The sequence below is a fragment of the Xiphophorus hellerii genome, chromosome 21, assembly GCF_003331165.1.
Source record: "Xiphophorus hellerii strain 12219 chromosome 21, Xiphophorus_hellerii-4.1, whole genome shotgun sequence".
Taxonomy (NCBI): Eukaryota; Metazoa; Chordata; class Actinopteri; order Cyprinodontiformes; family Poeciliidae; genus Xiphophorus; species Xiphophorus hellerii.
Genome location: NC_045692.1, coordinates 13311296 through 13455474, shown reverse-complemented (window position 1 = coordinate 13455474; position 144179 = coordinate 13311296). Strand labels below are relative to the sequence as shown.

General features: G+C 38.1%; 4 protein-coding genes and 2 long non-coding RNA genes across 7 annotated transcripts; 3 read left to right on the top strand and 3 right to left on the bottom strand.

Moving 5' to 3' along the window:
- Positions 1 to 6407: 6407 nt before the first annotated feature.
- On the top strand, positions 6408 to 8720 carry LOC116711990 (cystatin-B-like). Its single transcript, XM_032551649.1, has 3 exons — positions 6408 to 6600; positions 6698 to 6799; positions 7864 to 8720. The coding sequence occupies exons 1-3, from the start codon at positions 6526 to 6528 to the stop codon at positions 7990 to 7992; spliced, it is 306 nt and encodes a 101-aa protein (XP_032407540.1). The 5' UTR covers positions 6408 to 6525; the 3' UTR covers positions 7993 to 8720.
- A 642-nt stretch (positions 8721 to 9362) lies between these two features.
- Positions 9363 to 11002, top strand: LOC116711991 (cystatin-B-like). The gene is made up of 3 exons (XM_032551650.1): positions 9363 to 9539; positions 9647 to 9748; positions 10687 to 11002. The coding sequence occupies exons 1-3, from the start codon at positions 9471 to 9473 to the stop codon at positions 10813 to 10815; spliced, it is 300 nt and encodes a 99-aa protein (XP_032407541.1). The 5' UTR covers positions 9363 to 9470; the 3' UTR covers positions 10816 to 11002.
- An 873-nt stretch (positions 11003 to 11875) lies between these two features.
- On the bottom strand, positions 11876 to 12927 carry LOC116711979 (uncharacterized). Of its 2 annotated transcripts, XR_004337371.1 has the most exons (3): positions 12418 to 12551; positions 12039 to 12334; positions 11876 to 11965 (listed from the first exon to the last, which is right to left on the bottom strand). It is a non-coding gene; the product is annotated as an uncharacterized LOC116711979 (long non-coding RNA). The 2 variants fall into 2 exon arrangements; XR_004337370.1 differs by having other exon boundaries at positions 12039 to 12927.
- A 2163-nt stretch (positions 12928 to 15090) lies between these two features.
- Positions 15091 to 15533, bottom strand: LOC116712027 (uncharacterized). The gene is made up of 2 exons (XR_004337401.1): positions 15346 to 15533; positions 15091 to 15262 (listed from the first exon to the last, which is right to left on the bottom strand). It is a non-coding gene; the product is annotated as an uncharacterized LOC116712027 (long non-coding RNA).
- A 3098-nt stretch (positions 15534 to 18631) lies between these two features.
- On the bottom strand, positions 18632 to 35250 carry cpa6 (carboxypeptidase A6). The gene is made up of 11 exons (XM_032552267.1): positions 34575 to 35250; positions 29539 to 29614; positions 25484 to 25608; positions 24222 to 24336; positions 23738 to 23839; positions 23544 to 23648; positions 20994 to 21104; positions 20260 to 20350; positions 19806 to 20008; positions 19213 to 19297; positions 18632 to 19107 (listed from the first exon to the last, which is right to left on the bottom strand). Exons 1-11 carry the CDS (start codon positions 34688 to 34690, stop codon positions 18893 to 18895), a joined length of 1344 nt encoding a protein of 447 aa, XP_032408158.1. The 5' UTR covers positions 34691 to 35250; the 3' UTR covers positions 18632 to 18892.
- An 8369-nt stretch (positions 35251 to 43619) lies between these two features.
- prex2 (phosphatidylinositol-3,4,5-trisphosphate-dependent Rac exchange factor 2) lies at positions 43620 to 143242 on the top strand. The gene is made up of 41 exons (XM_032551555.1): positions 43620 to 44091; positions 61258 to 61329; positions 62578 to 62700; positions 64866 to 64970; positions 67882 to 67983; positions 68718 to 68879; positions 72984 to 73117; positions 74359 to 74462; positions 77057 to 77206; positions 77501 to 77642; positions 80679 to 80779; positions 82180 to 82283; positions 82374 to 82423; positions 85759 to 85834; positions 87035 to 87107; positions 88895 to 89037; positions 89375 to 89467; positions 92359 to 92507; positions 92598 to 92683; positions 94269 to 94405; positions 97997 to 98114; positions 98704 to 98888; positions 101510 to 101671; positions 105107 to 105329; positions 105415 to 105622; positions 110300 to 110479; positions 111423 to 111517; positions 111787 to 111869; positions 112450 to 112540; positions 115040 to 115168; positions 115961 to 116002; positions 117111 to 117208; positions 117304 to 117450; positions 119418 to 119520; positions 119805 to 119948; positions 120041 to 120155; positions 130859 to 130925; positions 131141 to 131331; positions 136057 to 136159; positions 140448 to 140515; positions 141336 to 143242. Exons 1-41 carry the CDS (start codon positions 43954 to 43956, stop codon positions 141379 to 141381), a joined length of 4842 nt encoding a protein of 1613 aa, XP_032407446.1. The 5' UTR covers positions 43620 to 43953; the 3' UTR covers positions 141382 to 143242.
- Positions 143243 to 144179: the final 937 nt, after the last annotated feature.

Here is a 144179-nt window from a genome sequence, read left to right as displayed (position 1 = left end):
CTTTGTTTCCCTACCTACAGAATCACAAAAATTACTCCAATAAACCTTTTTTGCATTTTTCACCGTTCTTTTAACCAGAGCTTGTGACCTTTTATATTCAATAAAATTCTGAAAATTCTGATTTCTCTTTAACAATCTAAAAGCTTTATTTTGATATTTAATTGCACCATCACATTCCTTCGTCCACCATGGAACAATTTTCTTCTTATATTTTCCTTTTTTCCTTTGGATTGTTTCTCGAGCAGCCCCTAAAATGGCCTCACAAATAGAAGAATTTACCATATCAACATCCAAATCTATATTAACTTTTTGCATCTCTTCATCATTTATTATTTTATATTTTTCCCAATCAACATTTCCAAATATCCATCTTTCTAAGTTCTCATTAACACTTTTTCCTATTTCTTTACCAATTTCAATAAGTATAGGGTAATGATCACTACCTATAGTTGATTCTCTTAATATTTTCCACTTACTAATCCCAGCCAAATTCTTTGAAACTAAAGTTAAATCTAACGCTGATTCTGATCCATTTCTAATATTAATTCTCGTCCCTTCTCCATTATTAAGACAAACCAAATGTTTTCTATCCATTACTTCTTCCACCACTTCTCCATTTGCATCATTCCTATTACCCCACAAAGTACTATAAGCATTGAAATCTCCACAACAAATGAACTTTCTTCCTATATTTTTAAACATTTCCTCCATTTCATCTAAATCCAATTTTTTACACGGATTATAAAAATTTAATATATTAATACTTTCTTTATTAATCCAAATTTCCACAGATAACCATTCTAGTGAAGCTCCTTTTCCTAAAAATCTATACTGTATTCCTTGTTTTATAAATATTACACATCCTCCTCCACTTTCTTGTTCCCTATCTCTTCTAATACTATTATACCCTCTTATGACAAAATCTAACTCTGGTTTAAGCCATGTTTCTTGAATACAAATAATATCTGGTTTATTTTTCAAATAGTTTAAATATCCTTTAAATTCTTGTCCATTTGCTAACAAACTTCTTGCATTCCATTGTAAAATAAGCATTAAATTCTTCCTCCACCTTGCTTCCCATCTATTTCAAGCCTTTTATTTATCAACTCCCAAGATAAATCCTTCACAGCTAGAAATTTTTCTGCACCTTTCACTATAATCTTGATTTTTTCAGTTTTCTGTTTCACTTGATCAGTACAATTAATAACATAAGCCATGAATAAAATTAATTTATCCATTGTAATTTCCATTCCTGACATTGTTTTTTGACTTGGTCCACGATTTGGACTAGAAGACACTTGCTGATTTTTCTGAACTATTCTTTTTTCTTGAACACTTTTTGCTGCCTCTGCATAAGAAATGTTTTTAACTACTTTCAGCTGTTGAATTTCTGCTGCCTTTTTCCTTGCTTCACACCCTCCATATGCTACATTATGCTGACCACCGCAGTTACAACATTTCAACTGTACATCTGCTCCACATTCATCATATCGATGATCTCCACCACATTTAGCACATCTTTGCTTCCCTTTACACACTGATGCAATGTGACCATACCTTTGACATTTGTAACAGCGCAAGGGAGGAGGAATATAAGGTCTAACAGGAAAACTCAAGAACCCAATTTTCACTTTATCAGGAAGAACATCACCTTGAAACTCCAGAAGTATCGAAAAACTTTCTACTTTCTCCCCATCCACAGATTTTAACAATCTTTTCAATCTCCGCACTTCACCACCATGTATATTTCTTTTAAGTTTTTCTAAATCTTCCTCAAGCGGAATACCTGTGATTACACCACGTGATACTCTGTTTTCTCCAACAATTTTCTTTTCACTCACAACCTTTTTACAAATGTTATCAATCTGCATGCTTTTATTCTTTTGTTCTTCAGACTTACATTTTATCAACATATTACCATCTCGCAAGATTTTTACAAACTCAACCTCCCCTAGTTTCTTTTTTATTTCTCTAGACACTGCTATCGGACTGAGGTTTATGTTCATATCTTCCTTCCTGAATTTAAGTATTACCTTAAACTCCTCATTTACCATTTTCCTCCTAATCACTCTGTTTTCTTCATCTGAACTATATTCTTCTAAACTTCTCTTACTATTTAGGTTACCAATCTCTCTATCATCTTTCGAAACTTTTTCCTTCCCTCTACCCCTTCCTCTACCTACCGTAGTCCATTCGTCAAAATCCATATCATCTTCATCACCACCCCCATCTACCTTTGTGGTCATCCCAATCCAGTCACACTCCAGTTTATACCAACCGCCAAAATAACAATACCCTTTGTAAAGTTGTTTCAAAAACTCTCGCTGCTCGAACGCCAACCTTCCTCTTCCGCACTTCCTGGTGTCTTCGAGTCGTCCCAACAGCTGATTCAAATGATTGCATGACCATCAAGGGCTGCAGAAACCTGTTAATCACCCATAGATTCAATCCAGGTGTGTAACAGAAGAGAAACACCTAAAACATGCAGGGCAGGGGGGCCTGAGGACTGGAATTGAGAAACACTGCATTAAACTAATTTGATGTTCTTCTCTACAATGAGTTTCATGTACTTTCTTTTTGACAATCTGGAGTAAAAAATATGCTGTAAAGTAGAGAAACACACTGCGCACTCCTTACCTTCCATAATACTATATGTCATTTATGGTCATATTTGTGCAGAACCATCATCACCTTTTCATTTGATGCGTGACTTCTGATCATACATTTGCTCCCACAGCATTATATTCTAAAAATGAAGCACTTCTTGTGCTGGGTGTGCAAATATACAGTTGAAACTAAATGCTTAGCTACAATATATTAGAACACAGGTGTCAAACTCCAGTCCTCAATGGCCGGTGTCCTGCAGTTTTTAGATGTACCACAGGTACAAAACACTGGAATGAAATGGCTTAATTACCTCCTACTTGTGTAGATAAGTTCTCCAGAGCCTTGCTAATGACCTAATTATTCTATTCAGGTGTGGTGCAGCAGAGGCACATTTAAAAGTTGCAGGACACCAGCTCTTGAGGACTGGAGTTTGACACCCCTGTATTAGAAGATAACTTTTTTTCTCACTGCCTCTACAGTTATACTGAATCCTCAGACAATTGAGTGATATTAGTATTGCATGTAGTGTAAGTAAACACACATGCAAGGGTTAGCACATCTTGGCACATCTTTCTAAAAATCCAACGGTTTCATAATCTTCCTTTCAGCTGGACATCCTCCCAGAGGAGTTGCTTCCTTCTGTTTTCAAAGGCATTTCTGTTTTGATTAGCAGATATTCTCATGGTTAATCCTTTTACTTGCTATCATTAAATTCATTAATCTCTTTGGGCGGCTTCCAGTCTTCAAAAATTAAAGCAGTTAGGGAACACAGCTCTCTAGTGATCTGCCAGCACCTCTGGATGGAAACATTGCATGCAGCTCCACGTTTCATCCCGCGACGGAAGTTATGGACCATCCGACGGGAGAACGGGGAATCTGGTGAAGCATCACTTTAAAGGCCAGGCACTGTCTTGTTCAATATTTGTAAAAGCATCTTGTCAGTGACCCTAGAGATTCTCATCCACACGAGCTGCTGCAATAAAGCTGTAAAGTCTGCTTATGCAGATATCTTTTATTTCCCTCACACAATCATTTTCAGTTGGGCGTTATATCACAGCCAGTTTGCAAAAGCACAAGAAAAAAAAAAAACTTGCAGCATAATGCATTTTCTGCTGTGCACAACATTCAGCCACAGCTGATAGCAAGGCACTGTGGGCCAGCATTTAATCGGACACCTCAGGCAGTCACAAACTAAATCTGAGGGCTTTAAAGATAATTTGTAAGAAAACTCTACATCAGAGCTGTTAATGTGCAACGATGGTTCTCCAGAGAGGCTTCAAGCTGCTTCAGTGCTGCCTCGCAAGGGAAAGATATAATATTTATCAAATAGAATAACAGAGACTGTTTAATCTATTTATTTAAGCTAGCAATATGGAGTTCTCTTGGCTTCCTTGCTAAATGTTTTTGGGGTTAAACAAAGTAATCACAATCCCACTGGCATGGACAAATATAGCAGAAGTAAGCTAAAATGTTAGTTGAGTTTGATCTTTTTTTCTTTGATCCAAATTTGGAGGATCATACAAAAGTATTCACACCGAGTGACATTTTCCACATATTGTGATGTTATAGCTACATATTACAATATGTTTCTCTTTTCTTTTTCTTTTTTTTGATTCGGCGTTATAAGCCATGATTGATTTGCAAAGAAAGGAAAAAATCTTGTGTGGCTTTCAATCAAAATTCCAGACTCGTACAAATTTAAGGAGTAGGGAAAAATTGGATTTAGGTCTGAACATTGAGAATGATATATTCAGGAAGAGGCACAGATACAAATGAGCTTTGTATCTGTGCAGCTCCTCCATATTTACCTTGGGTCCGATGGCTCCATCTCTGATGACAATTAACAATTAACCTATTTTTATTGAAATTTTATTTCACAGACCAACACAAATGACAGCACATATCTAAGAACATTCTAAAGGCCTTGTATTAACATGTGTATGGACCTTTCAGACCATACATATGGTCTGAAAGGCCATGTGTATTTTTAGAAAGTAAACTTGATGTAATTTCAATTAAATAAAAACGTATCTAGGTGCAATATGTTGAGTTAAACAAAACTGATCCATTGCACTATTAAAACAAGCAAAAACGTTTAAAAATTCATATCTGCATGAAATTGTCCTATAATAACAGCTTCGTAAAAACTTCACTACTGTAAGTTACTCATGATAGTAAGGAAAACTTTATAAATGATCTGTGTGGGACTCCAGATACAGTCTTTTGCATTTAAGCTCTTCTCAGATCCTAACGAGCTAACCAGGCCGGCAGTTGTGAAGTGTTAGATAATGGGTGGAGGTCACTGCTGGATGTGGCACAGGGGCAGCCAGCTGACAATCAGAGATCACCAGGCAGAATATTTGCATAGTTGGCATAAAATTATGTGCAAGAAATCGAACATATTAAGAGTTGTACTGAAAAATAAAGAAATGATTGCCAAAGTGTTTCACATGCAAATCTGACAGTGAGAACATATTACCAAGAAAGTCTTCAGTTTGGAAGGAAGGTCTCAGCATTCAAAACATGTCAAAAATGTCTACTAGAATAGATGTATAAATTACTGGATTTCTTCCCTTCCCTTGTTTCTTGAAGATTTTTCATCTCTTCTCCAAAACAATTTGTTTTTGTTGAAGTTTGGATTTTTTTATTTATTTTTTTACTGTATTGGTTTTCAGCTTCCTCTCAAAATCCAAACACATGCATACCTATGTGTAGCTAATAATTTATTTAACATTGAAGCTTAAAATGTTTGTCTAGGCTTTTTAGTTATTCAATTCATTTAAACTAATATGAGGGTGTGAATGAGTGTGGATTGGTTTGTCTTTCAGATGTATCTGTGTTGCATTTGTACACCATGCAAAGGTTTTAAAGAATTAAAGACTGATATATTTCACTTAATGTTCTGTATTTATATGGTACGAGCTTCACTTACTGTAATAATTTACCACATTTTTTAAAACTTTTTGACAATATTTTAATTTCTTGAGTCGTATTAGTCAGTCACAGATTAGCTATGTGCGCCATCTTCTGGCGACCCAAAACATTGCAAAGAATGTAGGAAAGAAGATGAATATGTTTTGACTTTAATCAAGAAAAGGAGATAAGAACTGTGCTTTGACAAGAAAGTCTTTGGTTTTCATTTTCATCCTATGTGATAAATGGCATGTTTTCCTTAATTTTTTTTTTTTTTAGCGAATTTAGATTTTTTTCAAAGCAGGGAGAAAATATTTGCAAATACAAAATGAAGTCTGATCCTCTGGTATTGGAGATCTTACCCAGAAAGAAAGAGGATTTTTCCTCCTTTGCCTTCAGTGCTGTATGTAGCAGGTACGAAAACTGATTTTAACGTAAAGATTTAATTTATTGTTTCCACACATTATTTACACATTGACAACTTATGAAGAGTATTCATACACAAACTGTTCACAGAGCAGCTTAATGTGTGAATTTTTCTCATAATAAAAATCCGTCCCTGCAACATATTTGCTACAAACACACCTTAAAAATTGGAAACAGAAAAGACTTTCAGTAGCCCTTGACATTATACACCCACTCGGACCTTTGCTTCCTTGCACAGTCGGTTTTTCCCCTCAGTAAAGTCAACTGTTCTGTAAGGGACTGAGCTATGTGGATGGACCGTAAAAATAAAATTGGTGTTAAACTATTTATTTTCTTTTCCTTCCTGGCAAATAGAGCTTCCTACACTGTATAGATAATTCATGTAAAGTAAACAAGTATTTTCTTAATTTGCTCAAGTAAGCATTAAAGAAGCAACGCTCCCCTCCTCCCCTTTCCTTTCAAAGAAATGGTACAGTCCACCAACATTAGCTCAGCTCTCTGCTTGAATTCCTATCTGGATCCCACACAGTAAGTGGTTTTCTCGACAAGTTTAGTTTGATTTCTGTTTTAAAGTCTGCCATGGACATAAAATGTGGGGGGATATCCCATGAGACAAAGGATGCCGATGAAAATGTTCAGCAGATCTGTGATAAAGTAAGCACATTCCTCTACTGCCACACCTATTCGGACATGAACCCTTCCTACTCTCTGGGGTGATTAATTTGTATGCTGTCTCCTTATTTTTCCTCAGGTGAGGCCTGATGTGGAAGAGAAAGCAGGGAAGACCTATGATGTTTTTACAGCCAAGAGCTACAAGACTCAGCTTGTAGCTGGGACAAACTACTTCATTAAGGCAATTTTATCTGTAGAAGTTCAACTTTAGTTTAAGGCATCCTGTCCTTGATAGTGAAGTACTTTGCCATTGAGTCCTTTCAACATCCAATTGAACACATACACTTTCAAAATTAACAGCTGGCAAGTTATTGCATTTTAATTTATTAATTTACTATGGCTTAATGCTTTGTGCTCTGCAGAAATAGTCAACATCCCTTGAACTTTTTTACATTCTGTCACGTTACAACCACAAGTTTCAGCGACATTTCCAATGCTTTTAGAAACATAACAGACAGAGAGAAAGTAGTATATCATTTTTACTTTGACTCCTAATACTCCTACATATTGAGACTGCTTTTATTCCTGTGTTCTTTGGACAATAGCTAAAACTGAACTTGAATGTCCCGTTCTAGCACATGAATATACTTTCTGCCAAGCTCTTTTGCACAAATATAAAGAATGGTTGTCTGCTTCCACGTTTGATCTGTACTTAGCTTCTCCCATCTCCCCAATAAGTCTAACCAATTTTTATGTCCCTCCCAAAGAATACCATACTCGCAGCGTCATACTGCCATCACCATTTTTCACACTTCCTCAAATGGATTGTTCAAAATGAACAAATGTTAGTTTTTATGCAAGCCAGAGAGCTTAGCTTTGGTCTCCCCTGATCAGAGTAGCTGTAGTTTACTAAGATTGAATGATCTACATCTAATTAATTAGCTGACTAGATTATAGTTGTATCAGAATATATACATTATGCACTTTTTGGATTTATATTTGTACAGAATTTTTGAAAATGTTTCACTTTCATCTAATATGGAATCCCCAAAATGCATTCAAGTTGCAATGTGACAAAATGTAAAAAGCTCCAACTGTCAGTGATTACTTTCAGAAGCTACTGAAAGACACCAATTTTGCCACAAATATAAAGAATGGTCGTCAGGTAACCACATTTAGCATTAATTACATTGTTTTTCCCCAACTGAAGGACATCAACTTGATGTCACTGCATGCAGACTCTCCTTTACCATTTTTAATACATGAAAGGATCCTGTTTAACTTAGTTTATGGTGTCCCTTTCAGGTCCACATTGGTGGAGATGATTACATTCACCTCCGTGTTTGGAAAAAACTCCCATGTTATGGAGGAGATCTTAAGCTATCAGACATACAGGTCTCCAAGAGCCACCATGACTCCATTGATTACTTTTAAAAGGTTCACAGTCCAGGCACGGGATCCGGCGGCCAGCAGTGAAGACATCAAATCATCAATATCCAGCAACGATGAGGCAAAGAGAACCTCATGTATTAGTTAAATACAGCCATCAGCTTTTGTAAACTGTTTACTCCTCTTTATCTGTGACAGCTCACTTAGAGAGAATCTTGAAATTAACTCCTGCAAGTCACATGTTTTATGATGTGGTTATTCTGCCACGCTTCCTGCTTTATGACTTAAAAATATGAGCCTGTAAGCAGTTTGGCAATCCCTGATCTTTACCATTATTTACATCTCGGTTGCATCTTGTGACTGATGTTCCTTATTGTTTTGCACGCAGTACTCCCTGCAGACAAATGATGACTCATATGTCTGCAGCTTGATGTTCTTAAGTATATTGCATATGAAGAACATACCTCAAAGGAGTGCAGCTTCATCAGGGTTATTATTTTTTTGGATGTGAAATTCAACAACTCCTATGATGTAAAAGTAAAGGTTATTTTTTCTTTTTGGTTCAGTTGTAAAAATGTATGATTGCAGTCAATATGAATGGAATGGAGAAATTTTGTCTTAGGCTGTTTAAAGAACTTGGAAAATTCTGAAAGTTAATGCTATTGTGTCATTTAATGCTGCAACTCTATAACAACTCCCTAATGCTCAACACTCTATTGTTTTGTCTCTTTAGATGTCTGGTAACTGAATAAAACTGGTTCTTTAAATGCAAATAGTTTTCTTGGGATATAATTCAAACTATTGACAGACGACTTGGATCCAAAGTTGCTCCTTATCTTCTTACACTTCATTTAATAACTCTACACTCTAAAAACATTGCATTTAATGTGTGATAGTTTCTTGATTTTAAGGTGTTACTACATTGTATTTATTTGTTCATATGTTATTCCAGCTGGGATTAAAACATATTGCTAGTTAATAAACGACACAATAAAATTCAATTCAGTATCTGTAACTGAAAAAAGGGGGAACGGAGGGTGGAAAGAGGCAAAGAGGAAGGAGAACTGAGTGAGGTGTTTGGTTTGTGGGTTTCACCATGACTCATGTTTGTCCCAAAGCTCTCTCCTTATTCCGCTATTACCAGAAGAACTGGGCCTCAAAATTAAGCCAGCTGTGTCAGTGAAGGATCCACTCCTCGGTCTGAACCAGGCGAGTCGGATGAGGGAAGCATGTGAAATGTAGAATGCCTGTGCCTTTAAAAAGAAAAGCGTAGAAAGCTTAAATCAATACTATATCAATGCTGCTTAGCCTCCATTTAGAAACCAATGCAATTGGTTCATTCTACCATTGTCATCGGAGTCTAAATTAAAATAAAAACACACCTCTCTCCACTTTGTGATGGTACACTCCAAGGCGCTGCTGCATCATGTGATTTACTGACTCAACTTAAAAGCCTCACAGATAGACTGGTTGGATATTTCTTGGTTTTCTCTCGTTTGTCGCATTTGTACTGACTAGTCAACATGCTGTGTGGAGGTACAACAGCAGCGGCACAGGACGCCACGGCCGAAATTCAGGAGATATGTAATACAGTAAGGGAAAACCTGCTTCTTGACTAAAAATACTGCAAATTAAAAGCAGACCTGCTCAAATCAGCCCTGTCTGACTTTTTCCTTGTTGCTGTCTCGTTGTTTTTCAGATGAAGACTAAAGTGGAGCAGAAAGCAGGAAAGACCTATGAAACCTTCACCGCCAAGAGCTACAAGAGTCAGGTTGTAGCGGGGACCAACTTCTTCATAAAGGTAGATGCAACCCTGAAAGCTTTTACATACATTAAATGCCTTATTTTCTCTCTGATGATCTATGTGGTTGGCTGCTGGAAACAGTCAACAGTACTTGTAGTTACTGTCTTATTAGCAGTTGACATTAGAAAGGACTCCAGATGGGGTTTTTTAATTGTGTGAATCTGCCATGACTCATCCTTTCCTTACGATTCGCCTAGCATGACCGAAACCAGAGGCATAGATACACAGCTACTACTAGTGAGACGGAGTCCCTCCTGTGCAAAAGGTGCAGGACACCTTTTGGTTTGCCGGTGTTATGCCGAGAATTGCATGCCCTGTCGCGGGAGCGCGCATCGCTCTAAACTCTCTAACACCTGATATAACCCGGAAACACATTCAGTCCAGCACCAAGAGAAATGGAACAACTGCTTTGTTAGCATTTGTAGTTTCATTTTACAATAGTCGTTTATCTTTTTCATGTTTCGTCCTCCGTTGCACGGGATTCAAGTCTAAATTTAATCACTTTTAACGTTTCTTTCTTTGATACATACCATAGACAAACACAATGTAACAGACTGTGTGCATCTAACATGCACTAATTGCAAATTGCTAAGCTATGGGCGAGTGGAACTACAAAACAAACAAGTGCATCGTGGGTAATGTAGTATTAAGTGAGGGCATGGATTTAACACACAAACTAGTGCATAATCTCAAAGTAGAAGAACCATGCATGTTTTTTATTTATTATTATTATTTTCACTTTTTAAGACAAAAAAAAATCCGAGGTTGCAACTCTTAATGCTTTAGATAGAGCACAATCTCTCGATTGTTTTTGTTGTTTGTGTCATCTGTTGTGACAATATGAAAAAGTTCAAGTAGTATTACATATTATTATACATAATTAAGGGTTTGCCCAAGTGAGTGCAGTGTAAACTGTTAGCTTTAATTGTTTTCAGGTCCATGTCGGAGGTGACGAGCATATTCACATCCGTGTTTTCAAGAAACTCCCATGCCACGGACAGGATTGTGAGCTGACCAATATTCAGCTCTCCAAGAGCCACCAGGACCCCATTGAGTTCTTCTGAACAACAGGCTTTTCAAACAACCCTCCAGTGCCTACACACTGCGTCCTCCATCTAATCTTCCCCAACCACGTCATCTTTCTACTCTCATACTGTAGTAACTGACCATGTGTTCAGTGTGGATCATGAATGAAATCTGTTACGGAAATCGTTTTGTACCATATGTTTGAATAAACGAGTGAAAATTGAATTTTGACTTGTTTTTCTTCGCCTTTGCTGTTGTAGTTGCTTAAGATCTCAAAATATAAATATGGTAGATATATGGGAAAGTAGCTGAAACATCTTTTCCTCTTCATCCTACAAGAGTAAATTCACAAAATGTACCGTCTCCTGAGCACAGGCATCCTAACAACTGTTTACTTTCGAGACAAAAGTCTTAAATGTTTTTAAAATGAAGAAAAAGCAAAATACTTGAGACACAGCTTTCCTTTCTGGGCTTTTATCATCCTGTTGCACAACCTGCAGAGAAGTGGACTTTATCCCTTCTCGTAGGAAATGAGCCACATTGCAGTGGCAGGCACAAAATAATCTTCCTTATTGTCGGTCTGTTGAAAATGTTAGAACTGTTGATGTGGCTTCAGGCACTTTATGGATTTGTCATAAAATTCTCACATAATTTCATTTCTATTACTCAAAGTTTGTGTTTTTTTTATGATTTGAATTTGGTCTGTGCCATAAACAAAATCTTTTGGCAGGTTTGCATCGGAATCGATTTTATAATCAGCATTTTGAACTCAATGTCTTTGTAAGATTGTATTAATTTCATGTCTTGACAAGCATATGTACTGAACCATGGATCTCACCACACCCCAAAGAAAAATGATACTGTCACATACCTTTTAACATAACAAATTTCAGCTAAAAAATAATGGGTGAAGTTGCAGACTCAGATGTTACCATAGAGATGGTCATAATAAAAATTGCACCATTCTCTTATTAGAAACTGTGCAAGCATATACTAAAAGTATTCGTAAAGAAAAAAAGTTTGTTCTGTAACCTGAACCTGTCATGTTGGGTTTTAATCGTCTGACCCACATGCAAGAACACCCACAGAACAAGGGAAATCAGTAAAATGATATTTATTGCAGGGAATGACAGTCAGAGGAAAAGGGGAAAAACTGGTCCGGAGAGGATTCGATGCTTCTGGTTGGAGCTAAGGGTGAGAGAGTATGGTGAGTTCGATGACTGGAGGAAATGGTAAACAGCAAAAAACTTAACGTTCTTACTTCAGCTGAGATGATACGGACCGGGGGGGGGGAAGATCTGAAGGATCCTGGCCGGATTACTTGAGGTTGAGTGTTGCTGCTTCGCTAATGGTGGTGGGGCAGCTCTGGAGGGCGGACGAGATCTGGGCGGGTTTCGTTATGGCCGGAGAGAGGAGGGCAGCGAGCGTGGAGATCCGATCACCAAGGTGGGATTCAGGGACTTGGGCATCCGGTGGGCAATAATCCACCGGCGTCACAAGGAGAGGTTCTGCGCTGGATTTCCACTAAGGGGTTCACAGCTTCTGTAGTGAGAGTTCCTATGGAGGCACAAAAAAAAACAAAGAATCACTAGAAATTCACAAAGTTCGATCACTGGATAACTTCAGATGGCCTGTAATACCAAAAACTGGCAAAACACTCTGGCACTGGTGTGTGGGCTGCCTCCTCCTCTTATGCTCCTCCAAATGAGATCATGCAGTGCAGGTGATGAATATCAGCTGGTCCACGCCCTCCAGGAATGGCTGCCAGGCGCCCCCTGAAGGATGGACGGGGAAACAGCAACCCCAACCACAGACAGGAAACACCCAGGAACCCAACAGAACCCAAAAGAGAGCAGCTCAAATTTACTGAAAACGCTGAAGTGAAGCAGAAATCTGAGTAAAAGTTAGGCTGCTAAAATAAAGGCTAAAAACATTAATTGTGAAAGAAACCTCTTAATTTTAAAATTCAGCAGACACCGAAAAGGCAAAGCTAAGTCTCAGCATGGAAATTCTTGCTCTGGATGATCCCAAAAGGCAAAGATGATTAACCTGCTGGTCAGAGCAGACTTAAAGGTTTTATTGTCCTCGTTTGAAAAACGTGGGCAGCTCCCTGTTGTGCCTGAAACCACCACAATAAGGTGACTGTTGGAAAAAACCCAGTTGTTGGGTGATTATAAAAACTTATGTTGCATGCTACGGGACCTGTATTTGGATGCATTTTTCAAGAGGATAAGTGATGTCAAAATTCTGTTTGTCGTCATTCAAGATGAGGAACTAACTAACTTATTTTCTCAATGTTGAAAAGTGCTGATCCAAAGTTTTGTTTTTTTGTTTTTTTTACCGAAAACAGTCTATTTTTTACATTTTCCCTTCATCACTCTAGCCAGCAGAAGAGAAATAGATTCAGTGGTTGTGCTCCTGCCTGTTTTTGTTCTTTCCCTGGTTCACCACACCTGAATGAATTGATGGTACATTCATCAGCATGGTTCTGTCCTCTGTGCTCTTTAGTTCCTTGTATCAATGATGGTTGGAGGGCTTCCCATTTTCATTATTCCTCATTTATTTTGCCTGCAGCTGCACCCATTTTGTTGTTTTACCATAATGTTTAAACTTTAATGTTTAAACTTTAAATTGAAGCTGCAGCAGTTTGAGTCTAAAGAGACTCTGACTGGATCATGATGATGACCTCTGACCTCCAAGGTTTTCCTCCCGTTTATTTTCTCGTGTCTGTCATTTATTGTTTGTCTCTTTGGATCAATAAAGATCCAATTCAAACTGGGCTCCATTTAGAGGCTTCACAGAGTTTTGATCTGAACTGGATTCAACTGGAAAGTTGATCTTTTTTCTCTCTGATTCATTTTCATCCTGGAACCAGAAATGGTCTGAGAATGGAAACATGGGAATCATTTTCAGTTCAGCTTTGAAGCCATGAAAGACACTTCAAACCTCTTTTCTCTGCTGCTTCGTCCTTCTGTTGACATGAAAATGTTCCTCAAAGCTCCACAGATAAAAAGATGCTTCACTGGAAACTGCAGCGAAACTTCAGCTTCCATCAGAGAAACCAGTTTAACCAGTTTAGAACTGGATGTCCTACAGAAACTCTGATCTTAGAGCAGTTTTCAGAAACATGTGGAACCTGGAAAATAAAGATTTTATATATTTTATGTTCATTGTAAAAGCTAAATCTTGAAGTTTTACGTCATCATTGATTCTCAGCTTTAATTTCTCTCAGTTTGTTTTGGTTTTTACTTTTTTAACTCCATATTTCATGTTTTGAGTTTTCTAGAGAACTTCGGGCTCTTTACTGTGATTTTACTGATTTATTCAAACCTCAGAGAATCACTGGGATAATGTGCTGATTGGTTCATGTTTGATTTTCATAATTCTTCTAATGTAATGTGGGTTGCTGGGTGTTTAACGACCAAATAAAGTTTTTAAAAAATCTTTGTGTATTTTTTATGCAGCTGATTGTGTACACATATAATAAATAAACTTGTCTTGTACATTCTGCGTCTTCTTCTCACACTTTTTGCCTGAGAGGAGAGTCTCTCCCTCAACCTAGGTACCCTTAGTTTAAACTTTAAGGTTTAAAGAGCTGTTGCTCTTTTTGCTTCAGCTATTAAATATTCCTTTTCTTTCCTTCTTTCTGTGCAACCATGAAAGCTGTGATCCCACCCGGCCCGGCTCAGTTGTTACCTGGTACCAGGAGGAGTTGGTTCTGATGCACCATACATCTGAAATAAAGTTGCTTGTCGCAGCCTTTCGTTCCAAAAAAGCAAAAAATAAAAACTCCAATAAAGGCTGTGGGTGGTAACAGGCGGTTTGGGATTTGTACGCACTTTGACTCGATTCATTTATTGCAAAAGTAGAAATAAAGGTCTTGTAACTTAGTTGAAATGAAAAATAATCTCAATTTAATGTTTGAAGGTGTAAACAAGTGTTCAAAAAAAAAAAATCATTCTACCAAACCTCCCGTCCACACCAGACATCCACCAAACAATCCACCCAGCACCCGGTGTGTTCTTAATTAATTACTTAAATTGGTGGGAGGGTCTAACAATTAACAACGTAAATTAAACAATTCCAAATATAAAAATTAATGACAAATTTTGATTCTAAATTAACTTAAATATATTCCAACTACCCAAAGAACAAAACAAAATTGGTAGAAATGATAAACTACAAAACCTTAGCATAAATGGCCACGACAGTTGCTCCTAAAGTCATCAGTTGGACCTGTCTGGTTCTTCATCTGGTCTCTGTCATGTTGTTTTGAACTCTCCGAACCCACATGCAAAGACTCTCTCAGGAGATCAGATTAAAGATTTATTTACAAAAGACAATTGGTGTGTAATGCAGGAGCGTCTGATCAGGAGCGGACCGGTGTGATCGAACAGCTGGTAGGTGGGCGTAACTCGTCAGGGAGCTCAGCGGATGGAACTGCAAATCCCGTACTTCGCATGGAGTGTCCAGACAACAGGGAGCCTAGGAATCACAGAAAGGTACAGGACAGGTAAGCGTGCGAAACAGACTGGATATCTTTCTAGAGATCTCAGGACCAGATGTACCACAAAGGCGACAACACTTTGGCGACGAAGTGCCGGGAACCCGCTCCTAATATGCTCCCGCTGATGATCCACAGGTGTGCCGAAACACACCTGTGGAGAGGGTGTGTGAATACGGCAGCGAGCTCTCGAACGCCACCTAGAAGGAAACCAGAGGAACTGCTGAAGCCGCAGATCCTGACAGTCTCTGGTAGTTCAGGCAAGATGAAGAAGTTCCAATAGGTTCCAAATCTCATTATTTCTCAAGCAAATGATGCTGAGGGGTGCTGGTCAGGTCCTGAAACTGTTAAACGGACCTGGGTGGTGCACAGAATGGAAAATTGGTGAAGTACAAAAAGAAGTGCTCATTTGACCAAACTTGATTCGTATTCTCCCTCCAACCCTCTGCAGGTCCCCGCCATGTTTGGTGGTCCTAGCCCATTCCTTTCATGTAGCTGCCATAGACTCCCGTTCATTTTTCGACCTAGTCAAAGTCTGGCTAGGAACGTCTTATCGAGCTGGGACTTAACCCTAACTTCAGTGGCCTCTTACCTCAACCAGGTTTCAACACATTTTGATTTGTTTTTTAGCTCAATTTTTTAAATAAATCAGCTGAGCTTTAAAAACTCGTCTGAGTTTCTGTTGAATGAAGGAGCTTTGCCTCAATGCTGCTCGGCTCACCAGGAATTGGCCTTAAAAGTAAATGTTTAAACAGATTTTCTCTCCTTTTACTTTTTAAGGAGTAAAAAGGAACAGATGAACTCATGTTCCTTCATGTTTATTGGAATAAACATGAGTTCATTCCAATAAACTCATGTTATTGGAATGAACTCAGCTCAGCTTTAAAAAGTCATCTCAGTGATAACTGTTGGATGATGGAGTTTTATCTTAATGCTTCTCTGAAGGGGCTTGAATTTGGTTTTAAAAGTCTGATATTTTAACCAAGTTTTATTTTGTTTTATTTGTCTTTTCAAACTCTGTTTTGAAGACAGAAATCACAGCTCAGCTTCTGATTTCATTGTTGAGCTCCTGCTAGGTGCCACAAATGTGTATTATCACGGTTCTGAACATCAGAAATGGACCTTAAAAAACCCAGAATGCATTGCATGGTGGGGCTTCATATTTTAGCTTCTAGTTCAGCTGTTTTTGCTGCAACCCCTAACAAACCATATACTGTTTTCATCAAAATGAACTCCTCTATCAAACTAGATGACTTAGAATGAATTTGGAAACTTGTAGAAAATCAGCACCATGAGTCAGAATGGGGTGTTTATTGTTGAACTGCTGCCTGCTGCGAGCTTCAACACACAAAAAAAACAAAAACAAACAAAAAACCTCCTGCTGGCTGCTTTGGGTAAGTACCGTTACTTCTTAATGTGGTCATGGACTTAAAACTGAGAGTTCTAGAGGTCTTGCCGGTTTGAACCCCAGCAAGTGTCTAGAGATCTGGAAGGCAGCAGTTGGTCCAGGTTCTTCTTCCTTGGGAGAATGGCTGGGTGATGATGACTTGGTATGACTGCTAATGCTCATCCTCCTGGTTAGCGTTATGACACGGGCAGCCATACCAATCTGGTGCAGAACTGCTTGTGTGCAGTTCACTTTGGCTAGCTTGATAAAGGTGAGTCAGTGCCCCACCAAGCAGACTCCCAGTACTCTACCCAGACCAGCACAGAATCAACGGAGAACTCTTCTGCTTCCTGGGCATGTTAACCTTGCAGTGTTAACGGATAGCACGTGGGAAAGGTGACTCTAGGACTCGGGAGTCTTGAATGCAGTCCAATCTTCTATAGCCTCACAAGCTAAACCAAGACCATTTTGGCAGCTTCCATGCAGAAAAGCATGATGCTCTTCTTTGTGTGTCACACATTGGTCTTTGCAGTACATCAGCCAGCTATTGGCTATAGCAAGGTCCTTAATTACTACCCTCAATTTCCATTTTTTTGCCACTTGTGTGGTGGCAACTCATAAGGTCAATTACACCCATCTTGGAGTTGTATATATATGGACAATACTGGGTTGTGAGATGGTCACTTATTTCAGTTTGACATCTTTGTGAGGTGTCTTGCAGGATTAGGTAATTATGCAAGTAGTGGCATGCTAACCCTGTGCCACTACCTTTTTTTTTTTTTTTTACCAGAATACTGTTTGGATCAGATTTAATGTTTGAACTTTAGTGTTTGAACTTTAGTGTTTAAACTTTAACCAGGTGACTCATCCAATCACTGAACAGATGCTTAGAACAGATAAATGTGTGGATGTGCCAAAACTTTCTCCAGCTGAACAGAAACAAAACTGAAGTTATTATTTTTGGACCTAAAGAGTAACGATCTAGAGTCAACGCACAGCTTCAGTTATTACAACTGAAAACCAGCGATCAGGCCCGAAACCTGGGAGTAGTGATGGACTCTGACCTGAACCTACAGAGCCACATAAAGACAGTTACAAAGTCGGCCTTCTATCACCTGAAGAACATTTCCAGGATTAAAAGACTAATGTCTCAGCCAGATCTAGAGAAACTCTTCCATGCGTTCATCTTCAGTCGTATTGATTATTGCAACAGCGTCTTCACAGGTCTGTCCAACAAATTACTCAAACAGCTGCAGCTGATCCAGAATGCTGCTGCTCGCGTTCTCACTAAAACCATGAAGATAGAGAACACAACACCAGTTTTAAAGTCCCTCCACTGGCTCCCTGTAGCTCAAAGAATAGACTTTAAAATACTGTTAGTTTATAAATCACTGAACGGCTTAGCACCACAATACATTAAAGATCTGCTTTTATTGTATCAACCTTCCAGACCTCTCAGGTCTTCCGGTTCTGGTCTGCTCTGCATCCCCAGAACCAAACGAGGAGAAGCAGCTTTCAGCATCTATGCACCACAAATTTGGAACAAACTTCCAGAAAACTGTAAAACAGCTGAAACACTGACTTCTTTTAAATCTCAACTGAAAACCCACCTGTTTAGAATTGTATTTGAAATGTAATCAATTACAAACTTATTGATGTAACTTGACTTAATGATTGATTCTATATTGCATTGTGATTCTGTGTTTGTAATGATGTAAAGCACTTTGAAATGTCTTGCTGCTGAAATGTGCTATACAAATAAAATTTGATTGATTGATTGATAATACAATATATATATATAGAGAGAGAGTATATATATACGCAAAGCTAATCTTTAGCAGAAAAATAACATCTGCTGACTTGAGCATGTATGTCCAAGCTTTGGCCCACAGCATTTTTGTATAAATACATGTTTTATTTTATTTTCTCCTCTAATATGTGTAAACATACAGTCACACACATGAAGAGTTATCAAACAAGTTGTTTATTTTTTTAATACAAAAGATTGCTTATTATTTTATTCTTAAAGTGCCACCATAGCTCGTCAAGTGCTCACATCCCTACCCTTTTACTGGGAAAAATAACTTTATATGCAGGCACTCTTAAGGCCACCACAATCATTTCTTAAATGTAAAAATAATAAAAACAAATCAATGACATTAATTTGTATAATGTCTTTGAGCTCTCCAATAACTTGTGGTAGAAAATTCAACAATAATATTGTTCATATATACGAAAATTTGTTCTTGTCTGTGTTGCACTTCTTCAGCAGACCTGATGCAATGGCTTTCACAGCTTTCAAGGTCTCAGCGCAGGTGGGTTTGATCAGTGATTCTGGCAGGAGGAAACCAAAATGACCCGTATCCCTTAGCTCAAATGCAAAAGCATAGGGAATCCCATTCTTGTAGGCCCAGTCAATAGAGCTGCCAGAGCTAACATCTGAAAATAAGTTTTAAAAAATGGTTGGAATTATTAATAAAATCAGACATTTCTGAGATTTCTTTTGGAAAACTCCAAGTTAATTATGAAAAACAGAAAACTCACATAGTGTTGTGGCGGCAGGTCCGTATCTGTACCTTACTCCATATGCAGAATATAGTGCCGTCACCGCATTCTGAGCTGCTGACTCCTGGAAAAAAAACAACCTTTTATGAAGTATGGGTAAGTCTGTCCCTCATTTAGGTACAGTCTTTGAACTTGTGTGCTTTTTTGGAATTATATGTGATTGATGTAACGAAATGCAGGCCATTCCTGAAAAAAAGTCTAATAGAGGCTGCAAAAGAGTTGAGACTGAAGCGGAGACTCTAAACATTATGAATCTAAGTATAGTCATGTGCTAAAATGGAACAAAGCCCAGTCCTAAATATAATTGAGAATTTGTAGCAAGATTGAACAATTGTTTTTTAAACTTAGCTTGTGCTACTTTGCAAAGAATGGACCAAAAAAAAAAAAAAAAAATCAGTTTCTAGATGGGCAAAGCAAATGGAGACATAACCCAAAAGATTTTCTGCTGAAAGAACAGTTATGTCATTTGGCAGAATATTGACTCAGGATGGCAGAATGCAAACTGATCCTGCATAAGATCCAAATCAAATGAAGTGATGCTTGGGCACCTTGAATTATGGTGGACTCCTTACCACACAGTTAAAGTTGGGAATTGCGGCATATTTGTAGGAGTACGGATAAAGGAGCATCTGCGCATAGGCGTGGATGGATATGTATGCCTTCATGTGTTTCTTGTGCTTCCGTAGAAACTTGGCAACTGCTTTAACTTCAGGTTCAGATTCAGGGAAAGGGCCACAGTAGGTGTCATCACATGGATGGGAGGAAGCACCCTCATCTTCAAAAAGAAAACAAAAAATATTTTACTTTGGCTCATTTAACATAAATTAAACATAACCCAAAAGCAAAACAACAGCAACCGAAAACAACAAATAACCTCCTTTCCACCCAACAGATACAAAATGTTCACATAAACCATGTAAAATTACAATAGCAACATGTATGTTACCTTCGTTATTTGCAGGCTGTGCATGCTGTCATGAGTGTTGGATACAACTTATTTTACTTAGACTTCAGAAAGTAACTCACCGCACCATTTCACCTTCCAGTTTCTGTTGGCATCCACACCCCTGCAGTGGAACTTGTGATTTTTGGAACGTGTCTTCCTCCAGAACCGATCCTGCAGAAATTAATTAAGACAATTTTAGAGCTTAGCTATATTTATAACCAGCAAAGGAGCACAGACAGTTCTTAAGTGTTTCTGCAATCATTAAAAGTAAATTCTTATGAATATTTTTTTCTATGTTTATGTAATATGTTTGTTTCTTATTGAAATCTAAGAAATTCAGATTTTTAATTTATAAAGGTATAAAAGAATTGGGTCATTTTTTTCAGGAATATTTTGTATGTATTTAAACATATGAGTTTATTTCTTTTGGTAATATTTTGATAATTTTTCCAGGTATGGAAAGACCCAAACTGCAAAAGTAAGGGGAAAAGACCAGCACTCCTAAAGCACAACAACAGTAACATCAGGGAATTTTACATAAAAAAAATAAAAATATACCTATTCAACTAAAAAACAAACAAAAGAAAGTAGATTATCAAAATTAATTGAAAAAACAAAGTTCTTATAAGAAAATCAGATTGCACTTTTTCCTATCTTATTGCAACTCCCTATCCTGAAAAAAAAACACAGGGTGATAGCTAAGTGAAGCAACTCCCCTTTAACATGAAGTTTAGGATGAATAAGAGGACAGGTCAGAGACACTAGCTTCAGTTCTCCTTTAAAAACTGAGAGCCAATTGTGAAACATATTGTACCGTGTTCCAGCTGAAGCGATACCCATCCACATTGAAGACGGGCATGATGAAGAAATTAAGATGGTTGAGTAGTCGTGTCATCACAGAATCATACTTGTATGAGCTCAGTGCCTGAAATTATGCAAACAAATAAAAAATAACTCTACTGATCAGTGAGTTAAATAACAAACCAAGTTTTTCTTATGTCTTTTTTTTCGTTTCCCTTTGCATTGTGTAACCATATGTATCTTCAAATCTGAAAATATTTGTCCCATTTATACCCTGATTAAAAATGAGGACTGGAGTTGGGTGATCAAAGCACTGGGATAATAGTCTTTAGATCCTTGTTTCTTCTAAATAACATTTCAAAGAAATCCAACATCACGTTAAACAGAGAGCTTAATGACTTGATAAATTGTTTTTTGTTTTATGGTTTTAATAAAGAACCACATTTTTTCATGCATTATATTGCCATTTTGTTGTAACTACTGTTTTAACAACAGAAAAACACATATTTTTGTCTTTGTCATTTCTGATAGATAGAGACCCAATGTGGAGAGGCACGTGTGGTCGCATGCAGTCAGAAACATTGGCCGGTTTCTAGCCAATGTTGACGTGGTAAGGGTTTAAAAAAGACGCCACACTGTCCTCCAGTGGTGTACCGACGTTACTACATCTTTTCATAACTTGCATTTGATGTCATGACTTTTAGAACATGTCGTGTCCTAAAAGTCGTGTTTTAGAAGTCACACGACTTTTCTTTTTGTTTCCATTTTCTATTTATTTTTCTGTTGCTAATTTTCTTATGCAATTAACTTTCCCATCACTATCCTATAATCCCTTTCCTTAGGTCACTGTGTTCTAGTTTAGAGTTTCTTATGTCATGGTCTGTTGATTTAGTTTCTAACTCTGCTTGGTGCATTTCAGTTAATTTTGCATTTTCACATTTTGCGTCCCTACTCCAGAAGAAATCATGTCCTACCAACTGCATGTGTGTCTTCTTCACACTCTTAAAAAATTGTTACATTAATACCACAAATTTCAATGTACTTTAATATGACATTATATAACAGACTAACACAAAGTAATGCATGCAAAAATCAATCACATTCTACATGATAGAGAAAGAGAGGTTCCTATGTTTTTATTTATTTGTGTCCTTTAATTTACTCTCTTATTCATGTTTATTTGAATCACGTTTTAATGTTTATACTCTTGTCAAGCACTTTTTAATTTTTATCTGTGAAAGATGTTTAACAAATATATTTTTACTGACTTACTATATGCAGTAGGACCTGTCAGCTACTCTGATTCAGTTAGCAAATAATACATGTTTAATGCTTTATACAATTTAATTAATCAATTGGTTCAAGTAATACAAAAATAAGAAATAATTTAAAATTTTTTCAGTAGGGTAAGGAAAAATAAAACACAAACTGAACTCTTTCCACCCCTACCATATTTTTGCCTTGTAACTTAAGCCATGTCTGAAAGTCCTTTTCATATCAAGCTGAACAAACCCTTTAAATCAGGACTCTAAATTTATATAAACTCTACAGTGTATCTTTTTTCTTCTGGCTCTAAGTGTTTTTCTAATCCCATTCATCTGGGGTACAAATGGTATATAAAAAAAGGGGGGGGGAATAAACATTCTTTCAGTGTCTGGTTCTGCTCTGGCTTTCATTTCAGAGAGAATAACTGAGACTTAAAGCCCATTTCCACTTTAGGGATTTTCTAAGGCAATCCAAAGCATAATTAACCACCCTCCATTTCCACTGCATTTACCACACAGTGTAAAAGCACACAACACAGGTAGAGATTTACCCTACAAAAGAACTCCTGGGATGCAGTACTTTTGATATTACTCCAAATCTTTGGGGCGAAGCTTTAAGGAAGGACGATGCTCCCTTAAAGTTCTGTTTGTATTTTTATTTTTAATTAAACTCTGATAAATAAAAATAATAAATTCATAACTTGTCTCTCCAAAATTAGATTTTTGTAATACTCTTTTATCAGGTTTACCACCTTCTCTGTTAACTGTTGTTTTTTTAAATGTCAGACCCATTCCATCAACTCATTTGCATGCAGTTGGTGGTAACTTTACATAAGTGAAGATTCATCAATTGTTTTTTTTTTTTTTTTGTACAAATCACAGCTTTTTTTCATAAGCTGTTACTGGTGCGTGTTTTTTTTTTGCCTTTCACTATTAGCTACTGAGGGAAAGCACAATGAGCGACCTGCTTGTTGCCATTAGACATAGCTTGCTTACAGACATCAAACATAACAATGAGACTGAGGGTTCATGGTAATTGAGTTTTGAGAAAACATGTTTATGGTGGCAAAGGAACATAAAACTTTCATGTAAAAGTGGGGAATACAACTTGTGTAAATGTTTGGATGAATATCACAGCTGTAAAATACATCTTAACATCAGGAAAGCCATGCAAGACAAATGAACAGCTATTGTCTTGGTAAAGAACCTTTAACCCAGTTTGCTTGATAATATGTGTAAGGAAGGAAGGCTAAAACATCGCTTAGTGATCAAATCTGCAGACAACTCAATAGAAGTACCTCTTTGACAAACCACTGGCAGAAAGCAGGTCCAATCCACTCTCTGGCGTGAACGCCACAGTCAATCCACACGGATTTCTTTTGCAAACGGCTTCTTTTTCCTAGCTGACAGAACAAAAATCCTAGTCAGGACACAGTAGTGTTTCAATGCACATTTCCTCTGTCATTTCTATTTAATTTTTGTTTTCTCCTACCTGAAGAACAAAAAGCGGTCTCCCCTCATATGACTTCCCCAGAGACAACATAGTAACCAGCTCAGGGCGACTTCTGTTCATTTCAAACATCCAGTTCTGAATCTGCAATCATGATTTGTTAATTGCATAAAAATGCAGAGTAGTTTTAAGTTGTGTTGATCCTTTAATGTGTCTCTGCAGGTACACTGTGGTGGGTTTTTAAATGTAATTATCACTAAGAATGTGTGGATAAACATCTCAGGATTTATAAGGTGTCTTAAGATTTTTTTTCCCCAGTAGGATGGGTGACATACCTGCATAAATAATGATAATGGTTGAAGCTATAAACTGTGGTAGAGTGTTTGTGAGACAATAAAACAGGAGACATAGAGCTGCATGAAAAGGGGAGGAATTTGAAGCAGCAGAATGCCTTAATAAAGATGCTTGTTCTGTGAACGGTGCTTTAGCACAGAACTGTGACAGTGACAGGTGGGACAACACCTACCTCCTCCAGCGAGTGGTAAACCTCGTAGTCGTACTGAGACTCTGACCTCCGCTTACGGGAGGAGCGATATCCTGTCTGCTTTTCAATTTCTTTCTGCAGATCAGAGATGAGCATCCTGAGGGAGGTGGAAATAGGGAGAGAAACATTTTTCCCACCATTTTTGAGTTACATGAACAAGCGATTTAATGATTTTCTGATTTTGATTTTGTTTATTACTTGACATATCTATAAAAATGATATTTTAAAATTATTTCTCTTAGTCTCCTTCTTCCATAATGTTTTCTTTTCACTGTCCCTTCATCTCCAGTAGAGTTCTGCTTCTTTTACGCATGTCTCTGCTTTATCACAGGACCGACTGGATTCTGAGGCCATTCAGCCAAAGTCTGTGATGTTTTAGCTGAGGCAACTACTTTGCTCACTAGGGTTTGACGTTTGTTTAAAGTGACATTTTTAAGTCTGTGTAATTGTTATAAAGCTCTGACTAATGCAACGGTATTACATTAATATAATACCTCCTTACAGTTCCCTATTTACTGGGATATGACGGTGTTGAAATGAACTGGTGGATTAGATAGGTCTTTGTGTTGGCTCCATCATAACACTAATTATACATCATAAGTCAATGTGTCTGACAGCACAATTAAAAGTTATACTATAATTATCAACATCTGTCACATGTTTGAAGTTTTTTCTTCACCTCCTATCCCTCCCATCTGAAAGCGAAACAGATAATGCGACCTTTTGTCATCACGTTCATTTGGGCATGAAGCATTTTACTCCATAAAACATCAATCGCATCATCTAAGCCAATCAATTGCAGGAAAAAATTGGTGCGAAAGATTTCCAACACATGGAGCTGATCTCTAGCTCGGAGCTGAAATTTGTCCCCAGGGACTGAGATGACAATGAAAGCCTTTTTTTTTTTTTTAGCTGCTGATGCTTTCATAGAGCTTCGTCACTGTGGCGTTAATTTTCATGAGGGAAGGCAAACATACTGTAGATGAAGGAGTTGCTTTGTGAAGTGGCCAGGGAGAGAAGTTTGAGTTCATGTTAAACATTTTGGATGCAAGCCATGGCCAACACTGCATACGAGAATAATATTTCATGTCTGCAGGAAAACCAGGTAATTCCAATAACCTTAGAAAGACAACAAATGTATGTCTTTCAGGCTGTATATAACTTTAATTTTGTTTTTCTCATTATAAAATAGGACGGTTTTAGGAACTCTTGCGAAGCTAAAACCATGCATGCAGTCTGCTTACCGATACTTGATCCTTTCCAGCTTAAGCCGAGCATGCAGACGTTGTGTGTCGTTTCGCTTCACGTGAACATCCACTGTGGCATTGCGATGGATTAGAGAAGCACTGTTGGGTTGCCAGAAGTCCATCTGAAGCATGAAATTAGGTAATAAATCAGTCAGTAATTCAGGGCATCTTTTCATACTTTCACTTTAAAGAGGAAACATATGAGATATAAGATGTTTGTGTAAAATTCTTCAAAAACAAAAACATTCAGATTCAGACTATGTTAATCCCAATATTGAATTCACTTGCAGCTTGCCAGTCCACACATCCATCTCTACCACAAATCATTTAACCAGAGCTACTAATTTATTGAACAAAAGCACAGTTTGAGTATCACAAAAGATAAACACACACAACAAAAACCTTTCAGTATTGTTTCAACATTATCATCATTGCCGGATAGCAGGACAAATAAAGGACTTAGAGTAGTGATTAGTAGTGAACTTTGGCACTATATGATATTGCCTTAAAGGAAGTAGTAGAAAATCTGCTAAAAGGATGTGGATGTGAAGGTGGTAATTTTCTTTGCTTTATACTCACCTTTTCTTCCAAAGAGTTGTCAAGTAACTCAGCTAAACTCCATCAATCATTCACAACAATATTTAGGCTTTTTTTTGTCCATTTGACACAATTAGAGCTGCACCTATTCAGGTTTTAATGGTCGATACAAATTCCAGGGTTTTTAATCTGACTATAACACTTACGATATCCTGCGACAATAGTCCCTCATACTTCCCTCAAACTTAAATGTATTTTCTTATAAATTTTACATGAAAGAATCAAATAAAATTTTAATACATAAAAGAGCTGACATCTGCCAGTTCGCAAAATAAACACAGACATCGAGTGATAATGCAGATCAAACGACACACTGCGAAACGGAGAGAATCTGAGGAAGGAAAAAGTGTTCAAGAGAGTATCTTCAACCAAACAGGCAGGCAGTAATCTACAAATTATAGACAAGAGTCAGGTGAACTGCAGGGTGTTGCAGAGTACATGTGCGATCATCCTCAGAAGTCTCTCATTTGCTGGACATATGCTTATTAATGTGTCAACTTTTAAAAATGTACAGAATGCATAACTGATTATTTTAACAGCTGGACTGAAACTCAGCCAGAACCTTTGGTGCCCCGGAGTACAAACTACATTTATATTGTGCCGCTTTTTATGCCATTTCTCATAATAAACCTTCGAATGTTTTAGGTTCGCTCATTTAATAGCAAAAAAAACCCGCAGAAAACTAAACAACAAAAACATGTATGGTATGCCAAAAAGGCCAATTAAAAATCCTTGATTAAGTCAATAGTTTATGGCTTCATTTATGAATCCTAAAAAAAGTGTTGTTTTTGTTTTTTTAGATTTTTAATGTTCAATTTCTTTAGGTCCCTTCGGCCAGCTATGAATAATATGAATTAGTATTATTCTGTTTCATGTGGCAACAGAATGGGCAGAGCAAATAGAGGAAAGTTACAGCTCAATAAAGACTGATGAGTTTCTCAGGAGGGCGAAGTTGTGACGTTGTCTCACTGTCTGGAATGCGATTTAAAATAAGACGACCAAACATGATCACACTGAAAAAAGCCCCAATGTGTCAGTTTTTGTAAACTCGGACAAAAATACACATCCTTAGTTCCTGTTGTCAAATAGCAGATGTGTATGAACAGTCTGAAAAGAAGGCAGCATCTAATATATTTTGTCTAAACAGGTCTTCTTTTTCTTTCAGCCTTCCCATATTTTTAACTCAAAACTCAATTGAGTTAAAAGTCGATTCTATATAAAAGTATATATATAAAAACTTATACATATATTTATTGTTGTGCATAAACTGGGGGACAAAAGCTGAGGGCAGATGGTAGATGGTACAGATGGCAGAAATGTCAGCTAAAGAGGAAATTGAACAAAAATGGCTCTTGTATTAATAGTAACATATTGTTGGACAGTCTGCATGGTGGGCGAATAGCTGTTAGCTCCGTTTCCTCTTAGCAGAAAAGGTCTGAGTCTATTCCAGCTCAGACCCTTCTGTCTGCAGTTTGCATGTTCTACTAGAATGTGCCTGGGTTTTTTCTGGGTTCTTCAGTTCCTCCATACATGATGAGCATTGTTAACTAGTCCAAAAAAATATATTTATAATAGTTTTCTTTAAAGGGTTAAAAAGTCTATGACTATAGTTAGATTTTTGGTTAAAGTGATCACTGATGTTATTCACCCTAAAGTGGTGAACTGAAAGTGAACTGATGTGGAACAAAAGTACAAAAACAGTCTGTTTGTCCTGCCACAGACGTTAAAAATAGTTACGCAAATTTAATAATTGTTCCATAAAGTGTTTACATTTGTATGTTTATATTTACTTCAGATAAAAACAAGTGATTATATTTATGTGCAGTTTTATGTAAGTAATACTAAATTTTCCCCAAATGTGTCCCCCAATGTCAGACAAATTCTTGTATAAAACCCTTTGTAGATACAGCAATTTGTTTATATCTGACACCGTTTCGGTAAAGCCGCTTAGAATAAACACTCAACCAAGTGATTTTTCATATTAAATATTGTGTCACTTAAGTTTCTTTCATTAATAAATAGAAATCGAATGAACCAGGACACCTGCATTCTGTGGCATTGAGGCTCACAATTTAGAAACACACTGGAGGCACTGCGGCATGTGTAAGCTACTGAGAACACATGCACACAGCTGTCCAAACAGTAGCTGCTGGTGCTGTTCCTGCTGCACCCTCTGCCAGCTCTGTGCTTGCATCGCTTCCAAATACAATAGCTCAGTTCTGACCAGTGGCTATTAGAAGCATTCACTGAGTCCATTTTGTCCTTGTTTTGTCCCGCAGTGCTTCATCACTCACGGGGAATAGAGAAAGTTTAAATGGCCATATTAAAAGTTGCTATGTAAACATTGAGATCAAAATCCTTTCCATCATATTTGTTTTCACTTAGTGATGACTGTCTTCATTGTGTTAAACAAAAGATTCTGCTAAACTGTAACACCGGGAAAATGTTACGTCAAATGCAAAGTACAAATGAAGATTATTTCCTAATTTCTTTATTATTTATTACTGAATTTAATTACTTAATCACTGATTTGTTTTAGTAATTATTGCTGTAAATTAGGGACTTATCGGCCAGTCGATTTATCTGTGCCGATTTCCTTAATTTTGGGAGATCGGTGATCGGACGATTTTTACATGTGAAGATTATCTTGTCCATCAACCTCGGCAAATGTCTAAAAATCAACCCCTGTGCTTTTCTTTTCTCCCGTGAGAGAGGTCTGACTGATAAACTGGCCGACCAGGTTATGCCTGCACATTTACAGTTAACAATAGTCACCCCATTGTTGCCATTTCAGCAACTTTCTTGATATATTGAGCAACATTTCAGAGAAAAAAAATTAGTATCGGCCAAAATCAAAATTGGTAAGTTAGGCTTTTTAAATGATTGGTAATCGGTGAACGGCCAGAAAACTGCAATGGGTGCACCCTTACTGTAGATACTTTCTACTGGTCTTACTTTTTTATGTTACCAACAATAAAAATCATATCTGAAAAAGAAAAAATGACATTTGTAAATCATTATTTGAATCATCAATCAAATCCATAGTTTTTGTGTAGAATAAGTATCTCTGTCTGTTTTCAAAACAACCTTTTATGCTAAAGCATGAGCAAACTGGAACCTTCCGGGAAGACGGTCTCGGTCGCTCCCGACTCTAATGGATAATTACTTCCAAATGAGTATGAGAGAAGAAGAGAGGCCTTTGTCTCCTCTGTCTGTTACTCCCTAATTTCAGTGTCTTTGAACCATATGTTCACAGAGTTTAAACATCTGAACAATCCACCAAGAAAATGGGAAAAAAAACAACACCCCCTCATATTGGTCTAAGCTTCTTATTGAAATGATTACTGAGGGTCCCAGACAGTGATGTCCTGCTGAGAGTTTATCAATATAGTATGATACCTCGGAATACAAAGAGATGTTTAAAGTTTTAGGGAAATGCATTAAACAATGCCAACCTTAATCAGTTCCAGGATTTTCTTGAGGGCTTGTACCTCTGTGTCGTTAGTCAGGGTAATCCTGAAGACTTGGTCGCTGTGGAAACAACACAAGCCCTCTAAAGTTCAGGTTACAGATACAATTAAAAGAAAACACCCCAAAAGGTGTTTTTACAGCATTTCCACCCACTTCAACACACATTCACAGAGTGCATGTAGTAAAAACACCTGGGCTACAGAGTCAAGTCATGAAACGAGCCTTTCTGGCAGCTGAAGGTGACACTTATTGACACTTGTAATAACAGATTTGAGATAGTGAAATGGGGGTTTTCCGCTTTCGGTATCTCAGAACAGGGCAGAACTAAAAAACATGTTTCAGACTTCACTATAAGATTATGTTACCAGTCTATAAAGGTGACGCCTGCAGCCAGCAGATACAGTAGCAGCAGCTGCATTCGTGGACTGTCCTGTTTAAAAGGTAATTGTGTTGTTATTTTATGCCAAATACCAACAACAAAAACTTTCTTTTTTTAAAAAAAAAATAGGGCTAAATAATAAAAAATAAGTACTTAATTTTCATCAAATACCATATGTTTTAAGATTGTGTAATGTTCAAACACCTCATCCTTCACCCACGTATATCATACAAGCCCTCAAAGATATGAAGCACACACTGAGCCCAAAAAAAAATCAAAAATAAATCTTGCTAAAAATGCACACATTTATGCATATACTGTATATACACAAACATGTATTCACATGTACATATATACACCTATCTATCTTTATAGTTACATTAAAATACATCAATATAGTGCTCAGTTAAGTTTTTCATACACCATGTGACAAATACAAGTTAAATATGTTGTAATTCCCAGTTTAAAAAAAATGTGCATAACTTACCAGATAACAAGAACTCTAAGAGGAGAAGTTCAATGATGTTTCTTGTCACATACTATTCAGCATAATGAATCTGGTATGGGTTGCTATGACAAAACAGCAGCCATAGGACTAAACATGCTTGTAAAGACTCATCATTTCTGTATTTTTCCACCATTCTTCTGACATGTTGAGCTTCTTTCAAACAGCTTTTTTCTTTTTTTTAGACTGTCACACAGGAAGCTGGGCCCCATTAAACAAAAATGGGAACAGCCCATTCATGAGGTCCGAGGGACAAAAGAGCCAGGTGTTCCACAGAAGTGGCCTCTTCCTTTCACTGACTGAAGAAATAACCTATTTGTAAAGGAGCAGCACTGACACAAAACATGCAGATCAACTTTTTGGGAAAAAAAAAAATATATATATATATAGCTATGTGACCATAAATCTAAATTTATTTTTAAAATGCCAATGCTTTTAATCACTATCTGTTTGAAGGGCCAAGACAAAATTTAGAACTAAATCCAACAGACTTGAAAATCAATGCTCATATGCACTTTGTTCAATCTGATTGAGCTTCAGCTATTTTACAAAGTAGAACCATCTCAAATTTCAGTCGAAAGATATGCAACGGCTTGTAGCTTTTGCTCTTGTTCACTGTGTGCAAGAGCAAAAGGTTGTGTTGTCTCAAATGCATGCCACACTTCTCAGATTTTAACTTGAAAGACAAAATAGTTCCCATCTCCAGATAGCATCTGATAGGCAGGGGTACAGCCTGAACAGGGTTCTATTCCGGTCCAAAAGGCTCACACATGCACACACAAAATCCATGTAGAAAACACCACAAACTATGAAATAAAGATATTTTATATTGTAGGTGTCCGTGACATTTATAGTGAAGGTAAAATGGCTCTAGATAAATTTTATGTAGTAGCAAGGGCTAATTTCTCCTATGATTATGATAGTTATTGCCACCAGGTCTGTGATGTAGAAAACAATTTACAGTTTTAGTCTTATAAAGTGTAAAAAGCACTTTTGCAAGGCACAGAAATGTTTTGCTACTTTGAGGTCTTAAATCATTAGATGCCCTTGTAGGTCACACTTTCTTCCATATTCTGTGATATGACTGTGATATTACTGTGTCTGTCTGCCTGGCAAAGTTATTTCCACTTTACAACCATCAACTTAAAAGGATTTCTCAGATAAAGCTGTCAGTCTGTTGAGTCTCTCTGTTTTGCACGCTTTCACACAGACATGAATGTAAAGCCAAAATATGTGGCGTCTGGGAGAGAAAATGTGGGAGTTTTTAAGCTCTGATGCTCTGCCTCTCCCCCTGTTAAAACACATCAAAGGCTCCTCTGAAACAGATCATAAATATCTTCTGCCCCACTTTCTATATGTTTTCAGAGATTACTCCCCCCCCTGCAGCTGAACATCACTTATCTTCAGAAATTCACATCCCAGGACAACCTTGTGTTGTCTTAGTATATGTGGGATAGTTTGCCTCTCAGATAAATTCAGACCAAAAAGTGTCTTTTTTTTTTTGCAATTACAAGAACAAATGGTGTCAAACATAGCTCAATGTTCCTGCCTGTAGCTTTATAAATTGTGAGACCATGAGCACCTCCCTCCCCTACTGCTTCTTATCCTACTGCAATCAGCAGAGCCGGCCTGAGGTATAGTGGACCAAGTCGCTGATTAGGAGCCCCCAGGCCAGCAGGAGCCCCCTATGAGGAACAGGATTTTCACACAGTACAAACCTGGTTCATTGTTATGGGAGTGAGCTGACTTTCTCATTTATATTTCCAAATAGAACATTTAAAACTGTTTAAAATTATACATTTGTTCAAATGTATTTATGTGAAATTTTTATTCATCTAAGATTTTACATTTAATTCATTTTTAAGCACTTATAAAGGTAGTATTATGTAGAATAAACTTTTTAAAGCTTTATATCATGTTATAATATCATTACCTCATCAAATACGTACCTCAGACGTTGCTTTGATTCTTTCATGCATGTTTGAGGAATCCTTGAATCTGGTCGCAGGCGTTTGGGGCACCTAAAATGACCTTTCCTGCAGTCTCCATACCGAGCTCCTACCTCACAGGAGCACCTCTCCCCCCACGCCTCTCCAAATCAGCTCCTCTAGTGGCAGCAGCAATTAGCAAACATCTGGTTGAACAGTGCATCTGCTGAGCTTATACAAACTACTTCTCAGTCAAGAGCTTGTAAGAACATTTGTAAACGGCATAATGTTGTTGGGATGACACGCTGAAGGCAGAATGCCAGAAAGTGACTATGTTATTGAAGCTGCAGAAACATCAAATTGCAACGTCAAATTTCTTTTAAGGTATACTCAATATATACACCTTCTTTTTATAACAACTGAAGGTAACATAGTTACTATAAAATGGCACCATATGCCTGGAAAGTACATTGTACTGGCCCTTTAAATTTCTGTGCTGGTGGGACGCATTTTATGGACTCAGTAACTGCTTCCAGATAAATCTCAACAGGTAGTCAGTAATTTGCAACATATACGGTTGGAAGAAGAACCAGGAACACTTTTCTCTTTCTCCTTCATCCCAACCTCACTGAATCTGCACTAAAACTTGGTGCACTGGACAGGACTGCAAGAGCAAACAAGTAAGTCATTTGCCAAAATCTACAGATATTAACGTCAGTCAGTTGAAGGAATTTATTTTTGTCTCACTGGTAACATAACACATAAAAATTTGCTCTGGTGGCTGGTAGGAACTGTGACTTGCAAAAGAATTGATAGGTCTTGAACTTGTTCCCATTTTGTGACATCAGAACACAAACCTCAGCGTATTGTATTGTGAGAGACCAACACAAAGGACGACATAACTGTAAAGTGAAAGGGAGAAGTAATATGGATTTCAATTATTATTTTTGTTTTACACATTAAAACCACAAAGTGTGGGGTGTATTTGTAGTAAGCTCTCCTGGGTGCATAATTTAAAAAACTGCAAATGTAGCTGCAAGTCCCTACCAGACCTAGATGTTGAATTTCTTACCAGCCTTCTTTGTATAACAGCTCACGCTCAGTCAGACTATCAGGAGCATTTCTGAACATAGATTAGACACAAATTATCAGATTTCATTCTGACTAGTGAATTATGTTTTCATCTAAACCATTCCATGTTGTACTTCTAACTGTATGACATTAGTTGCTGTCCTGTTGGAATGTGAACCTTTGCTCCGTTCTAGAGTCTTTTACAACTACTAACAGGTTTCCCTTTTGTTCTCCAGCCATCTTCCCATCAACTCTGACCAGCTTCCAGGTTCTAGGAAAGGTCTTCCCGCAACATGATGCTGCCAACATCAAGTTTCCAGTGTTGATATTCAGAGTTGGTCTTCTACCACACGAAGAGTTTTGAATGTACACCAAAGTTGGGGGTTACCAGACCCCCTTTTTCTACATGCTTGTTGTGTCCTCTATACTGACACAACGTATAGAGGACACTCTTCCATACAGGTGTTCTGAAGAGTGCCTGACTAATAGTTTTATAAACAAGTTGTCCAACCTAAGTTAGGGATACCATGCTCTTTTCATGTTGGAATGATGGACTGAACAGCACTTAGCAAGAAGTTCAAGGCTTGAGCTATTGTTTTATAACCTAACCACATTGTAAACGTCTTCACAACTTTATCCTTGACCTATCTGCTGTGTTCTTTAATCTTAATAAGGCTCTAATTAAAAAATGTCTTAATTTCAATTAAGGATATAAAAGGAGGAAAGGATGAACACTCATGAATGCTGCATTTAACATTATTATTTTGAAAAAGTTTTGACAACCATGCAGGCACTAAGATCAAAATGCAATGCTGCATTTAACATTATTATTTTGAAAATGTTTTGACAACCATGCAGGCACTAAGATCAAATTCTGCCCTTGGGCAATTTAACTTTGGGCTGACCCAGGACATTTGACAGGGAAAAGAAGTTAAAGTGTTAGCAGAGAATGTTAATTCTGTAAATAGTGAATACCACAAAGATTTCCTCTGTTCTCTAGTCAGCTTTTTAAAATATGCTTAAATTTGTTTGCTTTTTTTAGCTTGTTTTTGCCTTTTTGTTTATCTTTTTAAGGATAGAACACTATTAAAAACAATGAGTGGTGTGTGTTAAGCGTGTGCTCTTTAATTCACTCACCCTGCGTAGCGGTTGTTGTACTGATACGCGCCGACGGGATGTGGCACGTTACTGCAAATTATCACACAGGTCAGTAAAACCGAGGCGCCAAATGCCCTTTTATGTTCCAGATCCATCCCCGGGGAACGGGTCAGAGACCGGGGACAGTTTGCAGGATGCAGGTCAGTCACAAAGAGATGCTCCCGGGTTCAGTCCTCACCGTCAGCAGGCTGGTTGCAGAAGTGTCGGGTTGCATTCTCGGGTAGTTCTGGGCACAGAATCGCTCAGATGGTTGTAACCTCCACTGAAGCTGTGGAGGGGGATCTACAACAGAGGTAGCGGTTCTTTTTAAAACAAGGAGGACCCGAGTCACGTGGTCCACAGTTGAAAAATGACTGAGGACGTGTGTGTATGTGTGTGAGCAAATTCCCATGCTGTTGTTGATTCATACGTGTGGTGAAGAAAAAAAATATATAATCACTTTGCATCGCTTTCTTTTGCACATATTTTGTGAGATGTAACTTTTACTTTAACACCAACTAGTCTTTGTTCCCCAATCTGTCAAGATTCGTAAACCCAAATAAAGAAACAGCAGCAATAGTGCGCTAGCTCCTTTTCCCTATTGAGAGCACTGGTGTTTTTTGTTTTGTTTTTTTATTCTTATTAATTTTTGCTTATTGCAAAAAAAGAAAAAAAAGAAAGGTTTAATATAAGATTTATATATGTTTGTGAAAAGTTTGGAAATTACATATTTTTTAAAAACTTTTTCAGCAAAAATGTTTCATTGAAACTTTCGTTGATTAAATAAATCTTATGTTAATCATTATAGCTGTTGTGTATATATATATAGTATATAGGCTACATTGTTGCAACACTTATTGTTACTTCTGCCATTGCCTTCCTGTGTAATTCTACTTATTTAACACATATTCCAGGACCTTTTTGTCAAACCCAAAAACTAAACAAAACACCACAGCATTTTTGTTTAGCACTATCATTACAAGGTGGGAGAAAATATGTTTTTGCACAAAAAAAAAATTGTCGAAGACCCATCTTTGTATGTTTTGACCTTTTGTGTCTCTTATATTTGAAGAATTAATGCATCAAATTTGGTTTTTGTGGTTGTCTTTCATAATCACACTATGGACTGCATTTAAAGATGTAAAAATTAGCATTCTAGTATTAAACAATGGATTGAAAACCCAGCCATTTGTCTTTTTATAGATATGAAGTGTACATTGAGCTTCTGAATCTTTGAAGTTTCGCAACCAGCCACCAGTGCTGTCAGTGTGTTGGCACAGGTCCACCATAAATTCCTCCATGGAGCTGTTAATGTCGCCTCCTTTTATTCAAGGCTATCCGTGCCTCCGTTTAAGCCTCACTTATCATCCAACCCTGTGATTAAATGTCTAAGTCAACCGCAGGCTTCACCTTTTGTGACTGCACATTTTTCACATGCTTCCCTCCAGTGTCAATAGTTTGCCACCTGGTTTTCCCCATTTAGTATACAAAAGAGACGCCAAATGCACTTCTAGCTCCCAGTAGCATAATTTTGCATATAAGAGACATGTGGCGTAATAAAGGAGAGACACTTGTGATTTTTGTTGGGAAACAGAATTTTCTTCGGAGAGTTCTATGCTTTATTTTTATACTGAGTTGTGAATTAAGTTTCTGTGCACTTTTGTTCCTTGAGAGGAGCTGTTTAGCTTTGTTTTCCTGTTTCTAGGTTTCCGTTTTTGTTTATATCCAGTCACTTTCTTAAGGCAGCCTCCATCAGTTGCCTCCTGCTGCTGCTTCCAGTTGGTAAACTCAGTCTTATGTTTGCTGATTAATAATAATCCAGCAAACATTTACACCGTCTGATCTCCTAAGTACACTGTGAGATCTCTTGTTACCAACTTCATATCTTGTAGGTTTTCTCTTTACTGCATCCTCAGCTGTTTCATCGTTAAATATCCACCTTGACAGTCTTGTCTGCCTCCTTCCCGTGTTACTGTCCTTCACAACTGGCATATTTAACATGACTTATTGAAAATTGCAACATTTGGATAGAAATTATCTTTTTACTCCTTTAAAATCAGAAGCTATAATAATAGGTTAATTATAACTATTAACCTTATAATTTCTCACAAAGCCTTTATAGAATAGTTGAATTTGGATGACAATATTAAATGTTTCTGGATGACAATATTAAATTTTTTTTTTGTTTGTTTATTTAATGACAAATACAGAGAGTATAATACAAAGTAGATATCATGCATACACATTTATAGACAGAGTTCATTTGCAGCACCTGTTCCTATACGTTAACTTAACAGTTTTGTGTTTTCATACCCCTCCCAGTAGTGGACTTCTACCTTTGTTGTTTCTTTATTTTCAATATTTCCCCCAGTCCTTTGTTCTTCCAGTTTGTTCTATACTTTGTTTTGGAGTTGTTTTGCACATAGTATTATCTTCTCATTCTAGTTTATTCCTTCTGTTAATTTAATTTATCTTCTTCAGTGGTGGATGTATTTTTGTTAGATTTGGTACTTATTTCTGCTGTTCTGTAGGTTCTCTTTCTTCTAGCTTGATATTTACTTTTGCCCTAGTCACCTTGTCATTCACTCATCCTCCCCCCCTGCTAGTCATTTATCTCATCAAGCATCACTGCTCCCTTCCCAGCTGTGGTGAGTTTCCCTAATAAGTTTCTTTGACATCACCACTCCCTATGTCATTACCCATCACTGGTTTCTTTCATTTGCTCCGTTGATCTGTTTACCTCATGACACTGTTGTGCCTTGTCTCTCTCATGTTCTGGTTCCCAGTATTTGTAAGTGTTTTGGAATTCATTCATCAAATCATGGTTCATATGACCGTCCCATTCTCCTGTCTGCACTTTGATCCTACTCCCCTGTCTGCACCTCACATGACGTGCATTTAAGAAAATTTATCCTTTTTAACAATTCCCTGTGAAAACATATAAAAGTCACATACTGCTGCTTTAAAAGTAGTTGCTTTATATTGATTTAATTTTAAATCCGTAATGTTTTAATTTCCATTCTTCACATAGGAGGATGTGAATTTCTCCTAAATGGTGTTCCTCAGGGCTCACTCTTAGGGCTGTTTCTTTTTATTTGTATTAGTATTGTGAGCATTAATGTCATCACTGCAAATGTTTTTGTTTATACTGTTATGACTCACAGACTGTGTCTCTCAGTATAAAAGACAAAAAAAAAGTTTGTTGCAGCTCCATTTATGTCTGTTCAGGGTTATGGAGTTTTGATTACATGCATGTTTCTTCTCCTACATTCAGAATGCTTTGGGTCCTGTTTACCTGAAAAGTCCACTGTACTGTTAAGATTAAAAGTCCGAACAGAATCTGTGGGGGTGGGGAGTATTTCATAATGGTGCACCTAATGCCTGAAACCGCTTGAAATAAGAGCTGAAAATGAAACATAAGGTCTTTCTGAACATTAACAAACCTCTTAGCAACATGGAGGCCAAAAAGAGATGTTTTCACCTGATCTAATAAAAGTATTAAATAAAGGCTAAAAAACTAATATTTTTGTTCAGTGAATAAATGCGATAGTGGTTCTAAAGTTGTATAAAAGCACTTGTCCTCTTTATTTGCTGATTTTTATTTCTTTTTTACAACTTAAAGTTGAATTTTCTATGGTTAAGAAGCAGAGTTTTCTTAAAGGAATCACTTTACAGAACTAACATTAAACTTCTGCAGAATTATGTGGATCTAAGTAGCAGCTGCACACAGAAGCGTATTCATAAAATCTTCTCCCTTGTACGCATGTGACGTTCAAAGGGCTTATAGGGCAAGTAAAAAAAAAACTGGAATGTAAAAGTTGGGTGTTTATTTAAATGGATTGGTATGGTGATGTTACGTATTACGATGGTTGGAGTTTGTTTCATGGTGTAATTAATATGCAGGACTGCATTTCTGGGTATGTGGTGCCGCTGTGGGTTTTGGGCTGTGGTCTGTGGTGATGTGAATCTTTTTTTGTGTGTGTGTGTTCAGGATAAAATCTAAATCCAGTTCACAAGTCTCTGAGTGGCTGGTAAATCACAATTTTCTCTCCTGAATGTGCCCTGAGGACTGTGAAAAGCCTCTTTGATATACTTGCAGTCAGACAACCAGGTTGTAGAGGCGTCTGTTGGGGCGAGGCTCTAGTTAAAACATGGGGACTCCACAAGTCATGACAGATTGAAACTGACCCTGAGTAAAGTTATAAGTGCACATCTTTGATCAAATGTTCATGAGAGAGGAGATGGAACGTTATGGAGGTCTTGACTTCCAGAGAAACCTGAATGTGTTGCTATGAATAAATATTTGTTCCCGTATAGATTTCTCCTCTTTTTGCTTTTGCGTTAAGTCTAAATGTTTCACATTATCAAACAGAGGGTTAGTTTGGTTTGGATAGATTTGATTTGAGCAATCATTTAATCTTTTTAAAAATACAATTCTGTTAACTTTATCTTTGTCAAATTGTCAAAATTTTAGCTTGGGGAAAAAAGAAAGCAAAGTCAAAAGCAGCTATTCTCTCTGTTCTGCTTTATGTCCTACTTAAAAAAGGCTAGACTGAGCTAAAATCAAAAACTGCATGAAAGATTTGATTAACCTTAAAACTTTGAGAGGTTTAAAACAAGAGAGGAATGTTAGAAATGACCAAATTGCTGCAGGATGGTGATTAAAAGCCATAGAAAACTATGAAAAGCTGACTCTGTCATTAAAAGTCCTGCAGTCAAATGTCAGGTCGCTGGAAGTTTGTGGTTGTTTCATTTTTTTATTTCACGTCACATAACCCCTTTGTTCAGCTGTTAGCAACAGGACAGTATTCTTTTAGTTTTTATTTTGATGCTGCTTGAATAGGTCTTTTATTTTAAAACTACAAGTTTCATTTAACTAGGTTTACATTACCTCTGGTCAGGACTGTATATTCTTTGCTGCCAGCATCTTTGTGATCTTCCTGAGTAGAAAAAAAATAAGTGAATAAAAAGCACACAACTTTGACCTAGAAAATCTAAAGACCTTTTACATTTGCAGACAAATAAGTTGGTGTTTGCAACATAACAGGACTCTATTACGCCACTTATCTTGACCTGTTGCGCACCACTGCACCACGCATTAGTGAAAACTAACCACAGTACAGTGATTGTAACCTTGTTTAACTCTGAGGCTTAGAATGACTTCTTTATTGCAGACGTTTACTCAATTCAAGTAATTTTTCTGTAAATTTAATTTAATTTGACTCGTTTTATACTTTGTACACACATTAAATGCTGCCTAGAAATAAGTTGGATCTGTATAAGTGTAAATGCATCAGCAAAATTAGACTGATTATCCTGCTATGCAAGAAATGCATTGTTTTTGTATTTTCTATGAACTGATAATTAAAACTGATCTGTGGAAATAGTGAAAAACCTGCAGCTGTTCTCAACGCTTCAAGAAAGGAGGACTTTATGTCACCAGTAGCAATTCAACAGACCAATGTCAAGACTGGCAAAGGCTAATAGTGTAGAATGATGTTCTAAATGTATCAACCTGTTTAAAGCAACAATGTAACCGTTCTGTTGCAAATATTTCCCAAGTTTTGTGCCTTTTTTTTTTTTAAAGTAGCCTCATTTCAGTTATTTTCCAACGAAGGATTCTATCCATTTAGATGCCTATTTCTAATCCAGTGAAATGCAACATTGCCCTCTGGTGGTAGTTACAAAGCATCACTGCGAGCATTTCAACCAGAAACTCGTGTGAAGGCTGTCGTACCACATCTGACCACCAGAGTACACCACAGATCAATGTGTTTGAAAGTCACGTCTTCATCACAAAACCGACTCTAAAACCTGCAGCAGCTCTGCGGCGTGAGGACTCGGATAAAGTAGGCCTTTTGTGTAACAAAGTGCATGAATTTATTGCCAAAAAAAAAAAAAAAAGGATTGGGCTGAATCCTCAGTAGTTGAGATGCTAATCCCTGCCTCCTCATAGTGGCTTCCAGTGAAATCTTCTCTAAGAATGTAGAGCTGGATTTAGTGTTGCTCGTATTTCTATTTATCCGGGCGCAAAACGACTTTTGCTGTATCTAATTCAATACACAAACACTTAGCCGACTTCTCGACAGGCCGCCTCGGCTCTGTGTTAGTGAGGAGCACCCGGGGAGTTTTCAGCTCCGAGCAAATGGAGGTTCTGTCCTAATTAAACACATGCCGTCTAATTAAATATCATTGTTGTGATCTGTGCAGCTCATTGCTTGTTAAATTTGTCTAACTGCAGTTTTATATCGGTTCAGATTAATATGACAATATTTACCAGGCTATGAAGCCCATGTTTAAATCTCATTTTTAAAATATTTTGCAGGGAAGGACAGACTTGCAATATGTAATTCATCGAATGAATATGATTTTTACTAAACCTTGTGGAGGCTGCAAATGACTTAAGACTGAGACATAGGTTCATCTTCCAGCAAGACGTCGACCCTAAACCAGAGGTTCAACGGAATGATTTGGATCAGAGAGCAGATCTGAACACAGCTGATTAGCTGCAATATTTAAAAAATTGTTTGAAAATTGATGCTCTTCGTTTAATTGGACTGAGATTGACTTATTTTGTTTAAAAAGAATGGGCATAAAATTGACTTTTTAGATGTGCAAAGGTTGTTGAGACACAATTGATTTAATTAACACCACCCTTAAAATATATAAGCCACAAATAGTTTTTAAAATGTTTCACAATGTGGACATGCTCACAAAGTGCGAGTACTCCTGCAAAACACTGTAAAAGGCTATTATAATAGCCTTACTGTACACCCCCCCCCCCCCCCCCCCCCCCATTTAGTCATATCGCCAAAAGAATAACAAACATTTCCTCCTTTAAAAAAAAGTCCCAGACATATCACAGCATGTCCGTGAACACATTTTCTTTCCGTTTCTCCGGCCACCTGCACCCTGTTTCCTCTGAAAATAAGAGGTTTCCCTTCTGTGCTCACGTTCTCTGCAAGGAAACTGGAGCCAAGTGAGTACTCTGAAGAGAGATGCAGCCATTAGGAGACAAGGAAGACTCTCATAGTGCAGATCATGCTGTCTGTGACTGACTCAGGCAAGAGATGAGACTGTACGTGAGCAGTTTTTTCCACATGAAATATACAAACTGAATATCAGAATGATTCTTTGCATCCAACCTACTGTTTGTATCAGGAGTTAAATCCTTGGAAAATATTGTGCACATTCAACTGGTAGATATATACATAGGCTGCAAGAGGACATGACCCATTCAAGCTGCTCCTTTTTTGTTCCACCAAATGCATCATGCATATTTCATCTGAGGTTATGGATTTCTGTTCCTACAACTTTGCTTACTACAACTCCAACATTTGCCTGAATACAGACTAATCAATAACTCATTAATGTCTTGATTGCATTGCCAGCTTCTCTTCTCCTCAAACTGACAAATGATTCCATCCCAAACTCGGAGAACCACTTTTACCCATTTGAGACATGTTTTAGAAAAGAAGATGAAGCTTGAATGATGCAAAGGGAACAAGAAGAACATTCATTAATCAAATGTTTAAGTGCTGTTGAACATTTTGGGATGGAGCTATATTTTTATGCTTTGTGAAGCATAAAAAATAGTTCTTTGGTAGCTTTTTGGTGACACCTATCAAAAATGCCAACAACATGTTCTGATATGTTCTTTAATCTGTTCTTGGAAATCCAGAGATCACTATCCCAGCAACCCTCTCCCCAGGCATTCACACATCACTAGGGAAACATGGTACCATGAGAAAATTGTGGTTCTGCCCTGGATACTCCATTCAGTGCAACAAGCACTGAATGTTGCATTGAAAAAATCCTCCTAAACGTGGCACACCGAAGGCTTCCTGATCAGCTGCCTAAACCATTTTAGCTTTTTCAAAGTGGAGGAGCAGCATCTGTACTGAATTCCCTCTAGATGATGGAGTTGTTCACCCTATGTCGAAGGGTGAGGAAGACAATTTCAGATGCTTATATCTGGGATCTTATTCTTATCTCAAAACTGTTGGTGAAAGTTGGAAGGTAGATTAAATTTTGTAGCTTGGTTCACGAATCCCTGCAGATGAGGATCCGTCTTCTGTCCTACCATCTTGAAGCGAAGACACCAACGTACTTGAACTCCTCTTATTGAGGCAGAGACTTAACTCTGACCTGCAGAGAACAGTCCAGCAGTTGAGTAACACAGGTTCTGACTTAGAGGAACTGATTCTCATCCAGGCTGCTCGCGACTTGGTGGCGAAACATGTTTAAAATCATGGCCGGAAAACGGCACCAAAACCCCATTGTGCACAAAAAGAAAAGACAAGAAAATCCTTCACTACATAGCTACACCTTGAGTACATGAGTAAGAAAAAAAAAGGATGTATAAGGAAAAAATAACACTCATATTGAAGCAAAATGAATACATCAAACAAATCTAAAACAGACACAAATGTAAGAAATATAAATTTAATGCTGGTTTCTTTTTATTTTCTACTTGAACAGCTTTTTGATTGAATGAAACTTGACCTGCATGGGTCCGTGTTAACTGCTGTTAGATTACTTCTTGTTGAGATTTTAGGACTATATGTGCATAAAGTGAAAATAAGTAAATATGTAAAAATGACTTCATAAATTAGAAATGCGCACAAACTTTCAAAAATAACCACTCAAATTTTAAAATCATTTTCTGATATAAATGTATTCCAACTTAAGCGCATTTCACTTAGTTTCTTCAAATAATGAGCCCATGAAATGATTTGAATTATTTTAAGATAAAAACTAGTTTCCTGAAAGACAAAGAGAAAAGAAGACTTGTTTTTTTAAGACTTTCAAAGTAATAAGTTGAGAGGAACAAATATTTTTGTTGTAGTATCTGGTTTAGATAAGGAGAAAAGAGCCCTAACAGGGTTTTGGAAAAGTGTGCAGTAAAAGTCTGTAATGTGACGTCTGTTGATTTGCAGCGCGATTTGAATCAATGGAAACTCTTGTGCCTTTATTTTTGAAACATTTAACCGGAAGCTATTGTGCGCATTGTGGCATACTTAACATAACTGGTCCCCACTTTTAAGGCTGCTGGAGTAGGATGAAGGTTTTCAGGAGTCACATGGACTTAACTTTTAACTGGAGTTCAGTTCATTCTCACTACTCAGCCACACATCTTGTGCTAATTTCTTTTTTGCCTTTTTTTTTTAAATATAACTTTTTGCTCTCCATTTAGCTACTTTCCTCGCATATTCTGACATTTTTCCGGACTTTTTGAGGACTCTCATCGCAGACACCGGTTGCTAGATCTGAACATGTTGCGAACTTTCTTCTGCCGCATCTAAACTCAACTTGGTGATGTGAAACCGTGACCGGCTGAAGGAAATAGCGTTTCTTTACATCCACAAGTTCCCTCAGAATGACTGAAGAAAGCAGAAGTGAACACAGAGCTGAAAGCGGGAAGGACCAGGAGAAACAACTGCGGCTGCGAGTCTGCGTCCTAAATGAACTTTTAAAGACTGAACGGGATTATGTTGGGACACTGGACTTTCTCTCGGTGAGTGTTGCATAATGTGTAGGAAGAGTTTTTAAAAAGTCCAGACTGTATTTGTCTTTTTTTTTTCAAACCAATTATCTCCTGACAATTAAACAAGTAAAAGCAGACAATCTGCTTAATATGCATGGTGCATCTGCCTTGCAGAGCAACAACGGACCCATTAAAGTCTTACAGGGTTTCATCTATCCTTGCGCGTTGCTGTCTTTCATACAGGCTATCTATCATTTGTCTTGTTTGTCTTGCAGGCCTTTTGATTAAGATCTCTGTTTGTTTGCAAGTGTGAAATTGGAAGAGCAGTTGCACAGCCAGAACTCTGCTTTGATCCTCTTCTCCGTTTGACCCAAGGATGTTTGAGGCTCATAGTGTGGCGGGCAGGTCACTCACAAAACATGGTGTAACCCTGGCAGCAGTGTTAGAGTCTGCATATCCATCTGCATATAAATATGCATATGTGCATATTCATTCGCTTTCTTTGAGATGTTTTCTCAAATAAAATCCAGTGCAGCCAGTTGCCTTCACAAGTCAACTGAGATGCTCATTGCAAAAAGAATATCTAAATCTAGAACTTGAACATTAATGTTCACAGACTTCCTCCATCCTATCTAACTGGCTATAATGGAGTTTCTCACACCAATTTTACTAATTCTTGTCATATGCAGGATTACAACTGTATCCCATAATGACATCTCTTGCAACATGGGAGAACGCATTTGCCATCTTATCAGATCCATATGGTGCAAGCTCTGCCAAAGACATCACAGGTGGACTCGAATGAAAACCATTAGCACGAATGCGGATAACACCTGGCTTGCCACCACATAACTCGAGGCACACACTGTCCTTCTAATGGCTGTGCATCAAAGTTAGGTTGGGTAGGAGACACTGTAAGGCAAAATGCTTGAGCTTCAGTGATGCTCTCAAGTAATGCACGGTTATCTGGATCAAATCCTCTGCCACCACCGTCCAGATGTTTCCAATTGGAAAGAAGGAGAAGAAAACAGAGGATGGAGCACTATCTGGCATCGACAACAGATAGGGGCTTTGTAGGGAATGCAGCCACCCCTCCTCTATCTCCCTTGTTGTGCTGTGGCAGGGATTAATTTCAGAGGTGACAGATCCTTGTGAGGCTTTTCTGTTCTGGTTGAGAATGTTTGGATAGAAGCTTCAGATTGATACGAGTGGGGCTGGTTTCAATGTGTTTTATCTGATGATGGTATTGAAAGAAGTTAGGTTGTTGGAAATTAAGAGTTTGGTCTTCTTGGGGAGACTTTGGTGAGCTTTATGGAAGATATTAAAGACGATCAAAGAAAAGCCCTACTGTGGAGAGAGGTCACAGGACAGACCTTTATCTGATCAGAGGAATAACAGGACCCCTGCTTCCCAAACACAAGCCAGATAGGAGTCACAATTCTCTGTGTGTCTACAGGTCAGAGGGTAGCCGCCCCCTGTCTATGCTGCCATTGGGTGTCCTAATCCTGGAGGGACAGAGGCAGGCGGAATATTATTAGAGGGGGTGAAAGGGAAAAGCAGATCACAGAGCAGATAGTGCCAGGAGGGTGAAGGGTATGAGCGGCTGGGCTTCTTGTAAGCCATATTTCCTGGAGGAGGAATTCCTCTGAGGTTAGAAATTGCTGCAGAACAATGAGGCTCTGGTCGGTTGGTAAGGTTGAACTGAGGTGCAGAGATTGCCTCTCCTGATCTGGAGGACCAAAACACAATGCTTACCCCCAAACACATGTTTTAACATTCAGGTCATAGAGATTTTTGTTCTGGGAAAGTCTGAGCCCATAGTGTACGTCTCTCACTCTCTTGTGGGAAAATCAAGATTGTATCTTCACAGTGTCGATACTCAGAAGTCTAATTTTGACTTTTCTTGGAATTTTCTTTGGATAATTTCCCCCACATTTTAAATACATCAAGCTTCCAGAATAATCTGAAAGCAGAAGAAGCTTCCAGGGAAAGGTTTGTGTATATATATCTCGCATAATGGACAGTTATAACTTGTGATAGTGGACGGAGGTGAAAGCAGGTGTTTGTCTTGGACTGCTCTGAGCTGATAGAATGACAGCCAATCTCAACAGTGGCTCAATAGGAAGAAGAAATTTAAACTCTGCTTAAAGACGTGCTGGGATAATAGGGTTCTTATGCAGTTTTAAAGAAGCCTGGAATAGTCTGGAATTTGATTTAAGAATTTTTCAGGTTTGGACAAATATGGAAAAATAAGCTAGAGGTTGGAAAATGTTTGTATTCATAATTTATTCACAGTTCCAAATGGTGAAATAACTCCGACGTCCACATGCATTTTAAGATCTAAAGAGAGAAAATGCAAAAAGGTTTCAGTGTGTGGGGGGAGATCTTTTATGTTCTGCTTCTGGAGGAAGATCTATGCCACAAGCTAATTTATTCCTTTGGGCTTGGTAATGGATTAATTGGGCCCTCTGCTTCAAACCCATTTTAACAAAAGCATCTTTAAAGTGAGCGCAATGTTTAAAACCATTTTTAGACCATAAATCAACAGAAATTAAATATATTTGATCAAAGACAACTGAGTCATTCTTTTATAAAACATTCCTAGGTAAAAACTACATCTGTTTAAGACCTTTAAACAAGAAGAAGGTTTTCTCTCTTTAGCTATTTTGTATTTTATGCTGATGTTGCCTTAGTCAACAAGCAAGTCACTATTACTTTTTTTTATCAGTGTTGTGTCTGCAGAAAGGGCAGCAGGAAGTTCAAGAAAATCAGGCCTAATGACAAAAACAGGCAAAGAGCATTTACTGCCTCCCAGAGATCCAGGTAGTTCACTAAACCATTTTTACGTGTGTTTGCATTTGGATACTCTATGTCTCGCTCTCTGTGCTGTAGCTTTGTTTACTTCCTGAATAGAGTAGTCACTTTAGCAGGAGCCAGGCTGCCTGCTTTTTCTTTTGCTTGTAGCATTTGATCCAGACAGTGGTTAGGTCAAGGAAGGGGGCCAGAGACATTCATGCCTCTGCATATTATGATCCTGAAGGTCACAGAATCTTGTTCCTATCCTTTTCCTGTATGGTCATCTTGAGATGTTGGTACTTCCTTCCCTTTCCTGCAAAATAGAAACAAGGTCATGTTTGCCTGCCTCCCCTTTGATAACAGAAGACACAAACTCTGACATCAAAACATTGGAAGAATGGACATTTTTTGAAGGAGGGTTGTTATTCTGCAGGGGACGTTGTAAATTCAGGTGTTCTTATGTGATTAAAGAAATCAAGACAGTCTGAAATGTGTAACTTTAATAAGAAATGTGCTTTTTGTTTTTTTTTTAGATATTTGTTAAATTATCAACATGTCATGACAGTGTGTTGTGAGACAGTTCCTCCACCTCTTCCCTGTGCTGCTATTTCTGTTTGAAGAAATGCACCGCTAACAAACAAAAACAACCAATGAGGGCTAGGAGGAGCATCAACCTTGTGAATGCGCTGCTAAATGTGCTAATGGTGGAGAAATGTTATGCTAACTAGCCTTAGCATTCAGGACAGGCTTTGCTGACAGTGACAAGCTGTAGTGGTAGCAGAGAGCAAGGGAGCTAGGAAGGAGGAGAAGAAAAGGAGCAGTTGAGTGGCTCTGATTGGTTATTTCCAGTTGACACTGTCACGACAAAATGACAAGTTCAATAAATATGGAAAAAATAAAAGTTACTTACTGTGGCTTTAATATTTTACTAATCAATTGTCTATTTTTAGTTTGATTGGTGTAGTGTTGTCAAATCTTTGATTATGGAGAAGCTACTTTCCTTTAGAACAGTGGGCCAGATCTCTGTCCTCAGAGTTCTTGAAAGGGTTAGAGAAGTTCCTTGTATCTGCAACCCTGAAGACATTTCACTTGGGTACCTAAGGACAATGCTTCTTCTATAAGCAAGAGTTGTGTTTGCATTATTGGCACAAAGTCAAGCTTGTTCCTCTGAGCTTGTTCTGGGTGCTTCATCTTGTCACGAAGCTTGTTCATGATGCTCATGGACAGCACCTCAAGGCGTAGTCGTGGTTTGGGAACTTCTGAGTTTCTTGTTTTGTTTTGTTTGCAGATGATTCTGCTGGCATCTTCAAACCAGAATCTTTAGCTGTTTTCTGCCAAGAGTTAAATCTATAAAGAGCTTCTACAAATTTGAGGACATGGTTTCCAACCTGAAAAAGGTTTCACTGATGCCTGGTTGGTTGCTTTAAGCACAGAGGGTCTGTTAGTGTCGCATTTCTGAAGGGATGATTTAATTGAGCAGGAAATGGATAGACAGATTGACTTAGTGTCTACATTACTAAGGTAAAACTGCTTTGTATGTCTTCATTAAGACTTTCATCTATGGCCATGAGATATGAATTATTATCAAAATATCAGCATCCTGGATACAAGCTTACTCTTTCGATCAGGGGTCTGCAACCTTTATCTCCAAAGAGCCACAAATGGCTCTTTGTGGCTCGGTTGCAAACTTTGCAACCGTCTTAAACTCGGAGACAAGTTCAGATTTTTTTAGTAAAAATTTACAATAGGAATTTTATTTCTACTCTTTTAATGTAAAGGGGAAAAAGGCAAAAAGAAGATGGATGCCTTTTATTCTATCATGTTGTTAAACCTGCATTTGTTGTCATATCTATCTATGTTTATCTCTATTTAAAAATGTGTATTGATTATTCATTATTAGCTTGTTATTAAAAACCAAGTTGATGAAGGTCCAAAGAGCCAGAGGTTGCAGACCTTTGCTTCAGAGATACTGCACCCAACCTTGGAGATGTGGTGAGAAGCTTTTCCTCTGCATTGAAAGAAGTCGGGTAAAGTAGTTCAGGCACCTGATGGTTTAGGCCTGCTGCTTGGGGCCAAACTCACTGAAGTGTCTAAGTATTCCTTCTGTTCTGTTAGCGCTTTTGAAAAATCTAAAATGTATTGGAGAATGTCACTAGGAAAAAGAATAGTTGGATTTCCCTCCTTGATCTGTCGCCTCTGACTTTATCTCATATAACTGGAAAGCAGAGCATGGATGGGCCAGCAGCTTGGTCAATATTTCAGTCATTAGAAGTGACAAATATTTTGAGATGTTGTTTGAGTTTTTAGATGCTAGAATAAAAGAAGTCATAACTTCTTAGGTATGAATGACATCATATGCTGTTGTCTTTTAGGGTCAATAAATCATTTTACGAAACTAGTTTAGGGAAACGGGGATTAAAACTAAAATTGAGTGCTTTATTCCCAGAGCATGATGTTAGGCATTAACTTACATCAGTTTGTCGTCATAATGGACCTTGATTGCTCTTGTTTTAATTCCCTAATTACTTCCTTTTTTTTTTCAAAACTCATGATTGCTGCACAATACTTACCATCCAGTTTTTTTTCTTCAGAAACAGCACAAATGGCATTTGTGTGTTAAGTAAAAGGATCTTTTGGGTTGAAGATGTATTTAAGAAAGCACAAGTAACCAAAATACTGCTTCTATTATATTAGAGGTCATAAAGAGGAGGTATTGTAGGTGCGATCTCTTCACAGATATAATAAAGTTATAATAGTAATCATATTTAGTCATAATAATAACCAATTAATATAACTGCTAGTAATTCTTTTCTATCTGGCTGTCATAAGGTTCTCTGCTATAATCTTTGAAAGCTGATTTTGGAATAAAAATACCTTGATTTGTATAACCAATTATTGTTTTTTGTGATTATATAAAATGCATATCACTTCCATTTTTGTTAGATTGTCATGCTTTGGTACAATATTGCTGTAACCAAATTACATTCAAATTTGGAAAAAACAAAACCCCCAACAACTTCAGTGTCATAGAACAGCGTTGGCCAGGAAGCAGCTTACTGACTGACATTAATCAGGTTCTTTCCCTCAGATTGTCGTCAAGTAATAACCTTTTACAACCAAACGTTGCCAAAATGTTCCAAATGTTGTCACAATGTTCACCTTTAATGTTAACTTTTTTAGTTACAACTAAAAATAGCTAAATTTTCCTTGTGTTTGTTTCATTGAAAAGTATATATACAAGCACACTCTACAATGCAGCTCCACCCCACACAGCAGTGTTAGATTCTGTACATGTTTTATCCTTTTTTTCCCGTGTATAACAACACACTGTAAGTGTGGAGGAGTCGAGTGTTAAACTCTTCAAACCTGAACAATTTTAAATGCTTCATAGTTGTTTTTTCATGTCTGGCTTTATTTGTATCCCCATAGCAGCACTCCACAAATTTTTGTCCGTCCACATTTTTGGAAACTGAGGAGTGCTTTCCGGCTTTCTCCTTATAAAATTTGTACTTTGTGCCTGTGAAGTTAGAGCTGTATGGTTTTGTGTTGCTGCGTTGGATTGTGACCTCCATTCACAATCCAAACTAAATGAAAGTCAGTTCCAGCTAAATAATCTCCCAGGTGTTGAGAGCAGAGGTGAAAGGGAAGCAAGGTGAGATGTGTTGTTTTTCTTTCTTTAAACCTTTTTTAATTAGATTTGCTCCATGTATCCAGTCAGGCTCTCTCCTATGTCTGTCTCCCCTGTGAGGCCTCTGAACTCAATGAAGTGGCACACTTGCATTTCAATTTCACAGTCTCCACATTAAGTAACCCACATTTTACAATATGAATCTATGACTCCAAAATGACTTTTTTTCATAGTGTGCCTTTTGTTTTGCCTGATACTTTTCTAATTTGACAGAGGATGCATTCTACAGTGCAGGTTTACACCAATGTAAGTATCATCAAACGTGCCTTTTTGGATCCTGAGGGTTGATTTTAGTAAGTAAGATTTCCTCTCCTACAGAGATTTTTGGATCAGGCTTGAGTCTCAAATGGTTGAAATAATGAATAATCCTTCATCTAGATGCTGAGATTAATCAATCAATCAAATTTTATTTGTATAGCACATTTCATCAGCAAGGCATTTCAAAGTGCTTTACATCATTACAAACACAGAAACACAATGCAAGATTAGAGATTTAGTAAGTTTTTAAATGTAATTTTGCCAAAAGTGGGTTCCTGTATTTGTGAAAAAATGATTAATTCATGGAACAAGCTGCTTGAGTTGAATCTTTGATGTGTGTAATATCTGTTCTTTTTAGTCCTGTCCCTCTCTCCTGCGGGGCTTTACTGTGGATTGAATGCTTCAGTTTTTCTTCCTCACAGATGCCAGTTTTGAAGCAGGATTTCCTTCCTTCCTGGACCTCCCCGTCTTTACATTGTGCTACATACTTCCTGCTTGAGAGCACACATGCAAACTTATAACTCCCGCACTTTACAGCACCACACTCTGTAGAGAGGTGCTGCTGTCTATAAGCCCAGAGGAGAAGGCGGCCTTTGATTTGGCCTGTGGCAGGTGTCTGGTCACATGGCATAAAACAGTGGCAGCAAACACTTGTCAGGATGGGGGTAGCAGGGCCATCCTCACAAGGGACTGTGTTTTCCACACTTATGTCAAAGACATTCACACACTTGCTCAGATGTTTGTGCAGAGAGTGTACTCCTGAACATTGCCATTTTTATAGGATACAAAAATAGATTGAAATACTAACTGAAATTGTGCTAATGTAAGCGTTCACCTAAACCAGCCACTTATCCTACACTATTTGCGTCATTTTTTGGCTTTTGAGAAGTCATTGCTCCCTGGAGGCACAAACTCTAAGGTTTTACATTTGACTCAATTGCTAAAATTTGCCTGTGGTGTATGTGCCAGTTCAAGGCTATGAAGCTTACTGGAAATTGCCTGAACTGTAAACAACCATCTTCAACTACAGAGAGAGAAGAGCTGAGCTGAACAAGGCGAATGCTGATGTTAATTCAATATTTGGAAGCATGGCCAAAACAGACTGTACAGCTTCCTTCACTTCCTCAGCTGCCATTTCTAAAACTACAGCCTATTACAATTCTAAAACGGCACAAAAATCAAGGTCGTCATTCACAACTTCTCCTTCTGTTCGCTGATTGGCCCGTTATATCTACTGGAGGGAGTTTAAGTGAAGGGAAAAAAGCCCAGACTGCGTTGTGAGATTTTTTCGTATTGCAAAGAAAGACAATGGCCAGGCTAGTGTTCTCCTTGAACTTCTCCACATTTTGCCACATTATAGTCACAACTTTAAGGCTTCAAGTAGGATTGCATATCAACAAAATGTGCATACTTGTAAAAAAAAATATACATTGCTTAAAAAACAACAACATACCTTTTTACTGAGTTCCCTTGTATTATCTTGCTTGAAAAGACACTTTTCTTCCAGTTTCAAGTTTCTTGACCTCAAACTTTTTTTTTTCTATTGCCTGTGCTTATGGCTGCATCCATCCTCCCACTAAGTATGACCAGCTTCCCTGTCTCTCTGAATAAAAGGGTCCCTACAGCATGATGCCTCCACCACTGTGTTTTACAAGGTTTTTTGACAAAAGCTCATAATTCTTTTATGGTCCTGCGAGAGTCAGAATTATTTTCAGTCTCCAAATAGTTTTTTTCCTGATAGGATATGAGTCAGTTATCTCACAAATGAGAATAAGGCAATATAGGAACGGTGTTATTTGTGAAAGAAAAAAAATCCATGTTGAAAGGCAAGGTGAAAATGATTTATTGCCTATTTAATAAACAAAAGAAAATTATTTTGTCATTACAGCAATCAAACCTCTTTAATAACTGCTGACTAACTTTTTGCATGTTTCCAGGGGGGTTCTTGGTGATATATTTATCTTTGCACCGAGCTCCAGTTCTTTCAGGTCGGAAACAGGTCTCCTTCCCATTACCCTAATGTTTGGCTCCAAATTCAGTTAAGTCTGGCCCTGAAATTCCAAAACTGTAATATTATTTCTAATCAGAAGAAACCTGTTGGTCAAATTAAAGGATTACTTTAAGCCAGTCCGAGGAGTATGAACAATTCTAGGCTTAGCAGTAGCTCTGTGAGCAGCCTTCATGTCAGAGTTCAGCTGCTGCAGTTCTGTCCTGCCCGACTTGATGGGAAACTCTCTCTAAATGATCTAATTATGTTGCTGAATAGGATTTACTGTAGAGGTTTAAAGACTCCAGTAAGTGTCTCTCTGGCTGCAGACATTAATTTCTGTCTTGTATTTTTTCCCCCAGCCTAGCATTTTAACACTTCTGCTTCATATCTTTGATTATACTTTCAAATTTCTACACTTTTGATAAAACCATCATCATCCCTTTACCGTATGCTGCCCCGGGGTTTGATTACTTCCTGACAAACACATGACGAACACGTTCCTGCCAGAGTTTGGTTGTGTGCAAACACAGGAAGTCGAAGGGAGAAGCTGGCCGTAGTTCTTCCCTGACGGTGTCCAGTTTAGTTTCTGCCCGTTTCACTCCTACTTGCCAGGCCTGCTTCTCAGCATGGCAGAGAGCCCCTTTCTGCAGATGGCATGGAAGCTTTGAAATCAGATGAACAGTAGCAGTGTGTGAGACAGTCTTGACTGGGGGAGCGCCATGGATTAGCAAGCTGACAGTTTTGCTCAGTCGTCTTGTAGATCAATAAGATTTTGCTGATGTGCAGCCCTGCTGGGAATCACCTGAACATCAGAGGATGATGCTTTGCTTGGTTACACATTGAAATTGGAAGCTGGCTCACCAAAGACCATCTCCCATTTGCAACAAGTCTCTCCTCCCATCTCTAATTAAGTTTAACAGTTCAAAACCTCTCTTCCTAATTTGTTTGAGATTTCTCGCTCTTCTAGTTCCATTAGCATCATGATCTGGATCTTGAAATCTGGATAAGTGTTAAAAACAATAAAAACATTTTTTATTGCTACTGGATAAAAATTATAATTTCTGTCAAAGAATGGCTTTTTAGGATGATTTATATTTCAAATATCGTATGGACTTTCTTTTTGAATTTTCAACAACTGTTTTTTCTGAAGTTCATTGAGTGTTTCTGTTTTTGAAGCTAAATATACCCCTGTCCAAAAATGTTGAATTGGGCTGTAATTGCTTTTTTGTTCACTAAAACACTCTTAATTTTTTTTAAAAACATTTGTTATTTTGAGTTTTTACAAAGAAGTGGTATAGAGCTCAAATAAAAACAAATTGAGTTACTTTAGATACCAAAAAAGAGATGGCATACCACAATACAGAAAGGCAATCCAACTTCTTGATATGTGAAAATATAAGTCCAGCATAACATAACGCCCAATATGTTATGGTTTGATTTAAGTATCCAGAATGTTTTTAAAACTGCTGCAGAAATGTAGAAATCACAGTTTGGTAAAGTGTGAAATTTCAAAGAGCAAAATCTATTGGAAGATTCTTGTGTTCATGTTAATTTTACTTGCATGTCAACTTCAAACAGCTCAGCAAGGATTAGTCATAGAAATTAAACTTGTACATATTTCTTAGATGAACAAGCTTGTTTTGTTATTTTTCTTAAGGTTCAGACCAATAGACAAAAACATCAAAGTAAATCATTTTTAAACTTTTTTTCTTACATGTCATGTCCAAAGCCTAAAAATTCTACTTCAAACACAAAACCTGACTTTCATGTGAGAGAATCATAAATACTCTCACAAATGCAATAATGCAATTGTTAGCTTTTTTTTTTAACCCCTCCAGGGGGTCTTTTGTGGGCTCTAGTGTCCCTTATATGACAGTAGGCTGACAGGAAACAGGGAAGGAGAGGAGGGAAGACATGCGGCAAATGTCGTCGGGTCCGGGAGTCGAACCCGCGACGGCCGCGTCGTGGACTCAAGGCCTCCAAATACGGGTCGCGCTAACCACTACGCCACCACGGCACGCCCAATTGTTAGCTTTTTCTGTCACCAAGTTCTTTTGTTGGCAGCCCAAGAAAAGCAGCTAAAGTCAATCATTAGTTCTCTAAATCCTAATTATTTTTTTAGACTACATATAAGGTTGCAAAGTGCTGGGATCTTTCACGCAGCACAATTAATCAAGAGTACATTACATGTTTATCTGCTTGGGCACGCATGTTTTAAATAGGCTGGACTTCTAATTGCAAATCCTGTGGGCAGCCCATCCTTTGCACATGTGAAATTGTTGGAATTTGATCCAAAATGTGTGTGTGTGCGTGCTCTTTCAGGTGTGTGTAGCTAAATGCAACAGACCTACTGATAGGAGTAGACATTGAAGATACAAATGTGCTTTGTTTCTCAGCTTGAAGAAGATTATGTTAACATAAACAGAGGTCACATGAAGTTCCAGAAAGCTTACAAAGTATTATCTGGTAAAACTTACAAAATGTGATCACGCAAATCATCTGGTATATGGTTAGTTTTTGTTCACACACAGCTAATAACCACTGAATGACTGATATAACTTTAGAACAAGTGACCACAAACAAGTCATTTCTAACATAATGGCCAATGCAATAAACTTCTTTTTTGTTTTCGTCTTAGTCTTTGGTCAGAACTTTTTTCTTGTGGGAATTTGGTCTGTTTGTGTGACATCGTGCAGAAAATTAAACTCTTTATGTTTGTCCTTGGGCTGAAAAGCAATTTGCAGCGCAGGACATAAAACACGTACTTCTCACCTAAATGTTATCTTAGAAAACCAAGACTCTTTTGTAAGTGTTTTTTGTCCCTTTCGTTGTCGATTTTCCAGCTCTGCTCTCGTTTAATCCAAAGCAAGCTGAGTGACTAAAGTGCTTTGAGAGGCTGTTGTCAGAGGGCGCTGAACTGCTTGCTCACCTGTTACCTGCTGTGTTTTATCACAGCATTTTACGCTGCAATTCTAGGAAGAATATAGATAGTAGGAAAAACACACAGAGAGATGCACAGCACTTCCACTGTTGAGTTAGTGAGCTCAACAGAGGGCTTTGTCACATAGAGGCTGTTTGTGTCTGGCTCTAGCTTTGGACCGTTTACGTCTTACATTTTTTTTGACACTTTTCTAACATTCTGATTATTCTAACAATATTTCTTTCTGAGGTTATGTAGAGCAGTGGTTATAAAAACTTTTCAGCTTCTGAAAGGGAATCGGACCATGAATTTACACATAATGGGTAAGTTGCTTAAACGGGATTATAATGACAACACAAACAAAATCATAAATATATTGTTTTCATTTCTTTCCAAATTTCTTTTTATTATTTGTGACATCGATAGTAGTGTAAATGTAAGTACAGTATGTGCATCCACACCAGTAAGCAAAATTTGAAGTTTTTTCTAGTGGGAACAACAGATTCCACATTCTGCAAAATAAAATGGTTAAACTCATGCTTTGTAACTGGTGCCACATGTGCTATTGCTTTTAATATCTTTACTCCTCATGAACTGGAGTTCATGAGAATCTAAAATTGAAAATTTGCATGATTAATCAAACTTGAGTTGTACTCTTATTCAGTCATCCACTTGTTCTGATTTAAATCCTTTAACAGATGTTGATGTTTGGCCTGCTGTTTGATTCCTACTCATTTATTTTGGATTGGAGGTTCCTATGTTGCTATGGGTGGTTCTCCTGAGTCGTGTGAGCCTTTCTTCTGCTTTGTTTTCCAAGGACTATAACCTCAATGTGACACAGAGACATGCTCTGGCTTGGCTAATAAACAGTAAGCAATTTGTTTTGAAGCGTGGGAATGTCCATCATTGTCCTTCTGTGACATCATCTCTGGTTTACTTACTTGAGGAAGCAAGTGGCCTTTGTTTTGCCAGACTCCGTTGCTGTGATTCATCTGTTTCATTGACAAAGTTGGAAACGTTTAAAGGGGAGGAGTTTGGCTTCCGTTGATTGTATCTTGGCATTCTGATGAAGAGATGCCAGAGGAGCATGTTACGTAATATCCATTCGTAAAAGTATCCTGAACTATTCTTACCCTCCAATTTTGTGGTCTGATTTTTTTCTTATTTAACAAGAAAGAATTTCAGTCACTCTGCATGAACCAATATTCTTTTTCCGGACTAGGTATGAGTTTTCAGCGGTTATGCCTGATTCAAAGCCAGAGGAATTTTGCTTCATAATGGTCTTGTGTTTTTAATTCATTTTACTGAGGCTGAAGTGCTTCACCTGCTCTGCCACAAAATGGGATACTGGGTTATGGAGTACCCAAACACAGGCAAACAGAGGCAGAAGTGGAGCAAAACTAAGGATTTTTGTTAATACAGAAATAAATTTACAAAAATAAAGTTTAAGCCCAAAAACTCCAGGAAGGGGAACTGAAGTTAATGAAACAAAATGCAAATTAAAAAGATAAAACAAGATCAGTGCAGAGCAGATGAACCAACAAAGAACAATGTCAACAATGGAGATTATGTACTTATAAAAGTGGAGAATGAGACTGAATGCAGGTAAGGTAAAAAGGGGATTAGGAACAGTTGTGAAGAGAGCAAACAGACAGCCTGTGGGAAGGTGAATAATTAGCACAAAGGAAGCCACACTAGACAGACAAAAACTACAAACCAAGGGGGAAGAGACTAACACTGCTCCAAGAAAAATAAAGCAAAATGCACACACAGAACACAAGAATAAACTGAGAAACTAAACAAAAAGGAATTAACTACTATGACAAAACCATACTGGCAAAAACAAACAACTGAATATGACAAAAAAAAATCTAACTAAAGCCCAGAAGTAATTAGAGAGGAAACGTAGAAAAAAAGCAAAACACAAAGACATGTGACCTCCAACATGCTCTGCTTTTTACTGTTAGCGTAAGTAGGGAATAAGCTGCTGCTAAACAAAACCTTCTCTCTATTTTTTTAAATAAAAGGTATTTAAAAAATAGATACCTTATCTTCTTATGGCAAAAATGTTTTAAACATGTCAAGTTAGGATGTCTGCCAGTAAAATAAACAGTGTTGTTGACAAGCTATGGAAGTTAGCATGGCTGTTAGTAAAATAAACACATTTAACGACAACGGTTAACATGTCTGTCAGTAACATCAAACAACTGAGAATTGTTTGATTCTTAACCTTGCAGCTACTATCTGTGTATTTCTCACGTTTTGCGTTTGGAGCTTTTCCTGAACTCTCATCTTTTTTAATGGTCTCAGGAGTTTTCTGTTCAAACGTAAAAGGAAGGCCCTCAAGCTGTTGTTGACAGAGCAATCAAACGCTCACCTGTGTTCAAGCTGAAAAGGATCATAATCAAACACTCATACAGTGAAAACATGTTTTTTTGTTATTGTTTTTTTTCCCCCTCAAAGCTGTCATACTACGAGAATCTAATATTGATCCGTCCCTAAGCATGACCACAAAAGTTCAGGTTATTATGACCTTTTTTCAGAAAATACCACTTCAGCATGAAGCAACAGTTATTTCCACATCCGTGTCTTTGTTGCCCGCAGCATGTGGGCCGGTGTTGATTAATGACATGAATTTCCGCATGCAGTTATTGGCCTAATGTATTCATCAAACCCATCTGTTCTGTAGCATAATGAAAACTTTAATGAGGTTTTAATGTGCAGCCACCTTCTCAGCTTTCATAGTGACAATTCAGGTGATTATGGCTAGGTGCTCAGGGACAGAAATTGACTGAAACATTATTCTCTTTCTTTTATTCTTGTTACTTGCTGCGAAGGCAAACATACAAGATCTTTTTAATGTTTGCTGCAGAGTTCTGTAGTTTTGCAGTTGCTTGCAGGTAATAAAAGCTTGGAAAACGGGTCATAGTCATGCTAACACTTTTTCCTGTCACTGTCAATAAAGTTTTCTGTTTGCTGTCCAGGAAAGTTGGGACAGTTACTAACCAAGGTTTAGAAGAGGTACTCTGTAAGTTATTTATTGAGCCATGCACACATCAAGAAATAAGACAAAGATTGTTAGCTCTTATCTAGTTCTACTTCGCACAGTTTTTATCTATTTTGAGGTTGGAAGGCATGCCGTAAGAAGTTGGGTCTGTTTTACAGCAACACCTCATGTGACATCCATTCTTTTATCTTTAAAATGCTAATGTGTTATTTCTGACCAATCTGGAATGATCTCTTCATTCCATTAATGCTTTTAATATCAGAAAATTCTCTGCAGTTACATTTTCCAAATGTTCCCCATTTAGCTATAGCTATTTATTACAGATAATCATTTGCAAATGCAGATATTGCTTTTTGTTGAGTGTACTTTTTTTTTTTACTCGAGATGCAGTGACAGAGAAGCTAAAGAGACGGGACAGAAAGTCATATTTTCCCCTTTTTACCACATATTCCAAGAACTGTCAGGCATTTGCAATGTCCTAGAGGAACCCTGTTTAGTGTTTTCATGTATTAGACTTGCTAATTAGATGCTAATGGTCATGAGTGACAGAGTTGCAAGGCAAGGCAGTTACAGAATGGTAATCAGCATTGAGTTGCCCTACAACAAAGAGCCTGATTATGTGCGCGCCTTTTTTTTCCAACCACTAACCTCAGTTTATTCACTTGCTTATTTGCTGCTCTTTTTGAAGGGATCCTTTGCGTCAAAGTAGTGAGATTAAGAAAATTTCTGTTGCATTTTTGGTGAGCTTTTTTTTTTAATATAAGTTTAACACAGGAGATTAAATATGTACTTAGTGAGAAATGTTGATGGGTTTTTGCTGAATTAGTATCAGCAGCTCAACATCTGCTGTAAATGAATCAAGGGAAATCTCTCAGCTTTCACAGTCCTGAGATGTTGTTTGAAAAGAATAATTCCTGGCATGGCTGCTCATTAAAGTAACCCCTTTACATGCTTTTTGGATGTATTATGCTAGTTTTCTCAGGGCAGAGGGCCTGCTGTGAGGCTACATCGGGTGACAGATGGCATTGTGGCCCTCAGTGGGGTGGTAAATGGATGCCCATTGTTCAGGTTAACTACTGAGAAAGACTTCTATCTATTTGGTCATGTGTTTACTGTGTTGCTTTTTATTGTCACTGATAAATAAGGGTGTGTTCTGGTGAATTGTCAGAATCTGTGGTATTGTGCCTCCTTTGCCATCTGTCATAAAGCATTGGCTTTGTGAGATCTTTCACAGAGACCTTTGATGACATTTCAGATTTTGCTTGAATGCAAAAGCAGAATGGGTGCAAATTTTGCTAATTCAAAGGACCACAATGTTCTGTGTGGGATTGCTTCCTCTCATTTTGGTTCATAGAGCTTTTTCCCTAAAATAATAGACATGCTCTCCTTTGCAAATCAGGCAGTTTGGATGTGTTGAAGTGGAGTTGTTCTGAGTAGTCTGTATCTTATTTGTAACGTATGGCATTCAGAGTCCATCCGTCTGTCCATCTGACTCATTTCCTGTCCGTTTTACACAAGGCTGGTAACCATTTCAGTGCAAACTGAGATTCATGAGTTGAAGATGCCAACAGATCCACATAATCTGCAAACATGAGGCAACAAATACTCTGCTCTCCATGACTATTCTCTGTTACCGCTAACATAATCTGGGAAATAGGACAGTTGACCCTAAACCCTAAATTTGACTTTCAGATCAAAATTTATGTTTCTCCAGCATAAGGTTGTTGAATTCAAAATCTTTTGCTGCTTAAGTATTAATAACTTCACTGCAGAACCTCACTTCCCAAAAAAAGACCTAAAATACAATTTAAATTGCTCTCTGGCAAAAAAAAAGAGCAGCTCTAACATCAGAGATTGTAACTTTGTTGGAGATCAGATTGAAAAGGATTAAAATTTTCAGCTGTGTGATGTAATTTATCCTCTGCGTTGTACCAACTCAAAGATTTAACTTGCTTTGGTATGCATCCCAGGCTCCCTGAATTAAGGGACAGGCATCAGTCATGAGCGAATTGATTTTTTTTTTTCTTTCTGCCAAGTTGCACACCAACAATTTCACACAGAAAGATTTTTGTGGAATTCCAGATGATGGATGTCCTCTTCTTTCAAAGCTCTCCTCCAGGCAGAATTCAGGAAATGAGTCATTTTCACACTGGTCACATTTTGGAGAGCAGGTTTAAAATGAGCCTTGTTAATTTATCACTTTCAGAAAGTGCTCTGAATCATTAATTGAGATTTTTGGGGTTTGTGTAGCACCATGGGACTTGGACTCCTACAGGAATGTTAGAGTAAAAGCTTTTTCCATCCATCTCAGTTCACACTCTGTCGGCCTCTCCATCTTACATCAATTGCTGCTTAATGCTACCTTTGAAATACAACGCTCTGCAATTATAGACGGCTGTGTTTTGAGGTATTGGATTTCAATTGTGAGGATTGCAAATGTTTTGTACATGTGAATATATGCAACAATACCCAATTAGTGTCAAATCTAGCTGGACTTGAAGTAATTTAATCCGTGTTCTGTTCTGCTTTTTCTTCAGGTGTTCCTACATCGCCTCAACCAATACGCAGCCACCAAAATCGACAAAAACATCACAGAGGAAACGGTGAAGGTAAGCAGACTGGTGAAATAACGCTGAAGGTAATTAACTTTTGCCCTCAACATTCCAGAGAAACCTTATTTATTCTATCTGTGAAAAGTTTGGAATGACATGCAAAGCTAAATCAGTCCTAGTAAGGAGTGTTTTTTTTTTAACTAGCCAAGTTCTGAATGGAGAAAGATGTAGGCGATGCAGGAAACGGCTGCAAATATCTAATCTATTTATAAATGATTTCGGCTGTAGGATAATAAAGGATGCTCCGCCGCAGTGGGAGCCTCTCTGTGAGCTTGCTTACTTTTGGAGGTAAACAGGCATTCAGAGGATATTTACTGCACGTCCGTGTTTTGGAATATGTCCCCGTGTGTTAGGTTTTGTTTGGGAACATGCTGTGCAGAGAGGGTTTTTTTAGATAGCAGGCAGTTATTATGGCTGCAATGTCACAGAGGGGCAAAATGACATCTACTCCTCCAGAGTTAAAACCCGATGATCAAAGTTCCAATTTTATTTTTTTATTTTTGTTGGTTTTGTTTTGTTTTTTGTTTTTGCTGTTTGCATACCATCTTCAACATTTGTTTTAACCCCGAAAACCAATGAAAGAGCTCTGATTTTCATGCTTTGATGTTATTTAAGCAGACTGTAACATCAGCGTATACTAAAATTATCGTAAGACTGATGAGGAAAAAACATCATTAATCTACCCTGCTTTTCAAATGAAGTCATAACCTATAAACTTATAATTACAAAGTGGAAGGGGAAAAAATGGTTTTCAACTTTTAAATAAATAATTTATAAAAAGCTTCCACCTTTGTGTAATTTTATTTTTGTATAGATATATTTGAGAATGCATAAACAATCAAAAGTTATAATCAGTGTACAACAGTAAATTCTATTTTTAATTGAAAAACAAGCTACAAAAATAAATAAGGTTTTATTCTCAAACACCCTCACCCTTGCGGAGAGTAAAGGGATGGGTGTGTGTGGCGCATACATGAGAATGATTGATGGCGCTAAGACCCTCCTCCTGGTTCTGATTGGTTGTTTCTGACAGAGCTATGTATTTTTGCAGATTGCAGTAGGAACAAAGGGGGAAGGCAGAAGAACTTGATTTTTTTTGTCATGGCATAGTGACAATTTTGACAAATCTGCAAAAAACTTTTTTTTAAATAAAAGTTGCATACTGTAACTTTTAACACATTATTGCCACAGTGAAACACAGTTGCTTTTGTTTTTAGTTAAAAATGGAGCATTTTCACCTGTCAGGTTTTATTCTCCAACATTGAGGAGATTCTGGCCATCCATAAGGACTTTCTCTCCATGGTGGAGGAGCTGCTGCAGCCTGACCCTCATGCTCACCACGAAGTCGGCCGCTGCTTTTTGCACTTTGTAAGTAGCTCTTTTTCTCCTCTTCTGGATGCTTTAAATTTGATTCAGTTTTTGTAATCTGAAAACTTCCTCCAAAAGCAAACTAAGGTCTACCACAGCACAACGGCAAATAAAATAATACTCCACATGTCATCAATTAATCTCTCTGGATTACTCATGATGAGACGGTGCGCATGTGTGACATTCTGGATGTGGCTCTGATATACCGATCAAAGAGCCAATATATCACATTACTCTGATGCAGAGCCTTGAGGCGTACTGGCATGTTATAGGTTTTAACGTGTAATAAATCTGAGCATCCTTCTGTTGGACTTCTGCTCTCCGCTGTTGGAGACAGGTGAAAAGAAAGACGATCTATTTGCGGTACAGATGGCAGAAGGTTTATTATGAGATGATTTGATTTAGGGAGTGGGCTGCTCTTCAAAGCTAAAAACTGAAAACTTATGACTGTAATTCAGTCAGAAGTCATCATGTGAGTGCACAGAGATAAAACATATTAGACACTGCTCTTCTGCAACGCTGTAGAAATCGTTTGTTCATGCAAGAACTTTCCCATAAAAAAATAATCCAGTTAGCTGTTGATAGATGATGATTGGGGTAATCCTTTGAGTTTCACGCTTGCGTCAGTTTGTCTTAACTCGTTTGAACTACACCAATGGAAACCCCACGCTAAATTTATTAAAATTTTTCCAGGAATAACATATTCAGTAAAGATATTAATGCATTAACTTTAGAATTTTACGTTTTGTAAGGACCCGACTTGTTGTTCCGACCTCCGTCTTTATCGCTGGGGCTCAGCAGCTTGCCTGCAGACGGGGATATTTTCATTGGTCTGCTGCGACTTTGTAGTCAGTGATTTAGAGGCTGTGTGATCTGGGCTCGCTGTCGACTCTCAAAGACAATGGAGCATGGGGTGTCATTTGAATAGCTTTGGTGGAAAGTTGCTGGTCATATTGCTTCAAGACAGATGACAGTATATGATGGAAGACCCGACCCCTCCACCCTCCATCTCTCAGATGCACGCACAGACTCTCACCACAAAATACATTATGTCCTTCAAGATGAATGAAAAGAGTTTCACAATGTATATGTCTGCTCAGTGTTATGCCATTTTTCCTTGGGGTTCTCAAGTTCAGCAGAGCCTTCAAAATCCCTACAATGTAAATAAAAAGGTGAATTAACAAGCAACTGAGAAACTTTCTAAAAGTTTTATTTACTAAAAAGCTTTGGTGTTTACTTTCATTTTCACACATGCATTTATAAGCAATAAATCAATAAATTGCATAATAAATTAAAATGAACTCGATAAATTGAAATGAGCTAGATAATTTTCAGCTGCATGCTAGTTTGTTGTCATTGTATCTCTCTCTTTCTTCCAAAGACACTGGATGATAAAATGCTTCACTCCGGTGCATCGACTGACTCCTCCCCCTCTCGTTTCCTTAAAGTAATGGGCTCGACACTTGGGAGGCGATGTCGTTCCCTCTCCATTCATTACCTATGGAACGTGCGCAGTGAGGCGACTAACACTTGCGTGCCTCCTGCCAAGCAACCAATGAGATTTGTGCAAGCTATGTGATTGGAATAAAAAGAAAAGTTTAACTGCATCCTAAAGGACTGAAAATTAATGTGACAACTCTGCCTATGGCGTGTGCTTGTAAATCTTTTACCAGCCCTGTTTAGTGAAGATATCTAAAAGGTTGATTCTGTTGTGAAAGTATGTTAGGTATACCTACTTCAAGTATTTTTGCTCAGGACCAAATTTCTTAACTGGATGGAAATGTGGCGATAAGGCCATAATTTAAAAACTGAAGAAGCGCTTTAGGAATTTCAAAATACTGATGACATTTACCATAGTTTTAGCATAGTTTTTAATTTTAGTATTTTAGTAATAACAACTCCTTTTGAAGTGGCTAAATTATTGGCAAGTATATTTTTAGTGCTTATATCTGTGCTCGTCACAGAAAAACTAAAACTCTTTTAAGATATTGCGAGTAAATGCTCAATTAAAGTGTCAGGATGATTGAACATTTTTCAAACTGCATCTCAGAACATTGAGGGTCTAGTTTACAGTGCTGTTTATGCCCTTATTTATTTTCCTTTTGTCCAACAACTTTGTTGCCATTTTTCCTCTGGCTCATTTTGGCTTTCTCTGTGTCCCACAGAAGAGCCGTTTCCAGATTTATGATGAATACTGCGGGAATCACGAGAAGGCCCAGAGGCTGCTGCTGGAGCTGAATAAGATCAGAAGCGTCAGGACATGCTTACTGGTGAGAGACGTAAACATCAGTGCGTGAGATGAAACATAGATGGGCTTTATGCAAACCGTGACCAGCAGACAGACACTGGACAGCATCAAGGCCGGCCCGAGACGACTCTACCCCATGTGTGGGCGGACCTCTGTTTCCTGTCCTGCTGTTCCCGGGAAACTTTCACTTCCACATGGGAGTATCATGTTCCCAGAACAAAGGATGGATATATCCTTAGTTCCAGTTCACAGAATGCACTCGCATTTATTTGCTGCTAAGCTTTAGATCTTGTGACTCCCAGTTTTTTACTGCTCGTCATCACTTCATTCTCTCTTTTAAGCTTTTTCTTGTTGGCAGCTTGGACACATCCAGAAAACTGAACTTTGCTGCACTTTTATGAACCGATTGATTTTGCTGCCTCTGATACAAACTTGTGACCTTTTGTTAGTCTGTAATTGATAGACTGAAAGTTTCAAATTGTCAGTGCAGATGCTTTACCCGTCATCACAGAGCAGTGGCACCACAATCTGTGTCTGATTGATTCTTTGTTTGCAACTTTGGTCATGGTAGCCAGAAGAAGCACAATATTAATTGACATTGATTTATAGCCTTGACCTTTTGGGGACCAAGCCTTCCATCTGGCCCGTTTGGGTTTTTTGTTACTCTCCAAGCTGCACACAAAGCGATGTGTTACTATACCTCTGCTTACCTACTGGGAGCTATAGTGACCAGTGAGAGGATATCCATTAACCTCCAGTAAACCTTTGGCTTACTGCCTGCCACAAAGTTTAGCTTAGTGCTTGCACTGTAATGCATGAGCACATTAGCTAAATTTTGTGTTAGAGGGGAGATGAGAATGATCATTACTAGCTGACCTTGCAACTTTTAACTTACAACACAAGGGTAGGGGTCGCTTTGATCAAGTGAAGGTCAAACTCTTAATTTAGCTGCTAGTGGGGGACAATTTCTGACATTCTGACAAGGCTTTGATGTAACCAATTCAGATTGCAGCTGAAATTTTAGCAGAAACATCCTGGTCATTTTTATTTATTTTAGTTGAAGAGGTGAAGTCACTTTGCATGTGAAAGAAAAGATCAGTTGCTGTGAAATTGAGTTTTACTTATTTAAAAGACAAAAGAAGTCATAGTTGTTGCTTAAAGGTTTTTAGAATGTTATATAAGCAGAAACCCTGTGTATTTCTTAAATAATGTAGAGCCTTACCTCAATTCTCATATTTCTGAAGCGCAAGCCGACATTTATTAAGAGCTTAGAAGGAAAGAAACTTATTCTCTCTTACACCTCTTAGCACCCGAAAAGAAAAACACAAATGTCTTGACGTGTATTTTTTAATAGCTTTATGTGTCTCTACTCAAAACACCTGAGGGATACTAAAACTTTGTGGGTTTTTTCCCTCAGTGACAACCTTCATACTGAAGACTGTTATTGTTAGCTGAATCAGTAGAATGTTTTGATGGCACATTAACTTAGAAAATGCTCAGATATTTTGGACAGTACTCTAAATGATAAATTGCATTAGACATAGTGAATAGTCATGGAAAATGAAAATGTAGATTATAATTAAGTCAGCCTTATTTGATTTGATTGTCATATCAAAGCCTAAGCAAAAATTTGCTATTTTTCTGCAAATTTGGAAACCTCTTCTATTTAGTTATCTACTGTTTCTTCTAAGCTGTTTGACAAACGCTGAGTAAAATATCTCGGTAACACAAACCAATCTTCATATTCATTTGATGGTAGAAACGACATAGGTGGGGACTTGGATTTTAATCTCACTGCAGTTGCAGAAACAACCACTCAAAACTATATTTGTCTTTGAGGTTTGGTGCTTGAGTGTCATAAAAATCTCATATGATCAGGGCAGAGAACGTGCTCGCATGCTAGCCACAGACAAGGTCTGTTGAATTTATTAGCAAGAGTAATGGAGAGCGGGCATTTATTTGTGCTTAACAATCGCCTCCCTGCAGTGGCAGTTTTGGATTTGGATAAAATGGATGGGGTAGCATGTTCCAAGGAGACACCATGACACACCCATGAAAAGCTTATTTGCATGTGAAGGCAGTGGGGACGCGCACCCCTCCTGTGATGTGCACAGTGATTTTTATTTATTTATTTTTTTAAAGGAGTTATGAATGTATTTGTGAAAATTGTTACATATTTAGGCTGCTCAGACCTTATCTGAATAACTCCACACTGCTTCTTAAAAACAAAGTAAGATTTGTGAAATTTTGCTTGTAAAAACATGCAGAAAAAAGTACATTTTCAGTGCTTCCTTTGCTTTATGAACACAGCTGATCTGAGCGATTAATCCATCTGTTCGTCCATCTATTTATTTGTTTAGTTATTGTTTCAGATAAGTTACATAATAGAAACATTTTGAGAGAGTAAGGGTGTTTTGTGTGCATGAGGAGGGGCTCACCCGTATGTGAAAGAAGCCACTGTGTTCATGGCAGCTTTACAGTAATGATCACACAGAAGTGTCTTTATTAAATGACTTCCAAACATTTTAGTGCAGTTTAGTACAGTTTAATAGTTATTCTTCCAAAAATTCACTATAAATATAATCTCAAGGTGCTTTTGTAAAACAAATACATCAAATTCATATTCCAGATTAAACCGTCAAAACTATATAAACTTACCATGTCCCCTAGCTGTTAAGCTGCTGCCGTTACATATTCCCTCCTGCTAAATTTAAGCATTAATCTATTTCCACATTTATTCTTTGGACATAAATGTAGTGCTGAAGGTATCAACTTATTAATCTTATCAAAAATAACTCCCATAATTAATCATTACTCTTAAATCAATGGCTTGCATGTGATGGAAAAAATGTTTCAGTGATTAGAGGCTTCGACCATTAAAACCTCACAGATCCGGCTAATGATTAACCTGCCATCCCTCTTCTCTGCTGCAGAACTGCATGTTGCTGGGAGGCAGGAAAAACACTGAGGTCCCACTTGAAGGCTACTTGGTAGCTCCCATTCAGAGGATCTGCAAGTACCCGCTGCTGCTCAAAGTGAGTACAGCCCTCATTTTCTGCAGACACTGAGGGGTCTTTGCTTTAGTTCAAAGGCTTAGCCACACCGCCGCAATATTACAAGACCTATCACCATTGCTCCTTGCCAGCTGTTCATCCAGACACATCGACTGGACTCATTCACACCTGCTCACCCGCTTCTTAGCTCAGACGTTTTACTTTTTCTGTATGAAACGTGAGTGAAATCCAATGCGTTTTCAAAGACTGTGTGTCTGACTAGGTGATCTGAGCAGTCCCATGTCATTCATCTTGTTGAGATCTATTAATTCACCCAGCATTCCCTAAACAGCCACTAGCATGTGCACAAGGATGCTATAATAATAAGGAGGGGGGTAATCTGATGCTCAGCCAGTTGAAGGTTTCCAGCTGCTGGGGGCCTCCCCTCCTCCTTAAAGTGACACAGATAGCCATCAGTGGCTGCAAAGATATCCAGAAGAGTGTAAATCTGCCCTGTGGTAGCTGACATGCTGAAGCACTGTTTAGACTATGAGGTTCCCATCACTATTGGTAGGCTGCGGCAGGCGGTGGCACAGATCTGAAAAGCTACCGGAGGGGGAAAAGTGAAGTGGAGAAGAAAATGTAAAGCAGTTTTCTTACAGGTTTTGCACGCCTCATCTAAACCATGAGATTAAGCAGCTGATTTATGCCTCCTGAAAGCAAAGCAGGGTGTGATTATTTTTCTCTGTGTACATGCGCTATTTTTAACTTCAAAGGAGCTGCTGAAGAGGACCCCGAGGAAGCACAACGATCACTCGCAGGTGCAGGAGTCCCTCCAGGTGATGAAGGCTGTGTGCTCCAGCATCAATGAAGCCAAGAGGCAGATGGAGAAGTTAGAGATTTTAGAAGAATGGCAGTCCCATATCGAGGGATGGGAGGTGGGTCTCCATCAAGAACTTACATTTGTTATTGCCTGTTTGTGTCAGTTTCATTTTAGTCTACTTTAACTTGACCAAGGGCTTTTATTCTAAATCTTCAAGTTGCGTCTGCTTCTCAGCCACCCATAGTGCCTTGCATTCTACTCAGTATTCAGGTCCAACAAACTTCAATACATTTTACTGAGATTGTATCTTATTAACCAACACAAGTCAAGGATTGAAGTGCAGGATTGTGAAGTGGAACAACTAGAAACTCACTATTCTTTTATGCGAAGTAACTTGAGCTCAGATTGGGTAAAGTTAGAATCTTTGATTGAAGTTTATGTTTTGCAACAGATTCTGATGCAAAACATAAACTTCTTATGTTTTGCATCAGAAAAACATACTTTAATTGGACCAGTCTAACACATGAATATGATTTGATCCAAGTCATTCTGTTGCAGCCCTTGCAGTATGGGTCACTGTCCTACTGGAAGGTGAACCTCCACTCAGTCTCAAGTCTGTCACAGTGTCTAACAATAATTAACAGTTTGAAACATTTCTTTATGGCTTTAGTATCTGTTTTTTTATAATTAAATATTTTTAAGCAATTCAGTATATGGTTATTTTTTTCTTTCATTTGATGTCTTGTAACTTTTGGATTAACTTGTGTTATGATTGGTGTTTTATAGGAAAACTTGCCTTGCCATTTATCTCAGGCAAGGCAGCTGGATTATCCTCCCCACAGCATGATGCCACTACAATTTCTCAGTCTTTCAGCTGTCTATATTTACGGAGATCACATTAAACACAAGAAGTTTATTGTTTAGCAATTGGATTACTTTTGCAGGGAGTCGTTTGCCCTGGATTGTATATGTAGGCACCGGAGTAAAGGGGTCTCAATGTGAAAACACAGCGCACTCTTAAGATTTTTCTGATGAGTTTTAAAAACATGCATCACTTTCATTTCACTTCACAAAGGTGAACTACTTTGTGTTGATCTATCATAAAATTAGTTAACAAGGTCCAACAATGGCTTATGGAAGAAGTAGTAGTATTGGAAAAAAAGTAATAAGATGCAATTGACCTGTTGTATTGAATTTGGGGTTTTTAATGGAGATGATGGAGAAATGGAGCAATGATTGTTCTGAGATGTGTAGGTTTTTGGATGTGTTGTTTTTAGTTTTAGCAGAACATATTGTTGTGTTTCAGTGTAAAATCTGCTGCAGAAGCATAAACAGATGTGGAGTTATTCATCTTGAGTCGATCATCTTCACTGGCCAAAAAAAGGCTAAGCATCTTGTTTATAACTGTGGTTTCCATTTCAAATCTAAATAGAAATAATCACACAATAAAAATCCAGTACATACACAAATATACCAGGTTAAGGAAGCACTAAGTCTAAGAATAGTGCCGTCAGTGCTGGGCTCAGAGTTGGGTGGGGTGACATTTGTACTCCTGGCTGCTGCTTCTCTGCGGTTTCTCCCTTGCACTTTTATTAATTACAAACATTAGCTCATTCTGGACCTGGACCGTCTGGACGGCTGCACCCCAGGCTCACCAAATTGCAGGTCCCCTGAAAGAAGGGGAACTACAAACTAGAGAGGAAAGGATGAGAAGAAGAAGAGAAAAAATGAGGAATGAGTGATGGTTTGCATTTTGTTTTTCCTGTGTGGGTGTTTGAGGAATGACGGAAGGGATGAGAGGAGAGGTGATTGTGAAAATTTTTCCGTTCCCGTTTCCCCTGTCCAGAATGATTGCTCATTAGTGCTGACCTGCTCCACTGTTGGCCTGCCTCAGGGGCCTCCTAGCAGGTTCGCGGACATCGCGTGGGAGAGACAGGGCGATGGCCCGCTGTGGTCACAACTGTGATGACTGCCAGCGCTTGGCAGGACTGTGATTGCTGGTTGGTCAGCGCTAGAAGTGTCTGTGTTTTGTCAAAGTTAGGACATGGTAATGTTGCAATTTTAGACCTCGGTGTTGTAGTTTCCATTTGGCTTTCACCTAGTGTTCTGTTCTGTTGTTTCGTTAGATAATCTGCAGTGTTTCTGTTTTGGGGTTTTTCTTTGGAAAGATTCTCTCATCCTTGGCCTTGATTAATTGATTCAAGCCCAAGGATTCCTGTTGTTTCCTTTAAAACACTCCTGTGTGCAGTTGTTTTGCTCTATAAAAATACTAGGGTTGTCAGCATTAATGTGTTAACGCATGTGACTAATCTGAAAATGTTAACACGTTAATATTACATAATGCAGATTGGTTTGACCTAAAAGTCTCTTGGTTTTCCCTCGCAGAGTCACCTCATTCACAGCAACGGGTGATGGTCTCTTTTGAATCACTGACTCCACTTGCTGCTCACTCCTTGTAAACCTTCCCTGAACTCATGAATGGGCTTTGCTTCACAATTCTTTCAAGGATGCCGTCATCGTACCTATTTCAATCCTACTTTTTCCTTCCACTTTTCCTTTTATTCAACATGCTTAGATGCAGCACTTGAACGATCAAATTCTCTAGCAGTGACCTTTTTTGTTGGTCTCATGTTTTGTTTAGATTATCCAACAAGATGAATTTGTGGTTTACTGTAGATGTAAGACACAATCACCCAAAGTACGTAAATAAAAGCTTGAACTAAATCACAGTAATGTTTGAAATCTTTTTGAAGGTGTAAAAAAGCAAAAGTAATTTTGTCCTCCAATTTGCTAGACCTTGATCCTTTCTCTTGATGGTTGTTGCCTTTTTTATGTCTGGTAGTTGGTTGCCTCCATTAAAACTATGCTAAAAATTAGGTTATGGTGCTTAGAAGAACTTTGACTCAAGCTGAATTAACCTTAGTCACAAAGGAAAGTTGTCTAGAAGAGAACAAGCTTTCTTTTTAATGTGTCAAAAAACGCTAAAGGGTGACACTTGGCTTGGCTTAAGGAAATTTATTTTCATTGTCTGAGATTGTTTGATGTCATTGTTGGCTCTGAATGATCAAAACAAGTTTTCTGTCTGGTGTGCACACATTCACTTGCTACAAATTAGTTTAACATCTGGTCAAAAGCCGTGAGAGACGCACAAAAAAAAAAAGCATGGAGGAAGGAATAAAAGACACAGAGGAGCAGAGACGGGGGCGGGGGGAAGTGAGAACTGCTCATAAGAAGGAAAAAGGAGGAGAAAGGGCGAGGAAAGAAGGAAAAAGCCTAAAATGTTTTGGCCTGCTCATGTCTCCAGTAGGAGGAAATGCTTAGCACATTTTCTAGCTCTGTGCGCATGTGGGGCTATTTTTAGCTCCAAGAGAGGCTGATCAAACAGGGGCGCACAAATTCCCAGAGCGCACAAAGTTTAAGGGAAAAGACAGCGCACTTCATCATTTCGGCAGCAGGATGCCCAAGAAATGTGGTGACCAGGCGCGACAACGCAGCGCGCAGCCTGGCTGAACGGGATGTTATTCTTTAGGCTATTAACCACCCCGTGTTTAACGTCCCACAGCAATCTGCTCGAAGGAAGCAGGGAGTGTTTTCACAGACCCCTGAGAGAGGGAACAGGAAAGGCTGGGCTATGTAGACCCCCATCTGACCAGCGCTATGTATGCACATGAGAGATATTGAAACTTTCTCTGTCATAGTGATTCCTATAAACTATTCATCCCCATTTGATTTTTTTTCCTACGCTGTATTATGTTGCAGCTACAATCTACTTGAGATTTTATGTGATAGCATGAAAGAAAGGGATATGCAAGAAAATGCTTTTACAAAAAAAAAAAGTGTGGCATTCATTTGCATTCAACCCTCTTTACTCGTATACCCTAAAATAAAATCCAGTGCAACCAACTCTTTTTAAAACCTGGTCAGTAAAGAGGCTCCAGCTGTGTGCAGGTTAACTTCAGTATAAATCCAGCTGTCCTGTGAAAGCTGTTCTGTTGGTTAGAGAACATTAACAAACAGCATCAAGAAGGAACACAGCAGATGAATCAAGTTGTGGAGATGACTAAAACACTCTTTCAACTCAATAAAGTGAAATGAAGTAACGTCACAAAATGTTGAAACAAAAGAGTATATTATAAATTATGAAAGTACTATTTGATTTGAAGTGTTAATGTAATCCTTCTCATTTTTGTGATTGCCTCCCCGCTTCCCTCTCCTCCAGGGATCCAATATCACGGATACGTGCACAGAGATGCTGATGCAGGGCGTCCTGCTAAAGATTTCAGCTGGAAACATACAAGAGAGGGTTTTCTTCTTGTTTGACAAGCTTCTGGTTTATTGCAAGAGAAAAAACAGGTGAATCTTCTGTCCTTTTATCACGAGTGTGTCGTGTCCATTTTTACACTGCTGTGAGTTTTAACACAGTTAAATGCAGTTTCCAGTTGAATGGAAACTGCATTTACAGTGCAGTTTCCATCTGTGTGTATATTTCTAGAAGCAATGGCTTTATATTGCTTCCTGTGGAGATACGTTTTGAACAAGTAGAATCATGAACGTTTACTTTTATAAAAATAAACATACAAAAGTATATGAAGCAGCATATTTTTGTGGATACTGTTGCAGCCAGTGCTGCTTCGTTGATTATTTGTTGCTTATATTCAACATAAACATTTTCTTTCTTTTATTGAATTCAAACAGCAAATGCATTTATTGTGTAGGAAAAGGGGGAAAATACAATCAAATGTGTTCTAAAAATTTAAAATTTTCAATAAATTTGATTTATTAGCTTACTTAGGCAGTCTCACACAAACCTATTGGCAGTAGGTGCCCTGGTTAAGACTGGAAAAAAAAACTGAGTTCAAGTTTTATTGAAGTAGAATAAAAACCAGAGGAAAAATCTAACTTTAAGTAGAGTACATTCATTTTGTGGTGAAACAAACTCACCAATTTATAGTTTTTAAAATCAGATCAGTTTTGTCTTAAGATTTGTATTTACTATTGCATGATTGCTAGATTTAATGTCTTTAAGTCAGTCTTTAAAATGGAAAATACAAGAAAATATGCTATTTAAGCAAACTAATGAGAATAAAATTTAGATTTTAGCAGCGGACAGTTCAGGTGGGACTGGCATAACAAAAGACGGTGAATATGTGGGAAAGCATCTCATGGCCAATGTTAAGTACAGAGGAGGATCTATGATGCTGTGGGCATCCTGGATCCTTTCTTTTGGTCTCATCTGTTCTGCTCACCGGCTGGCTTCCTAAAGGACTTTAGGTTTATTTTGTGTCTGCTGAACATTTTCTGTGTTGACCCCTCCACATGTTGTGGATTGCTGTCAGACCCATTGATGACTGACTGAGTTTTCAGGACTAGTTACCAAACAAAGACTTTATGATCCCAAGTTCTCCACAAAGCAAGTCACTCAAATTCCAAAGTGAAAGATTAATTTTCTTTAAGCATCTTGGTCAAGGTTGCCATTGATCGTAGTTGAGATGTTGTATTTAGACAAAGAAGTTAGGCTATGTAGCCATTATAAAGGGACAGAAATATTTGACCTTTCAAGTCTAACCATGTGGTTCTTTTTTTCTGTTTGGAAGGCGTTTGAAAAACAGCAAAGCATCCAGCGAAGGCCCACGCTACCAGTTCAGAGGAAGAATCAACACTGAGGTGATGGAGGTGGAAAATGTGGACGATGGCACAGGTAATCCCTGCAACAAAAAAAAAGCACCACTTCAATTATATTTTCTGATTTCTTCTCGTCTTGCAAAGCTTAAATAAGGCTTCAAATTAGTGCAAATAGGTGAACAATTTAGTCATTGGCTTAAACTGTGTAATATTACTTTGCTAGTGGTTAAAAGGTTATTTATCCAACAGCACTTTTACATATCCTTGAGACTGCGCTACTGCTTGTTCTGGATGAACTCCTGCGCTTTGTGACTCTTGGCCTCTTGCAGCCGCTGATTATCATTTATATTTGTAGATTTCACCTTCTCTCTTCCAGCAGACTTGGATGGACAGTCGGGTTTTCATGTTTCTGGTGGGAGATTGATAGGTTTGGTTCTGGAGAGAGCATGAGAATAAACATGTGAAGCAGGCAGCAGAGCAGAAACTCACGGGTGTTCTGCACCACAGACAGGAGATCTCTGAAATCCAGGGTGACAGGAGTATTTTAGCTGGGATTCCTGGGTAATGAAAGTGCTTTGACTTTTTCCCAGGCCAAAATTTGCTGTCTGGGCTTAAAACCAACGCCCTCGAGGAATCTCATACATAGAACACCACACTATATCTGCTTTTAGCTATGTTTAAAATTGATGGTTATTATATTGTGCTTTTTGTTACTTGTGAAAAAAAGAGTTCAGCTAGAGGGTATTTGAATTGTTCCCCAAAAGATAAAAAAGAAATCTAATTCAACTAAATTTCAAGGTATCAACTCAGTTTTTGTTGTTGATCATCTTATAGTGCATTCACACTAGCCCTGTTTAATCCACTGTAAGCAAACTCTAGTTCTTTTGCCTAGCATGTCCAGTTTGCTTCACACTTTCATTTTCCAAATCAGGGTGTAAATGTGCAATAACACTCTAATGTGGACCAAAAATTTAAACTCTGGTCCACCTAAAAACCTGGGTCTTGGTTTGGTTGAAGTGAATTTGCAGTTCGAATGCATATGTGGATGCAGGTGAACCAGAGTCTGCTCCAAAAGTAGGAAGCAGACATTGTGCAGGACATTCAGGGTAAATATAACCAAAACAAACACAAGCTCTAGAGGGTAATATGACACGTGTTTTTTGGGGGGGGGTTTCCTGCCAAAGACAAATCCTACAGACGTTAAATGTAACGCTACTCAATTTTTGTTTACATTTTGTGAAGGAGGAAGATGCGCTCAGAGGTTTTTGTGTCTCTTCCTTCCGTGTTTTGCTTGACACAATGTAGTGGCAGCATTATGTCTGACACTGATGTTGACGTTATAAAAAAGTAAGCAGCTTGTGCATGCAGTTGTTTTAAGGCACTGCCTGGTTGTACTTTAAAATACCAGGTTTTGCTAAGACTCTTTTATTAAGACCACACCGTTAAAAAAAAAATCAACTGGAATGCGGATAATAGCTACAGGATCTCTGAGAGGTTTTGCTACAAAGGCGATTCGTTCCCCTTTACGTGTAACAGAGCATGAAAGTTCCAAAACTCTCCGTCTCATAAGTGAAGAATCTCCAAATGACTTGAGGATCATCAAGAAATGTTTGGACAAATGTTACACAGTGTTCTTCTTGGTTTTTTGGGTTGGATGTCATTTCCTTTCTTATTGTTGAATCATGAACACTGACCTTACCTGAGGCAATGGGAGACTCCAGTACTTGTGATGATTTTCTGGGTCTTTTGTGACCTCCTTTATGAGTCATCAATGCTTCAAGTAATTTTGGTGATGCCACTCCTAGGAAGGTTCACCACTGTTCCATGTTTTCTCCACAAATAGATAATGACTGACTGTGGTTTGCTGGAGTCCCAAAGCATCAGAAGTGGCTTTCTAACCATTTCTAGATTAACAGATGTCAGTAACTCATCTATTCATGAATTTTATTAGATTTAAGGATGTGATGCTTCTTGAGGTCTTATGGCCTACTTCAAGTTGTCAGACAGGTCCTGTTTAAGTGATTTATTCATCACAATGCTTCTTTGTCTGATTACAAAATGTTTAATGATCTGGAACATTTCAAGATGACAAAAAAGACAAACATAAAACGTGTTCGGGTTTTTCTGAGCAGTGTAAATGATTTCAGAGTTTACTAGTGAATCTTAATTAGCCTTCAGCTCGGAGGGGATCTTATTGTAAGTTAGTACATTATTACAAAAAAATGAGTCCTTCTTCATTTGTGTGTTTTTTAAATTTCATTAAGGAAGAAGAGTGATGATTAATAAGCCAGTCAATAGAGATTTGAGGTCCCAAACTAAAAATAAATTAATATGTGGATAGTGTTTGAGTTCTAAAAAATAGTTTTTCAATAACTTTACAGTTGCTATTTAACCATAATTTACAAAATGCATGCATGTTTGAAAGGGACTGTAATAATTTTATTTGGTTTTTAAAAATCTTCTAAACAAGTTTATTTCTTTTGTCTCATTTTTTTGTTTGTACCCATAGTATGCTTTTTAGTATCCTAATCAAAGTGAATACAAACTGATGCCTGTCCCCTTAGACATGAATCCAATAAAATGTTTGTTTCTACTAGATGGCTTTGTAAAACTTCTGAAGTTAATCCTTGAGATTGTTTCTGACAGTGTCCTCTCTTCTGTGCTGCTCAGCTGACTACCACAGCAGCGGGAATATCGTTAACAACGGCTGGAAGATCCACAACACGGCCAAGAACAAGTGGTTCGTCTGCATGGCCAAGACCCCGGAGGAGAAACAGGAGTGGCTGGAGGCCATCATGAAAGAAAGGGAGCGGAGGAAAAGTAAAAAGCTGCTTCAGTTATCCAGCCTTGCGTCACATAGAGTTATTAGCATTAATCTGACTCCAGGAATTTATGTTTTCAGTCCATTAGCGCGTTTTTAATTTTTGCACTAGATAAATGTCCCGTAATGCAAGACATTAACCCGCTTAAAGACTATTGACGCAGACGGTGCTACTTACCTGGCAAAATTAGAGGGCATTAACCTCATCCAGTTGGTAATTGATGAGTAGCCCAGGAGCAGTGTGCAAACATCTCTGTGACTTTCATCCTGCAACGGCTTCCTCCTCCGCACAGGTCTGAGGCTGGGCATGGAGCAGGACACGTGGGTCATGGTTTCAGAGAAAGGAGAGAAGCTCTACCACCTCATGACCAGAGGGAACCTCATTAAGGACCGGAAACGCAAGCTTACCACTTTTCCCAAGTGCTTCCTGGGAAGGTAAGGCTGACTTTTCTAATCTTGATGGTAAGGTTTGGAAATAACTCTCAAGAGATGTAAACAGCAATCTTGTGGTTTCCTTTTTGTTGCATCAGTGAGAAGTCAGTGACTGTAAGGCAACTGGATTGTTTAACAACTCCTGAAGATGGACTAGAATATAATGCTTGGCTATGTTCGATGTTTGTGTTTTTATCAGTGGAGGCCTTTTGCAGTATGAGGGGTATTATACTGAACACTTTTGTAATACAGATCAGCTTCCTTTTCTCAGCTTTCAGTTTTAAATTGGCAAGGACTTCTAAAGACAGCAGCAGTTGGGAAGGTTAAAAAGGTATGTGTTTTTGGGAAATTGTGTATATCTGCTATCTCAGTCATGGAAAAATCAAATCCAGTCCCTTTTAGCTCTTGAATTTTATTTAGGGATTATTAGTATGGATAACAATCAACGCTTGCCAGGGTTTGATTTAGTGAATAAATGAAAGTCATAAATCAGAGGGAGGTACTTTTTGTGGTTCAGCTGACTATTCCCCTTATACATTGTTACTCTTTCCAATTTTGGTTTAAAATGTTTGGTTTGTTAATATTTTAAAGTTCCATGCTGAAAGGAGGGAACCCTAGAGTCGATCTGAGGCATCAGATGTGAAATGAAATTGACACAGAAAATGTTTAAAAATCAAGTGATGCATACTATTGTCATTTGCAATTTAAATGTTTTGTTCCGAATTTGACTGTTTTCAAACTAATAAGGTTATGTTCAGAGTGAACCATAACTTTTAAACCAAAGTGTTTAGCCTTTTGTTTTTTATCTTTAAATATTTTTTGTTTTCTTTTTATTTTAAATTATAGATGCCTTCCAACACTTTGTACAAGTTAAAAGCTGAGAGTCCAGACCCTCTGCACAAAGCAAAGCGTAGAACAATGGGCTGGTTTTTACTAGGCTAGAAAAACTCCAAACCAGATAACAGTTTGTCACTGTGTTTATTTTCTATAACTTTCTTCTCTTTCCATGTAATAAAATTTTTTAGCAGTTTATTTTGACTTATAATCAGACTGAAAAGCACTCCCATTTTTAAAAGCCTGAAGGATGAAACAAAACACCTAATAAAGTGCATTTGGACATAGTTGTGGCCAAGTTATGTGGCATAGTGGTTTGAAGAATCAGTACTGATTTCTCCTCGGGTCTTTGCAAACAACTCAAACCCTTGTGGTTTAGAAAAGGAATGAATCTGTCAGCTGAAAGGATTAAAAAGGATCAAAAGCTAGTCTAACGCGGTCATCTCCAGGAGGCTGAAGAGATCAAATTGTGAGAAAGCAGCGCAGAGAAACTCCCTGTGGGATCATAAAACACCTGGATGACCAGCTGTGCTTAAAAAGACATCTCTAAGCCATCTGTCCTCTCACAGCTCAGATGATTTCAGAGACATTAATATGGGGACGTAATTGTTGAATGAGAAACAATATTACATATTACTGATGAGAACCACATTGCCTATGGCTTCAGCTCTGCCCACTCCTTCCATTGTAAAAACTCCTTGCCTTTATTCTCCCACCACATCATTCTCTTTTGGTTTTTGACTTTTCTATTTAAAGCTGAAGGCGGGTCTTCATCTTCTCCCCTTGAAATGGCACAATCTTGTTTGTGGTACGCACTCTGCAAGAGAGTAATTCATAAAAGAAAATGTGTGACTGCCGTCCAATACCGCTCATTGCATCTCAAGCTTGAAATAAGCAGGAAAACAAAAGTGTAATTTTCTTTTTAATGCATGAGACTTGCTATTGTCAGCTTCTCATTACAAGTATTGATGATGAAGTCGAAGAGTTTGTTGGAATTTATTTGGACGCTTTACCAGGAATCTAAAATTATCATTCAGAGTAGATGTTCAGATTCATTCTTTTGTGACTGCATGAAGCTGAAGGCATGATAGTGGGTATCTTCACTGATTTGATACTGAACAGCTTTCTTTAATTATTCAAGTTTTGAACTCTGCTCTCTATGTAAATCCTGTAGGAGAACATCTATCCATCAGGTTCTCCATGAGATTACGAAGCAGAAGTATATAATTCAAAACACATTCACAATTTGAATGATTCTAAAAATGAAAAATAAGATTTTGGAGTGACTTAGTCAAAATCTGGACTTGGATCCAATTAAGATGAAGTGACAGGATCTTAAACAGGCCAGAAATCAATTAACTGAATTTTATTTTTATTCAAGTTATGCATTTTTGTATGCTATTAAAATTTGGTTGACAATATGAAGCATGTAAATCTAGCAAAAATGCCAAAATAGAATAATTTCTTAGAGGCGGCAAGTACTATTTCCTGACAGTGTATTCATAGGCTAGTGTGGTTAGTTTTGGTCACAGAAAAGATCCATGATCAATGTTTAAACAGTGTAAGATGTCAGAATTGGGCAGGTCAGGCTTTTGTCACCCCAGGAACTTTGCAAAATTCTCTCTTTGGCTGAACATCGAATACAGATTGGTTCTGTCGTGGTCTGGATGTCGCCTCTAGAGAATTCCAGTGGTGCTGCTTCTGGCTGTGTTTGTTTTCCTTTTGTGGGGAAAAAGGAGTACGTGGATATATGCATCCAGAAGAATGTTGCATTTTGAAGTTCTACGTGTTCGGCCTGCTCAGTTACTTTTTGTCTGTTCACTCTCTGAGAAATGAAATGAAGGAAAATTATCCCATTTAGCTAATTTGGAGCATCAAAGCATCAGATGCTGGTTGTTGGTTTACACAGTGGGTTTGTTTTCTCGTTCTCAAGTTCGGTGGTGTTACACTGTGGACCTAAAATAAATGAAATCAAACTAGGAAAAACACCAGAAGTAAGATCCAGTGGTTTATTTTTTAGACAACTCTGACCCTGGATGGTAAATAAACCATTCCAGTGGGATGTTTCCAATCCTAAAGGCTTTTTCTCCTCTGATCACTTTCATCACCTTTTTTTCCCACTGGGTTTTTGTGTATTATCTTTCTTTGGTCTTTGAGTGCATCAGTGTGTAGTTATGTCTATGTTTTGTTGCTTGTTTTCCCTAGTGAGTTTGTTTCTTGGCTGATGGAAATTGGTGAGACGGGCAACCCAGAGGAAGGGGTTCACTTGGGTCAAGCTCTGCTGGAGAATGGCATCATCCACCATGGTCAGTTTCTTCTTCCTTTCATTTTCGTCCTCTTTCAGAATCCTCTGCAGTTCGAGATTCAGACATAACCTCTCAAAGTCCAATTGACCTTTTGTTTTACACAGACTGCCGCTCCTTTGTGTTGTTGAGTCAATGTTCCGATAAGGAAAGATTCCCACTGGTTACACATATACGCTCATTTTCTTATTTACATTACCATTGACATAAATGACATGTTAATCTGGGACCACTGATGATGCATTTTCACTGTTTGTTTTCAAGGTCTAATCAGCATACAACAGGTAACTTTTTACCCCAAAATTTAATGCACAAGTTAGAATTTAATATGGATTTTCTTTCACATACAGTTGGTCAGAAGTTTACATGCTGATGTACAGTATAACGTCCATTTAATGCATGAGGTTGGAGAGCAAATGTGTCTCTGGATTGTAAAAGTTAGAGACCCTGGACATAGACCACTGGATGTTCCAACAGGACAATGATGCCAATCAAGCATAAGCCTCAACAATTTTGAAAATTCATGGAGTTTTCTTTCATGAGATTCTTTTTCAGGAAACCAGTTTACTTTACTATCCACCCAGAAATATGTCAGAAACCTCTTCATGGCATGTGGTGTTTTGAAAAAACGTCAAATAAAGTATTTATATATGTGAACATTTATGTTTGAACAAATTTTGACTGTGTGGAGTTGTGAAAATTCCTAAAAATTTCAATTTTACAACCAATTCTTATTTTTCAAATATTTCCAAGCTGTATTATGATCATTTCACTCTGAATATAGAAAATGGCTTAAAAATATTAAAAAATTAGCTTGACATCCATGCCTAAGATAAACACTTGTAACTTTTTGCAAGTACATGAACCCTGAATTGTTTTTTGCTTTGCAAATTGTGCATAATGTGTCTTTCACCTTCAAAGAGTAACTAAATCTCTTCGTAGTGCGATTTCGCTTCCACTCAGAAATAAAATGGGGTTTCAGAGTCGTTCTCTGCAGAGAGGAATGACCATCTGTGCAGACGACGTCCCCGAGTTTCAGAATATCTTTTCATAAAAGCCTTTAATGGAACCTGCACGGCCGCCGCCAACTATACGAAGCCAAGTGTTATTACTGCTGGAGGGGCCACATAAAAGCAACCTAAAGTGAGCGAAGCACAGCCCTCTCTGAGCAGCTGTGTTATCTGTGACAGCTTTGCATGAGGTTGGAGTCGTCTTCTAGTCTGGGAAGCGTGTTCCTTTATGCGGCCTTGCTCGGCTTGTCTGTGTTTTTAAACCTGTTATAGTTTAGAGTTTAAAGTCAGACAAAAAAAAAAAGATAAACACTACCTAAGGGTTTGACTCTCTTACTTGTTTCCTCTCTGACATTTTGTCAGTTCTTTTCCCATTTGGATTTTGTTTTCCAGTCACAGACAAGCACCAGTTCAAGCCCGAGCCTGTGCTGTACCGCTTCCGATATGACGACGGCACCTACCACCCCAGGAGTGACATGCATGACGTTATAGCCAAGGTAAAGGTCCTACAGCAGAGTGAAAGACTAAATCACGATTTACTAAAACATCTCCGACCTGAGAAACCCTGTCTTCTCTGTTTTGCTCAGGGTGTCCGACTGTTCTGCCGCCTTCACAGCCTCTTCAACCCTGTCATCAGGTATGTGTTTGTCTATTTCTCTGTTCTTACTAAGGAAGATGTGACAATTGTAGATTGGATTTGGCTTCTTATACAGAGCGATAGAAATTAATGAGAGATTTGTAATCTCATTTGTAATATACTGATAAACTGTGAAGATTCCTGTGTGTAATTTCATTAAACCTTTTGCATGATTGACTTTGCAGATATATCTAAAAAATGTCATTAAATTACAATGTTTCTATTTGCTCATATTAGACAATGAAACTTTGTAGATTCATTACACATATGAGTGAAATGCCTCAGGGATTTGTTTCTTGTAATTTTGTTGCATAATTAAAATCCGAAATAAATTTTCTCAGGAAATTTGAATATTAAATAAATAAAACAGGATAAGGAAAAATGTCAAACTTCTGAAAAATATGTTCATTTCTACAAACACCTTTTGCAAGAATTATTGCACCAATGCAGCATGGAACAGAGGCGATCAGCCTGTGGCTCAGCTGTGGGGTCATTGCTTTGATTGCTTCCTTCAGGTCATTTGCATTGTTGAGTCTGGAGTCTCTCATTTTCCTCTTGTCCCAAAGATTCTCTGAGGGACTCAGGCCAGGCCAGTTTGCTGCTCAATCAAGCACAACAATACCAGGGTCATTAAACAAGCCTTTGGCAATCCAGGCCCTGCTGGAAACTGAACACATCATCTCTATACAGCCTGTTAGCAGAAGGAATTTTGAAGTGTTTTTATTTTTCCTGGTACGTGGCTGCATTAACTGGACAAAAAAGCCTATTTGAGCAACACTAGTAGATCACATGTCTCCCCATAGCATCATTGTTTGTGGAAACTTCATACTGTTATCACTGTTGTTGGTGCACCTTTTCCTACCACAGGTTTTCCTTCCACTCAGTCTTCTATGAATCTGCTCGGATACACCATTCTGTAAAAAGCCAACTTCTTTAGCAATTAACATTTCTAGTTTACCCTCCTTGTGGAGAGTATCATTGGCTAGCTCATGGACATCTGCGTAGTCAGCAGTTTCCCATTGATAGTGTAATCGACTGACCCTGACTGAGAGATCATATAGGCGTGCATTGCAGGTGTATACCTTAATTAGGGAGTGACACCCTGTGTTTTCACTAATTAACTTTTTCACAATATTAGGATTTTATGAAGCACTGCTTTTTGTGTTTTCATTATCCGTAAGAAAAAGTTTCAAAATCACAAGAAATACAAACTTTTAAATATTTCACTATATTGTTGATGAATACATAAATACAATGTAACTGCAGCAACGGGTTTTTCCCGTCTTGAAGTCCCAGTAGGTATCATGTACAAATGTGCTTAAAAATGCCTCTATTAATAAAACACTAATGACCAGTTTTAACATAAAGCATAACACAAACATACAAGAATACAGATAATATTGCATGTTTTTCAACTTTTTGTTTGGACAATTAAGAAACGTTTGAAAATATATTAATGAACCCTCACCGAAACAGAAATATCCAATTAAGTAACTTAGCCACAATACAATGTGAGGCCATTTTTCAAGACCTCTGCTCACCAACTACAGCCTGGTTCATTGTTTATGCTAGATTTTAATGGGGCCTGAAGAAAAGCTTTCATTTCAGGGCTCTAAAACGGCACCACAGCCAGAGGGTGGGTGTGTTTACTCCACATGCATGCTCGGAGCCTCTGCACAATTCTTTCTGACCCGAACGCTTAAGAACCTGACGTTTGCGTGCCAGATTTCTTGGCGTAATATCTCTCTTCGGGGGATTTGAGGTGTTTGTGTTGCTAGCCAGATGATCTGACTGCTCTCTCAAAGCTCAGCACAATACATCATAGGGCCTGAGAACACCAGAGCTTAATTGGACGATCCAGCCTCTGCTTAATTACATGGAATTTCCTGGCAGAGCAAGAGAGAGACAAGTCAAAACTGAATAGGGGATAAACTTCTCAACAGCCCCCTACATGTGCAGCTCCTGTTTTCCCCCCTTACAGCTCTGCTTTGTCCTTTGTCCTCACAACTTATCAGCTGTTTTAAATGTTCTCGCTAGATCTAAAAAGCGTAACCAGTTAAACAACAAAGAGATGATTAGAGATGATGAACTCTTTAATCTACAGATTGTGGTAGGTTTAGACTTAGACAAATGCATCAATAATCACAAATTATCTTTACATAGTGCCCAAAAAATTATGGAGTTTCTTTTTTGTGCTGATGAATCACCCAGGAGCTTAGTCATTAATTACATATGTATATGAGTTTCAGAATAAAAAATGATCTGGTGTATTATACTTAAGTAATTTATCAGGGCTGAGCAGTTGATTAAAGCTTGAACTTTTAGCTTCCTGATATGATTTATTTTAAAGCTTGCTTTGAAAAGACAGCTACATACATCTCCACTCACAAAACGTCAAAACAAATTTTTCCCATCTTCAGACAGCAAGTGAAGGCCATCTTATTTGACTTTTACCTCTTTAACTCCTTAAACTGCTGTTTCCTTGACCCAGACTCATGGCTACCTGCTGGGCACCCTCTTTTTACTCTGACATTCTTGTGTTTCCCCCCCAAGTCACTGTAGAGCCTAGTCTTCTAGTTTTGGTTCCCTTTCAAGAAAAATGCAAAAAAACGTTTCTTCTGGTGAAAACGGGTTATTTTGCATTGACATTTCAGCTTGTTGGAGTCAAACACATGCAGCCAGATATGCTTTCATAACAGCATGTTTTACTGTTGGGGGGGGGAGGTTGCCCCGCCTCGCAATTTGAGCAGTACCAGCTGAGATTGGACTTTAACATGACCCCGCAAGCCTTGTCTGTACGATGAGAGATTGAAACTTATCTGTGTGTGGTTGTGTGAGTGTGTTGGAGTGATGGTTTGCCTGTGGTGGAGGCGGTAGAGTAGCGTTAAGTCACAGCAGTTCAGGACTTTCCCGGCCCTGTGGCTCTGCCCTGATATTACGTGTCCCCCTGGGATGCCGCAGCATTCATGGGAAAGTCACGGCTACGTTTCAAACAGCATTCTTGGGGTCTGGCAGAGTGTAGCCCAGTGCAACAAGTCAACAACAGCAACAACGTGCTAGCTTCTAACCAAGGAATGCTGTTTTGCTGTCAACAACCCCTAAGAACTCACTTAGATAAATGACACAACTTCAAGTGCTTGAAAAGTAGCCGCACCTTGCTGACAGCAGGAATTATTAGTTCGCCTTTTGGCATTGTGTTTAAATAGACCAAGCAATTACTCCTCTGCACGTTCTCTGTCTCAGATTATTAAAGTGAAAGCAAACGTTACAGTAAATATCCTGAAATATCCTTTATAATGCTGCCATTGGAAACGTCTGCTTTTGTTGTTATCCAGGGATAAGGACTACCATTTACGGACCTACAAGTCAGTGGTCATGGCTAACAAGCTCATAGACTGGCTTATTGCACAGGTAAGCTACAGAGGTAATCAAAGGGATTCATAAACCTTGAACTTTTTCACATTTTGTTACATTATAGTACAAACTTTAATATTTTATATCAAGTTTATGCAGCCAGGTTAGGGTAAACTTTTTCACAACCTCTGTCTTGTCTACGGTGTTGTTTGGTCTTCATGATGCTGTTCCATCACTAATTTTCTCTACCAAACCTCTGAGGCCTTCACAGAATAGCTGCATTTAAACAGATTAAATTACACACATGTGGTCTCTGTTTTCTACACACTTCAATTGGTAGCACTGGATTTAGTTTTAGGATTCTTCAATAAGTTGTAAGTTTGATAAGTGTGTTTATTTGTGCTCTGAGTATGTTATGATGGTTATTTATCTCATCTAAAATTTCAAAATTGTGTTAAAAGCTACACAAGCTAAGTTAATTTTTTTTATGGTTCCAAATTTGCCATTGTGATCTTGTTACTAATTGAAAAAATATTAATTGACAGCGCATTGTTTTTAATCATACTTTCTGCATCTTCTGAGCTGATTGGAAGCAGATTTGTTCAAACGAGAGCCAAAAAACAAAACAAAAAACCCCCCAAAAAACAAAAATGGAAGTAGTTGTTATCATAACAGGTTGCTCACTTCAAATGTGCTGCAAAGATGGGAGAAGTCATAAAATTTGAGACTCTCAGCGGAGCCAAGAGGAAACGAAAGAAGAAAAGCAGAATTGATTGTACGGCTAAGCTATATTGACTCTGACAGGAAGTGCTCAGCCTGACAGATTGATAGCTCTGTACAGGATTACAACAAAGACATGAAACGAACACAGCAACCTCAGCAGAATCAAATGCAGATATCGCAATGATTTCATCCCCCTTCCACTGCAATCCTGTTTCTGCTTATGGATTTTGTGTGACCTGGGCCAGTCAAGTCGCTCACACTTCCTGCAGTGGGACTTCCAGAGCTGTCACACTGCACTGTCTAGACATGACTTTGGATGTGGTGAAGGTAGAGTGCTGAGTGGCTCTGCTGGCCTTGGGGTATTTGGACGGAGGAACAAAGCAGGAGTGTAAGTGTGCTATTTCAACTATTCCCGAAAAAGCAGACACCCTTCTTTATTTTGTCTTGTGCTCTTCTTGTTTCTTCTGTTACTTGTTTTTCTAGCCAGTGTTCTGTTTCTCAGCTATGTACATTTTTTTTTGTCTGTTGGTGCAGGGGGACTGCAGAACAAGAGAGGAAGCGCTGATCTTGGGGGTAGAGCTGTGCGACAACGGCTTCATGCATCATGGTACAGCAGTCTGTCCCATTCAGTCAAACCTCTCCATAGACTGAGTGGAAGCTAAATGTTAAATTCAGAGAAAGTACTCACAGGGCGTCTGGCATTTAGCATCCTGCCTAAGAACACAACCATTCTTGTTCTCTTTCCATTTAATCCCTTTGACACAGTACAGAAATAGAATCTTTTTCCAATCCAGTGAATGAATTTGCGTTTGTGCGACTGTTCCTGGATACCATCATGCATGCATACATGCATATAGCCCAAGTTCTGAGGTCATGCACCGTTCAATCTAGCTCTGAGAACCTTTACATGTAAAATGGTCAGTCACTATGGCTACACTTTGTTTATGAGTCTCAGGTTTGTTTTCAAGCCCAAACTTCCTGTATGCCAAGGTTTACATCATTGGGGATGCAGTATGAATCACATGGAGCCTTCCTGTAACCCTATGATGTAACCTGCTCCAAATGCCCACAGTTCAAGCCACACAGTACAAATTACCAGCACATCTAAAGAACATAACAACCCTGGCCATCAAACCCTCTTTTACTTCCTCTGCCTCCAGGATAATTTCACTATTCGTGCCTGTAAGTTATTTGGCCTGACGACGTAGCTATTAAAACCACTGGCCGTATATCTGATTTTGAAAGGAAATGAGTGAAGGAATGTCAGAGGGAAGCTCTTTTTCCCTATTGGGCTCTTTTTTTTAGGAGCTGCAGTTTCGGTAGATGTTTTTGCAGAGCTTAAACAGTGATATGCATCTGACTAAGCAGGGATTCCCTTTCTGTGCTCCCTAATTTTCATGGTTTGAAATTTGGTTTTGCAGCACTTGAAGAAGTTGTATTTGAGACTGAGCTGCTGTCATGCTGTCAGGGAAAGTTGAAGCTCACTGAGCAAAGTATAGTGCAGTATCCGATATGGCAGATATAGAATATAGGCCAATATAAACTATGGATTTATGGATTTATTGTCAGTCTGATTCCTTTGAATGGTCTTTACCCTGAATGACAGGGCTTGAGTCTTAGTTAGTGAGAGCTGTTCTTTCTTTTCTTGCTTATAATGCTCTGTGCACATTGTAATAACTATTATTATTTTTATTTAAACTTAAACTTAAATTTATTTAATCTTCAATGAATACAATAAACCAGTGAACATTTTTTTAAACATTTAATAGTGCAGAAGATGATCTTTGTTTCTGCAAAAGCCACTCAAGTCCACTTTTCACCTCTATTTGTTGCATTTTTCTTTTAGAATGTTTCTATGTTACAAATAAGCACACAACACTTGTAGTAAAGAACGACATGGGTATTTGACATTTATCATTGTATGTTTTATAAAAATACATGACCTTTTTATTTGCACACGAACATTATGTAATTACTTACATAATCTACCTATCAGTTTGATTACTCATTTACTTACTTGCTTACTTAACTAGCCTAACTTATTTTCTCATCTATACGTATTTGCTTCCTTATTTAACTCCTTATCTGCCATGATGATACCTCTGTCCTCATGAACCCTTTGTCTGACATTTAATCATTTTGAGAGCGACAGTTAAGGAGTTACCTACTTACCTCCTGTATTTACCTACTTGGTTGTCATACTCTCTTCCCTACTATTTTCTGTGACAATAGACAGTTGATAGAAACTCTGAATTTTTTTTCCGATTAGTTAGCCAATCTGTTAGATTTACTAAAACTTTTATTTCATCTTAATCTGGCAACTCTTTAAGTTAACATAGTTCCATGTTTGTTTTATGTTCTGATATTAATTGATTCCACTGTCGCATCTTTCAGTGTTGGAGAAGAGCGAGTTTAAGGATGAACCTTTGCTGTTCCGTTTCTTTGCTGATGAGGAGATGGAGGGATCCAACACCAAACACAAACCCTTGAAGCACGATCTGAAAATAGTTGAAAATGTCATCGCAAAGTCTCTCTTGGTGAGTTCTTCTCGATTAAACTTCCTATTGTATCTTATGCTAAGACTTCTTACAGTTTGCCCACAACGTGGTCTTAGGCCCAGTGATTTATTATGGAGGTCACAGCTAGACAAGAAAGAAAAAGAAAATAAAAACTCTGCAAAAAACATTTTTATACCCCAGTAAGCAAGACTACCATTCCGTTCAGAAGAATGAGCAAAGTACTATAAAATCTGCTATCTGTCTGGAGCAGTATCCTCTCCTTCTGCTGTGTGTGTATGGATGCCTGTGCTCTGTGAAAGTGTTTTGCTCTGCTGGCTTGGACTTTTGCTCATTCACAACATGTTGTTTTTTCCAGATAAGGCCAAGTGATGGAAGCTACGGCTTTACCCTGGAAGAAAGAAACCGAGTCCCCATCATTAAATGTGTGGAGAAGGGCTCTGCGGCTGAGGTGAGGCAAGACAAAACAGACAGCACTCCACACACACCCACGCCTTGTAAACATTTTGTGCCTGACAGAATAGCTGGGGAGTCTGGTTGTTGTTATTTAGTCAGATTCCAGCATCACGTACTGCAGCGTTTGAACCTGCAAAGCTTGGGTGAGGCCAGGATCTGTAGCTGTGGCAATGTAGGAGAGTTGTTGGGACGATGGAGGTTGTGCATGCAGTTCCTTTTTGCCGGAAAACACATGGAGTGCAGCCAACTGAGTTAGCAACTGGACTGAGAGGTCAATGTTTAGTGTCGTGGAGGAGGTAACATTGGATATAGAAGTTTCTGTAGAGTGAATTTCAATGACTGAAACAAAGACACCACCACACACAGAGGCAGGCGGGATAACTGGGGCATCAGATACAGAGCTTTGTCCAAAAGATTCTTCACCGGGTCTGCGGTTGGCTGGAGTCAAAGAGGTTCACTTTTCAAAAAAGGATTTTGCTTCCCAGATAAAATCTCCTCATTTTTCAGGATTCACTTTTTATTGAAAGTTTGTTGAAGGAAACAGCTGAGTGAACACCACAAATAAGAGAAATGGAGAAAAAAATAAGCTGGAGCTGAAAAAATGTAGCAACAAGCAGATCTCTCTGTCTTACACAAAACAGATTACTTCTAAAATAAAGAATGTGTTTTATTCAGTGTAACACTTTGCTCACTTCTACTGTGATGCATTTCCAGAAATTTGCATGCTTGGCTGGACATGACACAGACACAGAAGGAGAAAACCTGCATGCCTGGGTTAAATCGCCACTGGTTCTCTGTATTGTTCTATAGCACATAGTTGTGTTAACCTGTGATACAAATTCAAATTATTACACAAATTTGATTTAAGAATTAGGCCATACATTTTAAAGAACTGGAAGTAGAAGTCCTATTAAATTGGCTTTCATTTTGTTTGTTTTAAGAAAACACTAAGATGTCTAAATTAAATTTTGTTGAGATATTTCTGTATATTCATCTTACACATGAATATTTGATACATTTTGGGCTTTTGTTTTATTTATGTTAATTGAAATTTTTCCAGGTTGGATATAGTAAACAACAAACAGTCTTGATTATTTTTGAAAACAAGAATTGGGGGCATAAGTTCGAATTTGTTGACAAAATTACACATATTTGTTGAAATATACAACTGTACTACTATTTGACTAAGTCCTATTTGACTAAAATGTTCAATTGAAAGTCTCAGAAAATCCACACATTTTTGTAGCCATGAACATGTTTCTGGAATATTAACTGCATGATATTTACTCTTCAAGAATCATTCTCAACTTTCCATTGAGTTCAGATTTTGAGGAGGTTATTACAGAAACTTTTAGTAAAACTTATCTCTACATTCCAAAAACATCTCTGGTGTGTGTTTGGGATCATTGTCCTGTTTTAAATATTTGACCCAAACTGGTGTCCTCAAATGAATGGAAATTAGGTTGTTCAGGAATAACTTTGGAAACGCAGAGACTCGGGCCTATCATAACCCGGAAACATGAATGTTTGGAAACCAGTGTCACTGTTCATGGCTAAGCACATTTTATATTACAATACGGGTGCTAACCCGAGACAGAAGCATCTGCTCCAAAATGTCCATTTTTGCTGGAATTTGCAGTTGTCCAAAAGGACCAAACAAGCTCAACTATCATCTGTCGAACATGGTGGTAGATGCATCATGCTGTTTAGCCACATTTACTAGCACATTGCATGTCGTGTGGAAACATACTGTAACTACTGCCAACAAATCAACAGCCTGAGAGTCGATACTGGGTGATCCAGCTGGTCAGTGATGCTAAACCAGGGGTGGGCAACTCCAGACCTCGAGGGCCGGTCTCCTGCAACTTTTAGATGCATCTCTACTTCAACACACCTGAGTCAAGTAATGAGGTCATTAGCAGGACTCTGGAGAACTTGACTGCACTTAGGAGGAGGTGATTCAGCTATTGGATTCAAGTGTGTTGGAACAGGGAGACATCCAAGAGTTGCAGGACACCGGCCCTCAAGGACCAGGATTGCCCACCCTGGTCACACATCAAAACTAGTGAGGGAATGGATAAAGCATGCTAATTTTAAGCTTACAACCTTTCCACCACCTCAACCTTATGGAATGTTTATGAACAATGCTTAAACGCTGATTCAGTGCCAGGAGACCAAACAATTTAGATTACCTCCCAACAATTATTACTCCACTGGGAATATGCCTGTAGTTACTTAAAAATGTGTGGTCCAAGAATGCAGTTCTTGTATTTAAAGTGAAATAAAGTTTTTAAAGGTCCCTGGCTGAAAAATAAGAATATGTTGCAGGAATAACTAAATAAAAGTATTTAAAAGTAATTAATAACATTAATTCCCATAATGATTGCATGTAATCTTTTCTGAGCTCTAGCTGCTGTTCTGCGTATCAGGACCTTTTAAGTCTAGTGGCAGCCATGAGCTATAAGTTAAACTGTATAACATTTTTAAATAGAATTCAAATGAAACGCTGCACAATACATCATTGGGGTTGCTATCTTGTCTGTTTTTAAAAGTTTAACAGGTATTTGGGAAAATCTGTTCAGTTCCATCTTTTGACTTGTAAGGCCTCCTTTTTATTTGACCACTCCTAAAAAAAACACTGAGACATCCTCGAAGGTTTAGCTGTTTGGCAGAACTGTGCGTGCGTATTTCAAGTCTTCAGCCTTGCCGATTAAAACCTCATAGGAGAATCCAGCAGCATGCTGGATGACAAAGATAAATGGATTATAGTGGTATTTTTACATTTCAAACAGACACTCTGTCCAGTTCTGTTCGACGTGATCATAAAACTTAAAGCTTTAAATATTCCTTTCGTCTCGTTTCTTTTGTATTGTATTCTATTTTTAGATGGCTGGCCTGGAAGTTGGGAAGAAGTTGTTTGCCATCAATGGAGACCTGGTGTTCCTGAGGCCATACTCTGAAGTGGAAGTTCTCCTCAGGCAGTGTTTCAACAGCAAGGGACCCCTCAGGGTGCTGGTCAGCACTAAGCCAAGAGAGTAAGGCAGATCCCTGTGTGCACTGAACTGTGAAAATCGTCTTTGCGACTTCACATCTCAGTATTGGTTGTGTCTCTCTCCTTTCTGTAGGACGATAAAGATCCCAGACTCCGCAGACGGTTTGGGCTTTCAGATCCGAGGATTTGGACCTTCGGTGGTCCATGCTGTCGGAAGAGGTATGAGATATCTGTCTGGCTGCCTCAGCAAAAGGGTTGCATTTGTTTTTACCAGCAGCACAGCTGGCAGGCAGCTGCTGCCTCAGTCTGTGGGGAAATGCATGACTTGGCTGTTGCGTGAAACGTCACAATGATTTCCACCCACCTATTCACATTTTTTCTCATCGGATTATTTTCTCTGTAGGGTGTACAAAGGGCCTGCATTCATCAGAATCCTTCTCTCCCTCTGCTGTTCCCTAATAGAGCTTGTATAGAAGCGCTGCTATCAGGGGTGGAACAAAATAGGGTCCAATCAAAAAACAATCCATAGCCTTGTCTGGCTCTCCTCGGGGGAATCGAATCTTTTTTTTTTTTTCCTAAAGCAATCTAAATGGGATAGGGGGGTTGAAAAGTGCAGGGTAGGCACTTGCATGTGGATTGTGAGTGTTGACTTGATGGTGTTTCCTGGGAACCTGCTGTGTGTTGAAGTAGAAGCACTGAGCTCAAAGTGTAGGATGAGTCTTAATCCCCCAGCTTTTCACCACAGCTCCTGTCCCCTGGTGTTTGGGGTCAGCAGGAACAGGTAATACCAATTAGGAGACACGCCTGATGTTGGTTGCGCAGAGAACTATTGATTATTGTGTTGTATCGTCCAAGAGCTGTACTTGCTGATGCTTTTAGGGGAGGTCACAGAGAAACTGGTGCCCATGTAATGTGACACTACAAACTAGGGCGATGCTTGCAATGGATATCTGCATCCGAACCACTAAAATTATACTTTTATTGATTTGTTTACTGTTTGCTACTTTTGAATTACAATTGTACAATAAATGAAATCACAGCTTTCACCAATTTTTTAAAGTTTGCAATATAGCAGTTGCAAAGAAAAGCTGATGTATGATGCATTTTAAATATTTAAGATTTGAAGTAATAAGAGGGAAGATTAGAAGTTAACATAACTTATACTGAGTGCAGTGGTGCAACCAATTTAAAGTCTTCTTCCCGAAGTCACAACTTCCCACCGAAGGGGAAGTTGTTTCAGTGAGCTTAGGTGTGGGTTTTTCCAATCAATTCGGAAAACTATTTGAATTACTTATAGTCGGAGTAATTTATTAAACAGCTTATTTCTGAATGCCTCTCTTGTGTATTTATTTCATTTTTGTCTTCCATATTTCTCTATTTCTCCTTTCTGGCTCTGCCTTCAACCACCTGTATATGACTGATTTAGATAATTCCTAAATAATTCTGAAATGGGTGCCACCCAGAAATGTTAGTGTTCCCTATCTGGCCACCTATTTGAGCTCCCAAAAGACAAAAGAAATCAATTGAAAATATTTACCTTCTCATGTGCTTCCTCTTAGTGCTTTTAACCTTAAAGTTCTCCTGTAGTCTAAATTATGTCCCTTAGAGTGGCCTACATCTTCTTTAGATAAATGACTTCCCTCCTCTGAATACTAAACTCTCCTTCACACTGCTCCTTCAATGCTTAAAACAGGAAATAAAGACATAAATACAAACCCGAAGAATGTCGACTGCTGCAGTTTTGTGTTGAGGATGTAGACAATGTTCTTCACCTAAACTCTATTCTTTTCTCTTTCTCCAACAGGAACAGTGGCAGCCACCGCCGGCCTCCACCCTGGCCAGTGCATTATCAAAGTAAATGGCATCAATGTGAGCAAGGAGAGCCACGCCAGTGTCATCGCTCATGTCACTGCGTGCAGAAAATACAGACGACCATCGCAGGTATGACAACAGGAGAAGGTAGTATAGGCGAAAGGGGATAGAGTACAGATTAAATTAATCTAGCATAAGTTTTCTCCGTTTCAATGGCCATCATTCATAATATGTGTCAGATCAAGGAAGTGAAACTAGCAAAATAAAAGATAAAGTTGGGCCAGAAAAACACGATGCAGCCTTAAATTAAGTTAAAACATGTATTGAAGAAAATATTTAAAATGTCCAACATTTAATTTATGTAATTGGAAAAAGAAAATGTCCCATATTAAAAATATTATTTATTATTATTAAGTCATCTCTAAAAATTCCTATAAAATACATTTTACTGAAACATTTTTTGTAATTTATACAATTGACCCCCGCCAAATCAACTTCTGTAGAAAATGCAGCTTATGAGCCTGAAATACCTAGGTGCATTTCTCACATGTGATCTAATTTCTCAATATTGAGACTAAAAAAGCTAATGAGTTCGCACTAGTGCAGGAAGTCTTTCGAGGAAAAAACAAGTCTCCATAATTGGACAAAGATTGAGCTTTGTGAATGAAAATAATCTTATTATCCCATTGTTAAATAGTCTGTACTTCATAAAGTCTGAGGACTCCAAAGCACTTTACATTATAATCACTTAATTACACATTCACACACTGACTGTGGTGAGCTAGCAGCTCATAGTAGCCCTCGGGCAGACGGACAAAAGCAAGGCTCCCATTCAGTTGGCGCCACCGGGTCTTCACCTCAAACACTTCAACCCAAAGCGGCTGAACTGTCTTGCCCAGAAACACTTTATCCGTCTCAGTCACGATAAAGTGTTTCTAAACAGATAAAGTGGGGGTTCGAATCACCAAAACACCTGTTACAGCCCGCTACCTCCTGAGCCCTGTGGTTTTGTACCACTTTGTTAAATAGCAGGCCTGCTCCTCTTCCAAAGGCTCTGGAAACCAGTGCATTTAAATAACACAAAGCAATAAGAGGCAAGGACAATTCTTTTTAAAAATGGGATTTATTTTTCCCATTCAATTATTGCCCTTAAACTGAAGGTAGCAATAGAATATGCATTCCTTCTCTGTCTGTTTTTGTCGTTGGGTTTGATTTTTATTCTTGTTTTACTTACAGTTTTCTGTCTTTGAATGATCGCTTGCTGGTGGTGACATTTTGAACTACTAGCCGATTGATCTGTTTGTTATGTAATGGATTGGTAGCATGGGAAAAATGTGAGGCTGCAGAGAGAGAAAGAAATGCAAAAAAAGAGAGCAGTAGTTATAAACACAACATACAGCCCCTCTTAGCTCCCAAAATAATAGTAGTTTTAATAATAATAATAATAATAATAATAATAATAATAATAATAATAATAGTGTTTTGTTTGCTCCAGCAGCGTTGACCCCTGGCTCATAGTGAAAGACTAGTAGACTGCCGATTGAGGAGGTAAAAAATGTGGAGATGACTGGAGAAAGAAGGGCAGCCGGGAGGGTGGGTTATCTATTTATTTTATGTGAGTGGTTGAAGGCAGACTAGTGTAGGAGGAGAGACCACCTGTTAAAGGTGGGAAATGGTGACAAAAGGTGTGTGTATTGTGTGAGTTAGCAATAATGTGTTATTACAATGGAGATTTTAAGTACTACAGCAGGGGATCTAGTTTATATCTTCCTTGGCTACAGACATTCCGCCTTCTCCTTCTTGTCCTCTGCATATTTCTGTGTGCGGTGAGGGGCGGGGGTTAAGCACATGAAGACCAGAGAGCAAGCACAGTGTGTATGTAGCCTTGGCCAAAAAAAAAAAAACAGTGTGGAAAACCGGCGCAGACAAAGACATGCCTGTGAGGCACGCTAGAATGGCTTGATTAGATTGGCATGGGTTTATTTTTGCGACCTAGCAGAGCACCATGTTTCCATATGTTTGCAAAGGCTTTCTGTTGTTTGCGCTGCCAATCCAACTGTGACAGTGAACAACATAGCTAGGATGAACATGCTACGGCCTCCAGCCACAGCCTATGCAGATACAGGAGACATTTTTAGCAGCAAATCCAACACCATTCATGGCATTTTGATAAAAGTGACGTCAGAGAAAAATGTAGATCTTTTGTCATCAGAGATGCACTGATCAGTTTTTTTTGACTATTTCTAAAATCTGGGTACCACACTTTTGCAAAAATATAAGAGTAGCTTTTGAAATGTTTTTTCTGGCCTTTCAGTCACCCTGTTTTATTAGAAGATCAGTCGCTATTAACGCTTATTTAAAACTGAAAGACTATGATTGTGGAGTGGGTACTTTAGGTTTTTTTTTAGCATAATTTTTTTAGCAATTAGCTTGTTAGCATGAGTAGCATAAATAACACAGCAGTCGCTCGCTGTAATTTCTTGAAAATGTACATCCTTGCCTTTCTTAAAGTTGAACAAAAGATTTCAACCTTTTCAAATTGAGCATGTTTCATGATTTATATACAATATATATTCCTTTATTTAATCAGGTAAACCCCGTTGAGATCTAGATCTCATTTTCAAGAGGGACCTGAGCAAAAAATTTGCAATACATAGCAACCTGGTTACAAGATAAAAACAATTAATACATATGCACAAGTATAAAACAATAAAAACAATTTAAAAACAATGACACTGTTTCACAGAATCTTGTTGCCTGTCTTTAAGAACTGCTCGAAATAAGTCCAGTGAAATCATTTCCGACATCTTAAGTTCAGACTGCAACTGATTCCACGCTGTGGGGGCCAACACACTGAATGCCTGCTTCCTTTTTTCAGTTCGAAAGCGTGGGACATGCAGAAGAATAATGTTATTACTAATGTTATTTACTTTCTAAAGATTAAAAGGATAAAAACAGAAGAAAATGTGTTATTCCTTTAGTCTTCCTATTATCCGTTAAGTGTCTTTCTCTCTTAGTTAATAGCAGATATTCCAGTAAACACAGCTTCCCTTGAAAAAATGTCTTGCGTCTCTGAGCTTCCTCGGACTTCATCTGACATCTCACTAATACTGAGTTCCTGTTCACAGTGACATTGACACTTTTTGGTGCATTTGCACTTTTGCCTCCACCCTGCATGGTAAAGATATTTTAAACACTCATTTGTGATGTATCCATGTGGGCTGGTTGTCCACACATAAAGTTTCAAATAATTTTAAACTTAAACTGAAAGAGGACAAATTCTCGTCACCGTTTGATTTGTTGGTGTGTGTATACTTGCAAGGGAGCTAATCCATTCAATAATAAGTAAAACTTCAAGATGCACCAAATTAATTTGCCAAAAACCAGAATCAGATTATTTTCTCTTGAATGGCTCTGATCAGTCATTGTCATGCTGAAAAGTCTGATATTTTCCCCCCTGTTCATTAAATTTTTTAAAACTAAGATCTGCAACTAGTTTTGGTAAATAATCACATTTATGTGATGGATTATTTAATTTGATGTTCTTTTTTAATTTCATTAAAAATTAAATAAAGGTTGCAATTGCTTTTGTGCAGAAATCAGATAATCTTGTAACTTCTTAATTAGATTCAATAATATATCCATCAATTAAAACAATCTTCCTCATTTCATGTTTGTGAAATGAATGTCTTTGATGAACAGTCATATTATTTTTTGCAGCAAGACACCATTAAATGGATTTACAATAACAGCGAGAGCGCTCTGGAGGAAAACCAGAAATCTAACCAGAAACCCACCCTGGACGAGAACGGAGATGGCTTTGAGGGCAAAGTGGAAGGTGACCACACACAAGCCTATTCACAAAGCACATTACAATCACCCATTTGGGACAATACATTGTGGTCCACGGTGTTTGTGAATGTAACACACGCCTGTTCACCCCGACACACTTAAGCTCATTCTTACCGAATGAGACGCTGCTCTGAAACAGGCTCATCTGGATTGTGTTAGTCTGAGAGCAGCCGCTTCCTTTGGCTCATCAAGTGTTAATTTCCCTCAACAATTTATAGATCCCAAAGAGAGAGTAAAACAAGGAAAGCTATTTCCCTCTCAGCAAGTTGCTGCAGAGCAAAATTTATTGCCATATTAAGTCATTTCATTAGCATAGGACTGGTTAATTTAGTGGAACTACTCATCATTTTTTTTTCTGCAGGGATAGTTGGAGGAAAACCATGAGTAGTGTGTCTTATTTTTGAATTATGCTCTGACTTGGTGGTCTGAGGCCTCCTTTGTTGCTGAATGTGATGATGAAATCAATGCTTGCAACATCGCTAAAGAGCATTCCAAAATTTATGAATTTGTACCGTTTTGCTTGTGTGATAAAAAACATACTGAATTCTGCCTTTTGTGTAATTCACCTATTATAGAAGTGATGGACAAATTCAACACAATCGCCATCATTGATGGGAAGAAGGACCATGTGAGTCTCACTATAGACAACGTCCACCTGGAGTACGGAGTGGTATACGAGTATGACAGCACTGCTGGCATCAAGTGCCACGTGCTGGAGAAGATGGTTGAACCCAAGGGGTTCTTCAGCCTCACAGCTAAGGTAGTGGCTCACTTTACTTTTGGAATGTTCACAAAACATTTTGTGAAGAGGTCAGCATGCAAATCATTTAAGTCCCACAGCAAAATACAAACTCTATTTTAGAGGAGGCTGTGAAACCCTCTAAAATGTATGTAAAGATTAAATCTGCATCTAAATATAGGAGAGTTGCAGCACATTCAGAAAATGTTAAAAAATTAAAGTAAAAAAAAAAGAATACTAAAGATGCACAGATTTCTGATTTCCAGTTTTTTTTAAAGCCATAATTCCAATACCAGTATCAGATTTAATAGATTATTGATAAATTCATTGATTTCTATTTCACAATTATTATTGGCTCAGGTCAAAATATTTCTTCTCTTTTCCTGCTCTGTTCGTTAATAACTGCCTACCTTATGATTATGGACAATGTCACATTATTTTTGAGGAAGGAGTCTTTGTAGAACAGGCTAGACTGTGCTAGACTGTGCTTCTTCTAACTTCAACTTAAAAACACCTTGCTGATGCTGCATATAACCTTACCAAAGACCTACTGTAGCTAATCACTGGTCAGGGCTGATGAAGTTTGAAAATCAATAATCAAAATCAGCAGTTTTTGTGCTTTTCTGTAGATCACTGAAGGTTTTTGTTAAAGTGACATCCCGGAACATTTTGAAAACAGTAGATTAAAGTGTGAGACTTTAAGCCATCCTGCAAAGCCTTTCCTTTCAAGAGAAAGGATCATGATCCTCCACTTTGGGCCGAGGCAGAAACTTTCTGGTCTTTAATGCCTCGTGAGAAGTTTTTAAGCCAAGAGGAGCTCGTTAGCATGGGAAAACGCTTAAATAAATGCTGCTTTATGCAGTCAGCTGTTGCATCCAGAAATGTAACCTGAAGCCTGAACATGCATGCAGGAAGCCATAAATCAGTTCTGCTTAAAGCTGAAAAGTCTGTAGGGAATAAGCTCAATTGGGATGAACAGAAACAAGAAGTTTGGACAGATGTATGTAAAAACTTTAAAGCATATAAAATTGGCAGTAAAAGGCTTCCAAATGATTCGCCCTTCAAATTGACTTTTTCTTTTTTTTTTAACAATTTGTTTGCTGCAGTGTTGGGGCTCCTCTTACCTTAGTCAAGATAATCATTTATGAGAAGCCATGAGAAAAATCAAGTACATGGCTTGCTGCTTTTGTCTGACTTAACAGGAAGGAAGCAGCCAGATCCTGCCAGTTCCAAATCTTATCTTACTGACCCTTAATGGTTGTGACTAGCTCTATAAAATCAGGAATATTTACAGTTGGCTACACTGGATAATGCAGGTCCAGTACATCCCGTTTTCCTGTAATAGTTTCTAAAGGAGTGACAAAGGTATATCTGTATGAAATACAATGGAATGGACCAAAGGCAAATACAGCTCATTTAGTCTGTTCTTTGCTCCATGTTTGTCATTGTGACCCTGTGATGTCCTGATAAATTGTCCCCATAAGGTGCTAAAAAGTGTGTAATATTTTTCTGTCCTCTGTATATCCTAATTGGCTTTTTGCATGAACAGAAACAAATGGGGGCAGGAGAGAAACAAACAATTTAGACTTTGTTTTGATGATAATGTTTATAAATAAATAAATATTCAAATAGGAACACTAAAACTTTCTATTTTTTGTGCATGAAATGGATACACCGTTTTGTGGTTTGAATTAAAAATGACTAAGCATTTAGTTTTAATCTGTAATGCTCTGATAACAAAAACGAGCATTGCAATGGCTCAGATTTTAAATAAAAAACATTGCATTGTGTAAAAAATAAAAAAAATGTTTGTGAGCTAATTCTGCACACTTAAAATCACCAGCTTTTTTCAGAAGGTCTTGCTGCAAATTAAAACCGACAGCCGCATTTTAGTTATTTCATTTCCCGCCTGGTTTAAGAGCACGTCTTTTATGTCCCAGCAGTGATGTTAACAGAATGATCATTATTGATTTAAGGCGCACGGAGGATAGCGGGTCCACTCAGACATGGAGATGCAATGCTTACTGAAGTGAAAAATACCCTTTGCAGCATCTTTCTGCCAGATCGTATAATGAACGGCATCTCTCTTATAGTAAATTATTTCAGATCACATGTGAGAATATGCCCGAAGCTAGATTTGCAGTTGTAGCATATTGTCTTTACTGTAAAGCGTTTTTCTAAATAAGAAACCCATTATAAAAACAACCCTGCCAAATAGTATACCATAAAGTATTAAAAGCCGTGAAGTAAATTGTGTAGGCCCTTTCCCATTGCTGCAAAGTGAAAGTAATTTTAGTATTATTACAAACATCTGCTGCAGCATCCTGTATCATCCTTGGAGATTTGGGTGCTCTGTTTAATGCGGTGTAACTCTACTTCAGTCTCTTCCTGCAGCTGCATTTTTCACCCCTGCTTTTCTCCAAGTATCGCCTTTCCTGTTTTCTTTATATCTAATTTTTGATCTGAACAATCTGGGTGTATCTTCATGAATTTATGGAACGTGGGAACTTTATTCATTCCAGTTTAGCTCCTCATGAAATTCTGCAGAGAAATAAGACTGGGTTTTTATTCATGTGCCATTCGTATGATTTTCTCATATCAATTCATCATCGCTGTCTCTGTTTACCCTCGTCGGCGAGCAGATCCTGGAGGCACTGGCGCGGAATGACGACATGCTGCTGCAGATGTGCAGCAGGTTGAGCTCCAGCTGTGACGTGATACCCGACGACTTGCAGGTACGCTTCAGTGCGATGTGCAGCGAAAGGGCGGAGCACATCAACCGGCGCGTCACCAACTACAGAAAGGTACAACAATGCAAAATAATGATTTGAATCAAATAGACACCCTAAGATTCACTGATATTGCAGACAAATTTTTAAAAGGAAGCATCATATTACTTTATTCCATTGCGTCTCTGACATCAGGGGAAAAGAAATGGAAGTTTGAATAATATGTCTGAAATTCTGTGTAGATTTATAATAATGGAATAGATTGGTATTATTTGAGCAAAAAAACTTTTCTCCTTTTTAAAAAATATCTGGCAGAAACAGTTTACATTACAATATTCTTGTGATGTTGACATAACAGAAATACAATAGGAAATGAAAGCTTTACAAGAGAATTCAAAAAGACAACAATCATGTAAAATATGAAGAAAAAGGGAGAAAAAGCAAAGCAATCGGGATTTTTAATGACAGAATGTATAGATTATGAGGTGGATGAGTGGCAAGTTCTGTTCTAAAACCATAAGAGGTTTAATTTGTATTTTTCCATAAATCATGTGGGGGAAACACCAAATCTGGGGGCAAAGAGGCTCTCTGGTCAAAGAGACTAAAATTCAGCTTACATGTAAAGTTCTATGAGTGGTGAAACATTGACACACCATCCCCACAATGAATCTCGATGATGGCAATATCATGATGTAAGAATGCCCTTTTTCTATTGTTTTATTAATGAATGTCGTAGGCCAATATGAAGGAGTGAGTAGCTGTGAGGTTACTTACCAATAAAGTTTGAACATTTGGTTTTTCCTTAGAATCTGACAGTAATTAATACAGAAATAAATTAAATCCAAGGAGTCTACCTGAACTCTGTTTAGGTTGGGCTAGAGTGTGTTGTGAAATACTAATTCTACACATCACACTGAACATGGCAGTGTTCAGTGTGAACACTATCATGGGCCTGGCAGCATTATGCTGTGAATAGAAGATGGATAAAACCAAATTCAGTGAAATGAAAGAGGAAAACTTGTCAGAGGTTGCAAAAGACTTCAGATGTAGGATGTGAGGTTCATGTTTTAGCATAATGACGACACTAAACATAAGGCATTCTTTAGATCAAAGCATATACATGTGTCAGAATAACCCAAAGTCCAAACCCAGCAAAAATCCCAGTGAAAATTGCTGTTTGAAGATTCTCCGTATTCAAAAAGACTGTGCTTGAGCTATTTTGTAAAAACGAAATGTCAAATACACTTGCAATGAAGTATAAATACAGCTGCACGCAACACAAGCATTATTTATTTTTATTTGCAAAAAACCTTGAAAACTTGTGTCCTTTTTTTGCCCCACTTAATGATGATGTACTACTTCAGCTGGTAAATCACATAAAATGTACATGACATTTTATGGTTGTGCTTGTAACATGACCAAATGAATATTGTAAATTGCCAGAAACCGATGATAAAATAGCGAAACTTTTCCAGAACACAACATTTACCAGAACCAGGACTTTGTAAACCAAATTTGAGATGAAAAGTTGAATTTTTTTTGTCAGTTCTCTTTAACATCTGCACACATTCCTCAATAGGCAATGCATGCAAGTGTGCGTGAGAAAAAAGAACAGACTGACTCGACATTAGACAGAGGTCTTGGATTAATTACCACTTATAAATATCCCTGCAAAGTCACAGCCAGGACATCCAGTTGTGTAAGATCCCCTTTTGTTGCAGAATGTTCCTCCTCAGACCTCCGGAGAGAGACGGAGCGGGAAGTGTGGAGGTAGGGAATGATTAAAGCCGAGATGGACAGAAAGATAGAGCAGAAAGTGATCAGAAGGATAGATTTTTGACTTGTGCTATGGAACTTAGAGCTCCACATTCCATTCAATTCTAATCCCAGATGGAAATTAAATGAATAATAAAATGACAGATGTTACGGCAACTCCTCTCCTCCATCCTTTATAGTTAAACTAACAACAATAACTGAAAATAAACACTTTGTTTTGTTCCTTGTTTAAAAGATGCACTGTAATATAATATAATTGGGAATCTCTTTCTCCAAAGAATGCTTAAAAAAATAATCCAGTGTTACTAAACATCTGCTGTAAATACACAAGTCGGCATGTTGGCGCTGTGATGGAGTTCAGGGAAAAGTACAAACAATTTGAGTGGATCCAGGACGACCTTCCAACTCCCTATGCACTGTGTTTTTCATATCTATCTATTAAATTTCCTATAATTTTTCAGAAGTTTTCTTTCTTTCTGGTTGTTGTCAGATGTTCCCCCACAAATCCTTGATTGTTGAGCCCTTCTGGAGATTATTTGGCCCCTAATAAGCTGCGCACACAGGATCCACGTGTGGAAGATTGATCTGAGTTTTGTTGCAAAGACATGTCTTTCAGTAGAAAACATGTTTGACATTTACTCTGGAAAACAGAAATCTGCAGCTCTTCAGCAGCAAATTTGAAACATGAACTCACATTCCGGAGCTTGCTGAAGTCAAACATGAAAAGTCCCAATTACAACACGATGATATGAGCGGCTGCGCACCATTTCAGCTCCGTTTACGTTGGTCTAAACAATAAAGGGGTTATGTCGGGGTCTGGAGATTTTTCCACATGTATGAGCAATGGCAATCTTAGGAGCCTGTTTTAAATCTTTGATTTGCTTTAAATATTTGAGTTGCCACATGAAACAGAGAGAATGCTGAAATTGTACTGAAATGCTTTTATTTTTGCTTTTATTTCAGAGCCAACTCTCAGATAAGTAAAGGGCAATGCAGCATTTAGTTAACAGATGCTCTGTTGTGACATGTAACCTTTCAGTACTTCACATCAGCTAAGCAATACAAGGTTACATCTTCTTAAAATGTTTCCATGCTTTGAAAAACTTTGATTACAAATGCAACCCACCTGGAAGTTATTACAGGGGTGTCCGCGCATCCTTAAAAAGTTATAAATCCATGTATCTCAAATTAAAACCTTACAATGCCTTTCTTTCACATAAAAGAAAGTTGACTTTAAATGAGTTAATCACAGATCTTAAATTTCATCATGGCAGGACTATTTAATCTTATTATATATAATTTGTTCTTCTCTTTTCTGTCAAACAAATGTTTGAGATCCATGCAGACGTCTTCGTTCCATTCTGTGAATTGAGGCGGTTGAAGGTACCGCTAATGCTAATGCTGATATACCCTTGCTAGCTAGCATTTTCTTGTGCTTACCGTGGAAAAGTGTAAATTTATCGCCAGTTGATAACGTTCATCTTCACCACTGACTCACTTCTGTTGCCCACTCATAGGATGCTATGTGCATTTTGGGCAAAAAAACCTTGTCACTACTACAATACAAAATATTTTGTACATTTCTAATGTCGCACTGGTCTTAAATTTAATTCATAATGGTCTGAAAAAGGTCTTTAAAAGCCTTAAATTTTAGTTGGTGAAACCTTAGAAAGCCTGTATGAGAACAACTATAAACTCATCATCTGGCTGGATCTCTCCTTTACTTTGATACAGTTTTCTCGGGTACTGAAGAACAGAGCGTGGCCCACCTTCAAGCAGGCCAAAGCCAAAGTCTCACCTCTCCACAGCAGCGACTTCTGTCCCACGAACTGCCACATCAATGTGATGGAGGTCTCCTACCCCAAGACCACAACCTCTCTGGGCAGTGCATTTGGTGTACAGCTAGACAGCAGGAAGAACTCTTTGGAGAAGAGTGCACGCAGCGCTGGAGAGAGTGGTGAGGATAGTGCAAAGCATAGGCATTTTATTTCATTATTTATCTAACTGACAGGGTTGTACTGATGAGAGGGGTTTGTGTACAGGTAAGCTGAACCCCATGGTGAATGCCCAATACACAATCACAACTATGGCTGCCCCGTCCAGTCACAGTCTGGGTCGGACGGAGGGACACGGACTTCGTTTTCTGCTCCGAGAAGACGACCTGCTCACCCTGGACGCATATCAAAAACTACTTTATAAACTCACCGCTGCGGTCAAGGAAATGGAGACACACGGAGCCCATATTCACGAGTAAGTAGCATTAAGTACTTTATGGTATAGAAACAAAGTACTGCATATTTGTGATGGAGAAGGTTAACATTAGCATTTTGTATTAACCAAAAAAAAGAGAGAAGCATGGAGTACATTTGTATTCTGTCCACTTCACTCCGATACCCGTAAAATCTAACAGAGCTACAGTAACTGCCTTGAGAAGTTATGCAAATGTAAATAAAATTCATGTTTGCAATTTATTTACAGCATGAACTCTTCTGTGAAGGCTTCAGAGGTTTGCTAGAAAACATTAAAGAGCAAAAAGCATCATAATGACCAAGGAACCCAGCAAACAGGGTTGCGTTTTAAAATAATAGCTTTGAATTTCTCACAGAATAGTGAACTATTAAAACCTGGATAAGCAGAGCAACAATCTGAGAAGCAGCCCCTGGTAATTCTGCAGAGACTCACAGCTCATTTTGGATAATCTGTCAACAGGACAACTATTAGTCATGTACTTCTCTATACTGATCATTATGGCAAGGAGAAAGCTAAAATAAGCATCATTTGCAAATTGCCATAAGTCATTTAGAGAACACAGCAACCATGTGAAAGGAGGCTATCTGGTCAGATGAGACCTATAATCGATTTTTTTGGTTTATATGCACCCTGGGGACAGTGCTATAGTAAAATATAGTGGTGGCTGCATTATGTTGTGGGAATGTTTTCCATTAACACGAAAAGAGAAGCTGCTCGGAGTTGATGGGAAGAATGGATGGAGCTAAATAATGAGCAGTTCTGAAAACCTTTTAAGGTCACCAGTGGTGTCCGGTTGCTAGGTGAAACTGAAAATCACAGACTTTCTACCTTTCATTTGGCAAGGCCAGAGGTATTTTTCTGAGCAGGATGAGGGAAAAGTTTGAATTTTCCAGATGTGTAAAGTTGGCAGGCACATAAAAGGACAATCATGGCAGGATTTTAAATCCAAGTATAATTTTTCTTCTACATTACAGTTACGCAATACTTTGTGTGGGCCGGTTAAAATGCAATACACTTTAGGATTGTAGTGTGAGAAAATGTGTATAAGTACAAGCAGTATGAATACGCTGCATGTCAAATACTGAATTGGCAATGTGTGTCAGATCAAACCACTTTATTAACTGCCTTTTTTTCTTTATTTTTATTTTTTTTACCTAAAAAGCCTTCCAGATAAAGGAATTGTAAGAAAGGAATTGAATGAGGTAGATATGATGGACACATTGCAAGAACAACTTAGACCATTTAAATTAAGCATTTGAAAACATAGAAAACATTAATTTCTTCTGACTCTAATTTAACGTGTTTCATTCTTTAACCCAGCAGTTAAGGCATTTTGTTTGCCTCATAGAACAAGGATGAGCTTAGAATCCGTTGCTATATTCAGGTTCACCACTAAATCCAACTAATTACCACTCACTGAGCCTTTAATATCATAGCCTTTAATACGTCTTAAAGTTCAGGCCAGATTTCATGAGGTGACAAAATCCCTCTGGAGACTTTGACTGTTTTTATTGCAGACTGCTGAGATGTTTATTTCTGTTGTAAAGTATTTAACCATGATGGCTGACTTACCTTTGGGGCTAAAGTTATTGAATGCCCCATAGGAATGTGTTTTTCTATTAAATCAGCCAAAATCTGTTCATTCAACATAAACACCAGTTATGCCACTTATCTTAAGCTGTTCTTAGTTTGTTAATTATGTGAAGAAAATAACTGAAGACCCTTATAAATTGGGTATGGATGCAGGGTTCACTGTTCTGCAGTAGAAAGCTCCACGGAACAAGAAATAAAATCTCTACAAAGAAAAGCGGATGTTGTACAGAGTCAGCCCCTCCTCTGTAAAAGCTTCTCACTGTCAAGACATGAATAAAACTTACCTGCACAGCCGTTAATAACTGCTTGCAGACAGCTTTGTGATTGTTAAGCCTGCTATGAATCTTCAGATAATCATTCCATTGATTTAGTCATTAATAGTCTCCTCTTAATTTAGTGAATGAGATTAAAAGTTGCCCGATGAAGCGGAGCTGTCAGCTCACTTCGTAAATGATGAGCAGCGTCCTCAGCAGGGTTTTAATGTCTGAGTCAAGATAAATTCTGTCATGCTCCTGTCACTGCCAATTAGCTCGCCGGCATCCTTGCACACTCCGAAGCGTCCAGGAAGCATCTAGTGAAGCGATAATGACCTTTACCGTGAGCTGTCGACATGCAGACTACACAGAAAGAGCTTGTTAAGGGTAGGAGGATGTGAGAATGGGCACGAAGGTTTTCAGCGCAGGAACTAATTTGGCTTGTTGCTGGTTGCAGTCTGGCTGCATCTTTTTGACCTCTGCGGGACTGCTAAGCCTTCCTTAGCACTTCTTTAGATTGATTTGTATATTAGACTGTTCGCTGGCAGGCCAAGGATCATTACTAATACTTCTCATGGCTCTGGTTCTCCCCTTCTGAGGTCTCCAGATTCATTTTTTAAATCTCCAATCCTTCGTGTTTGGTTGCTATCTTCATAAGCTTGGATTTTGTTCACTTTTTTAGCCTCCTCCTTTTTGTAAGCTTGATGGGAAAATCTCTTAGAGGTTCTATTCTACGAATATAATGAATCCCTGAAGTGGCTATTTTATGTTGAATGTATCCTTCTTCCGTTCTGAATGCCAACAAAGGAAGTCTGCTGTATATTCACAGCAGAGTATAAATATCCATATAATTTAAGGAAAGATTACACTTTGGACACAGTTTGGCATTGCATAACTTCTTGGCAGACTTTCGAGGAATCCATTTTTAGGCAGAGACCTGTGACCTTTTGTTTCTATGCCTCAGAGACGGGGGTCACAGCTGCGAGAGGACATACTCGATGACGTATGTCTTATCAGGACTTCCTCCCTTCCAAGTCTGAATAACAAATCTCCTTACATTGCCCTTCTATTTCCATAACTTTGTTCTTAGGTTGCACATTGAACAGCACCTGGCAGTGATTTAAAGCTGCAGAAATCTTGGAGTGATTCACCTCAATCTATATTAAAGTGAATATATGGTTGTATTTTAGAGCCAGAAAACATAAAAATCAGGAAAATATAAAACATAAAAAAATTATAGTCAGTTTTTCCATTGTTTTTAAAGCACATAAGTAATTTTAAAACACTCTCCTGACACGAGAGTCATATCAGGAGAGACGTTGTATAACTGCTCCATCTTGAAGCCTCGTACTCACAGTCGCCGAGGAAGCATAATGGATTTCTTTCTTCTATAAAACTTTACTTAAAGGAATACGTGCATTAGATTTGTGGCTGAGTTTTTAAAAAGAGAAACTTGCACAGTCACTTAATTGCCTTCAAATGTAATTTATTCTGGCGACACAGCTCTTGTATTTCACCATTACATTCTCCTTCGTGGTAAAATCCAGTCTCTTTGTTGGTTGCCAGATTTGTAGGTCTCAGAGCTGCTGCTTTAAGATGACAATTCTCCCGATTTTCTCTTTCACACTTAAGAAATCTTTAGGAACTCAAAATTAAGCTGCAGATATGGTTGTTATTTTTGTTCTGGATTGTCATTGGTATATGCATTGATGCCCATGTTCTTCATTCTTTGGCTGCAAATTTCATCTGAACTTCTTGTCTTGCTTCCTTTTTCTTTCTATCAGAATTTCCTTTTACAGATGGAGGTTAATAATGCATATTAGAACCAAATGTGCCATAATTTAGTAGTTGCATTGAAGTATGCTTTTTCTTTTTTTTGCCTGCTTTTATTCTCTTGGTCATAGCTTCCCTGCATTTGAGCCTTTAGGCCACCTTCTCTGATCCATGTATTGTTATTCTGCCATGTCCCCCAGTGACCATAATGGCTTCACTTCTTTAGTAATGAGCAGCCAATTACAGATCTAGCAGGGCCTCTCTATGGCGATGGAATGCCACTTTGTTTTTTAGGGGCATTATGGTAGATTCTGGACCGAACTCTAATGAGGGCATCTTTGCTGCCTTGTCGGCATGCAAATGAATAGAAAGGAGGTCAGCTGGGAGAGAAAGGGTAGAGTTGAGGAGATGTTTGGCTGGCGTGAGGAAGCTATGTTCATTTTGATGAAGAACAGACTAATGCAGTCCCTCTCCAACGCTTCCACTTTGAAATGTCTTGGAGGCCGATGGAATGACGTAATGGAAAATGTAGGCAGGCTCAAACTGAAACGAGTCCGAAATATAAACAGACATCGCGTGTCAGAGCAAATGCGTGGGGGGGGGAGATCAAAAAAGTACAAGCCTAGCATTTATTGGGATATGGCTTTAAACAGCACCATGTGTTGTTGCAACTGTGAAAATATCCTGTCCATCCTCTTCCTGCCCCTCTGATAGACATCTAACAGAACAGAATAAAAGTCAGTGGTAGCACAGAGAGGGGAACTGATCTCTGCATCCACGTCACAGCATGTTGATACAGCTGCCCCTTACATGATATTTGAATCTTTAAATACAATTGGGACCTCTGAGCATCTTAAGATTTTGTGCCGATGCCAAATTGAAAGAAGCCAGGGTTTTGTTTGGCCCACACAGTCCGTTATTGGAGCCCCAGACATGAGTGGCGTCTGCTGCATACTGTAAACACTGCATCAACAACCCACCAGACAATTGTATTAACTTTATTATTTTGATCTTTCTATCATGTGTTTTGTGTAATTCTTCTTCACTTTTTTCCCAGCCTTCTATCCTCCATCACATATCCTTCAGCATCAGAGGTGAGACACCCAGAGAGCTACATCTCTGCAGAGAGTGAAGGGGAGAAGGCAGAGAGGAATGGGAAGAAGGTGTGTTTCAATGTGACAGGAGACGAGCAAGAAGACTCTGGACATGACACTATCAGCAACAGAGACTCATATAGGTAACACTCAAGAGAGAGACGGTCACATAACTGGTGCTTTTAGTAACTTGTTCTTTGTAATAAATGTATTCAAACTAAAACAATAATGCATGACTTAATGTTTTCAAAATGCATTGGATCAAATCCATTTTTTGAACAAATTTGACCTAACGTACCTAACTTTAGCTCAAATTGAGCTAACCAAAACTAGGCTAAATTAAGATGAGTTTAACAATGGTAAGTTGAGCTAAGCTATTATAAAGTAAGCTGTTGGTGGCTAAGTGGAGCAGAGCTAAAGTATAATTATGTTACATTAAAATAAAGTAAGTTAATTTGATGTAAGATAAGGTAACTGGAGCTTTTTTGACCAAAGTTAAGATGAGATGAACTTAGTTGAGCTAAATTGAGGTAAGATAATTTAAGTTGTTAGGATAAGCTTAGCTAAACAAAACATGCAAATGTATTTCAGATGAGTTTAGATACTTATTCTATACCAAGTCAAGCTATGCTTAGATTTACAGTACAGACCAAAAGTTTGGACACACCTTTTAATTCAATGAGTTTCCTTTATTTTCATGACTATTGACATTGTAGATTCACACTGAAGGCATCAAAACTATGAATAACACATGTGGAAATATGCACTAAACAAAAACGTGTAAAACAACTGAAAATACCCCTTATATTCTAGTTTCTTCAAAGTAGCAACCTTTTGCTGTGATTACTGCTTTGCACACACTCTACATTTTCTTGATGAGCTTCAAGAGGTAGTCACCTGAAATGGTTTTCACTTCATAGGTGTGCCCTGTCAGGTTAATAAGTGGGATTTCTTGCCTTATAAATAGTCATGAAAATAAAGAAAACCCATTTTAATTAGAAGGTGTGTCCAAACTTTTGGTCTGTACTGTATATCGCATACCTTTTACCCCAGTCCCAATAATATTCTGTTCTTGTTTTTCGTCAGTGACTGCAACAGCAACAGGAACTCAATTGCCTCCTTCAGCAGCATCTGCAGCAGTCACTGCAGCTCCTATGTTCACAGTGATGACATGGATTCAGGTGCACAAACATCACAGAACAAACACAAATATTGTTTTTTATATATCTTACATGATGAAGTGTTTAGGAAGTTAAGACCTTATATTTGCAATAGACTAATCAGAATTTTGATAGGAGTAAAGTCCTCCTTTGTGATGGTTCAGAATTTCTGCATCTTTTAGAAAATGTAAAAAAAAAAGGAGGTAACAAGGACATTTTTTTGTTTGTTTTATTGTGAAGGAAAGACACTGATGTGGTCCAAATGGCTGATTGTATTTGCGTTTCTGCAGGAGATGAAATGCCATCTAGTGTGTGGCTGTCCCATGACAAGCAGAAGAAACTACACAGCTTCCTAGAGCATCTGTTTAGCCAGGTGGGTTAGTTAAACATCTTAAATGTGAAATTATGTTAGCAAACCTAGAGGGCCCGAGGTTGCATGATATTGTTGCCCAGATGTTTTCCTTAACCTAAGATATTAAAATATTAACAAGACGGTTCCAGGAATGAGCTTTTCTATGATTTCTATGATTAACATTTCTCATTTTTCAAAGGTCAGCTGTTTGTTGAAAGCTGAAGTGGGATGTTTTATTGTAGCCCCAAGAAGGGCAAATGGAACAGCCTTGATATTTTTCTGGGACCTTTACAACAATAGGGCATGAGGATATTTCTATCATTGGTGGAAAAAGAAAAGGAACAAAGCTGTGCTGCTCTTTTTGTCTGCTTCCTGTAATATGTTGTAATATAGAGAAAAGTCCCCAGCTTTGTTTCCCCCCAGCATTACAAACTGTGAATGCATTTGGGTTTGGGAGGGGGAAGCAGGTGTTGGTTATGCGGGGGCGGCTGGGGTCTTTTTTTATTTTTCATGTTTTTGGTCCCCTGTGCAAACTTTCCAATCTGGACGCAGTGGGAGACTGTATCAGGTGTTCTATGTTTGACCCAAGTGCTTTCTTCAGGTGGACTCAATCACCAGCATGCTGAGAGGAGCGGGGGTGGCGCGGGTATTCGAACAGACAAAGTGCTTCACGCCTGCAAGAGGGCTACAAGGTAAAACCACCAGAAAAATGCAAGCATTGTGCTTTTTTTCAGTCATTACTGGAACACCTTTTGATCTTAGAACTTTTGTTCCATTGTGCACTTACGACCACCTTTTTCTCTGTCAATTTCTACATTTTCAACTGCGGCGTCCACAGTTCTTGGGAGAGTTACCCCCTGATGTGGGTCTGAGAGGAGGAAGATGATATAAAAGGCTCTCAGGGCCAATATTGACTTATAACAGAGCAGGAGCTGGATACACAGGGGCTGGGACTTCCTGTTGTGTACTTGTGATGCTAGGCAGACACATGGGAGCAAGTGTTGTAAGTGGATTATAAACATTTAGAAAAAAATATAATTTTTAAACATTTTCTCTCCATTCATTTCCATTTCTGTCTGTAGTGTGAAGATAGCACCGCTATCTTATCTATATTGCATAAATATTTAGACCTTTTGGATTTGGTTTTCCATATTTTGTAGCATTACCATCAGAAGCCTTCATGTAGTTTGATATTTTGCTAGCATTTTGTCACCTGACCCCATTTCAGCCCCAGTGTTTAACCTTGGTGTCGATTGTTAGGTCATATCTCTTACAGGGAAATGTAGGAAATGTGGAAGGAAAGGCTAAATTTATCCTTATCATTTCCTTCTACAAATACAAACTAGCTGACAGCATTCTTTCATCATCCCTGAAACTTTCTTCAAATGGCTCGACCCATTTCTCAGATAAAACACCAAAAGAAAGTGCGTTTGTGTGTGTGTAGTGCAAGCTTGCTTCTCAGTGAGTCATTTTTCTTCTTCAGTGCAACAAAAGATTGTCTTGTCTTGCATTTGTCTCTATTCCACTGTGCAAAACTCACTTGCAACTAAGGCTTTGTGTCCTAGCGTGTCCCTTAATGCACAGCTGTGAGTACTTTATGCAAAACAGCAGATTACCTATTTATTTTGTACGTTTTGGATAATTCAAGCCTCCAGACACCTCGGCCAATATGGTGCACCAGCTTCCCTCTCATCTCCAGCTGTCCTCAAGTGAGCGCAGATATGCTTAAACACAAAATAGAGTCGTTTGTGTTCGCTTGCCTCCAGGAGGCACATAAGGGTTTTATCGTTGCTGATCCATCTCAGCTTTAGTAATGCCTACGGTTGATAATACAGCAAATATGATTATCTAAGAAGTGGAGGATTTCTGCATCCAAACTCACACTTTTTTCACCTAGAAAAACACACGCTTATTGTAAGATCTTGCTGTTTTCTTTTTATGTAAACTTTATTGTTGGTCTGGTCTCTTATGTAGATTTAAGGGTTTTTCAACTCATGTATTATCACTACTCTTTATAAAGTGGTTGGAAAAAGTTGCTTGTACTGGATACAAGTACAATGTTAAAGCCACAAACTATGTGACCACCCTGAGAGGAAAATGAGTAATTTATTTGTTTATAGTGAGGTTTGGATTGTTTTCTTTTAAGATTTTGTCAGCCGAAGCAAAAACTGCTAAAAGGCCACAAATATTTATTAACTTGTCACCAAGTTTTAAAGTGTTTATGCTCCTTTGACATCCACATTTTGTAAACTGTAAACTTCAATATTTTTTATTTGGGTTTCATGTGCCAGACCAATATAATTGAATCTTTAATTAAAAAGTGGAAAGAAGATGATATATGGTTTTAAAATCTATTGTTATTCAATCTCATTGATGCACTTTAAAAATCTCCATCATCTGAAAATAAAAAGATCATGACACCACTACAAACCTAAGACACTGCTGTCCAACTAAATTGACAGGTTTGGCAAATAAATTGCTAATCGAAGCAGGAGCCAAGTGGTCCTTGGCAACTCTAGAGGAGCTGCAGAAATTCACAGCTCTTACTTATACTTTAGGGATTTAACTTGTATGAGAAGACTTAAATGACTGTGTGTTGATGTCTATTCAACACACAAGCTATTTTATCTTCTACCTGCTCCTTTTTGAACAAACTGTGTAAAATCGAATGTTAATTGACATAACTATTTGTCTTATAATTTTTTTTTCTGTTTTTACATTTTATTATCCATCCAAAATAAATTAATTGTTAGAGCTGATAAGAAGGTGAGTGGAGCTCAACACAGGACAACCCTGGAAGAAAACCCAGTACAGGCTGCTAAAGCCTTGAGATTTTCCAACAGAACCATAAACATGCAGCCAGAGCTAAATTATAATGATTTAGATCAAATCATAGTCATGTGACTCTGTGAAAATTGAGGCATAAATCTAAGTATCTGTGGCAAAAACTGTCATCTGATCCAGCATCCCTTCCTGAGACTCTTTGCTTAATAATCTGGCTTTTATCATATTGGTTTTTCACACTTGATTTATTCTGAGGAAGTTGTTTTAATTTTGCCTTGATTTTCCTGGCTTATCAGTAAGGCTAAGATGTTATTCCTATTTAAAATGTCCCTTAGATAAACATTGTGAGGGAAAAAATCCACATTGAGTTGGGTCAGTATAATTATTTATGTTTGTTTTCCATCCAGAATTCCTGCAGGAGATGGAGCCCAGGGTAAACTGCGCCAAAAAGCTGCGCCTCCACATCAAGCAGGACCCATGGAACCTTCCCAACAGCGTTCAGGGGCTCACACAAATCATTTCTAAATATGTAGAAGGTCAGTGTTCACCTGAGATGCCGCAAAAACGTGGCACATGCACAAAGCCAAATATAAATCCACAATGTTTAAGCCGTGAAAAGCACGCAGTCACACACTGTGCTTAAAAGACAGAAAAATAATAATAATCTGGCTTTAAATAAAATGTTTTTCGAATTGGCCTATTCTTCAATGTACCCCCCCACCTCCCACCTGTTTATTAATTGAAATACCAGACTATTTTGCTTAGTAACGGCTCTGCCTACTTTAAAATGTAAACCTATAACCATCCTGGGACTCATAAATTGGAACCGCTGAGCTGAAACTGTAAACTCGCTGAGAATTGCAAAGCTGTTTGTGGTGAGATCCTTTAATTTTTGCCTAGAGAGGCTATTTTTTATTGCCAGAGGAGTGTGTGGTTTTGTTTTTGTTGATTCCTGGACTGAACCCCCCCCTCCCACACACACACACTAAAGTGGTACAAGCCCACAGTGGGAACAATACCAAGCACTAACAGCCTGCCACTCGACACTCCTGGGAAAGGTGAGCTGGTGGTCACGACTGAGGAAATACAGAAAGACAGAGTTATTATTAATGCATCTCACAAGGCTCGTATTTTCATCAGTGTGGCTTCCTGCTTTGTAGCACAAGGCTATGACTATAAACAAATATGGATTTATACTGTTATCTTTTTCTCCTCCCTGTCTTCTGGTTTTCTATATGTAAAATAAACCAGTTGTTGAGCAGGAATAATGTAAACCATTTAAATTTCTCTGAAGTATTCACTGATTTTCTTGCATTTCTTGTTTTCAGAGGTGAAGACACGACTGCTCTTGGTTCTACTGCAGTATACAGGTTTGTTCTGCCATCATTGTTAAAACTGAGCATAGTATTATGTGCATTTTAAATCATTTGCTAGCTCTTAGCTCAATTTAGCTTCAACTTGTCATGTATGGCGGTTACGTTCAAATTATTTATTTCAAATTGGTTCCAGCTATAAATCTGTCTGCAGTATGAATGTTATAGATTATCCTCAGAGGTTAAAACAGGCATCACCAACCTTTTCAGTCTGACAAAGAATGTTTGCCCTCGCCCTTAAAACTTTAAACATTTTCTGTGTGATAATTAGTTAATTCGTCTTTAGGATATCTTCCAACTATTGTTTCTCATGTTAAAAAATGAAGAGTTTTGCATTATTCTTATGAGCCAGTTAGACTTAAAATTTACTTATAGATTATCATAACAGAACACCAAATTAATCATTTTGTTTATTTTAATTAAATGTTGTCTTATCTTGTCATTGATACCTGTGGCAGCCTAAACATTTGCTCATTCGGTGCATCACAATTAATATGTTTGCTTCTGGTTTCCTATTGATCCCGGTTTCGCATTGTGTAAGTGCTGCAATAAACAACTTCCAATACTGGTGAGATTTCAACCTTACATTCTACTTAGCTCTCATTAAGGGGACAGCAAGAATTAAAACGTTTAGTAATGAATAAACTTGCTAATAAAACTCTTGTGCTTCCTTCCATGAAAACTTCAATAAACTGCAATCAAGCTCCTTAGCAAATCGAGTTAGAAAGTTTTCATCTTCCGCATAACAAAATAAAAAAATATCTCAGGGACTACTGGACAATTTGTTTTATTTAGTGTTAACTTTTTATCTAATCAACAGAAAATATTGCTGTTTGCTGATTATTTCCCACATGAATAAACAAAACATTTGTTTCAAATTTTTCCAGAAATAATTCCCGGTAGAATAAGAATATTTATTGACCTCAGGGTATTCAGCATGCGGTTTTAGCATCCTCATCTCAGTCAGTCCTTGGCCCAGTCACTTAATACTTCCATTTTAAATCTGTTCTTTTTGTTTCTTGTTTACCTCCCCCTCGCTACAGCTGACGCATTTTCTCCGTTTGCTTTTTATGATTTACTTCCTTGTGTTGTTTCCCCTCTCAAGACTCTGAGATCCAGTTGCGACGAGATATGGTGTTTTGTCAGTCTTTAGTTGCAGTGGTGTGCGCATTCTCAGAGCACCTGTTGGCTGTACTGAACCAGGTGGGTCACACTGAAAGTATGTCCTGTATTATAAAAAGCATTTGCTTCTTCAGCATTTGCCCTAGCTTACTTATTGTTTAATGTTTGTTTACTAGTTCCACAATGTAGGAGTAGAACTGGACCAGGACTTTCCAGATCCTCAGGAACTCCAGGAAGCCCAGGAGGCGAGCCGACGGTGGCTGGAGCAGATCGCCAGTGCTGGCCTGCTGTTTCACTTCCAGTCCCTCCTGTCTCCCAATCTGGTAAGCTGCCAGGAACAGTTCAGGAGTCAGATTGTAGGCAATAACAAACTTGCTTTATTTGAAAACATTGCACCACTCCTAATCCTTTACTTAAATTAAATGTGTTATGTACCAGCTTGTGCATATCCTCTTGGTTAATTATCCATATCCTTCTGGAACTAGATTGCGTGCAATATCTCAGATGATAAGAACAGTGGTTTTGTGGCATTTCCTGGTTATTTATTAAATTTCAACCAGGATTTCTGTTTTGCTTTCTGGATAACAATGATCGACCAAATAAGACTAGAATTTCATTGTATGTTTGAAATTTTAAACAGTCTTCCTCATTAGTCATAACACTGCAAGCTACAGACACAACCACAAGAAAAGGGAATTGAAGTTTTTTTTTTTGATGCCTCCACATCAGTTCCCGCTGTCAATCTAAGTAAGCCTTACTGCTTTCCAAAGGATTTCTTAGACTTAGGTCATGTTGAGAGTTTCAGTGTCAGTGCCACTACCTTTAGATGCATCTTTACTCCAACAGCCTTGAATCAAAACATTAGGCCGTTATTCTTCACTCTGTAGAACTTAATTGCATGTTGAGGATATAGTTCAGCCTAGTGTGCTTGTGGTGTTGACCGGGGGAAACCTAAAAGGGCAAGACGTCACTGTCCTCGCCCGTCACTTTGAGCGGACGAAGATTTGAAATTCTAGAAGGCTTAAAACTTGTCTGAATACAGCAAATATACATTGATATAAAGTGATCAAAGTCAGTGACATCAGGTTTAAACCAAGCATTTACACCAAAACAAAGCATCACTTGGCAGGTTAGTGGTTACGCTTCTGTCGCGCGTCTTCGTATGGGAAATGTGCCTGTAGATAACGACTCCTAATCCTCCTCCACTGCTGGCCAGTTCAGCTCTCTGGACGGGGTCGATAGGGACAGGAAGAACAACAGAAGGGAGAAGAGAAGGCTAACAGAGACTTATAATCAGAAATATATGAGCGCCGGCTGCTGTAGCCATAAGAAGATGTGTGCTTCCTTTTGCCTGATGAAGAGACACTGAGGAGGAAACGCATCCTCCCACTCATTGGGACATGTAAACAAATTCAAACAAGCTAAACCAAAGATGGAGACAGACATATGTGTAAACAGCTATATTTCCTCCATTAAGCTACACCAAATTCTTTATAATTGCCTTGAATCAAGACATTCTTGAAATAATCAAAGGTTTACATAGTCCAGTGCTTACTTGATCACAAAGCCATATTGTGCTTAAAAATAGTAAAACATAGACAACTAGAGGTTAAAAAAGAGATGTCTTTAAGACTACCTGTGGCTGAGAAAACGTATCAAAACATCATAAAAAGAGCCCAGAGCTGACACAGAACCTGAAAGATGCATCAGTCCTCAGGAGATAAGCTGCAGTTTACCAAGATGCCAATGAAGGTTGTTTTGGGAATCACCTTCTGTTGTGTAATAGTGTAGTGTTTAATAGTTTAATATTTTGTAATAATTAAACTAAAAGAACAGAATTGTTTTTTTGTCTGGCTGGATATGGGTAAGATAGTAAAATACAACAGATGATTTAATATTTAATCTGAGCACACCTAATTATCAGACAAAACAAATGTCTTCTGACGATGTGTATTCAGTAATCATTGACTTATGTATTGATTTGATTGTGTGGCAAATGTCAGGGTGGGTCTGGTCACCTTACAGTGTCAGGACTGATATGTTGAGTTCAATGAATAAAATGCTCAATGGACAGGGTATACCACTGATGTTCTGTCTGTGTCACAACAATACTTCACTTCAGTAGTTTATTTTTCTTTTTGTTATATATGAGCCTGTATTCAATGTCTTACTATATGATTTGATGAAAGATGTTTTTGAGGAAAGTCCTGTTGCGCAGATCAGTTGGTGAGGTTTGATGAGAGACTACCGTAAAAATAATAAAGTCACGTTTGCTGTTTTTTCTCCTCAGACTGATGAGCAGGCCATGCTGGAAGACACTCAGGTGGCCCTGATTGATCTGGAGAAGGTCACCTTCTACTTCCAACAATTTGAAGGAGAACCAATGGTAGCAAGTATGCAGTCTTTTAGTTGTGGCCTCAAGTTACAGGGCCCTCCTCAATTATAAGTTCTTCTGTTTAAGAAGAAACTGTAACTTAATCGTTAATCCCAGCAGCATGATCTCATAACGATGATATTTTGGTTGCATTTTAAACAATAATTTTGATGTGAGATGATACTAATACAATAAAAGATACATCTATTCAACAGCTTTTTGTATTTTCAAAAGGAGAGCCAAGACATGTGCTTGCTGCTACCCGTTAACTTGTACCATGCCTCTTTTTTTGTCTTCCGGCAGATATGCCCATCTCCTACCAGGTGGAGGGCACTCGCCAGGCCCTGAAGGTCTGCTTCTACCTGGAGAGTTACTACTTCGCACATTTGCCTTACAGGCTAAAAAATGGAGGAGGTGTCAAAATCTACCCAGTACTCTTTACTCAAGGTAAAAGGAGTCAGTTTTAGGAAAAGGACAAAGGCTTCTTTGCAGAAAATCATGAACACTGAAAACCTTCTTGTGCATCTCCTCATGTTTAGCTCTGGAGAGCATGGAGGGTTATTACTATAGAGACAATGTGTCGGTGGAGGAATATCAGGCCCAAATTAACTCTTCCTCATTGGAGAAGGTCAAACAGTACAACAAAAGACTCGGGTACAGTATAGCACACACACACCCACACGCACGCCTTTGTACTGCTTCGCTCTTGTTGTGTAATGCAGCAGAGTTTCTTAGATATCATATAAATCAAGATGTCCTTCCTTTCCGATGAGTTTGAGTCTCAGGGCTCAGTAGCAGCAGCACCTGAAGGTGATTGGCTGAGGGGAGCACAGTTGGGAATGTTTTGCGGTTGGCCGTAAGCACACACACAGCAGGGGCTGCAGTGGCTGGATGAGAACGCACAGCATGCCACCAGGTTTGCTGAGGTTTCCTCTGTGCAGCTGCTGCACTCAGTCACTTTGCACCCCATTGCTTTTCGACACACTCGAGACTCCCTGTGATTGGCCAGGTGTGGAAAATGTGATGAAGTAGAAAGACATGTGAAGAAGAACTTTAATTTGTTTAACTTCCTGGGCTGTGTGAGGGGGGAAATTGCACTCCAAGGCAGAGAGACAAATGTTAGAGAGCTATCTAACTTGTATTAAATGTGACTTTCCTCTTAAGCCTAGTTCCGTTAATGAGCACCTAAGAGGATGAACGCTGGTCTTAAGTTTAACATTTGCTGCAGCTTGTGTGGATAATTAAAATTATAAGCACAGTCTGCCTTACAATTTAGCTTTGTCATATTCAGCGCAGTCGGTTTTGGGGGCTTTAAAAGATTTATAGTCCAGGCAGTTCTGTGCTTCATCAGTGCCATCTCAGCATAGCTAAATATTAATTTTCAAGGATTGATTTATTCATAGAGTTTTTAAATTTATTTGTAATGGTTAGAAGTGAGAGCCGCATTTCCCAGAGCATAGTTTTGGAAAGCAAATAAAGCAAGGACATGGAATATTTTATTGATTTTTAACAGCAGTTCTGTGACAGAACGTTCACTATTACACCCCAAAATTACAAAAATATGAAATGGTGAAAGTCAAGAACTCTGTGGAACCAACTTGAAGGAACAACCAACATACCCTGAAAACATTTTTCTTGTGAAATTGCTTGTTGTACCTTTTGTGTTTCCTCTGACGTCATTGCTAAAATTGAGCCTCCTTTCTGTGGTAACAACTTTCACACTGAAGAGTGTTGCAGTTAGTACATCGTGGTAACACTTAGTATGGTGCATTCACAATTTATACAGTTGGATTTTTGAGTTTCTTACTGGCTGGTCACTGCTCATGGCCAGTCAAGCTGAAAGTTGACCCGTTCTGGAAGCTGCTGATTTCTCAGCTCATGTTAAGCTTTTTATATTTTGCTGTACTTCTTGTACTGCTGCTTTCTGTATTATTTCACCTGCACTGACAAAAAAATGTAATTGAGTTGACAGCCAAGGCCCCAGCAGTAACACACAGTGAATGTGTCTAAGAAGACACAGGCAAGTGTTGTGGGGGAGCCTAAAGGGTGCTAGGTAAGGAGGCAGTCAAGCTGTGTGGCACAGTAGAGTTAGTTTCAACTGAATCTGCTGAAGCTCACAGTTTGAGTTGTTCATTTACTCTGGGCTTTCCAAACTATCAGATTCCACTCTTTGCAAATGTTTTAGAGTAGGAGGATTTATACACTGAGCAAAAGACTTGATTTCAACGCTAAAGCTAAATCTTAAATCTTAATGAAACATTGGTCGGTGTTAATTGATTCAGTAAGCATTTATTGTTTTGCTTGTTATATTGCAAGTAATAAGATGTCAAAATGTGTGAAAATATAATTTGTACTTTTGCTTGAGATCCAAATCTTGAGAGAAAAGTGGTAAATATGGTAAGATATTATTTGTAATGTAAGCTGGAAATATACTTTTAATCTATAAGGTTATTAGATATTGAAAGTGAAGGACATGCACTGTTGGTGTCACCAGAGACAAATTAGGTTGTTTTGTTTGGGTTTTTTTTTAAAGTAAATTGGCCAGTTGTTCAACAGGAATCAAATTTCCAAACAGAACTTCTCACTCATTCAGCAGCAGCTCCTCTGTGAGACAGTTTGTAAGTAATAGACTGTGTACAGAATAGACGTATGAGAAACGATGCATTTCTAACTCATTTACAAAACAGCAAAACATTGATCAAAACACAACACATTTCTTGGACTAATATATTATTTGTCAAAATTATATCAGGTTGTTATAATCTATCAAAATTAGTCTACAATTTATGAACTGTTTAGATGCATTTTCACTTAAAATTTTCATCTGTTCTATATGCACACCCTCCTTTTTCTAAGCAAAGAAATGGGTTTCCTGGTGTGGTTGTAGACCAAAGGAGTCCAAAGACCCATTTAATAAACTGGAATAGTATCAAAAAGTTTATTTATTTCAGTAACTCAATACACATAGTCAAAGACATTACACAGAGTATTTACACTCAGACTAATGTTTTCAGGGCTTGTTAATTATGATGAAACATAACTTCTCAACATTTACTCAACACAGAACTGTGGGCTTAAGGAAAAGTTTGTGTGATGTCTTCTTAAAAGTAACTACTTTTAGTTTTAATCGGACAAACAATCTCATGGGAATTCATATCCTAATTTATTGAACATGACTGTATATTTGTAAAGTTTGAGGAGGAACATATACATAAAATTTTTGTAAAATTCAGTGGCAGCAATTGCCACTGAATTCATTTCATGATTTGTGGACGATTTCACTTTAACTCTGGCAGTATGTTTTAAAAAAAATGGAAACCCTTATATGTTGTTACACTTCACAAATTGTGTAGTGTTGGACTATCATAAAACATGAAATATTAAATTTGGTGAAAATGTTTTAAGTTGAGTGAATACCTTTTTTAGACAATTACATTTTGTGGGGTTATTTCCAGTTTTCAGTTTTAATTACATTTAACATGCAGAGTTGTACTTGCTAATGTCTAACCTATATTTTTAGTTTTGCATCTGTTGTACTGGTGACATAAGTGATGCCACAAAGAATTCATGGAAAACCTGCAGGCAAGATGTTTTTCTCCCATCCCAAAAGTATATTTGTTTAAATGTGGTAAAATCAATATGCTCCCTTGGTTCCCAGCAATTAGTGGTTTCTCTGTATGTAACATCACCAGTAGTTTTTTTTTGTTGTTGTTTTTTTTGCCAGCTGCCATTCGTCTTACAGCTGACTTCAGACTAGGCCGTGATCTCACTTCACTCTCCGACCTCAGGCACCTCGTTATCGTTTGAGCCGAGCCACTGCAGTGCTGGGCTAAACCAATACTGGGCCAGCGCCAGAAGGCGTCTGACAGACAGATGCATCGCTGAACTGAATGAACTTCAGGGCAATGTTTAAGGTTTTCATGCTGCCGTACCAAATGCTGTCATGCCTCAGATGCACATGTGCATTTCAGACCCTTGAGGGACAGTTATTTAGAAGCAGAGCTGAAGTTTTATTTATGTGGCGTAAATAAGACGTAGCTACTAATATAAAGTGGCATTTTTCTAAAATCTACTTGGACTGGAATCTATTGTCATCTGGAGTACAACATTTTCTCAACTTCCCTTCAGAGTGGTATGGGAAATCTAAAACACTAAAGCATAACTGTATGCATGTTCTACCTTTTGGAATAATTGAGGATATTTCAGTTGAAAGATGAGGATCATGGAGGGTTTGCAGCAAAAATGGAAAAACTGGACTGTCTTTGAATTCTTTAGTCAGACGGGGAGGAGATGGATATCTGCAGGCTTGTTATTTCATCACATTTTGCTTTTATTGACGGGACTTTTCAGGAGGGCATTTGGTTTTCACCTTACATTCTCCCTTGTTATCGATTTTAGGACAGAAAAGAAGATGAAGATCACTGCGTATTGTGTATCGGTGAACTGCAAATGCAGTGTAATAATGGCGGTAAACCAACAAGTGTTGCCTGACACGCTGTGCCTCTCTACAGAAACTTAAAGCCGGCCCTGCAGTCACTACTCAATATACTGTTGATTATCGGGATAAAATATTTTTCAGTGGATGTCTTGGCTAGTTTGAAAGCCCTTTTCTCCCCCCCAGTATGTATTAAATAGAAAAAAAAAATCCCTGAAATATATTGGATAATAAAATACAACAAAGCCTGATAAATGTGTGTAATGATGGGATGGTGGCTGAAAGATGAGCAATAAACTTGGAGCTCTGTCCAGGTGGTAATATATATTATTATTACTACAGGCTGTTTAATTTTATGCTGTGTTTTTTTTTCCACAGCACAACACAGCCCGCAAGTCATTTGTGTTCAGTCTTCGCATGCACTGCTGTGTTGTATTTTACAATTAAGCAAGTACTGGATTCTAATTACAGGCTAGACTTGTTTCTGCTGATATTCCTGTTAGTGAAATGCAAAGGTACATTTCCCTCTTACAAATTTCTTCAATTTTTCGGAGGTTTATTTCACATCTTTTTAAATCTTGATCTTGTTTCTTAAGGGAATAACCTGTCCGAATCAGCCTGGCTCTATGTGGAAATATAATTTTCCTCTAAACCTAATAACTGTTTGTGCCATCCTTGGCGGCGTTGACTGCCACCAGGTGTTTCAGATAACTGATGAAAACATTGCTGTAGAGGACTTTTGGCTCAGTCCTTTTAAAAATGCACGACTAGTAGCAGCTGAGTAAACATAATATTTCTGTTTCCGTCCAAGTCCCTACAACATACCCATATAGACGCTACTTTGTATAAATAAACCAACGTACCTGGGCACCCAACTCAAAAGTGTCCTTGAGATGTTACAGAGCTGAACTTAAAATTTGTAGTTCTGCTGTATAGTTGCGTTCATCCTGAACTGTTACTGCAAATGAGCAAAACTAGCGGTGTTTTTTCTCTTCCCTGGAGCAATACTGTGCAGCAGAAATTGATGTCTGCTGTTAAGTTTTAAACATTTTTAAGAGTTATTCCCAGGAATAAAAAAAAGAAATGAAGTTTGCTGAACTTCAACTGGAACCTTAGTTTTGTTCTCTTTTAAAACATTGTAAAAACAAAAAAAGTGTTTCAACAAACACACACCATATGGTTTATTTAATATTTATTGTAACTGCTAAAATGTGTCTTGCTAAATGTCTCATCTTGGACAACACAAAATGGAGCTGTTATAAGCAGTTTTCCTCCCCGCTGAAAAGGCAGGAGTCTTCGGCTGGCAAAGAGTGCCCCAGTTTACTTACATTCACAGGAAGGTGGTGAGGCTTTGTTCTGCTTCAGCTAGTCTGCACTGAACCTCTGTTTATAAAGCCTGAATGGCTGAGCTGTTTCCATTTATCACTTCGTTTTAAATCTATCACTGCATGGTTATAATGATTAAAGCTCTGTACTTTGTTATGCTTTGTACTCTAATGAAAGACCTAGATTCATCTAATTAGAAAACCCCTCTGAGATGGACAAGCAAGGTAATCTAAAGCGTTTTACAAGAATATAAAGCAAATGACATAAAGAAAATGTCATTAAAAACAAGATATAGATAAAAAATTATAGAGATACAATTCTGCATCAGATTTAAATGTAAAATATGTTTAAATGCACATCTGGAAGCAGATAAAGAGCTGAGACATCATAAAATCAAATTTGACCTTTTCAGGAAAGCTGCAGTAAACAGTAATGTTTTCAGTCTGTTTTGTGAAGTGCATTTCAGTCATAATTTAAACAACGTTTTTCCAAATCGAGGAGTAAAACTCTAGATGCTGCCTGCTGTTAAGTTCTCTTCCTGGCAAGACCGATTAAATAGGTTTCCGAAGACCTGCGAGATCCACATAGTTCTTATCTGACAAGAAACGCCAAAATATATTTAGACCATTCAGTCCCTTAAAAACTAATTGCAATGTTTGCAAATCAATCTTTGTTGCCATGACAGTGATTTAAGGTGGGACATGATGATCCACTTTCCTGGTGTAATCAGGATTCTGGAAGTATCATTTTGGATGGGCTACAGTTGCCTGATTGTTTTAATGGATACCAGCACAGTAATCTAACTTGCTGAAGTCAAAATCATGAATCTGTTGGTCTGTGTGTACTGATTTGATAGTAAACATGTTCTCTTTGGCAGTTGTTTTAAGATGTAATAGAGTAATTTGATACGATTCATGACAACACTTAGGTTTCTTTATAGTGGTATTTGCCTTACGGCGTTGTTCGATGCTTACTTAACTTAGCATTGTTAGGCCATAAAAACAATGATTTTGTCCTATCTGCACCAAGTTTGTCCCTGTGATATTGCAACTGTAGTGGACTGTGGTCAGATGGTGACAGAAATATAAAGTTGTGTATCTTCAGCATATGTATAGTAAGAGATGTTATGATATTGGGGCCACTTTTACATGAAATAAAAGTGGACCAAGAATGGAGCCTTGATGAACTCCATATGTGATTTTTGTTTGCTCAGATTTAGAATTGCCAAATGATACAAAGTATTAACTTTACAGATTATTTATTGGCTGATTTGTAGAAAAGGGTTAAAGTTAAAGAGTTTTAATGTAATCCCAATACTTTTGTTGTTATTTTCAAATGAACAGGATTTACATACCTGGTCTATCAAAAAAGCTCTTATCCAATCTAACACATTATAAGACAATTCTATCCATGAGCTACCATACATCCTCTATTGTACAGGTTTCAGGAATTTAATTAATCTTTTCACCATTTTCAGACACTGACCCTGTATATGAATATGATATGCTTATGCGTCCTTAAGTGCAGTGACTTAGTGTTAATAACTTTAACTTCCTTCGACACTAGACAGCATTACTATAAATCCTCTATAAGTGTCACAAACTAAGCACTTGCTTTCTGACCCTGATTAACAGTAATAGCGTTAATAACTTATGTCTCATTATATATAGTTTCACAGTGCTGTAGCATAAACCAGTATATTCTAGATTTTTTTCTGAGCTACCCATGGTTATAAACACGTCTGCATTAATGAGTTTGCAGCTTTTCCTCCTCCTGGTGTCAGTGCAGCAGCATCACTGTGGGGCGTCTTAAGGCTCCTGGAAGCCGTCATTAGCTCCGAGGTTGCTTTCCCACACAAGCCAGGGGATTTGTGTGGGAATTTAATAACAGTGAGTGTCATTCATCATGGCCTTGTGAGTGATTTACATGGACTTTTTTACACCTCTGTGGGGTCATATGTTTACAGAAATATTATAAATTATAGATAATTTAGCCCTTTCCCGGTGTTCGAGTGAAAGTGAAACCACTCAAAATATGCAAATTTTAAACTGTTTTTATACCCCATTGGATTTTAGGGATCATACATTTTTTCCTTCACTTCGTGAGTCAGCAGTGTGCTGGGAATATATCCATGCCTGCGCTACTCCTTTGAACACATCTGCCTCTTTTCTTCTTTCTACACAGCAGCTGACTGCGTTTGCCCCCTGTGCTTTGAAGGGCCTCCGGTGTCCTATTGTCACGAAGCAAGAAGAAACAAAGTGAATTGAGTTCTCATTTCCCCAATAAAACAAACCAGCTACATGCAGAGCAGGTCATCTTTGGCTTGCAGCCAAAGTATCCATTAGAGCCTCATGGAAACCCTTTGGCTCTACTTAAGTGTGTGGTCAGGGATGTTGCAGTTATTGCTGGACGAGCTACAGGCAGACTTTACCTATGGCTGTCTTGATTTCCACTAAAAGCAAAAATAGAAAAAGGAGTTGCTCACATAACAGCAAGATCAAAAGCAGTTCATGTATTTTTGTCACACAGTGGCTTCCCTGTGTTTGCTGTGTTCCTTACCTGGTTTGTGGCAAACTGCAAACAGGACTTTATATGGCTTTATTTCATGAATGTTGTTTTTCTTTATGCTCCTTTAATCAAAGCCAGATTTGTGAAGTGCATAATTTAAAGTGTCAACAGATTCTTCAACCTGTGTTGCTGACGTCTGCATCTCCTGCAGAGTTAACCATGAAACTCATGACTTTTTTGCTGCTCCTTACCAGTTAGTCAGACGAACAGCAACCTTTTAAAACCAAAAAGACATTTTTTGCTCTCCCTCCTACTAAGTGAGTTTGCCTAGAGTGCTAAAACCTGCATGACTCTAAAAATAAAACAAAAAAACAAAATAAAGCATTTGTATCCTTACGATTTAATGCATTGGTTTGTCTAATTTTAAGTTTTAGAACTCAAGAAAACATAAAATTTTTAAGCTAAAACAAATGAAATTATCTGTATATCTATGGAAAAGGAATGATAGTTTGCAGTATAATGGGTAAAAAATATAAAAGGATTAATTTTTCCAGCGGGACTATTTTGTTTTGGAAAGGCTGTACAAGTATTGCATAAAAAACTAAGGAGAGGCTTAGAGAAGCTTTTCATTATATTTAAATTTAGCACACACCTCAGTTCTTTGTGCAAATGGTATGAAGAGGCCCCAAAGAGCTCTCCAAAGATCTGTAGATACCTAGTTTATGTTAAGGTTGGTTTTCAGTTTTACCATACGCTTTCCAATTTCTGATGATGGATTCAGTCAAATCTAATTTGGGTGTGTCAGAGCTAAGGTGATTCAACAAAGACATGCCATGTTTATTTTATTTTATTTTTTTGGTATATATTTTGGTTTGCCACAGTCGCCTTGCATAATGTTCCTTCCACTTAAAAGTTATGGACTAATTTGTCTCTCACCAACAATCTTAAATTGAAGTTTGAGGATGTAATGGAAAAAAACAAAAAAAACAAAGCATAAGCCAACATGTTTCTTTTAGTCTGCTAGTGAATATTTTTATGGCTCCTTTGCCACAAGGCATTGTCTAATATAAGCAAGTATTCTTTGTATGTGTACAAGGTTTGATTCTCAACAAATGAGATATTTTCCTTCTCTCTCTCCATTTCCTATGAGATTTCTGCAAAAAAAAAAAGTCCATTACATCTGCATAAAAAGTGCAGAAGGTTGAAGATTTCAGAAGTCCTGAATGGACTAAACAGTACATTTTAAGAACATGTTTAAGACAGATAGGAAAGTAGATTTAGATTGTAGCTGCACTGATTTTTAGACAACACAACAAATCAAAACCTTGTTTTGTCTCTTAGGACTATTTAAAGTATCTGTTCATATTATGGCTGTATATTCTACACCTTGACACTTTGTAACCTCCACTCTAATGTATCTTTTGAGTGATAAGCCCATCTTGAACCAATTACAAGGGCTCTTAGCGGAACCAAAACCAAGCGGTGCTAGTTGTTGATTTCTGCAGCACACTACAAGGTTAATGCATAATTTGGCAATTGAGGTTTAAATACCTGGAAAGCTGCCATAAGTGAATGTGTAACATTATTCATCAGTAGCTCAGGAGTAGATATGCTGGGATGCTAAGACAAATTAGCTCACTTCTGGGGATCATGCCTCATTAGTCAAATGATTTTGTAGACTCCTTATTGTGCTGTATTCTTATTTTGTCGCCTGCTGGCTGAAAGTATATTTCAAACTTTAAAAGCTTTTTGAATAAGTATTTTATGTCTATCTTAATTGAGTACATTTTCAAATCACATGGATTATCACTGTAAGAGAATCCTGAACTGTCTTTTGAAAGGCATCTTCAGATTGAATGCCTCAATGCTCTTTGAATCACTTTACAGCAGAATCAATGCAGATGAATGAGATCTGCTTCACTTAATCTTGTAAACAGTCTCTGTTTCTCAGTCTCTGTTCCAGTCTCTCCTTTTAAAACTATCCCCCCCTCCCTTTTTATATATGTGGTTGCACAAATGTGTTACAGAGGCTGTGTCTTATCATTTACCGCAAGGAGTAATGGAGTTGATTGATGATTTTATTACAAAGGCTTTAATGTGGTGTAATATACCTATATTTAGCACAGTGTCTGAATGCTGAGATCCGATGCAGATACAGACTGCTGAGTTTGCACGAGTAGCAATCATCCTCAGATGGACTCATTGCGGCAGACTGCACAGCATCTGTATGCAGCCACTAGTACAGTGCTGCCTCTAGTGGACGAAGAAGGAAACAGCACAATTTGTTCTGTGCTCCATGAATGAGTGAAGCGATGGCACTTGGATCGACTCCCAGGACAAGAGATGCTTAGTCTGTGTTTCTGCTTTGCCGTGCCCAAGTTACTCTAATGATTGATAGTCAGACGCTGTTCCTCCATAAAAAGCAGTTGGCCTACTTTTTCCAGAGGAGGCCTGTTATCCTGATGATCTAATGAGGCAGAGAAACATTTTGGATGTCAGACAGTAAACAATAAATATATATATACAGCACAGACCAAAAGTTTGGACACACCTTCTAATTCAATGGGTTTTCTTTATTTTTATGACTATTTATAAGGCAAGAAATCCCACTTATTAACCTGACAGGGCACCTATGAAGTGAAAACCATTTCAGGTGACTACCTCTTGAAGCTCATCAAGAAAATGCAGAGTGTGTGCAAAGCAGTAATCACAGCAAAAGGTTGCTACTTTGAAGAAACTAGAATATAAGGGGTATTTTCAGTTGTTTTACACGTTTTTGTTTAGTGCATATTTCCACATGTGTTATTCATAGTTTTGATGCCTTCAGTGTGAATCTACAATGTCAATAGTCATGAAAATAAAGGAAACTCATTGAATTAAAAGGTGGGTCCAAACTTTTGGTCTGTACTGTGTATATATATATATATATATATATATATATATATATATATATATATATATATAAAGGTTGGACTTTGATTTTTAAACAAATTCAACCTCAGTATTCTGTCATATTTTGTGTCTCACTGCTCCACATAAGGGATTTTATTAATTCTAATTAAGAATACATTCGCTCTCTCTCACTCAGGGCGTTTTTCCTTGATCAGTCCAACATACCGCCCAGCACTGCACCCAAAGCTGCCCTCATAGATAAGGTAAGCCATAACTTCATTTTGCATTATTAATATAATTTGTGCATACAGACATACACCCAAACCCTGAGGTTTACATGTACTCATCATGGCTGGATTTTCATTACTCTATAACTTGGGTGATTTGATGACAATTTTTCCCTGAAAAACCTGCCTGGCATGTCAGAGGTTTGTGTTTTTGCTTATGTCTCATCCTCTGTGCTCCTGTTTCTGCCCAGTTAATGCGACCCCTCAACGCTCTGGAGGAGCTCTACCGTCTGATGGAGAGTTTTATAAGCTGCCGCCGCACCGCCGCCTGCCAGTTCACAGCCTGCGGGGCTTCTGGAGTAGGGCTGCTGACTGTCGCGTCGGAGCTCTGCTCGCGTCTGGGAGCCACCCACGTCGTTATGTGCAACAGCGGCGTTCATCGGTGAGTGCACTTTCCATCTCTATCAGAGTGGCATTGTCGCTGAGCCCCTCCTTCTGTTGCCCCACAACCAATTAAAATGCAGAAAGTTATATCAGATTCTGGGCTAGTATAAATGTACAAAGTACATTGGCACAGCCTTCATTTTTGCCATTTTATATTACAGTTTCAGCCCTGTTTATGTCTCAACTTGGAGCCCTTCTCTGCATGAATTAACATCAGGTATTCTTGTTAATTGGGCTCTTTGTTTCTAAAATCAAATTAAGGAATTGAGCAGGCAGAGCGCTTTACACAGGAAGGAGATGGGTCAAATACTTCCTTTCTCGTTGAATTCTATATAAGGTTCACCTGCAGCTGAGGGCCCCATTTATCAATGCATAAGGACAGAAATATCTTGATCATTTGTCACTGCTGATCCCTAGTTGCTGCTTTCATCTTCATCTCATACTCCTTCCCTCCTCACCGCCCACCAATCTCTGATGCCCTCTTTCCTCACCCTGTGACAGTTTCCATATCTTTTTGTCTTTTTCTCACACCTGTGCATCCATGCATTCTGTGGGTATGAGTGACGGCATGATTAAGTGCTGCAAAGAGACGCGCCCACTTGCCTTAGCTCTAATCGAAAGTTTCAATGAGTCCCGCTACTTTATTAACCCACAAGCTGCATGTATCACTGTGTGTTTTCAGTGTAAATTACACATGCTTCCCACAATTCACCCCGGCAGGCAGTCAAAGTGCACCATAACATAACAGGTGACAAGTCCCGTAATACTTAGGGTTATTTGTGTAGCAGCTTCTTGTGTAGAAACAGCTTCGCTGCCTGAAGCTGCAGAATAAAGAGTGTTGGAGTGAGAATTTAAACTGGGCCTTTTTATAGAACCAGATTACTACTAATACACAAATGACTCCCACTGCGTTGAGTTTAAATTACATGCAATCAGCGAGCAAACGGCAAACATTTTCAGCAACTGGAACGCCAATAAAACCAAGACAGTTGATTAGTAGTGTGGAAATAGGTTCACCAATGTGACAGTCATCTAAGGCACCGCTGATGGGATTAGTTGGGCTGATGGATGAGTTTTCATAACAGCAGAAGTGGGATGGGTTGGAGGGGTCAGCAGTTCCCAATTTGCAACGTGTCTCTCCCATTCAGTTCTCAAATTAAAACAATTTGAGAACTTTGTCTGATTGTTTTTGGGTTTTTTTTACAGACACTGTTTCCAACAGTTATATATTTTTGGTTATGTCTCTAGTTGCGTGAAGCTAGTAGTGGTAGTTTTGCAAAGATTGTTTGGATGGCGAACATTTGTTAACCACAGTCTTGAAGTCTCGTCACAGACACTTTGTAGCATATTCTGAGACAAAAATATACCTTGATCTAAAACAGTCATGTCCAAAGAATGTTACCACGAGTTAGCTGAAATGGGGCAGGTCTTTGAGGAATGAAGTTGGACACCTCTGATCTACTCTATTACAGAAGAAAAGCATCTCCTGTAAAAGTTTAGATGCTGTGATGCTGAAACCATCATGTTTCACCATGGCAGTGCTTTTCCACCTCTTTGGCTGTGTTTTTCAATCCAACACTCAGCCAAACCATGTACAGTATATATCTCAGTCTTACATTGCAAGAGCACCTTTATGGACAGGTTTGACACAGTTTGTGACAAATTGCCAATAGGACTTTTTATAAGTTTCTTTTCACAAAAGGTTTCTTCTTCTATTCCCTAAATGGCAGAATTGTGCAGTGAACTTAGGTGGACTTTCATCCTCCCGTTGATTGACTGAACAGTATGTGTGCCGCCCAATGCTTGGAATTCAGTGTTATACCCTAGCCCTGCCTTTAGCTTTTCTACAACTTTATCCTTAACCTGCATGCTGTGTTCTTTGATATTGTTTGTTCATTTCTATTCTGAACAGATTCACTGGTTTTATACCACGTTTAGAGGTTATTTGTACTGGATTTTATTTTGATGTATCAGACAAAAGGGCACTAAACAGAATTGTTTGTTTCAGACATTTGTTTGTAAAAAGAAATTGAAAGCCTCGTATCATATCATTTACACTTTATAATCATGCACCACTTTTTGTTTTTCTTTCATATTCCAATAAAACACATTTACACCTACGCTTGGGCTTTTTTTCCTTAGTGTTTTTTGCATTTTCTATGTTTTTTTTTCTTTTGTCCATCTCATATATTTCTTTCTATTTAGCCAAATGTGGAGTATGTACTCCATTCTGGGTGTAAATGGGATGTGTTGGAACGACATAAAACAGATGGATATAAATCATCTCCCACTATCTCACCAGCCCTAATGAACCTGGAAATTGTGTAGATTCACGCACACACGCGCACAGACAGATTTTGAGCGTTTCCTTCATCCTGCTCCAGCTGACAAGATATTTAAAGATCCTCTCTGGGTGTCTCCCCCTCCTCTTTGTCAGTTTGCTGAAGCTCGAAATGGGAGCTTGAAATATTTTAGGATTTGAACAGCAAGAGGACATCTTTTGCACCTCTTTGCCATGACGTAACTCAGCACATTCTCTAGATGATTGTTGGGTTCATTACTTTTATCACGGTGTGTCAGGCCTGTCATAAAGTTATGCGAATGAAATCCGAGGGGACCTTTTAAATCTTTATCTGATTGACTTCACGAAACGACTTCTGCCAGCAATAACTCCCCTGTTTCACATCTGCTTGTTTTTTCCCCCTTCTCAGTTAGCGCTAAATCCGACCATGAGCGTAAGAGATAATAAACAAACATCTCAGATTTCTTAATAACTCCGTGGTGGTTGTTATTGAATGAAAGGGAACCTTGCAGCGTAGGAGCTTTGGACACTTTAATTTGGAGTGAAAAGACTGGATCGATATGTTAGTGCTTCTTGTTATCAAAGAAAGGTCATCTGAGCAGCCTTGACACTTGTCACTGACTCTCTAAGGATTTATCAATGTGTTGCATTGTGTGTGTGTGCACGGGGGAGGAGGGGGGGGGGGGGGGGGGGCATGTGTGTGTGTACTAAGGTGAAGAAGAGAAAACTGTGGTTACACACATTGTGGAAAACAATTACTTAGTGTAAAATCAAATATTTTCAGATGTAATTAACAATTCCTGTTATCTGTACAAATAGTCTTAATTTTTTTGTCATAAATTATGTTATGTATAATAAAATGGAGAAAATAGGGGATAAGTATTAAAACTACAGCAAAAAGGAGATGCCAAAAGGTATAGTAACCCAAGCAAATAGCCAGCTATATTTAGAAAGCAATCCAGCTGTTTTACTTATTTATTATCTATAAAATAGTTTATATCATATTTTGGTGGGTGTTTTTTTGTAAAACAGAATTTTTTCATTGGTTATGAAGGCATTTCTAAATCTCTGAATGCACAGCTGAGCATCTTTGGAATTAGAATTAGAAAGAACATAATTTCACAGGCAACCAACCAGAATCAGGTGCTCCTGGGATGATTTCCAACAGAGGAGTCACAAAGAATAATCATTCTGACTGGAATCACTTCAGAAAGACTTGGAATTAACAGGCATAATTTTTCAATGAGCACTATAAGTAATTCACTGAACTGCAGTGGCGTGTGTGCACACACTACACAAGACTCCACTGTTGAGGAAAAAGTTTGCTCCAAAAGATTTGGGCAAGCCAAAGAAACCGTGGTAGAATGCCAGTAAATTACACCAAAGTTTAAATTTACCGATTAACCTAAGGCTCAATAAATCACTTGACTTAAATCCAATTGAAAATATATGAAGAGATAAACAGGAGGCACCCACAGCTTTTCAAATTTGGAAGCAGTATGTGTTGAAGAATATTTGAAAATTGTTGAGCAATGCATCTTAAAGTTGTCTTAATTCTAGTTTACCCAGTTTCATTTACCGCCTAATTTGTTTTGATTTGCTATAGAATAACAAGGTTTTCACCAACATCTAGTGTGAATTTCATGTCAAAGGTACCATCACAAACAGATGCACTCTGTAAAAACATTGTGTTCCACACTTAATATTTTCTCATATGTATGACTGAATACAAAATGTGCTCCAGCTAATGAATCACAGAGTCATGTCAACATTCCTTTCACACACATTACATGCTTATGGGAATCGCTGCCAAAGGAGATGCACTGACTTGTCCTTGGACCCTGTTCCTTTTTTGCTGCAATGAGCATCAATCTTGATAAGCCTCTTCAGGTGCTCACAGTCAACCTCTAGTTTCAGTATCCTACCTCCGTTCGTTCTAATAAAACCCCAAACCTTAAATGATCTGAAGCTGCTTGTGTCCTGGCAGTGACTAACTCTTGTGTGGAAGATGAGCAAACGCCAAGCAGGAGGAGCAAAATGGTAATGACAGCTTGCAAAAAAAGGACCAAAATGTGCTCATGCAAATGTGATGTGCTTGGAATGAATTTTAACAGAAAATTAACATATTGTGTTCATATCAAGCTCAGACTTAGGCAGGCATTGGATTTTTGGTTTTGTTTGAGTCGATGTCAGTGAAATGTCTTTGTTTGCTAAGAGAGCCTGTTTAGAAAGTGAATCATTATGACTGTTCCCTGTGAATGGAAAACAAACATATTGCAACATTTCATTGTGCAGCTTTCTTTGTTTTCATTCATGTTTTATCATGGATTAAAAAAATTATACTGGTTGGAAATTATGCATAACTGGACTCGTTTACTTTAATTCATAAAGCCTACCCTTATGTTCTTATCTGACCAACAGCTGCACTCTGAGTGTCACACTGGAGCAGGCCATCCTGTTGGCTCGAAACCATGGCCTTCCCCCTCGATGCATCATGCAGGCCACTGATGTCATGAGGAAGCAGGTAAGATAGTCATTAACATCCTTCAGAAAGAGTATAGGGTACTGTTCAGCTACTTTGGCAAAGACTGTAATGCTTATGGAAAGTTGAGTGGAAGGAAAGAACTTTGGTAGAAAAAAGATGCATAAGCAAAAGATATAACTGCAGCCTTTAGAAGCTTGTGAAGTAAAGCTGATTCAAGAGTTCCACAAATATCACAAAATCCATGTTGCTTCAGTGTGATAATTTTCCCAGTAAGTAATGATGAGAGGAGCCGTGTTAGGAGGACTGAAACCGAATAGAAAATCTAATCTGAGAATAATGAACACCACCAAACCAAGCAAAGCAGAAAAAGTTGAGGGTCACTATTAAAGTAACTTGGATGTTCACACATTGCATTGATCCAGTCATTCGTGCAAAAAATATATCTCTATGAAATGCATTTTCTGTACAATACATACAGTACAGACCAAAAGTTTGGACACAACTGTGTGTCCAAACTTTTGGTCTGTACTCAGTTCAGACCAAAAGTTTGGACACACCTTCTCATTGAATTCAATGAGAAAGTGTGTCCAAACTTTTGGTCTGTACTGTATATGTACATTTTAGCATGTTTGTATTTAAAAATGTCATATTAATGCCTGCCTGTCAAGCTCAAATCATCAAAATTAACAAGTTTAAATTAACAAAAAACACTAAGAAGTTTAATATAAATAACACATCATTTTCCCAGTAAGTAATGATGAGAGGAGCCGTGTTAGGAGGACTGAAACCGAATAGAAAATCTAATCTGAGAATAATGAACACCACCAAACCAAGCAAAGCAGAAAAAGTTGAGGGTCACTATTAAAGTAACTTGGATGTTCACACATTGCATTGATCCAGTCATTCGTGCAAAAAATATATCTCTATGAAATGCATTTTCTGTACAATACATACAGTACAGACCAAAAGTTTGGACACAACTGTGTGTCCAAACTTTTGGTCTGTACTCAGTTCAGACCAAAAGTTTGGACACACCTTCTCATTGAATTCAATGAGAAAGTGTGTCCAAACTTTTGGTCTGTACTGTATATGTACATTTTAGCATGTTTGTATTTAAAAATGTCATATTAATGCCTGCCTGTCAAGCTCAAATCATCAAAATTAACAAGTTTAAATTAACAAAAAACACTAAGAAGTTTAATATAAATAACACATCATTTTCTACAAGTTTGAGGAACTTCCAGCTTTATTTAAATTAATTCCATAAAAACATTCATCCAACCTTTTGATGAATAAATAAGCCAAATTTTATTTAGCCAGAAACCGTTTTGCCTCAAAGAATATACCTTTACAAGATCGGCAGGTTACGGTCCCTGTCCTTTCCTTGTCATTTTCTTTAAAACATGCATCCACTATTACCCACTGCTTTCGTTTTTTTTAAAAAAGTAAAGCCAAAGAGTGTCAGTCTAAAATAGTTTTATTAAAAAAAGTCTCCGGCTTCAATCCTGGAGACTTGTTTGCATGTCTGTTTCAGGTCAAAGATGGAAATTCCCTCTCTTCTTAAGCACATAGAGATTTTCACTCCATAAAGCCTTCAGCCGTGACCAAATCCTGGCCTCCAGCTCAGAGTCTTTTTTTAAGTTTTGTCTGGATGGTTATGTAGTTGCTTGAGATGGAGTTAAGAAGCTGAGATTGTATAGGACTAAAGACATTCTGGTCGTGGAAAAATGGGATTTCAACTAGGAGTGCACAACACTTCATTGCGCCATTCTGTTTTAAATAAATTACTATTTAAAATTTGTAAGACTTCTTAGTTAATATAGTTAGCCGAGAGAAACTTATTCTATTTTAAGTCAGCCTGTGTGTTTGTTTTTGTGCATATCACGGTTCAAAAACTGCCAAGTCACCAGCTTGGAAGCATTTTCTTTATAAAAGTGTTGTCCTAGGTGCAGTTATGAAGCAGTTTCCATAGTTTGCCTCAGAGGCAATGGCTATGGTTGTCCATTTTGTGGTGGTTAAGGTATGCACAAACATACTGTAAATTGCCCTTCGGTGTGAGTCTGTGCATGCATGGTTGTTTGTCCTGTGTATCTCTGTGACGGGCTGGCGACCTGTCCAGGATGTACCCTGCCTCTCACCAATGACCGCTAGAGATGGGTAGCTGCCCCAGGCGACCCTGCAAGGACAAGTGTGGATGGATGGTCCCCACATATGACTATTGCCAAGAACATGTGTGTAGATGGGACTGGGGGTGTTTATGTCCTCTTTTTTGATACTGAGACACTGAGTTATGAAACTAACTGCATAATTATATGGCATCCTTTTCCCTCACTAAACAGTCACACTTGCGCTCAGAAGGTTGTCAGCACATCAGATGAGGAGAATCCAATCTTGTTTGACATCTACTGTGTGTGAATTGTGGACACTCTAGTTCCATAACAAACAAGCCATCTGTTAAAGTAAAATATATCTTCTAACATAACATCTTATGGAAAATTACAGTGTTTTTGTATTTTAAATATTCAAATTCTAAAAACTGAGAAATATGCAAAAATATGGTATATTTTTATGATGTGGGTGTATTACACTGAAAAGTCACAAAGTAATTTGCAGACACATAATGTACAAAATGAAGAGTATCCTTAACTCCCAACTACACAAGCAATGTCCTCCTAAATCAACTCTACTGAATGAGGTGTTATTTATGCATTTGTAATATACCTTATTGATTATTACAGGTCTACTAATGTTATAGCCTAAGCTGTAAATATACATTGGGATGCTGGTAATCGCAGAGGATAAGTTCCACAAACATAACCAGATAGAGGTGCAATTTTTTGAAAAAGTGTGGAGTGTGGAACTCTTTTATTTTCTACACCATTACACTCCATATTTTTAATGAAAGAAATCCATCGAAAAACTTATTTTTTCTCTCGTTGCTTTACTTGCCCTGTACAGCCATAGAAAACTGTGGCCATTCCAGGATTTTACTGGAATCTTATTAAAATAACTTTAAGAAGTCTCTGACGGAAGTTTTCTGGGAGTAAAAAGTTTTGGAGAAAACTTCCAATATTGACATTTAGTGCAACACTATGTAAAATCAAAATTTAGAATAAAAAAATTACATTTCTTTACTAACCTTAATGGGGAATTGTGTCCATCAGTGACAGCAGAGGGCATCTCTCTCTGGAGGTCTGGGAATGGATGACTGTGATAGGAATCGAATAATTGCTGATGCTATCCTGTTGTCTGGACGTAACTCTGGGCTGACAGAGTTGTAATTGAGAGGTCAGCTAATGCACTTTTGGCCAGATACGCTCGCCCTACTAAAACTTTGATGACCTCCCTAAAGGAAGACTTGGAGAGTGTGTGTTTTTCTGCTTATAATTGTGCAGCACACACTCAAAGAGGGAGTATCTGCAGGTGCAGGCGTTCTTCTCGTTACTATAAATTGAAAGTTGCTTCCTGCAACTCTGTAGGGATATATCTGCAGACTCTGCACATAGCCAGGAAACTACAGGCTATAAAAAAAGGAAGACATGCTCCTGACTGAGTGTAATAAAGCTCAAACAAAACACCAGCACACACAGGAACCCTACTAATCTTCCAAATTCTCCACGACTTGTCTTTTTATCCTCACTAAGCCTTGTTTTTTTGTCTCTACTGTTTTCCTTTGATTGTAAGAAAAAACAACTGCACTGCCCACAGCAATCATTTAAAATCCTCAGTGTCCTCATTCACAGCATGACATTTACGTTCTGTCATACAATATTCATAGGATGCTGTTAAGCTTGGAATTTATATACTTTTCCTTTCTGTCCTGACAGTCAAACCTGTAAGTAAGCAGCCTCACCAGGGAAAAAGCATCTCACATAAAAGAAACTAGTGCTAGTGATGTGCATTAGGCAAAGTGGTGTCCATTAAAAGCTGCACTGCGAGTTCAACACATTCTAACAATCTCTGGTTTTATAGTCTAAGAAAACCGAATCTGTTGAACAATGAAAGCTGAAAGGAGCTTGTGCACCGATTAGCAGCTGAACTGGTAAAATATACAAGAGTGTATAACTTTGTTGCAACTCCTGTTTATACAAATAAATAATTTATTTCTAGAGATGCAGCACATAGAAATAGAGAAAAAAAGTATTACTCAATTTTTCAAAGCCGTGGGGCTAACACATGTTCAACTTTCGGAGGGAACTGAATTCTTTAGTTTATCGTGAAGGTTTTTTTTATTTGATGTTTGTTTTTGTTTTTTTGTAACTTCTCCTCTCCAGTCAACATTGGTTGGTGATTCAGTGAAACTTGGTGCATGTCTGTTTTCTTTCAGGGTGCAAGAGTTCAGAATTCTGCCAAAAATCTGGGAGTGAGAGATCGAACGCCATCATCAGTTCCAAGGTAAAAAAAAATATGTTCATCCATGCACCATTATGCCCATAAAAATCTGTATTTTATACCCTTGATGTATGTGACTCAGATTAGAGTAGTGTCTGTACTGTGCAGACGTGAACATCCACAAAACCTAGATTATACAATTATTCACTTTTCTTTATTGCTCTATCATAAAAAATAAAATATCAGGATTTTATTTTTTATTTTTTTTAAATCTAAAATCCATCCTATAGACTTATAAAACTACTCTTTGCGAGGGAAACAGTTTGTGTGCCTGAAGCTACCAGCTGTTCATCTATATACATTCAGTCAGAGGTGGGTACAATCATCAGCTCCTACTTGAGTGTCTCAGCCATTTAGCTACAACAAGCACTATGAAGACAGGGCAGCCTTTTGAAGCTTTTAGTCAAAATTTATGAACACAGCTAAGTAGCAGTATGTGGAGTGTTTTACATGTGTTTTCATAAACCAAAATTGCTGCACCCTCTGTGCATTTCTGTCATATTTTCTTCAGTTGAGATGGTTACTTGAAAACACGATTGTGCTTCATAAATCATAAATCATTAGAAAATTCCTGCTCATCTTGTGATAATATCACATTAGTCTCAAGATGTAAAGCTACTCAGGTGATTAATAAAACTACAGAGGATGACATTGAAATGCATGAATCTATGAAATGTTTTTAGTCCCTACGGCTGCTCAGCCCACAGATGTGAAACCAATCAGCAGATCGCTGCTTGCTCTTTTTGCTCGTGTTTGAACGCCGTACAGTGCTGCATGCTGAATGTAATGGTGTGTCACATCCTATATGTGTTTCTCTGATCAGGTTGTACAAGCTGTGCCAGCCTCCTCCCCCAGATGGAGATCCATAATGCATTGCATTGAAGAACATGCTGAAACATTCTGCAGGTTCAGCAATCAAACTTCTCCCTCCACCAGTATGTTAATCTAGTTGAAGACAGTACCTTGTATATGTCCACTCCAGCTGCCTATAATGTAAATAAAGTTTTAAATAGTATTTTAATGCTTTCTATTGTGATTGTTGTACTTTATACAAAGATTGTTTTTTTATGTATCAAAAAAGATATTGGATCTGAATGAGAAAGCAAAAGGGGTCATAAATCTCATCATGTAACTGTTTTATATGTTTTTGTGGAAGATGTTTTAATTTCCTACTCGTTTGAATCACAGAGTTACACTGCCATGCAAAAGTATTCACAGCCCTTTAACTTCATCACATCAATGTGTTAAGATGAACAGAAAGTAACATAATTTTGGAAAGAAAATATACTTTTAAATTTTTATTTTTCCAAATAAAAATATGAAAAGTACAGAGGGTAAATGCTTCGTAGAATGACATTTTACAGCAGTTAGAGCATTTTTGAGGTTTTTATTTTTGTATGTTTTTGCCAGCTTTGCAGATCTAGAAGCTGAAATTCTAGCCCTTTCTCTCATGATAAAAAAGTCAAGCTAAGTCAGATTGGATGGAGAGTGTCTGTTAACATCAGTTTTTAAGTTTTGCCAAAGATTCAAAATTTGATTTAGGTCAATTTGATTTAGGACTGGGTCATATGAACAAATGAATATGCTTCGATCCAAGCCTGTTCATTGTAGCTCTCAATGTTTTGAAAATATTTGCCATGGTTTCAAGTCTTTGCAGCATTAAGTGCCTTTCTTCTATGATTATTTTGTTTTCAGTTCCATCTAGGTTTTCTATTCCTGCTAGGGAAAATCACCCCAACAACATGCTGCCGCCAGCACTGCTGTATTTAGTGATGTACTTATTAATGCTGTCTTTGCCTGGCCTGACAGCTTAGGTAGAGGCCATGTCTTGGTGAGTTTATGTTTCTGCCATATTTTCATTTTTAGATTTGGAATTCAACATTGAGCTCCGTTCAGAGCTTAAGATGTGGTTTTAGCACCTACTGTACTTTCAGCTTGTGCAAATGTTTCTAATTGCATCATGATATGGTTTAACTGGACTTTTTTTAGAGGCACCTGATTACAAAAGGTGAACAAAAATGCACTTTTCGCATTTTTATTTGTAATAAATGTAAAAAAAACAACAAAAAACCACACACTCACTACACAATTTTTTTTTCTTGTTGGTCCACCATAAAAAATAAAATATTACGGTTTATATTTGTAAAGTCACAAATTTTTAAAAAAATTGAAACTTTTTCAAGGCACTGTTAAGAAGATGTTGATTAGAAGCATACAGTATGAAATATGACATTAATTTTGCTTAAATCAGAAGCTTATCAGTCCTGTTCTGTTTGTGTTACACTTGCTGCATCAGTTCTTTCTGAATTGCTTTAAAAAACTCGTGTTTGTGACATGATGTTAAAATGCCTTGTCAGCTAAACCTGCCGACAGTGTTATTTTTGCTGTTTCTTACTGAATTTCAAAGTCTGTTTGAGTTGCGTGCACATTGAGACTCAGCGAGACATCAGTATCTCCCAGTACCTACAAATCAGAGTCTAAATGTTCATGCAGCACATTAACAGCATTATGTTTTTCGTACAGACAGTACTCAGGATTAAACCATCTGTCTTACTTTTAATTGGATGTGGCTCACTCCTATGCAAGCAAAAAGAGATATTAAAAACCTATCGATAAGCTGTTATAGCGATTCTATATTCAATTGTATGAGTAATATAAAAATGAAGGAGTTTTATGCATATTTCATTCACACATTTGCAAATCTATTAAAGCTGATAACCACAACTGAAATTTGTGTGTTGTTGTTCTTGTGGAAGAACTGAGATTTCCACTGAGACCCCTGCAGTGCTTTACTGACTTTTTTAAAGTGCTTTTGAAGTGTTTTATTTGTCTAATGGGGAAAAACAATATTCAAAAGTCCAAAAAAAAATGAGCATTTTTAATAAGAAGTAAAGACACAATTTGAACCATAGACTAAAAAAAGTAAACTTTTGTGTTGTATATTTTCTTATGTAGTTTTAAAGTTGTTGAGCAATGGGACCCGACAATGCTGTCAGAAAAACATAAGATGAAGGAATGTAATAAAAAGAAAGCACAACTAATGTTTTGTGAAAACTTCTGTAGAGAAGTATGTTGAGTGATGGCTGTTTAAATCTTTATTTACTGCGTCTGCTTCCTGGGGCAGTATTCTGATGCATCTCTCCTCACTGATTTAAGTCAGGTAAAATGCAATGTAATCGTTCTGACTGCAAAAACTTTGAAAACTACTGGATACACATGCAAATCAGTGCCACATATGAAAGTGGAACAAATCAGATTTTTTTGTTGTTTTTTTCAGTGGGTGAAAAATTTGGAATTGGGCTCTTCAAATTAAAATGAAAACGGCGCGGCGTTGGCGCAGGGTTAAAGTATTTCACGTATGGAGGCCTTAGTCCTCAACGCGGCCCAATGACTTTTGTTTCATGTTTTCTGCCTCTCTCACAACCCGCTTCCTGTCTGACAAATTTCAAATAAATTCCACTTGAGCCAGCTAAACTGTAAAAAAAGGACATAAGTTGTACATTGGGTTGCATTTGCTGCTATGTGAATGTAGCCTTAGAATCGAGCACTAAAGTGACCTTTTCTTCTTTTATACCAATGTCTAAGTGCTTAAGGGCTACTGTCCTGCTACCTTTGGGTGCATCTCTTGTCCAACACACCTGATGGCTAAATTCCCTCATCAACATAT

Coding starts and splice junctions, on each gene's coding strand:
- LOC116711990 (XM_032551649.1), top strand. CDS start 6,526: ATGGACATAAAATGTGGGGGGATATCCCATGAGACAAAGGATGCCGAT. Junction 6,601..6,697: donor TTCAGCAGATCTGTGATAAA/GTAAGCACATTC, acceptor ATTTTTCCTCAG/GTGAGGCCTGATGTGGAAGA. Junction 6,800..7,863: donor GGACAAACTACTTCATTAAG/GCAATTTTATCT, acceptor TGTCCCTTTCAG/GTCCACATTGGTGGAGATGA.
- LOC116711991 (XM_032551650.1), top strand. CDS start 9,471: ATGCTGTGTGGAGGTACAACAGCAGCGGCACAGGACGCCACGGCCGAA. Junction 9,540..9,646: donor TTCAGGAGATATGTAATACA/GTAAGGGAAAAC, acceptor GTTGTTTTTCAG/ATGAAGACTAAAGTGGAGCA. Junction 9,749..10,686: donor GGACCAACTTCTTCATAAAG/GTAGATGCAACC, acceptor AATTGTTTTCAG/GTCCATGTCGGAGGTGACGA.
- cpa6 (XM_032552267.1), bottom strand. CDS start 34,690: ATGGATCTGGAACATAAAAGGGCATTTGGCGCCTCGGTTTTACTGACC. Junction 25,609..29,538: donor AAATCCTGGAACTGATTAAG/GTTGGCATTGTT, acceptor TTCATGCTTCAG/ATGGACTTCTGGCAACCCAA. Junction 23,840..24,221: donor TTTACCACTCGCTGGAGGAG/GTAGGTGTTGTC, acceptor TCATGATTGCAG/ATTCAGAACTGGATGTTTGA.
- prex2 (XM_032551555.1), top strand. CDS start 43,954: ATGACTGAAGAAAGCAGAAGTGAACACAGAGCTGAAAGCGGGAAGGAC. Junction 105,623..110,299: donor CACGGAGCCCATATTCACGA/GTAAGTAGCATT, acceptor CTTTTTTCCCAG/CCTTCTATCCTCCATCACAT. Junction 111,870..112,449: donor TAGAGCATCTGTTTAGCCAG/GTGGGTTAGTTA, acceptor TGCTTTCTTCAG/GTGGACTCAATCACCAGCAT.